Here is a 121896-nt window from a genome sequence, read left to right as displayed (position 1 = left end):
CTTTATAATTAAACATACATTAAATCACTAATGTTCATTTCTTTATATTATTATCAATGTTTCCAAACAATATACTTATTTCTTTATAATACTATTAATGTTTCCAAACAATATACTTATTTCTTTATACTACTATCAATATTTCCAAACAATATATTTTTATACTACTATCAATGTTTCCAAATAATACAATAATTAATCTTAATTATTTTATATCTATCATTTTCTCTTTAAAATTTTGTAGAAATGTCATAATTTCATAAATTGCAAAATAGTGAACTTTAAAATTCCGATTATAAGATTACAAATTATGAAACTTTTACAATTTAAATCCAATTAGATTACATATCGGTCATCCATCAGTTCAATCGGTTAGTCTCGGGTTTTAGTGATTTTTTAATATGAATATTTTAAAAACATAAATTGAATTGTCAGATCTCCGGATTAACCGGTATAATCACAATCGGGTTGAATTTAAAAATACTGATTTAAATACAAAAATATTTTAAATACACACTCTTTAAAAATTACCAAAATATTTGTTAAATTATTAGTAATATTTTTTATCGTAAAATATCCCGCGCTTCAAAAGCGCGGGTCAAAATCTAGTTTATATTAAAAGCTAAAGTATATATAAAGCGTTTGTATTATTTTATATATTATCAATACACGGAGATGACCAGATGGAAGGGGGTCCTTCTAGTATCAGTGTCTTTCTAGGGTTAGGGAAGGGCGGCTTTTGTGGAACTTAATTAACCTTTGAAAACTTATTGTTGCATCTGCGTGTCTTAAATCTCTAATATATCAGTAAAATATTCAGCACTCGTGAATCGGACGTAGTCGTGGGTACGGTATGCCTTTTCGGTTTAGGAAAATTACTATTTCTATTGGGTAAAAGAAATCGGGTTTTTTTTAGGCTGTATAAATATGAGTTTAAAGATTTGTAAATTATTAATCCCATCATTAATAAGAAACCTTAAACGGGTATTTGCCTCAATACGTTTTCTTCTCTATTTTTCTTCTAACCTAACGACGGCTGTTCACAACACTTATAGTATTAATGTAAAGTACAACAAAAAGTCTATATATAACATCATTTTTGAGTACAGAAAGAGTATTATTTCATTTTAAAACTAATCACGTTTATGCTTACAATTACAAATTTTTCTTTTTCTCTATCTCAGTTTCAACTTCTGAAAATGCATTACTCCATGGTCAAAATCTTAAATAGCAGTAACCATATTCGCCACCTGCCTTTATTTATTTCCACCGGCAAACTAACAAGTGTGAATTGGTATTATTCAACAATGGAGCACTACGAGAGATTCAGAACCTCTGTTGAAAATCACAAGCTTAGATTGTGTCGCGTAAAATTATCGTGTAAAAATATATTTGATTTATTTACTAGTAAATAACAATTCAACCTTAAAATTATGAATGTAAAGTTGATTTATATTTCATGATGATCGAAACAGACGTTTCTGATATTATATATTAACATTAAAATATACCAATGGACCATTTGAAATCCTTCTTTCAGCTTTGGCTATATGCCCTCCATCGACTGTCTATTATAGCATATGTTTAATACTATTACCCCTTTGTTTTATAGTTCTCCTATTATTTTGGAAACTGATACACGAACGGTCGAAATTAAACCACTGTGCCCATTGTTCAACTTCCACTCACTTACGCTTATAAAAACGATCTCTCTTTCGAAGTAACTTAAAAACATAACCCAAAGTCTTGTAGTCTCAACTCTCTTCTCTCATAACCCTAGAAACCAATCCCCCACACAAGAAAAGGTTAACATGAAAATCTCAATTTATATCGTTCTTACCATTCTCTTCATTTCGATGGCATGTTATAAGATACAATACACTGAAGCAAGACAGTTGCGAGAAACCGACAGTGCAGATCGTGAACAACATTTCACAGCCGGTAATACTGAAGATTTTGGGCCTACTTATCCGGGTAATAGTCCGGGGATTGGTCATAAATTAAAGGAGAATAATGAAATAGCAGAAGGGTTTAAAGATGACATCAAGCCTATGACACCAGGACATAGTCTCGGCTCTGGACATGTTGTCAACAATGAGCTTAAGGCGTAGAAAATGTTCTAATATTTAAGCACACTTCTTGGTTGATTTTACTAAAGTAATATGTATTTTATATTACTGCGTTAAGTAAGTTTAATTTATTGTATGTAGTGTACGATATTTCATTTGTAAGTTTGGTTGATCAAGAGTTACCCTAGTTCATTAATAAGGTTAAACTACGGTTTGTGTTTGATTAATTTCAAACTTTAATTTCTTGCATGAGTTTGCATGTTAATATATAGCACTTCGTAGTGAAGCTGCTTACTACTCGCCATCATGCGAAAAAGTAGAACTTAAATGGTTCCATTGTCTAGCGATTAGGACATTGGACTGAAAAAGTAGAATTTGAGAGCTTATAAAGAAAGCATTTAGATTTTTTTTAAATAAGATATCTTATATTACATTTTGGATTTTTTTTTAAATGATTAAAAGTGGTTGGCGATGCAAAAAAAAAAAGAAGGTTTAGAGATTTCCTAAACAGGAACAAGAAAATGATTTAATTGAGTTCTATTAATTAGTACAAGTAAATAGTTAATATAGCGCATTAAAAACAAACAATAAAGAAGAAATTCTTTTTCCTGTTCATGCTCTGTTTAGTTGAAGTTGAAATGGTACAATATAGATATAGAAAATGATGAAAATAACAGATGGGGTTGATTTTGTTCAAAAAAAAAATAGATGGGGTTGATATACAGCTCTTTCCAAAAAAAAAAATGATGTAAGAAGATAACTAATGATTCTTCTTTGTTGTAATGGGAATGATGCACTTTGGTGAATGATACACCTTTTCAACATCGTCTTATTGTTTATTAAGAATTACAAAAAATGCAAGGAAATTGTCTGTTAAATGGTGATTGTGTATATATATATACTTGAAGGGCTTATGTATTTTCTTCACCAATCACCATTTGAAGGGTATATATATATTTTATACAAAAAAGGGCAAAGAGACTAACCACTTCTCACTTGTCAGTATATAATTTTAATCATCTTTAAAACAAAAGCTTTTAAAGCGATATATGCCCTCGGAGTAGACACAGTCACTCAACCAAAATTTGCTTTTGCATTCAACACTTCAACAGTATAAAAATTACATGTTCAAAAGAAAAAGAAATGCACCAGCCGGGAGCCCGGGATTGAGCCGTGGCAGGGTACTATTCTACCACTAGACCACTGGTGCTTCATAACATATTTACATTAACATATATAATTCGTATTTTTGTTTTGTTTTGGGCATGCATGTACTTATTCATACGTTTATGTTCTACTATAGCAAATTAGCAGTGCCATTCTTGCAAATTCGCATATGAGCTCACTGAAGGAATCTTCCCAGAAGATTGGAATTATAAATAAACTCCTAGTTATTTTCCATGTGTCTTTATATTAATTGTTTTAAATGAATAATTTATTGGCTTTGTTTGTTGGAGGTACATATGCATGGTCCAACTAGTCATTTGTCTTCTCCATAAATAGCCATCTCAGAGTTGAAGCCATTCATACATACATTAAAACCTTATCAAACAGTCTTCGTACATATATATTTCCTAACCTTTTTATCCATTTCGTGTAATCTAGAAATTATCACTATCACTAATTATTATTGCTATGGCTAAATGCAGCTTGACTACCATGGTTTTACTACTAATAGTGCTGACTGTCATCCAAGAATCTCAGATCGTTGACGCCCGACGTCTGAAATATTTGGGGATCTCTAGTATCACGAAGAAAACTATTGATCGCGGTTTGAATATTTCAAGCAAGTTAGAGACAGAAGATCATTCCTTGGATGCGTTCCGGCCTACCAAACCCGGGAATAGTCCAGGAATCGGTCACTAGCTATATGTTGTTGTGCCAAAAATAAGATGCAAGTGTTATTTTTTAGACATTTACTTGTGACAAAGTAAGATGTTTTTAGCAAAAAAAAAAGACGAAGTAAGATGTTGTTGTGAGTGCATCGTGTATTTTATGGGGTTTCTATGTATTCCTCGTTGTGTTTCCGTGATTGTGTGATCCATCACGCTTGAAATTTAATATCGAATTGCTTTGTGTTATGCTACTTTTTATTATTATCTCTTTCTTTGTTTGTCTAATATAATTTTCTAATTACAGCGCCATACATTGCCACATTATAATTGACTGTGCACACGAGTTTTGATTATTTTGCCTTCCATTTCCATGCACAAGTAACACGGAGCTTATATATATTGTTCGTAAACAAGACGTCAGTAGGTTCTTTTAACTTTTTTCTTTTTCTGTTAAAAAATTAAAAGTCCTTCTAATCCCTCAATTAACATTTTTCGCTCCATGTTTTCAATTAATTACACATAACTAATGGTCCGACAATTCCACAGTTACACTAGAAGGCAGATTTTTTTTTGGGTAAAAATGTTAAGTGGAAAACAGATACTTAATAACTGATACGAACTTAATCAGTCGCCCACACATCCTTCTCACTCAGTCGTATTTTTACTAGTATAGCTCAGATGTTAAGTGAAGATTCTTTTTCAACATTCGAACATCGGTATCTTTTCACCAACCACGGACTTTACATTTATTAAAAAAATATTATATCAAATGAAGCATGTAAATCATATTTGACAAAGACGTCCGCTGTAAGCCTAAAGCGGAAACTATATGGTGGATCCATTAGTAGTTGTCTTAATTACAATTTCTACTTGGTGTTAGGTCTCATGAATTAGTAATAAGAGAAGAGGGAATGTAAGAAGTCTCATGTTAATTGTAAGAAGAAAATTATACATTTTAACAAATAATTAGAATTTTTAGAATTTACTTTTACTATTAAAGAAACAAAAATGTATATACAGTATTATATATTCTAAGAAGTACGTCAGCTTGTTCTAAAAAGGATCTGTTAGCTCAAAAATGTTGAATTTGTTAGGAATTATTGTGGATTTATCTAGGCAATTCTACAACTAAATTTTACTGGTTTCTATGAGTGTTATAGCCGTGTCACTTAGGAGAAAAATAATCAAAGAATGTTTCGGGGAAGTATTAAATAAGATAAAAGTCCGAGAATAATATTTTGTCCTTAATCATGATGGTGGGACTGACCAAAGATTATGCTGGTCTCCAGATCTTTAGATTGACGGTTGAGGCTGATTTGAAAGCTAAGAGCCAACTAACCCTATTTTCCAAATTTGGTTTGATACTTGATTAATGAATAGAGGTCATAAGCTATAGTGGCCTTAGGGCATATGGAATAGAGGCAAAAGACAGTCTATTCCTATACTATTTTAAAGAAAGTTTTTCGTGGTACTGTAGTATATTTGAGAATTATAAAAGGTCTAGCTCTTGAGAAGTTTGAAGGGTGAATTGAAGCTAGGTTATTTATAGATTCTTTTTGTTAAATAATAAGCACTAATGGTCTTTATGTACTTAGCCTCTCAACATATAGTATGTCTCATAGATGCGGTTTATAAGATTGCAAAGTGAGAGAAGGTAAAAGCTAGGTTTTGTTGAAGATGAGTTTTGTTAAGGCCATCTCCTATATATGAAACATCAAAACATTAAATTTTGTGTAACTTCATTTCAAATGAGACACTAAAGAAGACATTATCCCACCAAATTTGGTATAGCATGAATAGTAACACACCAAATATTAAAATAATATATTTTATTTTTAATCTAATTATAAATAAATTAGTTTTATCAATTAGTTTTAAACTATACTTGAAATGAATATCTCATATTTTTATTTTTATTTTCACATTATTAGAACATTAAACTATTATTGTATTTATATTTTAACTAATAAAATAAATAAATGAGTATTATCAATTACATTAAATTGTAACAAAATAAAAGTGCTTTTTATTTAAAATGTATAAAATTTTAATTTTTACTATTATTTTAAATAAAATAAATAAATATACATATTATCTATAATATAAAAATAAATATATAAATAAACAGAAAAATAAAATTACCAAATTTTAATAATTTAAAACTAAATGTGATAAATTTAATTATTCAATTATAAATAATAAACGTATTAAATTACCAAAACCAAAAAATGAATAATATATATGGTTTTGGTGTAATTGTTGGAAATGAAAAATAAAGTTACACTAAATACACAAATTTCAGTGTAATGATGTTATGGGCAGAAATGCTCTAAGGATCCTTGGATAACGTTGTTAGCATACTCTCAAGCCACAACCAATGGGAATAATTAAGAATATTTAATAAAAAGTTATATCACATAATAATGTGAAGGCCACATAAAAATTATATAACATAAGATTATAAAATTATTTGTCGTGGCAAAAAAATAATATAAAGTTTTCTTTCCCATAAAAACTGAGAATCATTACCATGAAAGTCCTAGATAATTATCACCAATCTAATTAAGTGGGTTTAAATCTACATGGTAGATCAATTTATTGTATTTCTATTTTATTTTATAGTTTATATTTATGCATAACTGTACAATATATATATATATATATATATGCTTAACTATTTTTTTATTATCTCCAACTAGATACAAAAAGACTTATTATTTTTTTTATTCTTCTCCTTCCTTTGCTCCATAAACAAAGAATTTTTCTAATGAAAATAAAAAAAAATCAGTGAAATATATGAAATGGGCCATTCATATGAAAAATGGCTAGACTGGTATTGTTATTGGTAAACAAAACTGAAAAACACAAAAAAAATCATACTAAAAATAGTCCTTGATCACAAAGCTAATAATTTTTGCAGACTGTTTTGGATCATCAAGTGAGTGATGCAAGAACCACAGTTATCGTATACATAATAAAAGCTTGAGAAAGGGATGATTAAGAGCATCATTATCCCATGCAACTTTCTCACCTTTCAAAACTAAAGAGAAGCCCCAAAAATCGAGGGAATCAGATAAATAAGTGTAATTCATTCAAGTTTACTTGCAAGCAAAACCAGTACCAATGAGTATTACGGATGAATTGGTCGGTAAGTTTCCCTACTTGGATGGAGAATGTTTGGACGAGTAAGATGTGAATGGAAGACACTGAAAGGAGACGTATAGATGACGAAGATGATGCGAAAATTTAACATTTTGACCAAAAAAAAAAAAAAGAAGATGATGCGAAACCCAGCATCATTTTTTTAGTTTTTTGATTTATAAAAATGTTAAAACTTATAAATTGGTTTATTTGAAAATTAATAGAAACCAATATAAATTAAAGTAAAATAACAAAGAAAAATGATCTAAAAGGATTTTAATCTGATACCTATATTAAATTTTAAGATTTTTTTTTAAATGAATTGGAAATAACGTGTATTACACAGTACTTGGAAGTAAACAATCACAAAAGTGTGACCATTATATATAGAAAAATGACAATATTAACAAACAATATTAACAACCAAATGTGAAGTTCGTATAAAAGGTTTAACTAACAAAAAGTAAATTTTTATCCTAAGATATGTCAACTTACCTAACTATTGTAGAAAAATGGAAAATCAGACAAATACTAATAGTAGTACTAGCAAAAACTAAAATTATGTCTGTTTAAGTTTAATAAATCCAAAATATAATTATACCAAAAGATTTGCTCTGTTATCTAATTACCCACAAATTTAATAATTAACAAGACCTTCCATCATATTTCAGTCTCTTGCTTGCTCTAGAAAAGCAGCGGTAAAAACTTCACGAGCGCTTTCAAATTTAAAAACAGAGCCAGGCTACCTCTATTATTTTTTTTTGTCATCTGTTGGATTAATATTGAAATCACCTTGCATTACACAAAGCCGGCAAAGGAACAAAGCCTTTCCGGAATCAGAAGCCGACGAGGTAAACAACACCCCTCGGTACCAAGAGAGAAACAACAATGAAAAAACTAGCTTAAACTAAAACAAGGAAGGCAAATATCACTACCGGAGAGAAGAGCTCCACCACACACTCAAAGGCGAGCTTACCATACGAGAACTCAACCACAAATAACACCAAATGAAACGATCACTGAGCTAGACAGGAGACACACAAACATCACCATCACATAAAACAGAATCGAGAGAGGTTAGAATCCTAAACCGTCGCTGAATACACCATTCAATTCCAACTAAAACTCGCCATTAGACCTTGAATGGGCTCACTACGTGCCTCATACGCACCATCACTCTACGGCAAAGCCTATAGAAGCTTTCCGAACACGTCTTATTCACATAGCCGGTAAATGGATAAAAACCACTCCAATCCTGAACAATAACGAACAAACCGATGACACCACCAATGGAGCATTCGCTCCTGAAACCATCTAACTTCTGACGACCATATCAAACTTAAAAGAGAACTCGCAAAAAGCTCTGGCCTTTTGAGATCAACCACCACCGGAACTGACCCCATGAACAGAGGCAGCAATCCAAGCCCAAACTCTCCAAGCAGTCCAAAACCGACCAAGTCACAGAACTCCACCGAAGCAAGAAACAAGAGAATAAGAGCACGAAAAGAGGGACAACAAGTCGAAATCAGTAAGCGGATAATACTAGAGCACACAAACGACCAAGCCCTAGGTAATAAACCCAGATCTGAAATCGTATGTACCCGGAACTCCAATCCACGACCTCGTCATACCAGATCCAAGCTAGGCTACCTCTATTATTGATTCGCAAATCTATGACAAGCAAATAATAACTATTATAAAAAAAATGAAAAACCAGAAGCAAACAAATATAGTAGCAGCACTAACCAAAAAAAAAAAAATTAAAATTACGTAGTGAGAGGCAGTGGGCTTAACAAAGCCCAATACGAAAGATCCCATTACCAAAGCTTGTAACACACGCAGACAAAGCTTTCAAAGTTCAAACTAAATAAAACCAAAAGGCGAGAAGAAGAAGGTTGCACTTTGTCGGAACCCTACTTTCACATACTTTTTTTTTTGTTCTTCCGCAAGGGAGGGAGGCGCCAACCCTTAAATTGGAGAAGAGATGGAGAGGTTGATCAAGAGGGATTTCGTATCAACGAGGAAGAGGAAGACAACGATAACTACTCGTACTACTAGGAGGGAAAAGAAGAAGAAGAAGCTAACGCCAAACTCGTCATCATCTCTTCCCGATGATTTGGTACTGATGATCGTGGCACGCGTTCCAAGATCGTACTATCGGACTCTGTCATTAGTCTCCAAGAGCTTTCGATCTATGGTGGCTTCACCTGAGCTTTACAAGTTTAGGTCACTCTTGGGCCTCACGGAAAGTTGTCTCTATGTGTGCTTGAGGATCGGGTTCAGTTCTTATAAATGGTACACCCTCTCCTCCTCCAAGAGTATTGGCGGCTATGTTTTGGCTGGAGTCCCAATTCCAGACGGTGGTGGTGGGGTGGGTCCGGGTTATTCAGATATTGTGGCTGTTGGTTCTGATATCTACAAGATTGGCGTAGCAGATAAACCCTCTCTATGGCGGTGGACCTCTGGGGTCTCGATTCTTGATTGCAAGTCACACACGTGGCGTAAGGCTCCAAGCATGCCAGTGGAGCTAGATGAACTTTCTGCCAGGTTCCTTGATGGAAAGATATATGTAAAAGGATTCTTCTATCAAGATGGTTCCTGGAAGAGCTCGCTCCAGGTATTCAACACTAATACTCAAACTTGGGGTCTCCCTTGCTATGGATTGGATTGTGACGGAATCACTGGCGAGGCGTTTGCTTTCAATTCAAAGCAATGTAGATGGGACCTGGTTGAACAATATCCAAAGAGGGGTCATAATATATTTTCAAATTATTACCGGGAGATTGATAATCTTCGGTGCTCTGTTTCTAAAGACGGAGCTCTGACATGGTTTGACACCGACGAGACAAGGTGGAGAGATTTGAAGGGTTTGGTTGGGCTACCTAAGTTGCCTAGTCCTCTTGCTGGTCATGGTTCTTATGTTAAATTGAAGGGTTATAGTGGTGGAAAGATGATGGTTTTCTGGAATAGCAATTTAAGTACTCATTTGTTTCAAAGTGACACCATATATTGTGCGGAAATAGCGCTTGAAAGACGCAATGGAGATTGTTGGGGCAAACTTGAGTGGTATGATAGTGTGCTTTCAGTCCCTATGGGAACTAAGTTCATTAAGGTTCTTGCTGTAACGCTTTGAATGATCAATGTGTCTTTAACTTTATTTTGTTATTTTGTTTTCAGATTCTTAATTAAGTTAACTTTCTATGGTCCTTGTACTCTTTACATGATCTTGGTCCTACTACTCTTACTTACGTCATGAAAGTTTACACAGCAGTTCAACTCTAACGTTGAAGTCATCAAATGATCATGATATACGTTCAAGTTACATGATCTTGCTTCTTAGTATAAGTAGAAGTACGGTTGCACAGGTCTACATCTCGTATGAAATCACTTTCATCATATGATGTAGAAATGTGATTATATTTAGTTAAGAGAGGAAGAAAGCATAGTTTTTGTACACCATCTCTCACTTGCAAGCTTTAATCTACAGTCCATATTTACTTTTTGCGAGATTGTAGAAGCTGCACAGCTTGTGCTTTTTACTTCTATGTTAATTTAATGGAAGGTATTTTAGAAAGATAAAAAAAAAAGCTTGAGAAAGGGATGATCAATCAAGAGAATTATGATCCGATAAAACTTTCAGGATGACAGAGAAGACCCAAGAAGTGACTGTTTCCTATGGCCTTGAAACCAGATTAAAAAAAAAAAAAGTGCAAACTCAATTCAAGTTTACTTGCAAACGAGACCAGTACCAATGAGTGTTAGTTACCACCGATGATTTGGTCTGTAAGTGTCCCTACTCTGCTTGTGTGTGTCTCCTTCTCTTATCATGTGTCTTTCTCCATGGTTGTTAAAGCTTGAATGGTAGGTATGATGGTTCTTGTATGGTCTGCGAGTCTCCTCACTCTGCCGATATACGTTTCCTTCTCCTCTTTGGCTTATCGTCATATCCGAGAAGTGATCCAAGTCCCTCACCCCGTAGTTGTAGCCACTGTTCGAGCTTGCATGGTTGGTATGATGGTTCTGGTATGGCCTCCTCTGGTGCATAGCGTGTGAGTTGAAAGAAGCTTGTCCCTGCAAAGCATTAGAAGTAGGTCTTCCGTTGAAGAAAGCTGGTGGTGGTCTTTGGATTGATTGGTTTTGTTGTGGACGAGGAAGATGTGAATGGGGGACATTGAATGGAGCGTATGGACGAGGAAGATGTGAATGGGGGACATTAAAAGGAGCGTATGGACGAGGAGCACGTGATGGAGGACCGTGTGGTGGAGGAGCATATGTATGGGAATTGTGGGAGTGGAAAGGGGGATTCATATTTCTCAACTGGGGTGGATTCTTATGTTCACCCTGTGAAGCAACAAGTGAATGATTAGCCGGGATGTCTTGTCTAGACCTCTGAGTTTGATTCTCATTTTTCCTCGTCTTTACTTGACAAGCCTTCTTCACATGACCAGGCTTTTGAAGTCTTCCATCTGGTTACAAACAACACAGAAAGATCACTAAAACAAAACCTCTAGTATATAACTCATGTGTAAAACAGAGAAGAAGAAGAAAGCAGGTCACCTATCATTACATAGCCTAACTTAATTTTCCTCTCTCTCATAACCTTTCTTGCTGCAGCACCACGGCTATGCTTTTCAGAAAGAACTTTGACTCTGTCGTCTTCATTAGCCCATCGCTAGAATAAGCAAATGTAGAGCAACCAACCCGCAAGCATATGAAATTAGCAAAACTCATGACTAAACACAAAAACTTTTCATTTTCATTTTGCAAGACGCTCACTCACCTGCCTCATGGTCATCAACCTATAAAGATTACGTCCTTTCACTAGTAAAGGGTACAAGGGAGGCAATTTCTGCATCCCTTCGCACCAAAGCACTTCAATCTTTTTGTAAAAAAGACACAAATGAGATGGGTCAGTCTAATGCAGGGGGAACAAAATCACACAATGATGACCTGATGATCAATCAATAATACTTACAGTGAAAGTGTGTTGCTGTTTAGCAGTACCGTAGCTTTCTTTAACAACCTGGCCAGCGACAGTTCTCCTCCCCAAAATCTTCCCACTCCCTTTCACCTTCTGTGTAAACAAAACAGTGTCTCCTTTGCACACATCACCTGCATGCACCAAATTAAATTTCTAGGGAACGTCAAACACTAACAGAGAAAAATAATTCAAGTATATCCACAACGAAGATTTACCTTTACAGTTGATAGGAAAAGATGAAATGGGATAAAGTGATTCTCCACTCCCATCTTTAATCCTGGGGAATCATCAAAAAATAGGATCATTGAGAATACATTTCCACAAGGACCAGAGAGAAGGAGCAAAGAAAGTACCTCCAATGCTCAAGAATCCTCTCAATAAAAACAGGTTTTGTACCAGATAATCTGAGACCATGCTTTCTCAGGTACGCTTTGCATTCTTTTACATTTAGAGATTTCATCAAATCGCTCCCGGCTACAACAATACATACACACACAAGCAATTCTTTTATTATTATTATTATTTTTCAAAAGCAATCAAAAATGAAAAAAAAAAATCAATCAAATGAACAGCGTTTAAATCCGATCTATGAACCTGTGAGCAGGCGGGTGACTTTGTCATCATCATCATCATCAGCAGCAGCAGCTGCTGCATGGCCTTTTTTGCCGGTCTCGTTATCTATGTCGAAGTCCACATCTGAGTCGGTAGCATCATCGTGGCCCCAATCGCTATCATCCTCACTGACCAGAAAACAAGCACTATCGAAAATAGATAGATATATAAAAAGCCAAGGAGCCGTTGGAAAAAAAAAATACCGTAAACTCGTCGTATCTTCTTCTTCTTCTTCTTCTTCCGTTTGGTCAAGCTCTTCCGGAAAACAATTCTCATCAGCGAAATTGTCTTCTTCCTCTTCGGAGCTACAGAGATCGATGATTACCTTCTCGTCTGACATTGGGGGAGGAGATTCGATATCAAATTCAAAAATGCAAACGGGCGCTTCGGAGTTTTAAATTTATTGTGGGGGATATTTGCCTAGTCTAGTGGGATGTACTTTAGATATTTTGCATTATTGAGCTTGTAATTTAAAATATTTACAAGATTTCCCCAATTGCCGAACTCGACTACTGTACACTACTATTAATCAGGCACTAGATTTTGACCCGCTCGACCGAGCGGGTATCAATTTTCATTTTTGTCTTTGTTTATATTAAATATTATACATGGTTTGTAATGTGTGTACTAATATCATATATTTAAAAATAACAATGTGCTTAGTTACATCGAATATTTTTTTGTATATATTCTAAAGTAAATTATATGACCAATATTTATTGGACATCATATAAACAAATTAAACATTTGTATAATTAGATTTATGTATAAAATATCTAGAAAAAAATTTCTAAATTAAAAGTAAAAAACATATATAAATATGAGTTAGTATGGTATTAAAAATTGATATATTAGTTATAACATTTGTAAAAAAATAAAAATATAGACAATTTATTCCATAGAATATTCAATTTGTATAGTTGTATCAATAATTTTAAAAATAGAGAAGGTGTATGTACTGTGAAAATATTTTAAATCACGTTAGCAAAATTTCCAAAAAGTATAGATTTTTTTGAAAATTTTAATTAGTTAAAATAGTTAGGAATGTAATCTAAATTTATAATAAGTATTTATCTGTATAAGTGATTATATATACTTTAAAAATTTACCCGATTAAATAATTGTTTATATGACATTTTTAAGCATAATTATTTATAATTTATATTGAGTAATTTTATTTTGTTTTATAACCCATCAATTGTATAATTCATACTTTTAGAATATGACCCAATATATACGTAAAAATGTATTTTTTATGGATCAAAATTTATGATAATGTATAATAAAATTGTTGTATATATTATTTAAAATATATGGTGTTATATATTTTATATTTTCAACATATATCATACTGAACTTACATTGTGGTATTATTTATATGAAAAATATATGTGACATAATATTTTTATATATTATATAAATGATTATTTTAATGTGACTTTTATTTTTAGTTATTACTAATAAATAATAAAAATATAATTACATGTTTAAAAATAATAATGTTTGTTAAATATTTAAAGCTATGTTTATTAATTATTTCCAAACACACACACATATATAAGAAAATAGGAAAAAAACAATGAATAATATAAGTTAGGTTTATTTATTATTGTTGCCAATTTTTTTTATTTCGAATTTGATTTTAGAAATGTATTAATTAAACAGAAAAAATAAAAAATCATAAAAAGTAATCCACATTAAATAGAATTTGGTTTTGGAAATACATTAATTAAACCAAAAAAAGACAAAGAATTTTTAGGAAACACATTAAATAACTGAAAAAGACAAGCATTAATATATGAAGATTAATTAAATGCTCAGTGGCATATCATTGTAAATAATACTAAAAATTAAGGGGTATTTCTAAAGTGTACTTCTATTTTAATATAATAGATGGGAGGGAGAATATGATTCTTTATAAGAATGGGATCTAAAAACGTACACAAAACCTCAGTTTATACACAACTCTCTCCCCGAAGTCTCTTCTATCGTTCCAACATTGGATTAGATTATACATTACAAAATTTCTTCGTAACTTCAAATGTTATCAGTTTGGTTTATAACTAATCAAACGTGTTCTGTAGAGATGCAGAGCGCTTAGGTCATTGGGAACCAGACAGGAAGAGGAGAGACGGTTCACTGTTCAGGAGACCTCTACTGTTGCTGTTGCTGCCAACTTTCACTGTAAATAGACACAGTCAGACAGATGTTGAACCGAGTCAAATGTAAAACCGTGCGCTACGTTCGTCCGTCGAGGAATTGACCAATAGAAAACAAAATAATACTTCTTGCTTTAACACCTTATCCTCGATGTCTAGTTTGCTTACATCTACTTCGATTTTAGATGGAATGTGTTGTGATGGGTCTACAAGTTTCAGACTGCTTCGCAATGACCGCAGATTTTCCCCTGCTCACAGCAAACACACTCAAATATTGAAATAATCAAGAGTACAAATGAGCTCATAATACATCAAAGGAAGAGTAAACTTTCAAATTTCCCTTGCTCCTGAGAGTAAGTCTATTCCCAGTGTGAAGGAAACCACCAACGTATTGAATATATCTCGTTTTCTTAATGCCTTTGCCACAGGAAGACAACCATTACTATCAGATAAAAAAGTGAAGATCTCTCTTTACAAGATTAAGCTAACGGCACAAGAGACGTAATAAGAGAGCATTATCGAGCAAAGAACACACAAAACTGATCTGCAGATTGCTCCTCAGTCGAAAATATTAGAATCCAAATTGTACTTTAAGCAAAATCTTTGCATTGATCTCATAATCAAAAGAGGAAGCATCAAGACCAACACACAATACTCTCCTTAGAGTTCTTCATTAAGAGTGTTACCTTTCTTGAGACCGGGACAATGATCTAACGGAACATCAACCTTCAGCTGCTCTCCCTCATTAGCCCATACGACGACTAAGTTAAGTATCTTTCCACTTTCTTCATCTCTATGAATCTATAAACTGAAATAACCAGTACTTGTCCGATTCAACTAGCGTCGACGAGCGCTGCCCAGCTCGGATCTGGAGCTTAAAAGTGGTCGAACAGAAGAAAGGGAGACCAACAGAGTCGAGAATCGACTTAATCTGTTTCCTATCAGCTGTCAAAAGCTGCTTCCTGAAGCATCTGAGGAAAAACCACAGGCGGGAATCCGGCCAATCGTCCTATCACGAGCCGATACTCTCCGACCAGTAGCTTCTCGTGGTATCGACTGGATCGTCTCGTACTGATGCAAACAACGAATCGATCGACCCAGTGAAGTCTGTTGTTTCGAGTCGGAGTGCCGTTAGATATTTCTTCCGTCATATTCAGGCAATGGCAGTGGTTTAAGCGTCGTGGGCTTTCTATGGTATTAGCTCATTTACTATTGGGTTTTAAAATGGCCCCTAGTGACAATATAGCTTCGATTTTTCTATATGAAAAGAATTTTAAAACTTTTGATTTTCGGTTTGATCAAAAAAAAAAAAAAAACTTTTGATTTTCGATGAATGTTTTGATTTTTTATTATAAGGATTTTGATTGTTTTCAAGATTGAATATATAACGGTAAATAAAGTTTAATTCAAAATAAAAATTTAATATCATATTAAAGATGATAATTGTATTTATTAAATTTAACTATAATTAGATCATCTTTGACAGATTTAATTGATAAAATCTTTAATTTCTTTAGTCAAAAAATCGTTAACTTCTAATAATATAAGACTAGATTAGGACCCGCCCTAAAGGGCGGAAATTGATTTGTCAAATTTCAATTAATAATATATGGTATATATAATATGTGTATATAATATTATATATATTTTGTGTAACATTTATATATATATATATACATATTAGACATATATATAATATTTTATTAAATATATATAGAATTTAATAGTGTTATAATTTGTGTTGTATTTGTTATTAGTTTGTATTTAATCTTTTTTCATTTTTGGTATAATAATTTGTCTTGTCACACCTTTTACTTTTTAACTTATACACAGAGTTATGTCCTTTTTCAAAAAAAAACTTATACAAAAAGTCTCGTAAAATGTAATATATAAAAAACATATTTAATAAATTTACTGACCATATGCCACCATTATTTGGTTATTTGAACAAAAAAAAAATCATGTTCTTGCATAACTGTGTATATGTTGTGATATGATGTAGATGAAGAGTAAATATATGGAAGTAAAGTTAGTGATACGAACATGAGCCTATGTTGGTCTATGCCACAATTATTTGGTTTTTGGAAGATCAATGAGCATAAGCATACACGGTCTTTGTATGCTTACGTTGTAAATGAGTCGGATATTTTTTCTCTTATGTCTGGAATGATATAGAACTCGTTGATTTAAGAGTGGTTCAGTTTTATATTATCTAATTATATTAAGAGATTAACCAAAAATATTATAAAAGTGTTACTGGTTAGGTTTAACTAATCTATGTTGGTTAAGATTTGGTTTAATTTAAGTTGGTAGGTTGCATTGTATAGGAGACATGATATATTCTAGCAACAATTATGAAAGAGTCCAAAATTTAAATGAGAACTTCGAATAGTAGATAATCCCTAAATTAATAGATTAGATTTTAAAAAAAATTCAAATGATTAATTAAATAATTACGATTACATGTTTTTATAAATATTAAATCTAATAAAAAAAGTTTCAGATCATTAATCCAATAAGCCTACTCCAAATTTTCAGGGATGAAAAACACAACCACGTGTATAGCATTAGACTTTTGTTGAACATACATAACGAAACACTTTAATTCCACCTCCAGTTGCCATGTGAGCTTTGATTATCAACTAAAACCTTTGCAAAAGTATAGCTTAAAAGTTTTATTATCATTCTTTAAGAGTATATATTTGATAGTTGAATAATTAATTGGACGTCGGGGTTTAATATACAGTAGTCTGTTAAAAAAAGACATCAGCTAGATGAAATAATTTAATCAAAATCAAATGAAATAATAAACACCATAATCACGCACATGGTTGCTTATAACCAAATCACCGGATGATAATTATTAGATTAGATCCGACTGCTGAAAGTAGATCTTCCTCTCTTGTAATCGCTGTGCTACTATAAAATAGAGTCTCGATCATAATAGAATCTTTCTTTTTTCATTTTCTTTTTCTTGCCTTTAACTTTATCTTCGGTTAATAATTTTGAAGCATAAGAATGAGGTAAACTACGATGTTTCATTTTTTTGATTGATGATTTGAGTCAGTTAATAGTTTGATTAAAATGGATTCATATTGATAGGTTAATATTTTCATCACTTCCAGTCTATTCAAGAGAGAGAGAAAATGACGCATTCAAATTCTACATGTGAAGTTTGTAAGTTCTGATAGTTTAAATGCACACGAGAATGTGTATTCACACCATACTTCCCACTGAATGACCTTAGGAAATTCTCATGCGTTCACAGAGTGTTTGGATCGAGCAATGTCGCTAAGAGCAACGCTAATAAATTGTAAGTTAACTATCGTATTAAATATCTTATTATTATAATATTAGTAAGTTAACTAAAAGTTAAGTCAATAAATTGTACTAAATCTGTTACATCCACTAAGTTCTTAATCATTATAATATGATTGTTGTTTTATTTTATTTCAATGTATTTTAGTTCATGATAATTTTTTCAAAAAATTATATTAAACTTAAATATAACAAAGGATATATAATATTTTAAATAAGAAAAAACAAACATAAATTAAATAAAAGTTATAAAAACAATCTTAAAGACGATATAACAAAATATCAAACCATTATCGAAATAATAATTAACTAAGCATTAATCTTCATTTAATAATGTGCCAAATGTTTTCCATATATGTTAAACCAAATCAAACTTTAACTGGTGATGCATATTTCGATCATAAAGTCGAAACCGATTACCAAGAATGTTGGCCATAATAGTAGGCATATTTGTAGAATATGTAAGAGATACAAAATTTTATGATATTTGATAAGCTAAATATGAAGTCTATATATAGAGAAATAATAATTATACATAACTATTTTTAAAATATCAAATCTTAAAAAATTATTAATTATCATATATATTAATTTATTGAATACTAGTTCATATAGTTTTTACCTTAATTCCCAATGTTACAAACTTGCAAGACATCACACACAAAGCAAAACTTACATTAGAACAGTTGAAGCAAGTTGAGGTTATGCTCTGCTTCCTCTTCTGTGATTGTCAGATTCTTCATTTTTGATTTGAATCTCTCCCATATAAAAACAGTACCTTCGTCGCATCTCACTTCTAGATTCTCTAGGTTCTTCACTGAATCTGGCAACTCACAGCGGTAACAATCTCTCATCAAAATCTTCTTCAGTTTCTGCAACTTCCCAATCTCTAGAGGCAATCTTTTCAGCTGAAAGCATCCAGAAACGTCTAGCAACCGCAAATTGCTGAGTCTCTCGCTTGTTTTAGGAAGCTCAAAGATATTACTGCAAGAAATGACTCTCAGCATTTCAAGGTTCCTTAAGTTGCCTATACCTTTTAAAAGTTTACATAGCTTGTTACAATTCGTGATGCTAAGCTTCTTAAGTGAAACAACTTGAGAGACCCAGTATGGTAATTCAACAAGATTATAACAATAATCTATTTCGATTTCTTGTAAACTCTGTAGAGTTTCAGAGACATCAACTTTTAAGTCTTCTAACTCGCTGGGAACATCACTAAAATGACACAACCAAAGAGATAGCTTCTCAAGACATTTGAGCTGAATTTTGGGAATGTCATGCAAAGTGATTGAAACTTTCTCGAATCTGATCCGCCTCAGGTTTGGTAATAAGCTGAGACAAGACAAATTGGTCAACTTTGTAAGTTCAAAACCATGATTGATGATCATCACAACTTTCAGTTTCTTCATTGTAATAATGAAGTTTGGTAATGCATAAGTTGATGAAGAGAGATTAAGAACTAAAACTTCAACATTTGGACAATGCATTTCAACCCAACATGATGTAAATGAATCATCTGTAACCAAACAAGAAAGAAAGAAAGATGAACAAAATCAAGTTAAAGAATATTATCAAAGAGTGTGAAAAACACAGAGTAAGTAAATAATTGTATTACCAGTAGAGATAGACAGTAGAGAGGCGTTCAAAGTAACAGGCTGTTTTTGATTTAAACACCAGTTTGGGTATTTGTTTTCTTGTATATCCATGTTTAATCTTTTCCTTTGGAGGATCGATAAGGACTCTTTTTCGCATTGGTGTATAGCAAATTCTCTCAAGATGTTATCTTGTTTGACCAAGAACTCATTGAAGAAGCCATCTTCATACTTATTTTTCCTGATATTAAAGCATATATGAATTGAGAAAAATAAACTTTAAGGAAAGAGCGATCAAAAAGGCTGAATCTATTTACTATGAGTTTTACTATTTTTGGTACTAGGGTTATTGGTTTAGACTTTTGAACTTGGGAGTTAGGACTCCTCTTTTGGAGTTAGGACTTAGGATATAAGGTTTACGTCTTAGGATGTCAAATAAGATTTTCGACTCGCAACTTTCTTGTATTAAAAATAAGGAAAAATAGCAAGATAAAGAATCGACAGATGAATAGAAAGTAACGTACCCAAGAGGAAGAAGTTTAAGTAGATTGTGGGAAGCAAGCTCTTGAATGTAATTCATGCAGATGATACTCTCTTTGCCGTGTAGTTCAGACCATACGTCGATTATTGTGGAAGCAATGATCTTCTGATCTTTAGAAAACGAGCCCATGTCCAAGACACACTCTCTAAGATTGTGGGTCAAGGCATCAAAACGTTGCATCGAATAGATAATGGTTCCTTATGAACGGAGAGAATTTTTCCGAACTTAATATTGAATGCAGAAGACAAGGAATTTTCTCAGGGAAATTTTCTCTTTTGACAGTCTCTTTATTTGAATATTTATAACGAAAAACAAGTCGTGCGCTCCCGAGATAGAAGTTACCGAGAACGGGTTGCTAGTGACTTAATACACACGGAAATGAAGTTTCCTTGGAGGAAAGAAAAGTCAATCAATGCTGTTTTCAAAAATAAAAGAAGAGTCAACAATGTTTATCGAATTGAGTTATGAAAACGGTGTCAAAAAGTAAAAATCAAAGAAAAATGCAACAAAGAATCAATTTTCTATTATTAGTAGATTACTATTTCAAGAAGACAACAAATGCACCCGTAGTAACAGTAACATGAGAGGTCTTTTTGCATCTAACTACTGTTTTGACCTCCATTTCATGATTTTCAAAGAAATTTACAAAGATTATAGTTTAGAATTAAAATGAAGAATGTTTAATATGACTATTATAGTTGTAAAAATGATGGTCAATTGCTCTGTTTAAGTTTAGTGAATTTAGATAAGGATAACAACGATTGAGTATTGTTGAAAGATTTTGATTTTTTTTTCTTGGATACCGACTTTGATTTTCTTTCTTTTTTATAATACCGACTTTGAAAAGATTGGCGTACACGAAAAACTTGTGCCACGATAATTGAAAATATATATGATTGTGGCATGATTGTGGCATGTTTTTAAGGTTTTTGTAAGAAGTAATTTTTTTTGGTTACATAAAAATATTATTAATGAAACAAATTCAACAAATAAAAAAAAATCAATATTTTATAATTGATTACAAAGTTTAAATGATATTAAATTCTATCTAGGAAAAGAGGAAGTGTGGCATGTGTTTGCCCAACACTAATTTGTTTTATTTCATAGTAAGTTTTTTTTTTTGAAATTTCATAGTAAGTTTTATTTCATAGTAAGTTATTAGCGTTAAATTTAACTAAATAGTCTATCTATTTCAAAATGATGTTTGTTTTAGATTTTTTTTACATATTATAAAACATTTTAAATTTTAGCATTAAGTACATATTTTGTAATTATTTATTTCCCATAAGTCTAAAACAATAAGAATTGAGTAAATATAGTTCTTTTAAAAAATTACAGTCAATGATTATTAGTTGACAAAAAATACAGAAAATATATCTTTTTCAAATAATTTTTTTCTTTCAAAAATATATATCTTTAAGAAAGGGAGTACATCCTTTCTTTAAAAAACCGAACAACTGAAAATTAGTTATAAGAAAATAGTTGCATGTCTTTAAAAAAAAATAGTTGCATGCACCATACCATAAACAATCTTGGAAATATTTCATTGAGACATGATAATTGAAGTAAAAATCTAATCAAATATGTACTTTGAAATAACATGTTCTAGTTACATATGATGAGAATAACAATATTACAAGACAAAAACAAGATATGAAAAATGTTATTTCACTCACAACCTAAAACATTTTTAACCAGCTTTCAAAAAAAAAAAACCTAAAACATTTGAAGCAAGTTGAGGTTGTGCTCTGTTTCCTCCTCATGAACTCTCAAATTTCTCATTTTTGGCTTCAACCTTTCCCACAAAATCAACCTAGTTTCTTCCTCACATTTCACCTCCAGATCCTCTAGATCCTTCACTGAATCTGGCAACTCGCACCTCCAACACTTTCTCATCGAGATCTTCTTCAGCTTCTGCAGCTTCCCAATCTCTAAAGGTAACTTTCTCAATCCCAAGCAATGAGATATATCCAGAAACCGCAAATTGCTGAGTCTGTCAGTCTTTTCAGGCAGCTCAGAGAGATTAATGCAAGAACTCACCCTCAACACTTCCAACTTATGCAAGTTGCCTATAGCTTCAGGAAGTAAAGTGAGCTTGTTACAGTTTGTGATGCTAAGTGTCTTCAATGACACAACTTCACAGACCCAATATGGTAACTCATCAAGATCATAGCAATAGTCTATGTCAATCTCTTGTAAACTAGGCAGAGCTTTAGAGACATCTACTTCTTCAGTGTCATAGTAAACCTCACCGAAACTACACATAACCAAAGACAACTTCTTGAGACTGCGGAGGTTCAACTGAACAATGTCCAGCAACGTGACTGAAACTTTTTCTAATCTGATCCGTTTAAGGTTTGGTAATAAGCGGAGACATGAAAAGTTTCTCAAGCTTGCTGGATAGAAACCGTGATTAGTTATTGTCAGAACCTTTAGCTTCCTCATTCCAGCAATGAAGCTTGGTAATGCATAGTCCAATGAAGAAAGATTCAGAACTAAAGCCTCCACACTGGGACAATCTACCTTAACCCAATTTGATGAGAACGAATCATCTGGCAACAACAACAAAAAAACAAGAAAGACCAAACACAGTTATAGTAAAGTCAGAGATTTGTATAATAACTACGTTCATCAGTTACTTACCTGTGGAGATAGACAATAGAGAGGCATTAACAACAGGTCCATTCAAACACCAGTCTGGAAATGTATCCTCTCTTATCTCCAAGTTCAGTCTCTTCCTTTCCAAGATTGCTTCTGATTCGCTTTGATGGATAGCCAACTCCCTAAGGATATCATGTTGAGTGACTAAGAACTCATTGTAGAAACCATCTTCAGTCTCATTCCTGCTCACAAACCAATAAAAATAAGTTCCTCTAGTGGTATTGATGTCAAGAAGGTGCAAACATACCCGAGAGGAACAAGTTTAAGTAGATTCTGAGAGGCAAGGTCTTCAAGGTACTTCATACACAAGATACTACTACTTTTACCGTATAGTTCCATCCATATGTCAATGATTACAGAAGCACGTATCCTTTGGTCCTCAAGAAACGAGCCCATGTCCAAGAAACACTCTTTGAGATTAGGTACCAGTGCATCGAAGCTAGGCTGCAGACATTCCAACACAGTAGGCTGAGAAGGACTGTCAAGAATAGTTTCCCCTAGAGTCCAGCTTTCCACCTGCCCTTTCCATGTAGTTAGAGATCGTCCATTAAGTGAAACGCCAACTACTTCAATTACTATTGGGAATCCATTACAGCGTTTCAATATCTGCAATGTCCACAAACAATACAAGTGATCACTTGAAGTTGTTGTTCGGTTACAAAAAAGACATTTAATACCTTTTGGAGAAGATCTTCATATTCTTTGTCAGACGTCTTATCAGGCCGTGATGCCCATTGAATGAGAAGGGCTCTAGCATCTCCATCTTCCAAAGGTTTCAAATGATAGTTGTATCCAAAGCTCGGAAAATCAAACCGAGAAGTCACCAAGATCTTATAATCTGGCAAGTTAATTCGAAATTTCTGAAGCAACAGCTCGGCTCCTCTCCACACATCATCCAGCACCAACAGTATAGGACCGTCTTTTCTGAGTTTCACCAGCAGTGTCCACAATCCAACGGCTGCTTGAGACTCATTATCAAACGTATGTGGAGCGTAACCGTTGTGCTGGAGTAGATTCTGTACTATGGCCGAAAAGTTGGGAGTACTTGAGACAACATTAAATAAGATATGCTTGAAATGCCCTGCCAAAAATGTAAACAACACTTAGATGATTAGAAACAACAAGTACAAAAGTCAAACCTATATAAAGGCTTATAATACCTTTGACATCTGCCTCGTGGCAAAGCTGAGTAACCAGTGTGGTTTTCCCGCAACCGGGAGGAGCAGAGACCACGAGGTTAACCACGGAGTCGTCGAAGAGTCTCTTCTTAAGCTCCATCAATGGCCAAGCCAATCCAACGAGTGCCTTATCAAGCTTAGGAACAGAGCAAAGGTCTCTAAAAACAGAGGCGGGAACAAGACTCATCGTCAAGCCGTCCATTTTCTTACCTAAACTGTACACCATGTCCACAAGGTGGTCCGCAACACCCAGCAGCTTCAACTGGTTCCTATACTGAAGAACCTGTAGATCAATACCACAGAACTTGGTCATTTCTCCATTGATATCCTCTATATCCCTGGCGTACAGAGACTTCTCGTAGAACCAGACGGGGTCGTCTCTGAGCTTGCAAACCAGTATATACGCTTTTTCGATCGTTTCCATCAGTTTCTTTAGCTCCCCTGAACTAAGATCCAGCTTGTTTTGCATCGAATCGATCTCTCTGGTCAGCGGAAGCAATCTCTCCATCGTTTCTGCGAGATCTTTGGATAAGGGTTTGAAGGATTTGAACTTCTTTGCCTCTTCGATCACAAATTTCAGAGCCTCGGAGACCAACGCTCCCCCAATAGAACCTAATCCCAGTGAAACCCAATCGTTCATCTTTACTTCTCTTTCTTCGCACCAAACACAAAAAAAAAAAAAAAAAAAAAACTCTCAGGTTTTGTCTGTACGATTTGAGATTCTCTGACATGTTAGAAAGAAAAGTATTAGCTTCATTGCAAAGCGATCCTGCAGTCGTCCTCGATGACGTGGAAAGTCCTTTCATTACAACATATGATACCTTCCTTCCTGCTTCCCACTTGCCGCGCTATTACTAGGAAACTGCGATAAGCCGTTTAACCATCCGCGTCGTCATTCCCACGCGCCGTAGGTGGTTGGTTCGGTAGAAGGAGCGTGTTTTCTGTGCTCTTTTCCCGCGTGCGAGCTTATGCGGTTTCTTATTAGTTTTAGGCCACCACTTAAAAGCAAGCCCACTCGCAAGCTTTCTATTTCTATGGGCCCATTTCTCTTAAACTGCGTATGTTTTTCTTTCTTTCTTTCTTTTTGACTTGACACAAAATGCGTAATTAAAAAAAATGCTCATGATTTGAGATTTGCTAGTTGCTACAAGACAATGGAAGGCTCGTTATTTAATTTTGGAGCGGTCGAATTACGATAAGAGACATATCATGTGACTGTCCATCATCGTGGTAGCTTCCACATGTCATGATAGTGCCAGCCCCATGTTGACTCTTGTATATATGCATGTCACTTGATTAGTCTAAGTAGTTATTAATAAGAAATAAGAAGAAAAATAATCAAAATTAGTGGTTGATATTTCTTTTTAGTTAAACCAATGATGCGTAATCAACTACTCCCCCACATGCTTCCTATTTTTATTTTTTTTTGGTCTAAGACATGCTTCCTATTTTTGTCTCAATAATCCTCCCGGCACATCATTATGCTGCATAAATACGATTTCTTTGGTATACTTATTCCTTACGTATTTGTTCACCAAGTCAACTATCAAATTTAACAACTTTTCATGCTTATAGATTGAGTGTACATAAGTGAACGTAATTGATATGTCTCAGTTATCTAAATGTACGTACTTTTATAAAACAATGGAGTTGCGTACTTGCGTTATGTCGTATGCATGCATGTAATCCATGAACCTTTTGATATGAATCCATCCATTTATAACTGCATGTAATTTTTTCGTAACTTTAATTGGATACTTAACATATGTATACTTGACATCATCCATTTAACTTTTGTATGCCGTATTTCTTATATTTTGGTGGGCTTAACATTTTATAATTCTATTAACTATAGCGATAAAATGTAACAATCTGATAATATATATTTTGGTCAGTCGGTGTGATCATATTTCACAACTGCGAGTAACTCGACATGTCTTCAAAAATAATAATACCAAATGTCTTTCATCAGATTCGCATGTCCCAAAAAAAAGAACTATATACGTTTGCAGTAAATCAGCAAAAGTGGCACAAATTTCAACAAGGCAGATGACCATAATAAAGGTCCATAAACATGATAATAAAATAGTCAGATTCCTTTTCGTCAGACGAATAATATTCTACTCTTGTATCAAAATTATTTATCCTATTGTAGTAGAAACTACAAAGTTCTTTTATATTTGGTGCCAAGAAATGAAATGAAAAGAAATGAAAAGTCTTTATTGGGGACGTGAACATGAAGGAAACTGCAGAAGGGCGAATCTAATCAGCGATAACAAATTAGGACACAATAATATTTCCTTAAAGCATCTATTGTCTTTTCCTCAGTTTCGTTCCTTTTCGTTTTATATTTTTAATTTTTTTTTCAGTTTCCTTTTCTTATGGTATCGTTATGGGAGTAGTCGAATAATGAAAGCTAATCTTTGGCTGGAAGCAATAATCATATATCCAAAACGCGTGAGAAACCATTCAATTCCCTTGTCACCATATTCCACTATCCTTTTCTTTACATTAACTCATGTGACGAAACACAGAAAAATAAAATAACGGCGAAAACTCACTCGAGATCTTCACTGTCATTGATTGGAACCACCTTCATTACTTTTCCCCTCTCACTTACTTATGTCACCGACTCACCCTCACCTCTCGCTATCTAATTGCATATTTTATAGACCAAAGTCCCTTCAAATCTCAAACCCATTTTAGGAAGAGTTTTTTTTTTTTGCTTGCAGCAAGTCCCTTGTCTGTACCATTCTTTTAGCAAGCCATTGAAAATGGCACTCAGACCAAGATTATCTTTGCTTCATCTCCTCGAAGTTTTGGCTCTTTTGAGCAGCCTGGTGATAGTGAAAGGAGAAAGCCCTTACAAGTTCTACACATGGACTGTGACTTATGGCATTATCTATCCTCTTGGTGTTCCTCAACAGGTACAAATAGACTGTTTGATCCATTTTTTTTTTGTTTGATGCTCAGACCTTTTAAAGACTCTTTATTAATATTCTGTTTCTTTCTTTGCTCGTTTTAGGTTATTTTGATCAATGGTCAGTTTCCTGGTCCAAAGCTTGATGTTTTGACTAATGACAACATCATCCTCAATCTCATCAACAAACTTGACCAACCCTTTCTCATGACCTGGTAATTTTATACTGTTTTATTAAACCCCTAAAGATTTAAAGAATAAACCTTCCTCTGTTTTTGTGTATTAACTACTATTTACAGTTTGGGTCATACTCCAAATGTTTTATCTGATCTTTTGTCAATGTTTATGGGGCTAGGAACGGAATAAAGCAGAGGAAGAACTCATGGCAAGATGGAGTGTTGGGAACAAACTGTCCAATCCCACCGAACTCAAACTTTACTTACAAGTTCCAAACCAAAGATCAGATCGGAACTTACAACTACTTCCCTTCCACCGCTTTTCACAAAGCCGCCGGTGGGTTCGGAGCTATAAATGTCTATGCTAGACCTAGGATCCCTATCCCTTACCTTCTCCCAGTTGAAGACTTCACTCTGCTCATCGGTGATTGGTTTAAAACCAACCACAAAACACTCCAACAGCGTTTAGACTCTGGTGGGGTTCTTTCATTTCCGGACGGTATGCTCATAAACGGACAAACACAAACTACATTCACAGGAGACCAAGGTGAGTTTATAAAACCTCTCAGCTGTCCACAAAAACTGTTTCTTGTCGCTTACGTCATGTGTCTCTGTTTGTCTTTCAGGGAAGACTTACATGATCAGAATCTCCAATGTTGGGTTATCAAGCACTTTCAACTTCAGAATCCAAGGACATACGATGAAAGTAGTTGAAGTTGAAGGCTCTCACGTCATGCAAACGGACTATGACTCTCTTGATGTTCATGTTGGCCAGTCTTTATCACTCCTTGTGACGTTAAACCAATCTCCTAAAGATTATTACATCGTTGCGAGCACTAGGTTCGTGAGATCCAACCTTTCTGTTACTGCTCTGCTGCGTTATTCTAACTCAGGCGTCCCAGCTTCTGGTGATATGCCTCCTCTTCCCCCTGGAGAGCTTGTTTGGTCCATGAGACAAGCCAGAACATTCAGGTAAGTAAAAAACAGTTACTTACTATAATAACGTGAGTGCCAAGGATTAGGTCATCTTTTAATTGTGTTTTTCTTTTAGGTGGAACTTAACAGCAAATGCAGCAAGACCAAACCCTCAAGGATCATTTCATTATGGAAAGATCAATACGACCAAGTCATTTGTTTTCTCAAACTCAGCTCCTTTGATCAACGGAAAACAACGCTATGCAGTGAACGGTGTCTCTTATGTGAACTCAGAGACGCCTCTTAAACTTGCTGATCACTTCAACATCACCGGAGTTTTCAGCACGAGTGCCATTCAGAGCTTCCCCTCTAACTCTCCTGCGACTGTTGCGACATCAGTTGTTAAAGCATCTCTCCATGATTTTCTTGAAATTGTGTTCCAGAACAATGAGAAGTCAGTGCAGTCTTGGCACCTTGACGGTTATGACTTTTGGGTAGTTGGGTGAGTCCTCTTCTTCTTCTTCTTCTTCTTGCATAGCGCTTTAACTCTGAACTGTTTCTTTGTTATGATACGTAGATTTGGTTCTGGACAATGGACACCTGCAAAGAGACCACTTTACAATCTTGTTGATGCTCTTACTAGACACACAACTCAGGTAAGCATTTTGAAATGGAACTGGAAGTCTTGTTGATACTACTAGTTTTGGTTTGTTTACTATTGTTATCTTGGGCATGTAGGTGTACCCAAACTCTTGGACAGCAATCTTGGTGTCTTTGGACAACCAAGGGATGTGGAATATGAGATCAGCTATATGGGAAAGACAATATTTAGGACAGCAGTTCTATCTAAAAGTATGGGATCCAGTACAGAGTCTTGCCAATGAGTACAATCCTCCTGATAATCTTCTTCTCTGTGGGAAGGCTATTGGAAGACACACTTAGAGATTCATCTGCTCTTCATTTAAGTTCATTTCAAATGTATTTGGTTGAGGTCTATGGTTTTGTTCTTTCTGGTCATATGATAGTATTGCTGGTGGTGGGCTATTTACATATGTAGTGGTAAACACAGGGAAGGATAAAAGTTAGGATTGAGAGGTTACTGAGTTTAAAAATAATCTTTTGTAAAAGTAGTGTTTTTTCTAATCTTAAGAGCATTTTCATATAACCCTCAATGCATCTCTAGTTTATATTTTTTTATGGTTTACAATTTAAATGAGAAAATAAAATTGTTATAAATGGAAGAGAAAAATAGATGAATCTTTCAAATGAGACTTTTAATAAAAAAACTAGTATACTTAGTTAAATCACTTGTTTATATTTTATGATTTAGAATTTGATTTTAAAAATTAAACTAATATATTAAATTTACTATTATGAGTTAAAAACTCATAAGAATTTTTGTATGTTAATGATGTTCAAATGTTTTCATTTTACTATGATTGGAGAGATTATCCTACTCTAACTTTTGATAAGAAATCTAATTATTTTGTATTCATTTTTGTATCAAAATCCAAAAGTATGATAAAACAATAAAAAAATACCGTAGTGCTTGTTTAATGAAATCTAATAGACCAGGTAAGGTTTCATGTTTGTATGAGATTCCAAAATCATAAAATTTGAAACATCTTTGCTAATGAAATAGATTTATAGAGTCGATTTTAATTGTTACCGAGAAATAGTGGGCCTAATAAGCCCAAATACGGGAGATCCATACCCAAAATAGTAACAACACAACACATACACAGAGAGAGCTTTGAAAACGAAATCTCGATGAGAAGAGACAAAAAGGGAGAGAGCAGTTTGTCTGATCAGAAATCTCACTAACTTCGGAGGAACCCTAAGTCAAATTGAATTGGGTGGAATATGAATTGCGAAGCTTGTCATCTGAAGGAACTGGTAACAATCTCTCCTTCCCTTCTTCTTCTTTGCTAGTTCAGTCCCCATCGATTCCTGTTTTTGTTACTTAAAAATTTTCCACCTCGCAGGAAGTGGAATCCTTCGAGATACGCGAGGTTCTACGCTGTAAGTTTCTCACAGCCCCTTCTCTTATCTGTTTGGTAGGAAGTAGGTTCGATTCATGTCATGTGCGTCCAGGGTTGTTAGATCAGTTAGCTGGTCTCGGAGATCATGTTTCAGTTTTGACTTCTTGGTTAGATTTTTTAGATCATTTCTGTATTGGGATATACATCTTCTTAAGCTTCAAGATGTTTTTCTTTTTCTTTTTCTGATAAGACACGTACACACTTGTCTTTGTCATTTCTATCTGATTGTTCCTGCAACTTTGATTTGGATTTGATTTGATGATGGGGGGCAGGCATTCTACATACTATAGTCTTTCACCGAGCACTTGGTCTTATCCGCCCTAAAGATATCGACTTGGAGCTTTTTGACATCACTTACGTATGTCTCTATGCTTTTTTTTGTTATGCTACATAAGAAGAAGAGATGTTCTATGCTTTGCTTTTGATTATTGTTGTGTGTGTGTGTCACCAGGTAGAATGTGGTGAAATCGAAGTGGAGAAGAAAATTGATGACAAGATTGAGCAGTTCATTACCTGGATTGACAAGCACCCCAACAAGAAAAGTCAGGTACCTTCTTACAGCATATAAAGGGTAGTGTGGCTTATCTGTCTTGTGTGTTTCTATGCGGCTGTTTAATGCTTTCTTCTTTCTTTTGTTACTTGCCTAGATATCTCTATCGTTTTATGAAGTCAAAACCAAACAGCCCTCTTGGTTCACTAATAAGATTGAACGGCTATACTGGGAACAATGGTATATCAATCTCAATGTCCTTCAGCAGCCCACTAAATCCCCGACCGGAAAGTCTCACCACTCCAAACTAGTTACGGACCCTGGAGGTAAGATCTTTATGAATTTCCCATCCTTTCATCTCTCCAGAATTGACACTAGAGTGGGAAGTGATTGTCATGTTTCTTATCTAATTGACTGTAGAGGAGTCTGAGGAGAGAAGTTCACGTAGGACACTGCTTGAGCAATCCCTTCAAGAAGTCTTGTTCCAAATCATAAAATTCGTGAATGAGAAAAAGGATCACGTTCCTCCTATCAACGATGGTGTTATCTACTGCCCCTTTGAGATCACTTTTCCTAGGTACATCAGTCTCTATTTATTCACCTAGTAAACTGTCCACACTCTGTTATGTTTATGTGCAGCGATCCCCAAGGTTCTTCTGTTTAAACTTTTGTTGCCTCAAGTGTTTGATCGAGTCTAATTTTTTTTTTCTTTTTGGTTTCAGCTCATCGGACTCAACCTTTGGGATGGATATGATCAAGAGGATGCTCCACAGTGGTGGTCATCCATCGATGCTCAGTTGATTTCACATTGCGTAATCCACGCAACTTTTAATTAGTAGTAGTTCAAATACACTTGATGTTACTGGGTGCAGACCTAACTCCAGTCAACACTTTTGTTTTTATCTCCTACATGCATTTCGTGTGTAAATATGTAACACTTGCCTCTCTTCCTAATGTTTCCGAAGTTAATTTCCTTAAAAATATTAAATTGGATGCTTGTAGTCCAAGATTTACCATATTTGGGATGAACATTAGAGCCAAAAACAAACAAACACACTACTTAGAGCTCACTAAACTGAAAAGTTAAAAGAGTAGGAACTAAAAAAACTAGATTTTGAAAGCCTAGGACTCAAGAAGAAGCTGGTGGTCTCAGTCTCACGCTAAGTAGTCTCCAGCCACGAACCCGACTTTGTTCTCAAGACCTTCCAACTGCCAAGTAGTGTGTACAACTGGAGCCGCATGGCTTGTAGCAGCATCAGAAGCTCCAGTGGAAAAGGGCCAGAACGTTATCCCTTGCCCATCGAAATACCCTCCATGACCAAGCCCAAGTCCAAACCCTTCCAGCCCATTAAAACCACCACCAGGCCCATGTCTGCTCGCCGTGGTGGCGTTGTTGTTGCTGAGTAAAGTGGTGAAACCGCCGTAGAGAGACGACGGGTTTCCCTTACCGCCACCACCGTAGGAAGACGGAGGAGGGAGAAGAACAGGCGTCGCTTGTAACGGGAAGCTCCGGCTTCCGACGGCGACGGAGGAGGAGAAAGCTCGAGAGCGTTTAGAGGTTTTGCGGGAAACGCCTCCGACGGGAATGTCGCGGAGAGTACCACCGTGAGTCCAGTAACGGCGACAAGACTTACAGAAATGGCGCGGCTGCGAGAAGTTGTAGTTGTTGTAGTAACAGAACTTCGTGTTGGTTGAGTTACAGCGAGGACAAGGGAGCTGTTCTTGCTGATCCGCCACGGCTCCTCCGTGAGGAACCTTGGTAGTTAACCGACGCGATTCGTTGAAGTCAGAAGGCATGTTTTGAGGAAGATAGAAGAACGTTAGTTTAAAAAAGATGTTTTAAGCTTTGAGTGTGTTGAATGATGGAAGTTTCTGAGGGAGTGAGGTTCCTTTTATGGGGAAAGAAGAGAGAGAGAGAGGGAGCAAAGAGGTGGGGAAGGAGAAATAGAGTGTGAAGCTTTTTGACAGAGTTGTGTTGGGTTTATTGAGTACATAGACAGAGAAAGAGATGCTCTGCTTCTTTCTCCTTAAGACTTTCTCTCTCTCTCTGCTTCATGATACGTAGGTGGCTCTTCTTTCAATATTTTCTGTTTTGAATATTATCATAATGAATAAGTAAAACCACAAATTTCTAATCTATATTCATTATCCTATCACATGTTTGTTGCATGTTTAAACACTTCTAAAGTTGTTAGGCTTAATTCTATCACATAATGTATGTAAATAAAAAAGAATGTAATTATGTAAATCAGAGCACTATCAGAAACGCATTGTGGAAACTGCATGAGTCAGTTGCTAACTCCTCTAAATGTAAAGTTTAATGCCTTATTAAGCAACTTAGTTAATAGCTATAATAACAAAAAAAAAAATCAAAATAAATTTTGGTCGCCACAATTTTTTTCTAAAAATAAATGAAATTAACAGTAAATTAATAGGGGGAAAACAAAAATATATAGATTTGATTGAAAATATATCAAAAGCGACCGCATGGGAAGCTCAAACTGGAGAGAGTAGGCAACGACATGCAAAAACGTAGGAGACTATTGAGCTTAGCTATTTATGCAGTTCCCAATAAGTTCAACAATTGTATTGTTAGGGGCTCGTAGCCAGTTTACTCCTTTGAGATTAGTGTTATTGCCCAACCGTACTTGTGTCATCTTTCCCAAAATGAAAAAAAAGCATATGGACCTAAGACATTGATGGCGTGAGTAGACGTGCTACCAATTACCACAGTACCTCAATATTACCCGTAGGAAAATCATACGTTTAATCTAAGTTAAACTAGCAGTTTAGCATAATGTATTATTAAACATAAACCAACTTGATCATTCAGCTTTAGGCATAATGATCTTATGCGGTTGCGGTTTAAAGGCCATGTGGAAAGATACCAGGAAGACATAATAATCGTATGCTCTTCAGGAATAAGACATGGTGAGAGAGAGTATGCATGACAGATGTGGGCTAGGGGCTAAAACGGTCAAAAGAAATAGAAGAGATTCGTTTTCTTTGAAGAGACAGAATCAAGCCAAGCATGTCGGATAAAGAATGAATCTGGAGAGTAGGAAATACGAAGCATGCAAAATCTTCACACCATAAACAACGAACGTATTAGAAAGAGACATGTGAGAAGTGTGTGTGTGTATGTGTGAAGACGTGTCTACTGGTTCAGAGCCGTCCTTTCGCTGTGTACCGACCAGTCTAATCTGGTCAAGGTCTGACACAACTCTCTTTATCCTATTCTTTTTGTCATTTACCTCTCTTGAGTGCGAGTCCTCTCTGCTTCATCTCTAACGGGCCTTTAAGATTTATGCCATTCGGCACGTGGGCCTTAATATAACACTTGGAATCTATGCGACCATTGCTTGCCTTCTTGCACAAAAGGACATTTAAAATCTAGCGTGCACAGGCGGAACTGATAGAAGCCCATTAGTTGTTGTTACACCTAATTATCCTCTCTTTCTTTTTTGCTATTTAATTTTTAGTTAATACATTTGACCCACAAAAAAAAATCTTAATATTTTTATAGATGCTTGAACCTTTATGTTTTTAAAATAATATCAATAGATGTGATGTAATTGTATTCAAATGATATGCAATCTGACATGACAGTATAAATAAATAATTGCAATAATCGTACTTTGTTTACAATGGGCCTAAATGTAAGGCTTTTATGTTGTGTTTGTGCATGTTTCACCAAACATCCCATTATGAGTTGGAAGATACTCAAAGCTGAAAATAACTTTACTTGTGCATGTCATGATCTAAAGACTAAAGCCATGCATGATATGTGTCCCATTTCGAAAGTGAAATCGTGGTCATCATCATAATAGTAAAAGGTACTCCAACTACGAAATTAAAACCAAAGTAAATAGATTGAAACAATAATTATAAGAAAACAAAAAGGAACAATAATTACAAAACAAAATTAAAATTTAGTCTGTTGTTGAGCCCACACACTACCTACTAAATTTAATTGGTTTTAAATTTAAAATCATATTCATGGCTACTAATATGAGAAAAATGTAGGTGCTATAAATAAACCCAATAAATGTGTGGGTTGGATCATAAATTAGGTAATTTATGACCTACCTCTTCAAAACCGTTTCAGACAGATATTGAAGAAGAATATTGGTGAGGAGGTAGACGAATTACGTAAGTAGAGTTCTTTTTTCAGAGGAAAAAATACCAAACAACAACCAGGAAATAATATCTGAAGGTACTAATACTAGTTTTCTTATCTTGTATGAATAGTCAAAACAATAACCAAGAGTATACGTATCTTTCATAAACTAGTAGCTGTATAGTTTTTACCACCAAAAATTGTCAAAAACTATCTTTGAAAATTTTCTACGGTCGTGGTGTAAAAGAAGAGAGATAAAGAGACTTCACATCATTAGAAAAAGAAAATGTGAGGATCTTTTACTTATAGTTGTAAAAAAAAAACTTGAGAGCTTCAAAATGAATTGAGAAAAAAAAATACAGTCAAGCAAAAAAGAGAAAGAAGGAAGGTTTCATGGGTCCCAGAATAACTAAAAGACATCAAAATCGAATAAATAAAAAAATTCAAATAAAATCATATACAATATGCTGCGTCGATTGATTGATTAAAAGAAAAGAAAAAAGAAATAGGAATTGGAAACAGCAAGTAACAGCAAAGATTAAGCATTTGATTGATATTAAAAAAAGTCAAAATAGCATTTTGGGATTTTCGTCTGAGCCTCCACGAGTAGCTCTCTGTTTGTGGATCTGCGCTATTGGTTTTGAGGATTTGCGTCTCCTTCTGGTCCTCGTCTGCTCTGTTCAAGAGACGACAAAAAGGTTTTGACTTTTTTCTTTATTTTTGATCCTCTCATGTCGGGTTTGAGATCGAAACCAAATCAAGTTGCAATTTTAACTTGTGGGTTCTGTTTCTGATCATCCCAGGTTTCTAAAATCACCGACCTTTTTTAGTTCTTACCTGATTAGGGGATTTGATGCATATCTCACTTTGGAAGCCAATCTATCACTGCGCTGCTGCTGCTCTAGCTCTCGACAAGAAGAGCAGCAGAGATGTCTCTGAGTCCACCAAAGCTCGAAAGCTCCACGAATCCAAGCTCAGGGAAGCTCTCGAAGCTGCGTCAGAAGACGGCTTACTCGTCAAATCTCAAGACATTGACGAAGAAGAAGACGACAACGAGCCTCGAGATAAAACCCTTGGACGGTCTAGATCACTCGCTAGGCTCAACGCTCAACGCGACTTCTTGCGCGCCACTTCCATCGCAGCTCAAAGAGCCTTTGAGTCAGAAGAAGCCTTGCCTGAGCTCGTAGAAGCGTTGAACACGTTTCTGACAATGTATCCAAAGTATCAGTCTTCGGAGAAAATAGATCAGTTGAGAAACGACGAGTACTTCCACTTATCGTTACCTAAGGTATGTCTTGACTACTGTGGATTCGGGCTGTTCTCGTATCTTCAGACGGTTCATTACTGGGACACTTGCACGTTTAGTTTGTCTGAGATTAGTGCTAATCTGAGCAACTATGCTTTACACGGTGGTGCTGAGAGAGGGTCTATTGAGCATGATATCAAGGTTAGGATCATGGACTACTTGAACATCCCTGAGAATGAGTATGGTCTTGTGTTTACTGTCAGTAGAGGCTCTGCTTTCAAGTTGCTTGCTGAGTCTTATCCCTTTCAGACCAACAAGAAGCTCCTGACCATGTTTGATCACGAGAGCCAGTCGGTTAGCTTGATGGGTCAGTGTGCTAAGGAGAAAGGTGCTAAAGTCGGTAGCGCTTGGTTTAAGTGGCCTACGCTTAGGCTGTGTTCGATGGATCTTAAGAAGGAGATTGTGAGTAAGAAGAAGAGGAAGAAGGATGCAGCTACCGGTTTGTTTGTGTTTCCGGTTCAGTCGAGGGTGACAGGGTCTAAGTATTCTTACCAGTGGATGGCGCTTGCTCAGCAGAACAACTGGCATGTCTTGCTTGACGCTGGAGCTTTGGGTCCTAAAGACATGGACTCTCTTGGCTTGTCTTTGTTCCGGCCTGATTTTATCATCACTTCGTTTTACCGTGTGTTTGGGTTTGACCCGACTGGGTTTGGTTGTCTGTTGATTAAGAAGTCTGTGATTAGCTGCTTGCAGAGTCAGTCCGGGAAGACGGGTTCAGGCATTGTGAAGATAACACCTGAGTATCCTCTGTATGTAAATGACTCCATGGATGGCTTGATCGGGTTTGAAGATAATGATATCGCAATTAATGGGGATAATAAAGCATTGGGAACTCAACTACCAGCGTTCTCTGGTGCTTATACTTCTGCTCAAGTGCAGGATGTCTTTGAGACAGATATGGACAACAATGAGATTGGTTCAGACAAAGATGGAACAAGCACTGTGTTTGAGGAAGCTGAGAATATCTCTGTGGGTGAATTGATAAAGAGTCCGGTTTTCAGTGAAGATGAGTCAACAGATAGCCAGCTCTGGATCGATTTGGGTAAAAGTCCTGCTGATTCTGATAACAAGCACAAGAGTCCATTACTTGTGGTTCCTCAAAAGCACAAACGAAGGATCTCTTCGCCTAAACCAGCTTCAAAGGCTAGTAACAGTGGGAGCAATGTTCTCTCGTTCGATGCTGCTGTTTTGTCAGTATCACATGAAGTGGTTCAAGCAGACACGGGAGAAGAAAAAACTGAGATAGACACAAGAAGTCCTCGGTTGCGAGTTACTGAGATAGAAGAAGAAGAAGAAGATGGAGGGAGCAGTAAGCTAATAGCTGAAGCAAATGGAAGCTCTGGAATCAAAGAGAGTGCAATAAGAAGAGAGACGGAAGGTGAATTTAGACTGTTGGGAAGAAGGGAGAACAATGGTGGGAGACTCCTTGTGAATGAAGGTGAACATCCCAGTAAACGAAGAGTATCGTTTAGATCAGTAGATCATGGAGAAGCATCGGTGATCAATTTTGAGGATGAAGAAGAAGAAGATGGAAGCAATGGAGGAGCAGAATGGGATGATGATGATCAGAGAGAAGCAGAGATTGTTTGCCGCCACATTGATCATGTGAACATGTTAGGTCTCAACAAAACCACCTCGAGGCTCAGGTACCTCATTAACTGGCTCGTGACTTCTCTGCTCCAACTAAGGCTGCCGAGCTCAGATCCTCCAGGTGGAGAGCACAAGAACCTTGTCCAAATCTATGGTCCAAAGATCAAATACGAACGAGGATCTTCGGTGGCATTCAATGTGAGGGATTTGAAAAGTGGAATGGTGCATCCTGAGATAGTGCAGAAACTAGCTGAAAGAGAAGGAATATCTCTAGGCATTGGTTACCTCAGTCACATAAAGATCATTGATTCAAGTTCTTGGAAACAGGTGGATCCACATGGAAAAAGCAACGAGTTCATAAGAGTTGAGGTTGTCACAGCATCCCTTGGGTTCTTGACAAACTTTGAAGATGTTTACAGATTATGGAGTTTCGTGGCAAAGTTCCTGAGTCCAGGTTTTGCTAAACAGGGGACACTCCCAACAGTTATTGAAGAAGATGATTCCTTAGAAACTTAAAAAAAAGAACACATGAGCAATGGATATCTTCTTTATATTTTCTTACACTTCCTTTATTGTACTTATATCTGAGAACAGACTCACGTAGTGTTGATTTTTGGAAGTTATATGAACAGAGGCAAGTTTGCAGCTGTCTGCATATTGTAACTTGATTTATTTTCTGTGTTACACAATTCATTGATTCAATACCTCTATTTTAGATATATCTATACCTAGCTACTCTCTGTGACATTTGGTTTGCTTTCAAGATTCCATCATCTTTATGAGAAACGCAATCTCCAACGCAGATTCCTTGGTCTGCAAGAACCGGTTTTCTTCCACAATATCAGTCGTCAAGTTGAGCAAGACAGGGCGTCCCGGGTCACTGAATGTGTTGTCACGAACTCTTGCAACCCATTTGGCAGCTTCCCATACACCAAATCTGACAATGCGAGAGAAAAAGAATCTCAAACATCCATAGGAGGCAGAGAGGATAAAGCATCTAGTCGAACCATGAGAAGATTGGTTACTTACCGAGTATTGAATGAGGAAGTAACTAAAACTGCTGGATAAAGAACATCTTTAGGAATGTTGTCATAAGGAGAGTATTCACGTATGGCATGAAAATCATCGATATCTCCTGGATATCCAAACTCTTCGTAATCCTCTGCCGTTAAGGGTAGTATTGGATGTATTAGAGTATGAGTTGGATCAAGAAACGGAACCTGAAACAAAAACAAAAAAAAACAAAAGAAATGTTTATATGGTTTCATTACTTCTTTTTTTCTGGAGCTTGCTTATTACCTTTAGAACAGCAGCTTGGAAGAGATCAGGACATTGATTGATGGCTGAAGCAACCACAAGCCCTCCTGCACTGTATCCCCAACCGGCAAGCTTGTTTTCTTGAACTATATTGTTCTCAACAAGGAACTTGGCACAGTGAATGTAATCTTTAATGGAGTTTAGTTTCTTTGCGCCTCTTCCTTCTTGATGCCACTTCTTTCCTTTTCCACCTCCGCCCCTGAAAAGAAGCCAAAAATTGATACATATCTCCATGCATAATAGCTTTAAGTACTTTTGAGAGAGAAGAGAAAAGATGGGACTGACCTAACATCTGCATATGCAAGAACCCATCCACGGTCAAGCAGGCTTTTAAGTTCACTACGCCATCTCTTATCGAGCATTTCACCATAAGCACCATGAACATGAAGCAGACCAGGTTTTCGGTTCTCCTCTCTCTGAGCTCTCGAGTAAACAAGAGTTAACGGAACCATGGCTCCATCATGAGAAGAGACTTCATGGTGATCACACGCATAGAACTCTGTTAAGTCATTCCACAAGTTGTCACTCTCAGCAGTAGTATCCTCAGTATCAAAGCTGACGATTCTTGTCCCTGAAGGTATATTAGGGCTCTCGGTGGAGTTTGCAGTGCCATATAAAACACGTGTTCTTTCGTGAAGCATGTTTTGCTGCTGTACGATGTTCCATTTCCCATTCAATAGATCATAATCAACCACCGCATCAGGCATCTAAAAACCAAAAATGATTAAAATTAGCAACTAACCAAAACTATTAACTACAGAAGTAGAAAGCAGCAAGATGAGTTGTTATCTTACCACAGGTGACGAAATAGTGAACCGCATTGTTGGAGAATTGAAGTCGTAGTTTGTGCCAGGAGATATTTGAGAAACGTGCTTTGGAAGAGGAAGATAACGAGGTTGAATATCTCTCAGACGAACCGGTACCTGTTTAACAAGAGATGAGCAAGGTCAAACTTATTCACAGAGAAACATTCTGCTAGATGAAAGTAACCAAGTGGGGTAAGCTTTCACCTGCTCTGTCTTGAGAGGTAGATCAACCACACAGATTTTAAAGCTCTGCATTTGCTTCACAATGAGGGATAGATGCGTTTTGCAGAAATCAACATCCTCTATGATTAATTCAGGGTCGTCAATAAAAACTGGCTGCAGGCAAAAGATGAACCATATAAAGATAAGAGACTGGGAAAAAATGATACTAATCATCAGTTTCTGTATCAGCCTAACGAACCTCCCAGATCCTTGGACTGGAAGAGAAGTGAACAGGACTACGAAGGAGATAATGATGGTCGAGTGTTCCATTGTCTTCGGAAGCATCAGTGAATAAATAGAGGAATCCCTGATGATGCTCGATGATACAGTGTGCTGGAGCATTGTGTTCCCAAACCAATGCCAAACCAGAAAACGGGTCAGCTGCATTTATCAGAAAGACCTAAGAGACATAGTACTTGTTGTTACCATTACAAGAAGTTTAGTTCGGCGAGAACAAAAGTATTAAAGCTGTCAACAGATCAATTTTAGAGCCTTCACCTTGGAAAAGGTAGGAGAGAATGTATTTACAGTCACAAAGTGGAAGTCTTTTGTATGTCTTATGTTAACATGAACATTGCCTTCGGTTTCTTCATGAAGCAAAACATCCTCATCTGTTGACCCGATCGTGCTACAATAAATCCTGATGACAGAACCAACAAAACTTATAGTTAAAACCAGACAGACAAAGCCTGATGAGAGGGAAATCTGATTTACCTGAATGGACGTTTTTTCTGATCAGTGACGACATAAAGCAAAGCCTGACCGTTCTTAGCCCACGCTAAGTTCGAAACACGGTCTGCGTGAGGCTTACTACACAAAGCACCAGAGTTCAAGTTTCTCACACACAATCTAAAGTAGTCGTTGTCCTTATCGTATATAGTGTATGCAAGAAACTTGTGGTCAGGTGATATCTCCGACATTTCTTCATAAGCATAACCTACAAACACAAAAAAAAAAAAAGATAGTTCGTTCATTCCTCTTGAACCTTACAAGTAAGAGAGACTCTAACTGTTTTAATCACCTCCAAATCTATCAGCTTCGTGATTGTAGTCAAGCAGCTTCTGCTCAATCCTCTTCCCAGAGGTGAAATCAAAACCTGCAGCAGGAGACTTATGAGAAATGAACTCTTCGTGCAAGCTCGCTAGTCTCCTACACAGTACTGGATACTGCTTCCCTTCTTCAACCCTTCTATAATACAACCTGTTTTACACATAAAGATTCAAGCTTTTCACCACCCTTTAATCTCAATACTCTTGAAATCAATTGAATTTGAGAAAAGGACAAGAAAGTCTTTTCCTTTCAACTCACCAAGGTCCCCAGCGAAGAGGAGGGGTAGAGAGATCAAAAGACAAGCGGGAAGCCATCTCGGACTGGAGCTTGCTCTGTATCCGATCCGTATCGGCCAACACAGCTTCGGTGTACTTCTCCTCTTGCTCCATGTATATATCCATGTGCCGCATCGCCACTTTGTCCTCCAGCTTTGACATCCAGCTGTAAGGATCCTCCCACGTCGCGTCCTGGAAGGTGAAGCTCTCTGGCTTCTTCGGAGGTTTTGGTAGCGCCGGTGGTGGTGGTGGAGGAGGCGGAGACTTCGGAGGCTTGTAACGGCGGCATTGTTGTTGTCGGAAACGGCAATTATAACGGAAGGTCCGGGAGAGATGGGAGAGCATTTTTATTGGGAGGGGTTTACAAAGAGAGGGGTTTTGACTTTTGCGTCTCAGTGATAAATGTCACTCCGTCATATAACGTTTGGGCTTATTATCATGAATTGATTTCTTGGGCTTTGTATCATGTAATGATTGATTGGGCTCATTTTCATGCATGATTGATTGTGCTAAATATCACATAACTCGGTTTAGTATCATGTAATGTTTTTAGGCTTATATTTGGGTTTATAGAGCTTATTGTTAGGTTTATGGGGTTTATTATCATGTAACAATCGGGTTTATTATGATGTTATGATTTTAACCTTTTTTATAGCGCTTACGTCTGGGTTTAAAGGGCTTATATTGGGGTTTATAAGGCTTTATGTTTCACGGATGTAATGTATTATTGGGCCTTTTAAATTAAACTGGACGGCAACAAAAATTAAAAGTCTAGTTATTATGGATTGACTTTGATTTGATAAGGGATTGTAAAGAGTGAATCAGAGGCTGTACACATAAATAGAAGGAAAATAGGGGAGGGAAAGCAAAACATGTAACTTACACAAAAGTGTACCCTTCGATTTTCTCTAAAATAAAAAAAAAGTTCAATCATTAACCTTGTCAGACTGAAAAGTATCACATCAGGTTAGATCCTCTGCTTCAAAGATCTTCTTGAGCCTTTAAACCCATTGCTTCAAAGATTTTCACATCATATTCTTCTTGAATATTAATAAGATTAGTCAATCGCTACCAAAAAAAGGAAAAACTAATCAAAGAAGGAAAAAGAAAGAATGGTTGAAACGAGTGGGAAGGTTTCTTCATCTCCATCATCTTTTTATGCGCGTAGAGACTTGGAGTTTTTCAAGGTTTATCTTCCCGAGTTCAATTCTCGCGAACTGGTATGTTCCCTCTGTTATCTATGTTTCTTCACTAAGAGAACATTCCTTTTATATAGAAACTAATATAAAAAAAATTAAACTGATAGGTGATACCTCCAGCATTCATAAACATCTTAGAGAAGCCATTACCTAACCAAGTGGTACTAGCAGATGAGATCGGACGATCATGGAACGTAGAGACCAAGACTGAAGACACTGAAGAAAGAGTTGGTGTTGTTGTTTTCAAAAAAGGTTGGGGAAATTTCGCAAACGATCACTCTCTCGAGTTTGGAGACTTTCTAGTGTTTAGCCACGACGGCGTTTCAAGATTTTCCGTTACGATATTCGATAAAAACGGATGTAGAAAATATCTCGTTGCCGTTCCAACTAGGGCGGATAGATCTAGGGTTGCTGTTGAGAAAGAACCGGTTCTTGTTAAACCGTTTGCTGATATTTCTACCAAACGTTGTGGCAAGAGTTTGAAACGCGTTTCGGTTAAGGAAGAGCCTAGTGGTAACCGGGTTAGAGGTAAGTACATTTGATTGGTTTTGTACTTCGCCTATAGTGTGATTTAAATTATATATTGTTTGGGTGTTATGTAGATCCTTCTGAGATGGGATGGGTTCCTGAGAAGAAGAAACTCAAAGGATTTGAAGAACCGGTTTATAAACCGAAGAATCCGCATTTTGTGAGGAATATTACTACCGGATCACGTCGCCAGATGGTGAGTTAAAAGAACCAATCTATTTTTTTAGTTGTTAACACTAAATACACACAGTATGAGTTTTGTATGTTCTGCTAGGATATACCGACAACTTTTCTGAAATCGAACGGGATCGAAATGGAGGAAGACATAGAGCTATGTGATGAAAATGGGAAGAAGTGGCGAATGAAGATTGTGATTCACGATAGAGGACAAAGGTTCTCCCCTGGTTTGTGGTTGAGTTTCTGCCAAAGCCATAAGTTGACAACGTCCAATAAATGTTTATTTGAGTTCATCGTGAGAAGTAATGGGGCATGCAACCAGGTTCTAGTTCGCATCTTCCGTGGAACAATGCTTACTACTGTTACCAGAAATAGTTACCAAGTTCTTGCTATGTAACCTTTAACATTCAGCAGTATTACTATATTATATATGTTCGGTTCTTTCATAATCTTTGTGTTATTTCTTAGTTGCATACACTAGATACCAAAGCATAAATAGTCTGATCACTGCGGTTAAAATGTTGGTAGTGCGGTTCAAATGACTATAAGCTATCAAACAACATCTTGGATACACTTTTGAAGTTTACCATACTTTTTACAACACTCAGGTTTTTCTTATTTTTTGGTAAAAAACTTGGGCTTAACACTCAAGTTCTCAACATACCTTTTTTTAGTCAAGAACACTCAAGTTCTTAACTATACAAAGTATTGGGCGATATAGTAAACGATTGGATTGTGTTTTGTAACATAAAAATGTATTGGGCTTAAACAATGTATTTTTTTTATTATTAACCGGCATAAACAATGTATTACCATTTTCTATTGTTCAGAACATAAATCGATTAAGTTCCCACGTTTAGAAAAATGATTTATATCTCTACAATGAACATTAAATTATAGTTAAAAACATAGACCTTTACATATTAGTCATATTTTCAAATAAAAATTGTTCATAAGAATATCGTTTTTTCGCATATAACATAAATTAGTCATTTAATTGGTGTCGTTACGCAAGAAGTGAGACTGATGGTGATAATAAAATAGATGCAAGGCATTAAGAACGCGCTAAACGGAGGAAGATTGAGTCACTCAATTCTAAAGCAGATATTGCGCGTAGGAGAGCACACAGTTTGTTGCGTCTCTTTCTTCTATACCGAAAAAGCCAAATCAGCCACCGGTTTCCAAATAAACCAATGGAACTACGGCCCAATGTATAATCTATCCGCCCACTTTGTTTTTTCTTCTCAAAGATAAAAACATTTTTTAATACAATACAACTTACGATATCTGAATGCGAAGTTTCACCAATCCATATTATATGCTCTGTATATATAAATATCACACGAGTGTGCGTTGTTATAGACTCAAACAATATCTTCATTTGTTCCATCAACAACAAAAAAAACTGTCAAGATCTTTCTATTTCTTTTTTTTTGTATAATGGAGTTTGTGATTTCTAAACGAGTCCAGTCTGAGAAAGTAGCAGAACGTTTAAAAGAGGAACAAGTTTCCAAGGAGCTACATCTTAAGTCGTCTCAGATGCTGAACAAAAAAGCCGTTCTCAACCGCATCCGCAACCACAAATGTATTCATAACCTCAAGAGTCTTCTTCACATTACTGCTCCTAATGGCGGTTCCACCGTCGACGCGGAGTATCATACTCAGTGGATTGATAGTGGTGATGCCTTTTCTTGCCCTTGAAATATGACAGACTTTGGCACGTTTACGTGTATGTTTGTCACATGTAACCAAATATATTCAAGTGTCTTAAATGAATTTAGTAATGATTCACCGTTGATCTATAGCGTTTATGTTATTGGCATTCGTACGCATGCAATGCACATATTGGTGGAGAAAATCATCGGTGATTTTCTCGAGGAGAAATTTCATAAATTGGCGTCGAATTGCTATATAGATCCATTTACTCGGTGCAAACTTATAACGCAAAAAAAAACATATTCACCATCAGCTTAAAATAGTTACCTTCTTGAAGACGTATGTGCTCGTGGATTATTAACTTGCTTCACAAGCGCCATTGCCTTTTGAGATCGAATCCACAACACCCAACAAAATTGCAATGTAAAACCTTACCTCTTCTTTAGTCTTTACAACCAAATCAAGTAAGATGATTTAAACCTAATAGGTAAATATATAGAAACAAGTATCTAATTGTAACCAAATCACCAACTGTAATCTTTTTTAATGATATAATCTAAAACAGTATTGTTACAACAGCCCCACTATTAAGTATACAAACTTTTTTTACCACTTTTAACTGTACACTTTTGCAAAACCAAAGCATAGGTAAATTATCAAAGCGGTTTTGATTGGTGAACTAAACGACTTGTGTTTTGTAACATAAACATAATGAGCTTAAACAATGTGTCATTTCTCACGTCATTTGATGTCTATACGATGAACATTGAAATACATTAATTACCTTTTCTCAAAAAAAAAAAAAATATAGTTAAAACATTGAACTTTTACATATCTATATTATTATTTGCATTTTTTTTATTTCGAATTCTCACATTAAAAATATAGAGTGGGTAAAATCATTATTACACTTATTGAATGATTAAATTTATTATTAGATTATAAATTAGTATAATAAAAATTAGCCATAAATAAAAACGATTTTTATCTATTAAATCAGTCAATTCAATAAATTTTAGCCAAAATAAAAATGTGTTTTAAAAATAAAAAGACAGTTTATATACATTTTGTGTTGTTATCCAAAAATAAAATGTATTTTAAAACCACCCTCCATGACAATGACTATCGATTGATCGTGTCCCAAAAGATTAAAAAAGAGTAATATTGATTGATCATCACCACAAGTCATTGATTGATTATAAATTAAATATAATAAAAATAATTATAAGAGAAATACATTTTTTATTTATTAAATCAGATAATTCATTAAAATTAGCAAAAATAAAAATGTGTTTTAAAAATGACAAGATAATTTATATATATATTATTATTTTGTGTTGTTATCAGAAAAAAATATATTTTAAAACCACCCTGCAGACAATCGATTGAAAAAAAAAATATTTTAAAACCGGGAAAAAAAAAGAGTAATATTGATTGATCATCATCAAAAGAATCTACTGCAAGTCATAGTACTAGATCTCTTTCTCCTCTCTGTAGACAACCTATTAATTACTCTCACGAAACAGACGATGTGGTAGACATAGAAGACAAGAGTTTTCTTCGTTTGTAGTTAGCTTTAAAGCAAGCCTGTCTTAACCTCTTCGTCGTATCCCTAAACTCCAAATCAGGAAACTCCTCAATCATTTTCTTCTCCGCCTCCAAAATCTCCAAAGCGTTCATTAGATTACTCCTGTTCGTTTCTCCCTTCATCTTCCCTAAGTGATCCTTTCATTAAAGACCATAAAATATAACTTTAACCCTAGTACATGCATAAACAAGCCCATTGATTGTATATAAATTCATGTGTGTGTGTTTGACTGAGTGCACCTTGAGGTTAGTGATGATGCCGTCAATGCTCGTAAGCTTACGGTGAGGCCATCGAGAAAAACCCAACTCACGACATCTCTTCTTCAAGAGTGTTACTCCAACATCAAGCTCCTTAGCTGCTTCAGTTATTGGCATCTTGAAGTATGGTTTCATATCTTCCCTGGAATAACTCTGTATCAATCTATCTTTTGTATATCTCCTCTTCTGCCTTGTTGTCTCCTTTGTTGTGCTATTGCCATCATGCAATATTATCTCCATCGCTGGTTCGACATGATTATTCAAATTACTAGCATTTCCATTCCACAACAATTCACTAAACACATCTGCTACACGACAAAAGATTAGTATAAAAATCCAAGCATGCATGTATGTACGTACGTATATACATATATGAAATAATATAATTATACCTTGAGACAAAGTAGAGATGGCTTCAAGATCAACTGAAGCCATAGACATATGATCATCACCAGCAGGAAAACAAGTAGAGATGGGTTCAAGATTAATGCTGTCTTGTAAAGCAAACCATGCTTCATTTTGATAATCCTCAAAAGGGTTAATGAACGAACTGCAAAAACTCAAACAACGAAAAAAGCAGATTAGATTAACTTCCAACGTAAACAAATCAATTATTTCGACCTTTTATTAGTTTATGGTGTAACACCCTCATGACTTACTTGTAATCGAAGGGAAGTGATTGATCGAGTAATGAGGATAAGTTTTCTTCTTGAAGGAATGATTCATAGTCGAATGACTCTGACCAGCTCCACAGAAGTTTATCATCAGCCATTTTAATTGAGAGGAGATAGATATTACATTTAGCAACGTTACAAGTGTTTGGAAGAAGACGAACCGTGTGCCTGTATATATATATATATGTATTTGGAATGTATAAACACTTCAACTTAATTATGTGTATAGATAGAGAAGTAGGAAGAGGAGTGGGTAGTGGTGTATTTGTTTCTCGGAGATGGTGAGCCGTCGTAAATCATTAGATGTTTTCTGTAAGTTACAAGAAAGATAATAATAGCCGACTAATAGAGAAATTACTGTAGAAATTAATGATTATAGTCGATTATTTTGGATAATAGGGAAAAGGTATCTAGTTAAATGCTAATTATATCTACTAATAATAGACCCTAAGTTGTAAACGTTCGAGGATTGATTATGCTTACGTTCCCAATCCCATCACATGCAATGCGAGTTCATCATATCTTTTGCTTGTTCCTCATCTCTCAAAATCTTTTCATTTTCTCAAAAGTGATCATGAAAATCATCTATCTTCAAGCACGCATATATGTGTATATAAGATCGTATTTAGTTTTTATTAAGATATAAATTTTAGTTAGATAAGCAAATAAAGATAACGTTCTGTATAGTTAATTATCTTTTGTGTTCAGCCCTATATATACATCGCAATACAAGATATAGATTAATACTACACAAATGATCTGCTAGACTGGTAAAATATTTAATTTCACCGTTGGTTAACTTTTAAGTGTCAAGCTGCCTGAAGCAATTTGCCGTTGCTCTTCTCATCCCTTCTGGTTAACTTCGGAGTTGTCCTGATCACTTTGACCTTAAATGCTGCCTGACAAAGAACCAAACCGGATTTTCTCAGAACCAAAAAGTCTGGTTTAAACTAAACCAAGATTTGATAATAAGTGGTGTCTCTTAGTCTTACCTTCTTGTCTGAACCAAACTCGATGATATCAGAAGGTCTAAACCGCGCAGGTAAGTTTGGTGTCACTCTATATCTTCTTCCTAAGTTACTGGTTAACAATATTGTTTAGATCAGAACCTTCACAGACTCAGAAAGAGATAAAACCAAAGCTCTGTCGACTTACTCGGTCACATAGGTTCCATGGTCGCTTCGAAGATCCATCAAGAAGAAAGCTCCATCTTTGTATATTACACGTGCATGCATCTTCGATACCTAAACCAAAGATTTGACAGTGTTTTTTAAGCTCCTTCACTAGTTTGGTTCTTATCAGATACATAGTTTTCTATATATACCTGAGGGGAAGGGATCACAATGTGAGTTCCAGGAACATCTTGGTCTGGTTTACTTCTTCTGCAATCAAAAAGAGTTTCACCAACTTCTAAGAACTCTAGCTAAGACATTGATGAGCGAGTTTTTGTTTCCCCATACCCGATAATGCAAGGTTGATCCTTATCTTTGGTTAGGCGTAATGTTTCAGAAACGCTACACTTGTTACCATGTGGAATTAGATACCACTCTCCATTTATAGTACGTTCAAGAGCCTCGTCGTCTTCAAACCACTCACGAAGTCGGTCATCAGCCTTTTCAAAACCAAAGATATTAAAATCACCAAATTGGGTTTGTTCAAGTGCGAATGGAGAAAAGAAAGAAAGAAACATATACTTTGTCAGTGAGTCTGCAACTAGGTGACCTTCCTTCCAGTTTTTCACTGCAAAAATGCATGAGTTACTCAAATCAAAACACTTTGAGGTGTGTGTAGATAGATGAATACAGAGAGAAATAAGATCTAACCTGTTACCACCAAGGACCCAGTCAAGCATCAAAGGCATAGTCATGTCCATGAAGAATCTTCCACCAATTATTCCGGGATGTGGTACTCTAAACTTGGCCAAGAACTAACAAACACACACAGTTATGACAATTGGCTTATTACACAACATTATGCATATCTAATCATTGAAAACTATTAAAAAAAGAACTACTCACAGAGAGAGGACCAAGCCCAACACCCAAGTATGCTTTGTAAGTTGAAGCCATAATTGCAGCCATTCTCGCCATTCCATGTATAATAGCCACTCTGACTCTTCTAGATTCTTCGTATCTATTAGACCAATTCAAACATCATGTTCTTTTAGTACTTATTAAACTTAAAAAAGGTGTGTCTTTAGTTTTATACCTTTTCAAAGAGGAAACAATATCAACAGGCTTATTAGTTGCAACACTCTGTTTCCACGCTTCTTCAAGCTCCAATGCTAATTGATAACTATCCTCAATGGCCATGCATCCACCTTGCCCCATATTTGGTTGCATTGCATGAATAGAATCCCCAAGCAGCGTTACACGCCCTTTACCCCAAGTAAAACTAGGAGTTCTATCATATATATCTCTTCTCAGAATCGCTTCCTCCTCTGTTGCATGCAGTAAGTCCAGCACATTGTCGCACCAACCTTCAAATATTTCAAACAATCTTTTCTTCATACCTGCAGAAAATCAAAAGAAGCTTAATGTGATTTTCATACTAAATGAAAACCATAGAACAACCAATGCAGAGGTTATAATATATACCATTGGGAACATCAACACCACCAGCTGGTTCCTCGTGAAATGCATACCATTGCATTTTTCCACCACCAACATCCGAAGAAACAAAGTATTGCTTGTATCCCAAGAAAACCCGGTAGCTTTTTCAAGAGAGACAAAAAAAAACATCAGAAAAAAGAGATTCACCGTAAACAGAGAAGAGATTTTTTTTGACGTTTTGCTTTGAATGCAAGCAACATACCCAACAGACTCGATATCAGCCGGTATAAAATCTGCAATGCCGGTATAACAAGTGTAGCCTGAATAAGTAGCTTCACTTCGACCGAACAAGTTACTCCTCACCTATACACAAAAACAATAATACACAATCTTTAACTTTTATCCTAAGCTATTCGTCAAACTCCTTTAACTTAAAAAACATACTTTAGACCAGATGCCATCTGCACCCACAAGCAGATCACCTTCGTAGCGTTGTCCATTCTCCAGCACCACAGTTACCTAAACCAATAAAGCCTTCATTACAACTTCTTCTTAAACACACACATTTTAACCAATCAAAATAGTTATAAAGTAAAAAACACCAATAGGGTCAAGAAGTCACCTTGTTTCCAGAGTCTTTAAAATCAACAACATTACTCTCGTTTCTAATCACATCTTCTCCAACCGCACGTGCTAAGATCTGCTGCAGAGTCATTCTGCTAATCACACGAGTCACAGGAAGTCCCCTTGACACCGCTGGTGTGAAAGTATCAAACTTGGTATACCTGACAACAATGAAATCAAAGGATATTACTTCAAGTAAAAGACAACAACTTTACAAACTCTTCGACATCAAAATTACTCATACCAAGTACCAGAGACACCGTCGACGAGGCCGTTAATCCGATCACCGGTGATACAACCAGCCTCCATAACTTCTTCAGCAACAGGAACATCAATAGCTTCCAAAGCAGCCAAAGCGTTGCTCTGTATCTGAATCGGACCTCTGTACTGTCCTTCTCCTCTTATAGCGCTCAGATCCTTCTCGAACACCAACACATCGAACCCTTTCTTCTTCGCCGCTAGAGCAAACACCAGTCCTCCGATTCCACCTCCCGCCACCAGAACCCTCGGTTTCTTCCTCTTCTTCTGCTCCTCCACCGACAAAGTCTCCGCCTTTACTCCGACCAAACTCCGACGACGGCTCCTTAATTTTCCGGTAAAGGATGGTGAGTCTGAGTAGAACTGAATAGAGACGGGAGTGAACACATGGGTCCTCGCGAAATCAAGCTTTGTCGGAGATTGATTGATTGAATAGCAAAACAGAGTTGAACTCATTTCGATCGACGATCAATTTTTGTTTCTTGTCTGAAGAAGACGAGAGAGACAGAAGTTATTTGAAGGGAGGAGGAGTTAGGCAAAATGATGACAGGTGGCAACAAGACAGCTTCACTCTGCCTAATTAAATCGGTGCGGATGTTGACACCTGTTTCCCCTACCCCACTAGAATTTCTTGAATAAAACTTTATATGAACGTGACGTTGTACTAGCTTGCCTGGTTCCTTTTTACGGATTGTGATCGGATAAAATATTCTATTTTTGTGATTTTTATATCATAGTCAATTAAGTTATTTTTGTTCGTCCTTTGTTGGGCCAAATATAAGGCCCATTTACGCTAAGACTTGAGACCATTATAAGCTCTCATCTTATGGCCACATCTCTATGAATTTGAAAAACAAAAGAAGGGCTCAATCTTGTGACATTCACGTAATCTTGAGGTGTATGATTCGATATCCCGGGGAGTATTATCCCCAAAGCCCTAGCAAGCTTTAACAACCATCCTTCTTTGTACTCTGATCCTTTCTCAGTAGCAATCGTGAAACTTCTTATAAACTCCAACACTGCATTGTACATCCTCCTTATAATCCCCCACAACGAGAAATACTTCTCGTCCGATTCATCTCTCAAAACCTATAAAAAACATTACAAGAAAATCAGAGATCATTTAATGTAACAATGAAGTATGATATGCTTTAATAAGATACCTTTGGTTGATAGTGTCGGTCATAGTAGATGCAAGTATACCAAAGTGTTTGAACATCAAATCTTTATCATCGTATGGTAATCTCGGGACAATGTCGTTATTATAAACAAATCTATAGTACTTTACATCATTTTCTTCTAATTTCTTCTCCATAAACTCACCAAACGTTGAATCTCCAACCCTAGGTTGTCCATATGTATAAACACCTTGAAGCCTCTCTAACAACTCGGTCTCATCGTGCATCACCAGCACAGCTGCGAACAATATCGCGAGAGCTCCTCCTAAGCTATGACCAGTCAGAACAAATTTAGTATGTTCGTCCTGAGCTATCAAAGCTTTCAAGGAATCTCTTATAGAGTAGTATGCTAAAGGGGACAGTCGGTTAGGGTTTGGGAGAGGTTTCTTTGGCCAACTGCAATTGTTTTGAAGCCCTAGAGCTTTCATGAAACCACCATGGATCCTCCCAATGTTTGGGAGCTCGTACCATGTAATGTCGAAATCTGAACACCAATCTTCAGAGTCAAAAGGCTCTGTGCCTCTAAACGCAACCACAACCGTTTTCTCTTGATCAGTAGACATCATAAAAGCTTGTGTTGTTTCCTTTTCTTGATACTCTAAACAATAAAACAAATAGTCAATACACAAACACTTTACACAATGGATTCTAATGAATATACACACCGTTCCAATAGTCATTGAGGCCTAAGTACTTCATACTCCAGTGGTTTTCGACGACGTATTTAATACGAGCCGAGTTTTCATATGCAAGCTTTGAAGACATAATGGACAATGCAGCATAGTACAAATCTCCATCTTCACGACTTTTGGTCTTGTCTAAACTTATTCTCCTATCTAAATGTCCAATGAATGATAGGTAATTCTCTGACGTCGTTTTCGGCATCACTACTTCTCCTGCATATATTTTTCAAAACGATGTAAATACATATGTAGATTCCCACATTTTATAAGAAAAATGAATCTAGGGTACAATATATAGAGGACATGTAACCATTTATCCATTGCAAAATGTTTTACTCATCGCAAATGTTTTTTTTTTAGTGATAATTTATAAATAGAAAAATAAATGAGATATAGTTAAGACCTCGGAGGAAGAAACCGGAGAAGGAGTTATGGGAGAGGAAGTTCAAGGAGAATTCCAAGGCGGAGCCAACGAGAGCTAAAGGCTCTGAGAGGAAATGAAGAAGCTTGAGGAGGACAAGAGAGACGAAGATAAGCCATCGACGTCGGAATCTGTGCTCTTTGGTTTCAGAGCTATTGACTAATCTCCGCTTCTCAATATCGTTGGAGAATAAGAGACGGAGAAGTTCTAATGGCCTGAGCTCTTCGGGTCTAAGAATGAGATATCCTCTAGGAAACCCTTCGTCTTCGTCGCTGCTAATCATGTTGATTTAATTCGTGTGTGTCGTATTGTAATGCAAATGCAATTAGATATGTAACATATAAACCTATATATGTTATATATACGTGTGGTGTTTATGATAAGGATTAGAATGGATAGTATTGTAGATTTGGAATACTTGGAGTTGTGGGGAACGAGATTTTGATTTATTTACTTTTGTAAAGGTGATCTATACCTTTGGTTTTGGAATATAAATTGTTTCACGTGTGGGTTGATGATCGTAATTATGCATGAAAATGAGGAAACTTCTCTAACGAACCTTATTTTCAAATGATATTTGCGACAATATTCATCATATATATTATAAGTTTAAGATCATCTTTATTAGGTAAATTTATTAGATATATATAATTAATGTAACCACTTTATTTTGAATCATTATTTGTCTGCATACCAAAAGCCAAAAAATAATATATACATTCGTAATCCAATTATATGATAATGAGTATATATGGATGCATTTTAGTTATAATATATATGATCATTGTCAAATCTATACACGAAAATGAGAAATATTCAGATATATACATATCATCAGAATATATATATTATCTTATATCCTATTTTGTTTTTCATATGTCATGTGCACCGGCAAAAATAGAGACGAGTACATTCAACATAGCACAAAGAGACGTAGGTTCAAGGGAGTCAAAGAATGCTCCAAAATCACAAACCAAAAATTATAATAATACAGAGATGAATAAGAAAACTATATAAAACGAAATTAAATGAAATTAGATCCGCATTCCCATCACCTACCCATTTTAAAAGCATACCATTATAAAAACTTAAATATTTATCAACCCACCTATTTGCTTGTCCCCATAATTCTTCCCCCCCCCCCCCCCCCCCATCTTTACTCTCTCTTTTTTTATTGCAAATTACTTTTTTTGGTAAAGTTGTTGCAAATTACTTAAAAAAGTACATCGCATTTTCACCAAAAAAGTACATCTCGTTTTCGTTTTAGGATATCCTATCAGTCTATTGCGTTCTAGATTTTGACTCTTGTTTGCATCTCGACGCATTTTTTAAACCACAACTAATCGTGTACAATTTAGTTGGATCTTACTATCATATTGTAACTTTTACAATACCGTTAATTTGACATCTTAACATTTTACCAAAAAGTACCGTTAATTCGACAAAATCTCGAATATTTAATTTTCTCATCTTAATTTGTGCATCACCTTTAAGTTTCCATGTATTTGATAGAAAATACGGTATATATTGCACAGTACCGTATTAACAAAGACGGGTGCATGAACTCTATCTTGTTACGGAGAACATGAGAATTTATCCGAAATTTAAAAGAGAGATAGAGAAAAAGGAAAAAGAATTGAAGAGAAGATAATAAAAACAAAAATCTAAAAAAAAATTCAATATTCCAAAGAGAAAACAAAAGAAGTAAGAAAAGGTAAGATGATAGGATTGTGTCAGAAGAATACAGAGCACTTGCCCAAGAAGATATTATAAGAAAATGTCTATATAAATCGAATTTCAAAGGATATTGCAATGATCAGAGACTCTGTGTGGTGATGTTGGGACCTTTGTAGGATATCTCACGTGGGACAATCTTTCTTTTTTTGACATCAATAACCAAAAAACAATGTAACTTCTCTGGAGTTAACGTGTTAGTTTTTTTTTTTTGAAAAGAAAGTTGACGTGTTAGTTGTTTACTAGAATGTGTGAAAATAATTGGATTGATTGAATTCAATTAATAATATAAATCGGGTTGTTAGTGGAGCAAGGAGCATAGATGATGCTTGGGACATGAACACGATTGTCTTGATACCTTGCCTTGGGAGGCAAACTATCTCAGTTTTCGTATCGTACCAAACTGTTTTAAATAAACAAATTAATAAGATATTTTTTTTGTTTCCAATATTTAAATATGTTATTGTAATATACTTAGTTAGTGGCCACCCTAAAACTAGTACTTAATCGGAGTTCTTGATATATAGAAATAGTTTGTGTCCCTTAACAAGCGCATTTGGAAGAGTCCAGTATCCGAAATGTCCACAATTCTCTCATTCTACCAGTTGCAACTGGAATGCTATTTTATGATTGGAATCATGTAGAATTAGTCATTTGTGAAAATTCTATTACAGTTTTACCAGTTAAATGAAGGGAAAACAGTATACATATACATTATCCGGAATATACGGTTGATAAATAAAGTTATCCTATATAGAATAGAACTTAATACATATTGGTAATTTATTTGTTTTTTGGTCAAGTTGGTAATATATTTGTATTTCCTCCTCTTTGGTGGGAATGATATCGGCGTCTCAGCTGAAGCAGATGATGATTCTTTGTTTTTATTATTTGAGCATAAATTAAATTGTTTGGCTGATAATCACTAAAATCAAGGACTTGACGCATTTCATATGGACTGAAAAGCATGCCAGAAAGTAAAGTCAGTGGCGGTAGGAAGAGAAACTAAATAAAAATCTGAAAAGAAACTAAATAAAACATCCCTCTCTGAAACAAAAGAAGGAGTAAAATTGAATAAATAAAAATATCAAGTTGATCTCTGATCAGTTTTGAGAACCGTGCCATATGCTAAGGCTCAATGTCAACTGTGATCCGATTAATCAATCATCATTTATTCCATTATGCAAGTAACTAAAATAAGGGAAAATGGTTTATTCCCCTACGAACTAGTTGTACTTGGCTTTTTCACACACGAACTTTTAAGCCATGCCAAAAACCACACGAACAACGAAAATATTGTTTATTCCCTTATGAACTAATTATTTTCAGCTTTTTCACACACAAAATTTTAAACTTTGCCAAAAACCACATGAACTAAACTATTTTTTGAATTACATACACAAACTATCAATTTTAAGCTAATTCCCCTAAAATCGTAAATTTTTTGTGTATGTAAGCCGGCTATTTTAAGCCGGTTTAATTTGGCAAAAAATTGATAGTTTAAAATTGATAATTTGTGTATGTAATTCAAAAAATAGCGTAGTTCATGTGGTTTTTGGCAAAGTTTAAAAATTTATGTGTGAAAAAGCTGGAAATAATTAATTCACAAGAGAATAATCAATATTTTCGTTGTTCGTGTAGTTTTTGGCATGGCTTAAAAGTTCGTGTATGAAAAAGCCGGGAACAACTAGTTCGTAGGAGAATAAGCCATTTTACCAACTAAAATACATACTAGTAACTTTACTATTATGTTAACCATTTTCGTTGCAAGTATGAATGTATTAATTTATATTTAACCAGAAAATCATACAAAATAAGATAGTGCTTCCTGGATTCCGAGTCTCTGTCTCTGACATATCACATATCTCGCGTGGCTGTAGGGTAACAATGGTGGAAAATAGAATTCTTGATTTATTGTACTGGTTGGAGCTGGTTCATGCACCTTGTTGGATTGTAACGTAACTAAACTCAGTCGATGTAAGATACGTACCTCCCCATGCAAGATAAGTTACTAGTTACCGTAATTCCTACATGTACTTATGCACACAAGCTTTTCCATAGCTTCTCTTACCAACCGAACAAAATCTCTGGGAACTAATAGCTCGTTTTGTATAAAATCATAATTATGGTTTCTTTTCTAAAATGTCCAAGACTTAAGCATTAGTTAAATATATATGCACATTGAGAGTTGAAAATATGAAAATTTCCATTAGATTTATATATATGTAGTATAAGTTAAAAGAAGGGGATGGGCCACAAGTTGCTATATAAATCATTCCACTTCTTGTTGTAATAACATACTTGAGTTTTGATTGGGCAGTAGTACCATTGCCATTTCTCACACATACCGTCTCTTTTTCTCATCATCAATCATCTAAAAAAAAAGAAACCTAAATTTCATTTTTGTAAGCTTTACTCAGTTTCTCTCCATACCAATTTCAACAGCTTCTCCATCTCTCTCCATGGATTCTGACATAATAAACATGATGATGCAGCACATGGAGAAGCTTCCTGAGTTCTATAATACTAATGCCTCTCTCATCGACCACAACAACAACACCTACCCTTTTCTGTTCAACCCAAACCATAACCATTCTGACTCAATGACCCACGAACCCCGTTTCCGGTACGGTTCTGGTTTACACGCTAACCCAGCTTGCTCTTCCATTACACACGACAAAATAAACAATATGAGCAACAACAATAGCACAAACATGGCAGCGATGCGAGAGATGATCTTTAGAATCGCCATGATGCAACCGATACATATAGATCCTGAGGCTGTAAAGCCACCTAAGAGGAGGAACGTCAGGATATCTAAAGATCCACAGAGTGTGGCTGCTCGGCACCGAAGGGAGAGGATAAGCGAGAAGATTCGGATTCTGCAACGGCTTGTTCCTGGTGGAACCAAGATGGATACAGCTTCGATGCTCGACGAGGCTATTCACTATGTGAAGTTTCTAAAGAAACAAGTGCAGTCGCTGGAGGAGCAAACAGTGGTTAACAGCGGAGGAGTGGTTATGAAAGGGTGTGGAGCAATGGGGACTACTCATCAGATGGTGGCCAATGCACATATTCTTAGATGATGATGATTTAAATATATTATCATATTGGTGTCTGAGAAAAATGATTCTTGGGAGGGTGAACTTAATCTATAAAAAGTTAAGTTAAGAGTCGTTTCACTTTCGGTGTTCCTGCTTAGATAATCTTGGTGATGGTTCTAATATCAAACTCTCCATGGTTTTGGAGTGGGTTGTAAATTAGGAACTACTATACCATCATCGCATCTTTGTTAATGAAATAATTTTAAGCATTAATGATAAATGTTTTCAGCTTTCAGCCCTGTGTGTGACATTTTGTTTAACAATTGCTAAATATATGTATTCTTATTCACTAAATCTAACTGTTCAATACAAGAATTGAGTTCTTGTCAAACTAAAAAGAGAACATTCCTTATATCACTAGAAGTCCTTAATGTTTCCTCTCTAGTTAATTTATATTTAGTTTGACAATATTATTAAATCTATGGATGGATTGATAACGGTCTTTTCTCATACTTGTGAGGATTACTATCTTTACCAGCTTTTTGGTCAGCGCTATCTTTGTAAAAGTATTTAAAACAGTCTCAGCTATGGCAAAGGCCAATTATACCGAGCAAGAGCGTACAAAATGTTCTATACCAAATAAATCATAAAGAAAGCCCAACCCATTAATCTCCCATGAATCAGAACGATGATCCAACGGTTAACAAATAATCTAACATCTCTGATCTAATTTCCGACACCCATAAAACCCTCACAAAGCTCGAGGTCCATAAATGGCGCATTAATCAAAACCCAATCACCTCTTCGCATGTGACTTGCTAATTACCACTCTCTTCTTCTATTATTAATTTTCTTCTTCTTTCATCGCTTTCGTCTCCAACATCGCCATGGCAGCAGCTCCGTCTCTCACTCTCCTCATCACTCTCTCTCTTCTCTTCATTTCACTCCCAAGATCTGAACCTCTCCCTGAGAATCCATCCTTGATTCTTCTAGGCGACGGATTCGACTGGCCGATCTCTCACGGCGACGCATTCGACAACATCGACGGAGGAGAAAGCTTTGAAGATGCCGAGGAAGAAGATGTCGCAGATCGACGGTCGCTGTACTGGAAGAGGAAGAGATACTACATATCCTACGGTGCATTGTCGGCGAACAGAGTCCCGTGTCCTCCCAGATCTGGAAGATCGTACTACACTCACAACTGCTTCAGAGCTAGAGGTCAGGTTCATCCATACACTCGAGGCTGCTCCTCCATCACTCGATGCCGGAGATAGAAAAATGCATTTTCCAATCACGGACTCTGTTTGTGTTTGCTCGTTCGATTTCGATGTAACCGTGATTAATTACTTTTGTTAAATTAATTAAGCCCGCGTCATTTTTATTCGAGTGATGATATCTAATGTATTCAAAATTATGGTAATTATGTTGCCTAAAAAAGGTAATTATTTATGGTAATTATTTATTTATTTTGTCGGTGGGTAAATCGTTTGTTTCTGACTCTTCATGAACTTAATACGGGGATTCACATGGTAATTGGATCTATCTGACTCTGATAATGTTCCACCATTGTTTATTTTGATAAATTGTTTCAACGATCAAGATCACTGTTTCATAAGGTTTTAAGTGTTTTATCCTGACGTTGTTAAAAAAAAAAGTGTTTTGGTGAGTGAGAAAGCACAGCTGCTACAAACCAAAATTCCCAACTCACATTACTCTGTGCTGATACATGGCTAACTCTGTTAGCGGCGACTGTGCAAAGAAAACATGATTGGTCGACAATATGTTTATTTTGTTATAAGCTCTGTTCGTTTTATTATCGTTGCGTCAGCGGTGGCGTCAGAAAATTTTCAAACACGACAGAGAAGTTTAGTTGCAGCGTCAATATAAAATTGCCGCCGGCGATTGTCGTAACTAATGGTTTCCGTGTTTTCATGGCCGCTGATTTATTCCGCGTCTATTTTACTGGCCGTTGGTTGCCGCAGCGTCTGTGAAATCAGTTATCCCGTGCTTCACCTATTCGATGTATCCCGTCATTGAAGGCTTAGTTCTCTGACGCCACCGCTGACGCACAGCGATAATAAAACGAACGGGGCTATAACATGCCTTATTGAATAAAAACCTTACACAGACAATCGAAAATTAGGAGATAAAAAGAACACACACATCAATCGCGTAAAATCATTGACCAAATCATGAAGCAATGTCTACACACTCCAAAAACTCAGCATCACACAATAGTTTTACAACTACTTGAGACGGAAAATAACCTTGAAACTCAAGACCTCCTTCTTCAGCCCCTTGTAAAACCACTAGTTTCCCATCGCTATGTGGCGGTCCAGAACGTAAACCGATCGGTTTATCCCAACCAAAATCGTTTCCATACACATCAAACCGGGGACAGCTAGTAACAAGCAGAGTAGTGCTGACAGAAACCGGAATCTCAACATTCTTAACCCAGTTCTCTCCAAATGTTTTAACATTTTCATCGGTTTGTGACCTAACCATTTCGTTTATTCTCCGAGCCAACCAGCCTAAACCATGGTCCAGCATCTCCCCAACTTTAACGGTTACTATTCCGGTATGAACCAAGTTCCCGAAACAGTCTTCTTTTAGCTTTGGCTTTAGCCTCTGTCTCATGTCTATTGGCACTCTACAACGTGTCTCTTCTTCTCGGCTCATGCCACCGTGCTTAACCCTTGAACGCCATATGTGTCCTAAAACCGCCTGAAAAGAAGAGATCTCTCCATCTTCTTTGGACACAGCTTCATCGTTAGCTTTAGCTTTCAGTTTTAACACATTCTCCTTTGTAAGACGAAACACAATCTCCTGTAAAGTGTTTGATGTTGTCGAAGCACCGTGACTAGGCTGTTCTGTTTCAGGATCTGGAACTCGGATTGGATATTTTATTCGGTCAAGAAACCAACCTTTGAGGAAAAGATCCATGGGAGCAGATCCAAAACCTTTGAAGCAAATCTCCGACCATGCATTGATGAACTTCCAGATCGATTTGCCATCAGCAGCGGTATGATTATAGCCATAGCTGATAAACATCCCATCTTTTAATTCAGTTACTTGGACCATAAGTAAAGGGTTTGACACACCTTGGTAGTTCTTGATTCCAGTCGCGGGGAAGAAGAAATAACCGAGCAATCCATCTACAAAACCGGACTTAACCAGATCACTGATCGTGAGTGTTTTAGCTGCAGCGTGAATGAACTTTACACCACCCGAACCGGAACCATCATCATCGCAGCAGCTAATGAAATAGGAGACAGTGTTATCGTCTTGGTTGACTTCTTTGACAAGGCGACCAGCCAAAGGGTAAAAGTGATGGAGAGCAATAGAAAGTGAAGCCTTTAGCTTTGAGATGATTGTATCAATATTTGAATCGTCAGGTTTGTGAAAGAAGAGACCTCTTTGAGGATAACCAAAACGAAGACGTATGAGATCCCATGGAGTCAGACTGATCGTCTTCACACGATCTGATATTGATTGGTTAGCAATGTTTATGGGATGCACAATGCTCGTTGATTTCACCACCAAATCTTCCATCTCTTACTCTCCTTTTTTTTCTTCTTTTTGGTAGACGTTGTTATGATGGGGTCATTTTCCGAATCTTTGCACATGTTTGTATACATAGTCCCAGATTTAAATAAATTGCTAAACCCAATGATGTTGAACGCACATGCTACAAACAAGTTGTTTTTACTTTACTATTTTTTTTTATCAAAATGTTTACTTTACTATTTTTTTCATTTTTGTCATATTTTTTACATGATCATAGAACTTAGATTATTTTAATTGTCTTAGTAGCACTTTATCATAAAGTGCAACTAATGTTATATCACAATCAAGATTAAAAGTTTTATTTGTAAACACACACGTGGTTATTACAAAATGGCTCTACATGCAGCAATGCAGACGTTCGGATGCTAGATCTATCATTATCTTCTGTGTTCTCTCATCAATAACATTATTCATGAAATTTTCTAATGAAGTAGCACCTTGTGTGAGTGTGTGTGTGTCTCTCTCTCTCTATATATATAAAATGGATATATAAGTTGCATAAGATTCAACAGAAAGCTGAAGATAGACATAGACAAGATTTCTGACTATCAATCTGCAGTCTACAATACAAGAATCAAACTAGAATCTATTTCTAAGTCTTAAATCTCCATCATAATATTTTGAGAAGGGCCGAGCTGGGTTTTAGTAGCTTGTTGGTCCAATGGACCATTTTGTTATGAGCTACTGTGGCCCAATTATGGTTGTGCTCTACGGCACGAAACGTTAGTGTCCATAACTCCGCCGCAACTATTCGACTGAGAAAGACGAAAGGAAAAGAAAAAATGGCAAAAGCGAAGCAGCAGAAATCATCTAAGCCTAAGAAACAACCGCGTCAGGTGCGTCTCTCTCTCCTCCCAGTTACTATTCTTCCTGCCGTTTTGGATCTGTAATTTTTTTGATTCATCATAGGTGGAGAAGAAGAAGAAGAAGGAAGGAAAGGATTGTGATCTGTCACAGTTCCGTGCTCAACTTGACTCCTTAGGTCTTAAGATCATCCAAGTAACCGCCGACGGTAATTGCTTCTTCAGGTTTGGCTTCCTTTATTCATTACTTCTTCTCGATTGAAGACGAAAGCAAATCGTTATGATTGAAAATTCGACTTCGCAGGTCACTCGCGGATCAATTAGAAGGCAACGAGGATGAACACAGCAAGTACCGTAGCATGGTTGTACAGTACATAGTGGTAAGTGCCCCTGCCAACATTTCATCATACATATATTCTTTAGGCAATCCTGTAAAAATGTATATATAATTTTTTTAAACAGAAGAATCGTGAAATGTTTGAGCCTTTTATCGAAGACGATGTTCCGTTTGAGGATTACTGTAAAACAATGGATGATGATGGGACTTGGGCTGGGAATATGGAGTTACAAGCTGCTTCTCTTGTCACACGCAGTAACATTTGTATCCACAGGGTAATTAATAATAATGCTTATTCTCTCTGTTTGCTGTGTGAGAATCATACTTATATGGTTTGTGCATTGTCAGAGTATGTCACCTCGTTGGTATATACGCAACTTTGAAGATGCTAGAACCCGCATGATCCATCTGTAAGTTTCTTTATTCTGTTTCATGGATGATGGAGATGGTTTAATTTTACTCTCACTTGTTTAGGTCTTACCATGATGGGGAACATTATAATAGTGTGCGTTCCAAGGAAGATGCTTGTGGTGGACCCGCTAGGCCTGTTGTGATTGAGGTTTTTTACGTTAACACTTTATATCGTTGTGTGTTTATGGTGTAGATAATTTGATGCACTGTTCTAATAAATTCCAGCTTTTGTGAAAGGCTGATGCTAAAGTATCAGCAGCATCTAAACAAGCGAAAGCCACTGAGGGAAAGTCCAAGAACAGAAGTGATAAGTGTGATGTGGATGCTGGGGCTGTCAAAGTAGTCATGTTGGGTAGTTGTTGTAACAATGCTGAGAAAGCTGAACAGGTGATAGGCTGATACTTGGTTAATGTGTGCAAAAAGATATGATCAGAAGCCCTCTCTTATCTGGAATTATACTGCCTTTTTAGGTTCTAGTACAAGTAAACGGTGATGTGGATGCTGCGATAGAATTTTTGATAGCAGAACAAGGAATGGAGTCAATGATTGAAAATGATTCAGAAACTGCTTCTGCGGCAATGGAAAGCACCGAGCAACTCAGAGAAGCAATTGAGACGATCAGTGAGGATGAATCAGGCAGCTGCAGTAGTATAGAGACAGTCCTTGCCAAGTGCAGCTTGGATGATAAGGTTTGTTTGCTCTCTTAAACCATGAGAATAACTGATCTATAAATATTGATGTATGTGTTAACTGCAGAAGATCCCGAGGAATAAATCATGTCCATGTGGTTCGAAGAAGAAATACAAGTCCTGCTGCGGAACAGCAGCTGGGAGATCCTCTGTTAAACTGTTAGTGTAAGTTTCTTGATTCAGTTCTGTGAAAACACTCTCAAGACTTAACTAAAAGATGTGTATTTCTTCATAACTGAATGTAACAGGAGCCAAACAATGGAGTCGAAGAAGGGGAGAAAGAATCTGAGGAGAGGAACATCGAATGAAGTTGAAGCAAATGCACCAGATGTGGGTGCTCTTTGTATATAATGAAGTCTCACTCTCACACACACAGAAAAACATAAAGGTGATTAACTTTTTTGACTTGAGAAAGAACAGGAAATGTTTTTTTTTTCACCTAATAACTCCAGTTTGGTTGCTCCCTTCTTCAGGGGGAAAGAAGATGATCTTTTAAGCATGGATTCAGTATTTGACATAACAGCTTGCTCAGAGTCAAAGGTATGGGATTAGTTTTGAATTTTTGATTAGAGGATGATTACTCAAGGGTTTAGTTTTTGTTGTATGATTAAGTTACCGAAAGATTAAAAACCTTACAGAACTTATTTGCATACACATAAACACAGCCTAGAAGATAGCTCTTAAGATAACCCGATTTCTAAAAAGTATTTATCTACTTTTTGTGAACTGAAAGCTGTACTTTTCTGATTTTGGGTAGCTTTCTAATTTCCTTCATGTTTAATAATAACAACATACTATAACAAACATCAACAGTAGACGTACTAATATAATCCATGCGAGAGGAATGTTATGTATTTTTCCCCCTAGGAAGAAGGCAAAAAGCGCTGGCATAACTAAAACTCCTAGCACGATCTCAATAGGAAGTATGAAAAGAGAATGAAAAATACAATACATATACGATAATACATACTAACACGACATACTTTTCATTGGCCCCTGTCACATATCCATTATATACAGTTTTCTGAATATGACGTATGGTGAAGGAAAATTCAAGCTCCGATATATACAAGATAAAGAAAATTTGTTTAAAACATATATCTTAAAAAATTATAGCAGCAACGATAATTATTTATAATAATAGACTTGAAAAAGACAGAGCATAAAAAATCTAAATGGTGCCCACAGAACAAATAGAAATGGAGGACAAGACAAAAGACAACACACCCAAGTCCCCCATCGACCCAAAATCTTATCCATATATGTATTTCGTATGTATATAAATCACTTTATAAATTAACAGAAACCAAAAAAATCTGGACGTAATTAATAGAGATAGAGTATGTCAAGTTGCTTTTATATGATAAGCACGTAGGTCATACATTGTCTCGTTTTTATTATTCAACTTGATATCCCATCCTTTCGTTTTAATCCTCCTAACAATTCCCCATAGACTTTCATATTCAAAAAGAGTTGGCGTTTAATAAAGCACCACTATACTCTTTAAAAACCTTTATTTATCACTTATATAATATTGAACAAATATATTAGGAAGACTTGATGTTATCAACTTGTGTTATTTTCGAGAAAAGACAATAACAGTATAAATTAACAATAGTATAAATTAACAATAGGGCGAATTTCGTTAAATTATTAATGAGTGATAATATACATTTTGCATTATTAAGCAATAGCCTAAAGTTTCATAAATCGCAAATCCATGATAAATGACAAAAAGATACAGACAATTATAACTAAAACAAAACCTAAAATTTTAGACAATGCAAAAAAAAAAACATAAACGGCGCTAATGATCTTTGCAGGCGTGCATTAAGCAACCATCGCTCCAAATATTATAATTTTTCATTTCTTTTCCCAGTCTTAGTCATCGGAGCTTTCCGGGTCGGGTACCTTATTCAAGTCAACCCGTTCCAATAACCAGCCGCCACTTTTCAAACTCTTATCATCCTCTTCCAACTCACCGTTTTGATAATTCCGATGATATCTCTTGCTACTATCATCATCACTCTCTCTGCTCTGACCAAACACACGGTGGCGGTTATTTAGCACCGCCGTGCCCAAAGCGTCTACCTGAGCACCGACCTCCGTCGCTTTTTTCCTAATAGTATCTCCCGACATGTCCTCCTCGGAGAATTTCTCTCCGTTGAGAAGCTCAGGGAAGTTAAGCCTCGCCGTCGGTCCTCTGAGGTAGAAAACCGCCGTGTCGTAGGCTCTCGCCGCCGCCTCGGGAGTGGAGTAAGAGCCGAGCCAAAGCCTTGTCCGCTTGTTAGGCTCTCGAATCTCCGCAACCCATTTTCCCCACTTCCTCATCCTTATGCCCTTGTAAGGTCTCTCCCTCTTCCTCGTCGTCATGGCCACTGCCACGTCAGCTACTCCACCGCCGTCCATGGAGGATATTAATTCTTAAACCCTCCAAAGAGAGAGACTTTCGAGGTGGGTTTTGAGAATTTGACCGATTTGCTGAAGCGAGAGAGACGATGACAGAGAATAAATATGTCGGAGCAGAGAGAAAGAGAGGGAGGTTGCAGGTGGGTATTATGGTGGATATGGCGGTGAGAAAATTCCAAATTCACCGACAAAAGAAAAAAAAAGTAAAGAGAGAAGATAGTTGTATTTAGTTGGATTTAGCAGATAAAACTTGTCTTGGTGGTCGTGGATTCGTTTTGTAGTTATAGCATCAGCTAAAAGTATAAAATAAATAAATAAAGGAATGAATATTGGGCAGATGATGAAAGCTGTATCTTCTGTGTTAATTGTTGGTTTTATTAATGGAGCAGAAACTTTTTAAGAGGATAGGCGGAAGAAGAGGTGGTGGAGATGACATGCGCATATCAATATAATTATTGTTTGTCTCTTCTCTAATAAATATTTTTGTCTACGAATATATACCCTGTGTATGCTAAATTATTTTAATCAGATTCTGATAAATTTATACGAAAGATACTATCGACTTCCTGTCTGGATAGACAACATAAAGACTTTTTTCTTTTTTGATAGAAACTATTGGTTGATTCGGTCAGTCCTGGTATAAAAACGCATTTATTTACAGAGTAACAGAAGACGTAATCATGATTAATACATTATATACAATGTTACATATAAAACATGAAATTACAAATGGTGTAACAAGAAAAATAGGAGGCTAAAATCTACAGACGGTGAGGCATATGAATAGCATCTTCTATACGGTATACGGATGGTGGAGGAAGAAAGGTAGGTCGGTGGTCGGTGACTGTATACCTTAGATATTGACTTTGTGTGTACTCCATATTACGTCATGTATTGTGTTTATTGTCCCTTTTGTCCTTTTCATTCCTCCGTTATTTTCAGTTTTGTTCTTTTTTTCTCTCGTCCGTTAGGGTTAGTTTTGTTATTATTTTAGTTTCTTTGTATTTGGAATCCACGTAACACACAGTTACAAATAATAATTTTGTTTTATAATGATTACAACAGCAAACCAATAATATGATCAATAATATAGTAACATAACATACATAAATTAATCGATAAATTTTGAATTATCATATGCAGCAGGTGGGAGACTGATTATAATAGCAATATGTCGGCCCCGAAAGAACCGATCTTCCAGTAATTCTTTGATGTTATTTTCAGGAGTGTCGACTTGTATTTTCTTCATTTTAAATTTTATTTGGATAATGATCTTTATTCTTGTGGATTGATTATCCACGACGTATATGATGGTTTTGCTCTCTTGACTTGTTTTCTTCAGAATTTCGATAAATATTTTTGTGCCTCATAATTTTCCAAATATACTAGAAATGAAAAGTTTTTTTTATTTGCTCTTCGTTAGGTGGTTCTTTATAATATAAACGTCAGTGTACGTATTATAAATTTTCGATGATATAAAAACATTATTGTGTATTGCATTGGACAAGTAACAATTACAATACATTGAGGATTTCTTATTTATTAATTTGTGTTCCTTTCATAACAAATTTGATGCTCATTTGGAAATCCTTATACGCAAGAAAAAATTGAATAGCCTAAACAATATGAAAAATCTGCAAGGCAGAAATTGAGTGATATTTGGATTGTTCCCACGACTTTAGTTTAAATTTTAAATACGAACATTCACAAAAACAATAAGTTCACTAGGAAGTATAGTATTCGTAAGAAAGAAATACAATTTAATAATGAAACTTTAAGCTGTGACCCAGCTGGCACGTGAACATGGCGCCAATTACCATAGAAAAGCAAAGATATCAAATTATTTCCGTAGAGAATGGACCACTTCGTTTACATGTTTCTTTTCAAAATATCACTGTGCTTGATATCTTTGTTGTTATATTACCCGTTCGAAAACAATAATCAATCATACACATCGGAAAAATAGTAATGAGCCGGTGGTATCAAACTGAGACTCGTTAGATAGTTGTAAATTAGATATGGAGTTTTGTAGTGAGTGCGTTACTATCTAAGACACTTTTTTCTTTTTGTTTACATCATTAGACACATTCGGTTGGTGGGGCACTTTCAGTGAGCTCCAGACGCTTTTTAGACCAAAATGCCCTTTTACTCAGCAAAAAGAAACAACGAGTTTGGTTTTGAGTTTGGTTTTGATTCGTTGTATTTAGTTTAGTTAACATTTACTCTAATTAGTTTTTTTGGATAGTTGAGTTTAATTCGGAGCCACTAGATGACATCCAAAACAACAAAATCAAACCATTGAAATATATTAAAACTAAATATTTTTTTGTTAAAAAAAGGTTTTGTATCCCCCACCATATTTTAATGGTCATTATTACAAATTACAATGTATAAAATATATATTAGTATGTAAAATAAATTGTAATTTTTTTCATCTACATTTTGATATCCATAATGTATATACTTTTGGTAAAATTTATAATGTTTACATTTTGAGATCTATGTGGACAAGGTTTTGTGGACACTATTTTGTGGATACACATATTTCTATATATCACATGAAATTTTGTGGACATGGACACCATTTTTATCTTCTACATTTTAAAATCTATTTTAGTATATTTTAACAACTTGAATATGAGAAAACACATGAACACAAAAAAAAAATTGTGAAGTAAACGTTTGTGGACAAATGAAATATATGAACATATATAGTTGTGGATTGAGTAAAAATGTGGACATAGACACAATATCAACAAAAAAACATATCAACACACACCAAAAAAATTGTAGATTAATTATTTGTGGACATATATGTTGTGAATAAACTTTCCTTAAACCCTGAAGTCTCATCAAGACCTCAACTTTACTAGGATCCTCCCAAGTACTAGCGATCCTCCCAAGTACTAGCCATTCTCTGGTTAAACCCAATATGAAATCACCTAAACTCTGACTTAGCAATAATCAATCTATATATACATGTAGAGTAAGCGTAGACACATGTGGACATATAAGCGAGTAGTACATGCTTATAACCCTCCACCAAATTCTTTGTTCCGATCATATCCATATTTTATAAATAAAAGCTTACACTCCATATATGGAGGACTTGTTCAAGTAAAACAGAGTTGCCAAACAGGCTAGAAAAGCTGATGGCTTCAAAATGTAACAAGAATTCAAAACCAAATCCTAAAAATCTCATAGTGGAGTAAACGATGGGTACAAGAAAACACATCATCCTCATACTGAGATAGCGGGAGTGATTGGACCTATGAACTGCGACATAAACCAACTAGCTTTGACTCCATAAAAGAGGTCGCAAAGACCATACCTTTTAGAGAAGATTCAAAGAGAAGAAGCAAATAAAACATCTGGAATTTTCTTACAGTGTTTTGACATCAGTAGCGAGACCAGAAAAGCTGATGAAGACACCATTGTGGGTCTTGAAGATTCTCTAGAGATTGATGTTGATTGTCTGTAGCTGCACACCGATCCTACGATCACCCGCGATGGCAAAGCAGTTCTTCCCAACCATAGCCACAACGGCACTTTCATTGTACTCGAAGATCTAAACGGCACAATATCCATCGATTAGTCACCATCATAGAGAATCAAACATAAGACTCAACTTACCGGAGCATCGGAAACGAAGGTCTCTTCACCGGAGAATCGGAAACAAAGGTCTCTTCACCATAGCATTGGAAACAAAGGTCTCTTCACCGGAGCAGTCATATCAAAGTGAAGACTTTCTCTTATTGCCTCGTTGATGTGACCCGGGGAAATCGTCGAGTGTTGATATCAACTCGGTACATGAGACATGACGGCTCTGCTTCGCTGTAGTGGATTCAGCGCCGGTCGTCGACACGTCTCGATCCAATTCTTCTTCAGATCCGGCCATAGAAACTCGTTAGTAACATCTTCTCCATAAAGAAACGAGATTTGATAGTATTAACAGAAGAAGGCAAGAGTAAACTGCAAAAGTGAAATCAATCAACTTCTGGGAGAGGATGAAAAAGAATCACCTCAATTAGGGTTCAAAGTCCATAGAAGTGATTTTGAATTTTAATTTTGAGATAAGAGATAATGAGTAAACGATTTCTATTTTCTTATATTTTTAATTTTTTGTTTAGTTGGACAATTTGGTTTAGTTTGGAAAAAAAAAAGCAAATTGTAGTTGGGGGTAGAAGTGACAATAGACACAAAGAAAGTATAGCTCCAGCGAGAAGTGTCTGAATCTGTTAAAAGAAAGTGGAAATGTGTCTTAGAGTGTAATTTTTTCTTTTATATTAACCTAATGCCCTAAATTGTTTAGTTTCTTGTGTATCAGCCCATATTTACATTGCACGGAATAGTGCATACTTGCGATTTGAGCCTTTCTCATTTTGGAAATGGATCATATAATCCGTTCAGTTATTTATGAATTTTGGTTTAGTTTGATGATTCAGTTCCAAAAATGTGCCAAATTTATACACTATCTTATATAAAAAAATTCAAATTCAAATTATTTAATTCAAAAAATAAAACATAGTCTCTATAATTTAACTGAAACATTTCAGAAAATCTTCAATCAAAAGTGACAGTTTTATACTCCAAAAATATTTGGACACTAATACAACGTAAAAGATCTCAATAAATCAAGAACGTATATAGACTCAACTCACTAAACCTTTTGTGGAGACTCTAATAGAGTATCTATCTTCCTTTTCCTTTTCTTGTAGAGTGGAACTCGTCCTCCAAGCTCTTTCAGCTGATCCACAAGCCCGTATAGAAACTCAAACGTTAATATGTTCTGAGCATTAAACTCCTCCCTAACCTGTGGATGAACCCTAAACCAATCACCCAGCATCTTATGCACGTGTGATCGAATCATCCTCCATGGAACCGGATGCTTCTCACACAACTTCAAATACTCAACAACTAAATCTCCCTGGTCTAATCCTCCATCGACGTATCCCTCTTCTTTAGCCCATTCAGCTGTTCTAAACCCAGCAAACGCCGCAGGGTTCTCGAGAAGTGTCTCAGCGGAAAGAACACCTTCAACGCCCGTCTCTCTGATGCACTCATCCACATCTTCAACGCATCTCACGTTCCCGTTGGCTAAAACAGGGATCCTCATAGCCTTCCTCACCTCCTTGATGGCCTCCCAATCAGCTCTAAACCTTTTCCCGTCTTTCTCATCCCTCGTCCGGCCGTGAACCGCTAGCAGCGAGCAGCCGGCTTCTTCTAGCATCTTTGCGTAGTTGAGCGTATCCTGAAGGTCTGGGAAAATCCGGATCTTGCAGGAGACGGGAACAGTGAGGTTCTGAGCTAACTTCTCAACGAGTGACTTCACCAAAGGAAGGTTATCCATCAGGAATGCACCATAGTTCCCTCGCTTCGCAATACGCTGAGGACACCTAAAAACCAAAACGATCTTACTCACTAACCCAAAGTTCAAAACTACTCAAAATGAACATTCACTTAGTAATCACTGAACTAACAAAAAACTTAATAAAAATCCAATCTTTATTGAATACTGTGGCCCACAGATCACTGAACTGAACTAGTAACACCTCACTAAACTCTTATCTTCACTGAATATAACTTAAACATCAGAATTAACACAGCTTAAACAGTAATGATGCGATAAAAATTGGATCTTTACTAAAGAATCCTAACACACAAAGATGTAAAGGTAGAAAATTGCAATTACCCTAAGTTGATATCAACATAATCGCAGTAAGGTTCGACTCTCTTGGCAGCTTCCAAGAGCGTATCAGGATCATTAGCACAGAACTGCACAAACAACGGCCTGTCCTCCTACAGAAAAAAACAACGATTTAAAAAGAAAAAACCGATAGATTTTGAAAGAGTGATTAGATTATTATTATTATTATTATAACCTTACAAGTGGTGAACTCTTGGTTACGATACTTGTCGGTCTCGGTGAAGATCCTGGAGTGTAGCATGGGCGTGTAGGCAGCTTGAGCTCCGTATTTCTGGCAGAGCAATCGAAAGGGAAGCTCAGAGTTATCCACCATCGGAGCCACGATGTACTTTGGTCTACCTAGTTTCTTCCAGTGTTCCCAAGCTTTCTCCACCCTACTAGTATCATCGACGATGCTCAAGCTCTCCGGCTTCACTTGCGACGGATCAGGGTTTGCTGGATCCGGGTTTTGGGTCATTTTTTGAATTTTAGGGTCCGAAAAATAATTGAGAGATTAGGTTTCGTGAACGGACGACGACGGAGGAGGGAATATATCGCCGTTCAAGCGAATCGCTTCAAAGTTTTAATTATCCTTTCTTTTTTTTATTTTAAATCGATTTATTTGTTCGTATACTGTTTGGGCCTTCCGCTTAAGGTATGGGCTTATGTTTTTATTACATAGTTGTAAAAGGGCAGATAAACTATGTTGTCTTAATGAGCGGGGCTTTTAATGTAATTTTTTTTATAATAGTTGTTTTATGATGATGAATCAACGAGTGACAAAAAAGCCGAAGCTCTGACTTCAGTGGGTATCCAAGGTCCTAGTTGTGATTCCTTTGAGAAGCTAGTGTGCTGGTTTGTTTTCAACACATTGCAGTTTGTACATTCCAGGTTGTTGAAACTTAAATCTAAGACCACGATGAAAAACATAAATAACTGCTTTTCATAAATATATTATTATTTTTTTACAGCTCTCCATTATGTAACTAGTATCATAGTTTGAAGGCATCGGTGGTACACATATAATTTTCCGAATTTACTGTATGTATTACCGGTGCAAGAAACTTTGCAGCTAGTGTCATGAATGCAGAGCTGCAGAGAAAAAATAATACATTCATGAAAAGTTAGTTTTGATTTTCATTGTGTTCATGGACTTGACATAGTAAATCTGTGGATGGTAAACCAACATGGGTTAAACAGAGCATCAAAGTTCCATTGTCTCTGGTCAAGGTTCCTTTTATGGTGGAACCACTTGGAAGCTGTGGCGGCCGTTTCTTGCTTTGGTGGCTCCCGGTTGAAGCCAAAGCTGATAGCAAATTCAAACTTGGGTAAGTTTGTTGTTCTACACTCGCACCCTCTATGAAGCAAGAGCAAATTTGCTTGTTACATTAGCCCACCTTGACTTGCAATTTTATTTGACTTGATGCAGCTGGATCATATATTCAACCTTGGAAACCACAGTGCCATCAAAGAGGACACCATGGCCAGACTCTCCCTCATATCTACCAGTGGTGAACAAAGAAGTCAAAAAGCTCTTTGTTTAGCCAAGAGGATCACAGAGCTTTGATGGTACAGCAACTCTCGAGTAAAGATACGAAACGATCACTAAAAAATCTTCAAGAAAAATTTATTGTAACCACCACCAGTGTACAAATGTATTATTTCTCCCATCTTGTCAGGGAGAAGAACTGAATGTAATTACCATTTTAAGTTACCTCTTAAATAGTAAATCATTTTAATCTGTTGGTTGCAATCTTTTTTTTTTTGTAACAGGCTTCTTAATATAAATTGCGGAAAGAAAAAAAAGTTTTACAAATGACTAATGCACTAGTGAAAGAGCCCCATAGCCCAATAAACTCATATCATAATAACCCAAGCCCTAGTAATTTCCGACCAAGCCCAATACAATTGTGGCCCACAGTGCCTAAACATCTTCTCCAACCATCTAATAGTTTCGCTCAATTCAACCAGAGCGATTAAGCTTTTGCTACTCCACCATCAATTGAGAATGATCATCTAACCCATTGTTGCATCATCTCCGATGACCTCGTGGGGTTTACTTCTCTGAAGCTCTGTATCTTATTCCTCACCTGATGATCTATTATAGAGAAGAGTGCATCGATCGACCTGAACTGGTTGCAATCTTATGAATACAAAAGGTCAAATAATCTGCTCGCAAATCAATAATTGATAAATGTTTTTAATTGGAATGACTTTTCTAATCGACAAGCCTTCTTCACACAGATTGACAAACATCACGAAAGGAGGATTACAGAATAAGAAGGAAGAAAGTTTTTGATAGTTGCCATATTATAAGATATCAAGCAGAACTAGTACCATTATCATTATGAGAAGACCATCTCCTGAATGTGCAAGTTACCAAGTTCCTTCCACCAAGAAACCCCAACTTTGATCTAATCATCGCTAATCTACTTCCTCCACCATTACTAGATACAACCTCCGGCACGCCACCACCATCCGCTTGACCCACCCTTGGCTCCCGCACAGCTGTCTCAACCTCACCATCCACAGCCACCGTTGCTTCGCTTACATCACCATCCATACACACCACAAGCGTCCTCCTTCGTTCACGCAGCCAATCTCCAACCTCTCCAGTCACCACTTTACACTTCCTCACCTTCAACTTCACCAAATTAGGACAACCAACAGCCAGCGCTTCGATCCCTAGATCCGACACCGGACATCCTTTGATACAGAACTTCCTCAACGCCCCACACTTCTTAGCAATGCAAGCGATCTCTGTATCACCAATAGTTACACTTCCGCAAAGCGCTAATCTTTCCAGCTTCTCACAGTTGGAAGCAATGGCAGCTAAACTCATATGCGTCGCATTAACACCAATCAGCACAAGCTCCTGCAAGTTCAAGCAGTGTTTCGCTACAGCTATCAGACCTTCATCACCGATCCTATTAGTCCTCCAACCATCGATATGAAGCTTCCTCAGCAGCTTACATCTCTCCGCGACATCAATCAAACCATAGTTAGAACATTCCGGCGTCTTCACTAAATGCAGAGTCTCCACCTTTGAGCATTTAGATATCGAACAAAGCCCAAAGTCACTAACTTGAAGCCTCTCTAAGTGAATCTCACTCAACGAGCTATCTCCTTCTCCGATCGTTTTAAGAACCTTATCCCAATCACCAAGACAACGAATAATCTTAAGCGTTTTCAACGTTCTAGTATTAGCAACCAACGGTTCGAACACCTGACCATTAACAAGCTCCTTCAAGCAAATAGATCTAAGCGAAGACGACGAACAAATCAGCTCAGGAGCTTCGTGAATCCCTCTGAGTCTCTTCACCGACAACTCCTCAAGAACCTTACAATGCTCAACCATCGCGTTCACACCTTTAGCTCCAAAGTTACAAGATCCAACCGAAAGCTTCTTCAGATTCCCACAGTTCTTAGCGAACTCCACCATCCCCAGATCCGTGATCTCGCGGCAACCGCGGAGCTTCACGCGCGTCAGATTCGAGCAGCGGACGGAGATCACCACCAGAGCCTCGTCGCTCAGGCTAACGGACTTCCGATCGCACCGGAGAGCGAGCTTCGTGACCGAATCGAACCGGTCGAACATAGACGCGAGGTGCGGGAAGATCTCGTCTCTAGCGTCGAGGGATAACCGGTGGCGGTTCTGGCCGTCGACGAAGAGCCACCGTTTGCAGACGAGAGAGCATCGCTTGCGATCTCCAGCTCCGAGGTACTGAAACACGTGAGCTAAGCATTCGTCCGGTAGATCATCTGTATGATCGCGATCTCTAACCGTATCGCTGTTTCCCGGATCCGTCGATTCTCCACCACCGATTATCACCGGTGAGCTTAGCCCCAGATCTATCTCTCTTCCGTTAGATTCCGCCGTAGACGACGGCGCTTGTCCCATCTTTTTTGTTTTTTCTTTTTTTTTTTGTGTTTGGGTCTTCGGGTTTTGAGGAGTTATATAAAAGTAACGGCCCATCCCGTCAAATAAGGGACCACGTGTCGTTATCGTAATTGTCATGCTCAACCCAACTCTCACTTTAGTTAATCTCAGCCGTTCGAGGTAAAGATAAGTGAGATAATCCTGATCGTTGGTTTCTTCGACTTTTTTAAACTTTTTTGTTATTGCTTTTTTCTGACTTCTCTTCTTCACGCTTCTTCTTTGCAATAATCATGACTTCTCGTGTTCAATGGTCAAACTTCTTGTTTTCTAGACAGTAGACTTTTGTAGGCTATGAATATTCGTTATTTTTAAGATAATTGTCATTCTATTTTGAAAATTTTGAAACGTTGAACAAAATCGTGATTCTCTTTCTGTTAACTGTGTTGAAAACATGTCAAATACGTTGAGCCAGTTTTATACACCGCAGAATCTGAGCAAAATGCATGTCTTATTTCTCAGACTTTTCTATTGATGCATATAATGTGCCATGAGTAGTACATGCTGTACATCAAAGTAGTCTATCGTAATAATGGTTTTTTCAATCTAAAATAGTGGAAACAAATGGTAGAGGTCTGATAAGAGCTCAGTTGCAGATTAATTATCGCTAAACTGTTGTTAAAGAAAAGACTGGTTCTTTACTTTTGTCTTTGTAATTTTTTCCAAAGATTGATTGGCTTAGCATACAAGTCTTCGTAAACCTTTACCAATCAATAAGATATGTCAAAACATAATATTAACGATCACAAAACATCATATGAATGATATTTTCATTTAAGCACATAGTAATAATAGGTTTTTATATGAAGTAACAGAGAATTTTGGAACATAGAGAGCAACGTTCATAAGAAACAGAGGTATGGTGGTAGCAAGGAGCTTCAGCAGGTCAAAAGAGGAGATGAGCCACTGCATTTGACATCAGAAGAATCAGAGAGGCGTTGCCTTGGAGAGAGTGATGCACGCGCTGCAGCCTCCACGTCGTGATTCACTATGAGTTTCCTCTTCTGCGACTCTATCACACTGTTCCTTCTCTCTTCTGATCCTTCAGCAATAGGGCTTAAGGTCTGCGTCTCTGCTGCTGCTGCTCCAACTTCTTCTCCATCTGCTGCGTAGAGGATTCTTGTTATGGAACCAACAAGCTGCAGAAACAAACGAATGGTGATTATAACATATTAAGACATTTTAATGGATTTTATAAAACGAGATTGAGAAGACTTTTTGCATACAGGTAAGTGTTGTGTGTCTGGATTCTGACAAAGAATCTCTACATCTCTTAACTTTGAGAAGTAGAAATCTCTCTCTTTCTCTAAACTGTCGATGTAGAGTTTTAGTTCTGTGATCTGTGAGATAAAGAAAAAAGCCAGTTAGTGATCTCGTGTAAGCAGAGAAATGAGTGTGGTGAGAGAGACGAGTACCTTTTCATCATAAGCAGGAGGAGCTGGTTTAGATTGTTTAGAGGAGGGGGCTGCTCTTGAAGAGTGATGATGATTCCCAGTGTTGGAGGATGGTGGATCGTGTTTACGGGTACCATTTGAAGATGAAGGTCTAGGTGCAGCAGCTGAAGAAGAAGAAGAACTCTTGCCAGATTGTTGTGTAGCTGCAGCTCTCTTGGTTGCTTCTTTTCCTCCTTTGCTCCCCTCTCTTCTCTCAAGTGCGTGATAGCTAGATGAATGCCACCACAGTACAAGACGGAAGTTGTCAGAAAATGTGTATATGAACGAACTTAGATCAAAATATAATCCTAAAGCTTCATAATTAAACAGTCTATCAAGTGAGTAGAATCCACTAGAATTAAGAGAGCCAGCAGAAATGATATGCAAACTCATGTATTAACCATGATTCAGATAGTTTCAGTGTGACACAACAATCAGAATCATAATAACAGATTAAGGAACAAAGTTAAGGGCTCTGATAAGCTGTGAAACTGACCTGTGAAGCTGGCCACCATTAACAGAATCGCAGTACTTCTTCATCCACTGCATGAACTCCAAGTTATCAAGTGGTCTACCTTTAACGAGTTTGCTCACCTCAATGTGCTACACACAGCCAAATAAATTCACCAGACCATTCAGTTCAATTGCAAGCTCTATTTAATATTATACACTTAAAAAATAATGTTAGTAAGAGGACCTTAGTGAGCTTGAGCTTGTTAAACACGTCCTGAAGCACCTTGTAGTTCTGAATCATCTCGTACTCACTCTTGGCGTCGAAATTAACCTTGTGCATCGGCACAGCTCCAGGATGAACCGAGTCCATGAGCTGACAGTGAACCGCGCCTGAACAAGCCTGTAAATCCATTGATCCGTATTCAGATTTACAACAACAAAGCAAAATACAATACAGAGACGGATTCGAATCCAAATTCAATTCCAGAACAATAAAACCATAACAATAACAAAATCGCTCGAGTCTCACGGTGCTTGCTACCTAAGATCGGAGTCTAAAACTAGGTTTTATGGAAGAGAAGAGAAAATAAACTCAACCTCTTCGACTTTGGAGAGGTTTAGATGCAGAGTGGAGTTGATCCACGCGAGAATCTCCGATCTCCCTACGAAATATGCTGAGTCCATTATCCCTATGTTCGCAGCCATCTCCGATTCACTCAGATCCAACTCGCTTCTCTCTCTCTCTCTCTCTCTAGTTCTTGCTCACTCTCTCTCTCTCTCTGACGGCTCGTTTGAAATTAGAGAAGAAAACAACAAAGTCGAGAGAGCGGAGTTTTAAATTCAAATTTCGAAACCCGAATCTTTACCCGCTCTAGAATATTTCGGATCCGGGTTCATTTAATCTGTCTACAATGAGGCTACTTACGAAAGCCCAATAGAAACCCTTTATTAGTCGCAAAAGGACTTAATCACAATCACATAGGCCCATTAGGACCATAGTTTAAGGTGGAGATATTGTCGGAGATGGAAAATAAATATTATTATCATGCGAGAAGAGATTAAAATCTCGAGAAATATTTCAAGCTCCCTCTTCTTCTAGGCGACGAAGCTTCTTCCTTCGATATTTTTTTGTTTGTTTCTCAATTCCTTTTGTGAATTGAAGGGAGAAGAATTAGGGTTTCGGAGATGTCTTCACTCACTTCCGTGGAGATGAATTTTCTGGTTTTCAGATATCTTCAGGAATCAGGTTCGATAGATAACATAGCCTTCTCTGTTTTACTCTCGCCCTTTGTTCTTTATTTATTATACTTGAATTTGTATTCTGTTCTGCTGGCTACTAGCTAGGGTGTTGGAATTGATTTGGAATTGTGAATGTTCGATGTCTTAGGGTTTTCATGGATTCGTCTTAGGGTTTCACGGATTGTACGGAAAAAAATTGTTGCTTTGTTGGTTCACGATCCTATAGATCTTGTAGATCGTATTCGAATTAAGGATTCTCTGGACATTAGTTTCTTTTTGTGTGTAGCTTTTCCTTGTCTGAGAGGGGCTTTGAAGCTATGTAAGATGTTAGTAGGTGTTGTTTTTAAAGGTGGTTGGTTTAATCTTAATCGTGGTTATTTTTTTTGGCAGGGTTTACACACGCTGCATTCACTCTAGGTTACGAGGCAGGGATTAACAAATCCAACATTGATGGGAACATGGTTCCACCCGGTGCTCTTGTCAAGTTTGTTCAAAAAGGACTCCACTACATGGAGATGGAAGCTAATCTCACCAATGTATTTGTTTTTTTCTTTTTTTTTAGTCTCTTTTGTTGTTGTGCAATGTATGATTTGAGTGGTGTTTAGACTGAGCTCTTGTTATTACTTTTACTCGCAGGGAGAAATGGAATCTGAGGAGGATTTCTCATTCTTTCAACCCTTGGATCTGATTTCAAAGGACGTGAAGGAGTTGCAGGAGATGCTGAGGGAGAGAAAGAGGAAAGAGAGGGACAAGGAGAAGGAAAAAGACAAATCTAAAGAAAACGACAGAGAGGTTGAAGGAGAACGCAGCCGACTCAAGGAGAAGGATAGGCACGAGAAACTCAAGGAGCGAGAGAAGGAGAGGGAAAGGGAGAAGATGGAACGAGACAAGGAGAGGGAAAGAGAGAGGATGGAGCGAGAAAAGGAGAAGATGGAACGAGAAACATTCGAGAGGGAGAGGGAAAGAATGAAAGTAGAGAGGGAACGAGACATTGAAAGGGAGAGGGAACGAGAGAAGATTGAGAGGGAGAAGGCTCAAGAGAAGCAGCTTGGGGATGGTGACAGGGACATGGCTCTTGACCAAAGTGACAACAAAGCTAATGCTGGCGATGAAGATCATGGCCGTTCTTCGGGTTAGTCTTCATATATTTTAGCGTTGATACTTTTGAATCTTTGCTGCTAATTTGCTAATATTTTTTTGTGTGTTTCTTATGTGAACAGCTGCAGAACCTATGGATATCACCATGACTCCTACATCTCAGCCATCTCACATTCCTAATTCTGATGTGAGGATTTTGGAAGGGCATACTTCTGAGGTACCTTTTAGATGATTTTATCTCTAAAATGGGCAAGCTCACTGGTATCTGTTACATTGTAGTCCTTGTCTTTCTTATGTTGAGATTAAGATTCTGTCTATATTACTGATTTAGGTTTGTGCGTGTGCATGGAGTCCGTCGGCTTCATTGCTTGCTTCAGGGTAAGTAGGTTCTGTTTAAACTGGTGAATGCACATGGGAATAAGTAGTTTTGTTTTCTTATACCGTTCATATGTGCCTTTGCAAAAATATCAGGTCTGGTGATACGACAGCACGAATCTGGAATATTCCGGAAGGACCATTAAAATCTAGTCGTAGTATCAGCGCTTTGATCCTGAAACATGCAAAAGGAAAGTCAAACGAGAAGAGCAAGGATGTGACCACTCTTGACTGGAATGTAAGAGCTGCTGCTTCGTTTTCACAGCTCAAAAAAAAATATCTACCTATTCTTGGATACTGCTAGTTTCTGCCTGTCCTTTATTCTAGTGCCTTAGTTTCTGCTAAAAAAAATGTTATCTGATTTCTGAATTTTCAGGGTGAAGGGACTTTGCTTGCCACTGGTTCATGTGATGGCCAAGCAAGAATCTGGACTACAAACGGTATGTCCACGTTCCTTTCTGGTGTTACTCTCTGTATGAGTTATCCCCTTGTATTACTCGCATCTCTGTTTTCTGGGAATTAAACTCTAGTTTATCATGAATTGATCAAGTTTTGAGTAACTTATGTCAAAATTAATATCTATATGTTCCCTCTTAGCGTGAGCTACAACTTTCTGAGGTTAATTGTATGGGCTTTGGTAGTAACAAGAGTTCCGCGATTGAAACAGGAAAGCTATCAGCTAGTAAAAAAGCATTATCATTCTGCATGTTGGCCCAAAACGTACTCACCTTTTATAGTATGTTTCTTGAGATTAGGCCTTTAAATTTACAAATTACTCTTTTTACATTTTTCAGGTGACCTGATAAGTACTCTGAGCAAACACAAGGGACCTATATTTTCCCTAAAGTGGAACAAGAAGGGTGATTATCTTCTAACCGGAAGTGTCGATAGAACTGCTGTTGTTTGGGATGTAAAGGCAGAGGAATGGAAGCAACAATTTGAATTTCACACAGGTAACAAATTCTTTTCATGAAACATCAATTTGAATGAAGTTCTCTCATGTATATATAACAATTGATAAAAATTGTGGATATAGGCCCAACACTTGACGTTGATTGGCGCAACAATGTGTCTTTTGCAACGAGTTCCACCGACACCTTTATCTACTTGTGTAAGATTGGAGAAACTCGGCCTATGAAAGTCTTTGCTGGTCATCAGGTTTTGTCTCTCGTCCAACCATCTCTCATTTGTTATCATTATTTCTTCAGTATTTGACATTTGTATCATCACTAACCATATCGGTGCTTACATAATTGCAGGGTGAGGTTAATTGCGTGAAATGGGATCCTACCGGTACATTACTGGCCTCATGCTCAGATGATAGTACTGCCAAGGTTTCTAAATTAACTTCTCGACTGTTTTTTACTAATTTACGTTGACTTAAAATAGACGTTTGTGTTCAGTTTTTCTCTACTTTTTTTCTTCAGATATGGAATACAAAACAACACAGCTTTGTTCATGACCTCCGAGACCATACTAAGGTAAACATAAATCTCATCAAGTCTTGGAGTAATGTTTTCTTTTTTCTTCTTCCTAATAGCGTCTAAGGATGGATATTCTATTTTGTTCAGGAAATTTATACAATCAGATGGAGTCCTACAGGAGCAGGAACCAACAATCCTAACAAACCGCTAACTCTTGCCAGGTGATAAAACGCTTTATAAAATAGAATACCAGTTGCATTGTATTGTACTATTGTGTGTGACATATCATTCATTAATCTCTCTTCTGTTGTTTCTTTGAGTGGAGCAGTGCATCATTTGACTCAACAGTAAAGCTATGGGATGCAGAACTCGGCAAAATGATATGCAGTCTCAACGGCCACAGGTAAAACTTCAACCGTTCATATGTTATGATGATGATTTGTGGTTTCACCTCACTGTGGTACTAACAAAAAAACTGAATTGATGACAATTTGATGAAGGGACGCGGTGTACTCGTTGGCGTTTAGTCCAAACGGGGAGTACATAGCGAGTGGTTCAGTGGACAAGTCGATACACATATGGTCACTGAAAGAAGGAAAGGTCGTGAAGACATACACAGGAGAAGGAGGAATATTCGAAGTGTGTTGGAACAAGGAAGGCAACAAACTCGCAGCTTGCTTCGCTGATAACTCGGTCTGTGTTCTTGATTTTAGAATGTAGTTTTAAAAGTGTAGTTGTAGTAGTGTGCTCCTAACACTCTCAGTCCAAACCTTTATTTTGTTCTTGCACATATTTATTGAAAAACATATTTTATGATTTTATTATTGGCTTTATTACAATAGAGCTATTTGAGAACAGAAACTATTGATTCTAGCAGAAACTGAAACAAACAATAGAGAGTTGGTTTCATCAGGAGCAGTATTGGTAACAATGTTATGTTGTATTTGTAATATATAGTAGTTCTGGAAGAATGTAGTTGGGGGAGTTTCTTTCTTTTTTCCTCAGAATCTGAAACGTGTCCTTTGTAGAAAATTCAGAGGTTTCTTTCGAATTTTTGTTGTATCACATCAAATACTTTTTCGACTTGTTTTCTAGTATTGAGTTATTAAATATTGGAATACTATTCGAGCGTTTCTTCCTCTTATTTTCAGACCGAAATGATCTGAAAGTCATTCTATAAGGTCAAGAGGGAAGAATTGGTCAATTTATCAAGGAAGCAGCCTAATGGAAACGCGCTCGCATTAAATTGATATGGTGTTTTATAGTCAATAGACGCTTCTTAGTCGTTTAGTGAAAAAAGTCGTGCACAATATCTTTGATTCAGACGATTAGTTTATTAGAAAAGCTCATAGCGGTCTTGGTTATACAATTTTCGCCCTAAACGGACTAGAGCACGTAACGATTCTTTAAAAGCTAATAAAAAAATCAAATATAAAGACGGAAACAGGAGCAGCTTTAACTAAACCAAAAAAAGAAAACAAATCATTTGAAATCAAAAATAGAAAATAGTACTCGTAATTGATTCACATAATCTCATTCCCACCTAACAAGGTTTGACGCAAGATTCGCTAATTAGACTAAACTAATGACAAAGAAGACCACTAACAATATAATTAAACATTTTGGGAGGAAAATAAAAAGACTTGTTAATAATCTCCCTTTAGAGGAAGAAAGAAGGAACTGGTCTTACCGCGCTTCCACGGTTCTCTCATTTACGTCCTCTCCGACAGAGACATAGAGAGTTGAAACTGCCATTTCTGCGAGGTGACTTCATCTTCTTCCTCTCCTTCGTTTTAAGAAACTTCAATCGTCAAGGTTCGTTCTGGTTCCAGAGACGATCTCTGTCTTCTCTTCTTCTTTTTTTCTCGGGTTAGAATATATTTTTCTTTAGTTTCATAGATTGTGTTAGAGCTCGTTCGTTTGATTTCCTGGTTAAGTTTTTGAATTTGAACCAAGTAAACATACTCAAACTGATTGTTTGATTCCGCGTTTCAATGTGATTTTATTATAATTGACTCCAGCGTTGACTAAGAATAATCTCTAGGGGTCCTCACCTCAAGCTTATGTTCTAAAACATGTTCTTCCATATGAATCATCAAACTCAAACTAACCAAATGTCTAGTTACTGTACTTAGGGTTAAACCAATGCTTGATCTTTCTTATGAAGCTAATGTTCAGGTCCAAGTTTTTTTTTTACTTATTTGTTGCAGTTCTTGTTCAGGGGGCTTTGATTACTACTAATTGATTTATTTCATTTACATTATGGTAAAATTTCTGAATGTCTAAGCTTTACTTACTTCCTTTGATTTATTTTACTAATTATAAACTCATGTCCTGTTCATATTTGTTTTTGGTTAACTAAAGGAGGTAAACATGGAGGTGTCTTGGTTGAGAGTTCTCTTAGATAACATCTCCTCATATCAAAGCATATCATCCATGGACACCTTATATTCAAACCCTGCTTATAAATACTACACCAGAGGAGAAGACATAGCCAAGCTTCTTCAGCCTGTTCTTGAGAACCTTGTTGGCTCTGATGCCTCTCCTAGCGAGTTACTTAACAACGGATTTGAAGAGTTATCTCAGTACGTTGATGAACTCAGAGAGCAGTTTGAGAGCTGGGAACCTCTTTCTAGTAGAATCTTTTATGTAAGTAACGAAACAGCCAACACTTCTCTGAGCTTAATTTGTTTTTTCTTCTTAGCTTAGCTATCTATCTTGTGTATCACCAGGTTCTTCAAATTGAATCATTAGCTTCAAAATTGCGAGAATCTAGTTTGGAAGTCTTTCAGCTGCTCAAACACTGCGAACAACACTTACCTGCCGATCTTGTTTCACCATCGTTTGAGGTATAGTCTCATTGTTAGTTTCTATAAGGAACTAGTTATTGCTTGGGGTGGACATTTCGGTTTAGTTTGCTGAGAAAGCTTTAACCCAAGCAAACTGAAATTAGTTTTGTTTGGTTTGATTTGTGTTCGATTTAGTCTGGTTTGTGTTCAATTTGTTTTTTTTTTTTTGTAGTGGATTTAGTTCAATTAAATGTATAAAATTATGCTTAGTTATTAAATTTAGATGGTTAAATATTTTAAATTTTAATATTATTACTATATTTAGTTAATCTAATTAACTACACTTCAGTATAAAAATCGAACCATTTGAGTTGATAAAAACTATAATCGAATGGTTATGATTTAGACATGGATTTGGTTTAGGTGGGTTTGGGTTCAGTTATTTCAGTTGAGTTTTTTTTCCCACCCATAGTTATTGCTAAGGCTCTTCTATGTTATGACATTGTTCAATCTTGCAGGACTGCATAGAACTGGTGAAGTTAGTAGGAAGAGATGAAGTTTCATATACTATTGATCTCGCTCTGATAGATCAAAAGGAAGGTAATGGACCCACTTCAGAGGCTCTAGTCAAAATTGCTGAGAGTGTTGGTCTAAGATCCAACCAGGAGATTCTCATAGAAGGTGTGGTGCTTGCAAGTCTGAAGGAGAACGCAGAGCTTACCGAGAATAACACCGAAGCTGAGTTTATAGAAGGATTGATCTCTCTTACAACACAAATGCATGATTACCTTACCAACATAAAGCAGTCTCAGTTAGGTTGTTCTGTCCCTGTACCTCCCGACTTCCGCTGCCCTCTATCCCTCGAGCTTATGACTGATCCAGTCATTGTGACATCTGGTCAAACATACGAACGGGCTTTTATCGAAAAATGGTTTGATATGGGACTCATGGTTTGCCCAAAGACGAGGCAGGCTCTGTCTCAGACCAGTTTGACACCTAACTTCATCGTCAAGGCATTCATTGCAAACTGGTGCGAGTCAAACAATGTCAATCTTCCTGATCCATTGGAGTTGGTTCAGTCAAGTCAGGCATTCCCTCTTCTCGTTGAACCAGCTTCTGATGATGAGTGTGATGATTCTCAGCCTCTTTCTTCGGAGAGAGCTCCATCATCACCTATGAAGATTGGTGGAAACGGCCGTACGGAATCTTTAGACGCTACCAAGTGCGAGAAGCTGCGTCAGGTGGTCCTAAGCAGGTCTGTCTCTGCACCAGGGATTGTCTGCGAAGAAGTGGTTTCCAAATCCGAAAGAATCACTAACGATGCTGCTGACACATCAGTCTCTTCCAAAACCGAAACAATCGTCAACGATGCAACACCATCAGTCTCCTCCAAACCTGTGTGGCGGCTTCCATCAGGGAGGCATTTCAACCACCCGGGGATCATACCAGCGACCATAAGAGAAACCGGAAGCAGTTCAAGCATAGAATCCGAGGTTAAGAAACTGATCGAAGATCTCAAGAGCACTTCTCCGGACGCACAGAGAGAGGCAACAGCTAGAGTCAGGATACTGTCGAGAAACAGCACGGACAACCGCATCGTCATCGCCAGGTGCGGTGCGATCGACTCGTTAGTCGATCTTCTCTACTCCACGGACGAGAGGATCCAAGCGGACGCGGTGACTTGCTTGCTGAACCTATCCATCAACGACAACAACAAATCAGTCATAGCAGACAGTGGAGCTATAGAGCCGCTCATCCACGTCCTCAAGACGGGAAACCTAGAAGCCAAAGAGAACTCGGCAGCGACGCTCTTCAGCTTATCAGTGATAGAAGAGAACAAGACCAAGATAGGTGAAGCGGGAGCGATAGAGCCGCTTGTTGATCTCTTGGGACACGGGAGTTTGAGAGGGAAGAAAGACGCGGCCACGGCTCTGTTTAACCTCTCGATACACCACGAGAACAAGGCGAAAGTGATCGAGGCGGGGGCGGTTAAGTACTTGGTCGAGCTGATGGATCCCGCGGCTGGGATGGTGGAGAAAGCTGTGGTCGTGCTGGCGAATCTTGCGACGGTTAGAGAAGGGAAGGTTGCGATCGGTGAGGAAGGAGGTATACCGGTGCTGGTGGAAGTGGTGGAGTTAGGTTCGGCGAGAGGGAAGGAGAATGCGACCGCTGCGCTTTTGCAGCTTGCTATGCATAGTCAGAGGTTCTGTAACAGTATTATTAGAGAAGGAGCTATTCCACCTCTTGTGGCTCTTACTAAATCAGGAACAGCTAGAGCTAAAGAGAAGGTTTCTTTTTATTTTCACTCTTTCTTGTTTTGGTAAGTCATTGCAGTAATAACTGTTTATATGTTTTTTTTTGTTTCAGGCACATAATCTTCTGAAGTACTTCAAATCCCAAAAACAAAACCAGAGGAGAGGCTGATCTTTTGCTTGTACTACTACTAACCTATACATGTATGATACATAATATACGTATGTATATATGTTGTTGTATTATATAGCGATTCTTATGGAAAACCTATGTGTATAACATGAATCTCTAAGCTTAGAGAATTGTATACAATTTTCTTAATATTATTTCATTGAAGAAAATATTTATTTTTTGTTTAGTTTAAAATGTACTGGACACTGAAACTGATGGGGTGGCCTCATTTGATAGTTTTATAAAATTTTAAGCCTCGCAAGTGACTATAATGTTATATAGCGAGAAAACTTTATATTATACGATTTTTTGAGTGGGGAAATTTAACGTCTTAGATATAAACAAGATTGCTTTAATCATGCTAGGCACCCTTCTTGTAAGAATCTACTATGCAAGCAAACAAATAAATAAAGTAAGCACAGCAATATGATATGTAACGTTCACATCATTCTCGTTTCTTAATGGTGTCTCGCTTTCATACCATCATATATACGTGTATGCCTCTCTCATGTCTTTTTTTTTTGGTAAAAGCCTCTCTCTCTTATGTCTTATTGAGGTGCTTAGAAAGAGATGTTGGTCTAAAACATAGATAAAGTATGACATTGCTGAAAAATGCTTACTGTTTTCTTTATATAGAATGATTTTTTAAATACAAAAACATAGATCATCTGGAAAATTAAAGTATAATTGGCAATCAACACTAACATACAAAAATTAATCACCTACAAATTGATTAAACAGAAAAAAATACATTAAAATATTTAAGAAAAAAAAAGACAGAGAAACACGAAGTTTCTTTGATTGAGTGATCATCAAGCCAAGCTTCGTCTCCCGTGATCAACCGACAAACCCTAACTCTTTTAACCACTCAAACGTTCTCTTCCGGGCAACCGCCATTTTCTCCTCTTTCTTCGCCGTCTTCTTCACAGGTACGATCGTCTCGGTCGCCGCCGCAGAGCACTTACAATCCCCGAACAGAAAGCTTCTTCTCCGATTCCTCGGTTTCGACTCTGTTCTCTTCGAATTCGAGCTCGTGCTTGTGCTACTGCAGCTACTGTTTCGACTCACTGATACTCTCGCCGTTCGAAGTTCGATCTCCGGCGTACGGACGAGTCCTAACCGGAGAAAATCCCAAATCGAAGATGATTTGGAGCTTCTGATAGAACTCACTCTCCCCGTCATGCTCGATGATCGTCTCATGATCTGTGGCTGTGGACTCGGTTGACTGTAATCGATGAAATTAGTTTCGATTTTCCGGTTCGAACCGGCTCCGGTTCTTCGGAAATCGGCAGATTCTGATCTGGTGATCAACCGGTTCGGACCGGGAAGTCCGGCGTCTAAGCTGACGGAGTGACGAAACGGGAGGAGTAGACCTTCGGAGAATAACTCGTCAGCCGTACTCATCCCCGGAGCCAGTTCACACGAATCCGACCCGAGGCGAAACGATGACCCGGTTTCGAATTCGAACTCCTCTTCTGCCTTTGGTTGTTTCGGAAGCTCAGCTTTCTCGTTAGATGAATTCACCGGCAAATCACACAGAGACAACGCTTCTTCCTCTTCTTCATTTTCGACCTCTTGATTACGATGAGAGATGATCAAAAGACTCTTCTTTTCTACCGTACATGGCCTCCCCATTTTCGAAGCTTCTGAGTTTTCCGACAAGAGACAGAGAGAGAGAAAGGTAAAGTTTTAAATTAAAAACATAACGAAAGAGTGGACAGACAAATTTGAATATTTAAAGAAGACAAAAGAGAAGTTTCTGTTGAAAAAGTCAAAAAGATTTGGACCTTTATTCTTATTATTTTTCTTTTCACTTAACCTATAGTCTCTGATACATAAACTACATCCAATATATTTATACACATAAGCCATAAAAAAAGGTAAAATATACACCGAAAGATTTTTTTTAGCAGTAACAAAGATCATGAGAAGTATGAGTCCTAGTTTACTAGACATGGTGTTTCCTTTTTCTTGTTTTCATTCAGTACCGTGACAATAATCTACAGACTGCATTAGGTGGCATGGTCACAATAATTACTTATTTGCTTCAAATAGACTTTTATTATTTTCTAAGGTTTTTTGCCTGTTCTTGAATTTCTTTAAAACTTACCAAGGTTCCATTTCAAACTCATCCGTTTTGTAAATTAAGTTTTAGGTTTAACAAAATGAATTAAACCCTGTTAAATCTTTATATTGCTTTGGCGGGTAAAAGAAAAAATAATTGTTTTCGTGAGCTTCCTTTTTTAGTAAGAACACACATGATAAAGCTGAGAGGCTGTAAGATATGTCTGGCTTTTGGTTTATTATCTCTACCTGCTTTTTTCTGGTAGATTCAAAGCATACATATTAAAAGAAAAACAAGAACCATGAAAATAAACAATAAGAATAGCTTAGAAGGTTGGATCTGTGGAGAAGTAGAGCTAGGCCACTACTCTTGGCACGCGATAGCTACGCTTTACCCAGCACCATCACATTCCATCTTCCACATGAATATACTTTTGTCATGATGATTTTTATCATTTCTTTTGATGTTTTGTAGTTAATTAACGTTTAATATGTCTTTCTGTATGATAGAGAATAAAGTCAACAAACTATGCAAATTTTTCTCCTTATTTTAATCATATAAACTCCTAACTTTTAGCTACAATTCAATTAGAATGATCTAACGTCTATATATCTGCATTATTTGTTTTTGCCTTTTCTCCTTTTCAAACGCGTAATAATGGTCTAAATTTTTTTTCAGAAAAAAGAATGGTCTACAATTGGTTTCTTAAATCATATATGGAATAACATTAGACTTTGACCACAGCTATGATTAAAAATTATAAATACAATATAAAATGACTCTCTGCATCCTATTCTAGAAGGATGTATGCCAATACCATTCATGAAAAAAAAAACTTTCCCATTGTTGAGACAATTTTTGGCATCTACGAAATAAAAGCTATAATGGATTTGAAATCATATGATAAGTCTCGGTCCAACTGTATAAGTTATAAAAGCTGTTCTTGACACAAGGCACTATAAGAAGAAAAAAGTGAGGATGGTACCACAAACAGTTGAAACTCGCGTCTCCTTGTTTGTTGCTGGTTATTAACAGAAAACACTGTTAGTAAATGATCTTTTGTTGTTTTACCATTTGTCAATGTCTGCTTAAAGGACTAAAGGAGGGTTGGTTGTGGTAGATAGAATAAGAGATATCATCTCGTACCATGAAGGACATTGTATTTCCTCTAGATATCTCATTTATATGCAAGGCTTTAAATAGCCATAGTGGTTATAAAGGATCAGAATCTTCAACAATAATAAGAGATATCTATATACATTATCATTGTAACTGAATATTCCTTGATGATTGTAGATCTTTTTTTACGAGCCATCTAATAAGTGTTTGTTTGTTCTGCAGTGTATTTCATGTTTTCTTTGGTGTGAAGTTTGTATTTCATGTTGTTTATAGTTCTTTATTAATAGAGTAAAATAAGCGGTGGTCATTAGAACATATCGAATAGCAGTCCGGCTCCACTCGGGATGCACAGACTTGAGAAGAGCCGCTAAACCGCTGACGTGAGGGCAAGACATGGACGCTCCTGAGATGATGTTGAATTCCACGCGGCGAGTATCCGAAGCGGAAGGTCCCACGGCTCCGGTCCATGCGGCGAGGATATTGACTCTCGGAGCGATCAAGTCCGGTTTGAGAATGTTTGGCGTTATCGAGTTAGGTCCTTGAGAGCTAAAAGCACCGGAGACTGCTTGACGTTGACGGCAGTTCCTTGGAACGAAATAAAAGCGGTGGGATTCGGATCGGTCAAGACCTAGTGTCTGATAACGTCACCAGCTTTCCCTCCCAAATTGGTTGTCGGTAACAAATAAGCTTTCCCCTGAAGCTCTTCTCCGTTATTCCCCGCACATTCGCAATAATCATTCCGAGTCCACCAGCAGCTTTCACCACCTCCCCTTTTTCAACGTGATCATTCCCTCCTTCCTCAGCACATAACGGTCTTCCCCTTTACCCTCTCCGGAATTAGTGTTCCGGGATAACACAGATATCCACTATCATGGTTACTAGTCTTTCCCGCGTGAACAAACGGCAACAGTTTAGCTGGAAGTGCGCCTCCTTTAAACAAGGAAAATCACGATCTAATGTACCAGCACCAACCGTAGTAATAAACTGGATGGGCTGGGACCCGAATTTGTTGGAACTCGTTTTTGACGAAATGGTTTAAGACCATTTTTCGGTATGTTTCGGGACGAAGACGTTCGTCGGAATAACCGAATGTTTGACACTATGAAGTAGTGTACTCGTATGTCAAAATCAGAGTTGGTTTTGAATGAGAAATGGAAGTCCAAAATGAGTTTGGCTAAATATTAAAAGTTAGCAAATATCATATATTGGATATTTGGGTTTGAATTTGTTAATTAGATATTATGTCCATTACTTATTCATGACTATCTTTATGTTTGTATAAACATAAAATGCAAACCCAAATTAAAAGAAATATTATTTATGTTTGATTTGGTCAAATATATAATATATTCTTTATTGCTAAGTCATTAAAAATTGAGTCAAAAGGAATTAAATTTTCTTAATGACAATATTGATTTTTTGACTTTAAGACTCCATTACTCTCTTGTATGTTATGGCTTCTCAAAAGCATAATGTGATGTTTTGTATTTTCTATATAAAGGCTTGTGAGCCATTTAGAAAACAATAGAGTGAGACACACTTGAAAACCAACAACAAATACAATTCCTCCATGTTATAGTGATGTTTTATTTTATTTATTTTTTGTGTCTGAGAGTACAACACAAAATTAGTTTCGCCAGGCTTCTGATAGAGTGACGCAAATTCAGAAGATTATTTGCAGTTGTATCCTGGGACTCATTACGTTATCGAACCGTCGCACTACGGGACGTATTTTGAGTTAAGGAAAGAGATAATATCTCGCCTCTGCAGTTGTATCATCCTTTTCTTACTCTTTGGTATATTTTTATCATTTTTATTCTTTATAATATTCAGTAATCCGTAGTTTATAAAATACGGTTCTATCAGTCTTAACTCAAAATATCCGTTTATTGCTTTGCACTAACCAGACTGATTATTGTAAAAAGAATTATTTTTTTGTAAGAACAGGTTGATTGATCTTTAGGAAAAGATGCCGGAATCAGATCTATAGGATTATTTCAAAATAATCTTTCTAGTAAATTCTTTGTTTGTATTATTATACTAACAAAACTGATTATTTTGTGAAGTGTTTTGTCATGAAAACAGGAATTGGAGATTTCATGGTGATAAAAAAATCTGTCCACTCCATCAGATTATTTTTGTTGATGATTTCTATGGGGATAAAAATTCATTTTTTTCTCATTATATGCACTAATGATATCTTGTTTTTGTTTTGATGCAAACAGGATCTCCATCAAGTTAAAACGTTTTTTTTAATTGGTCAAAATGTGTTATTGCATTGACTTGGTTAAGATAATTAATTGCTTTAATTATCAAGAATGATTTAACGTTTTTGTTTTCTTCTTTCAGATTTTGGGATAACTTAATTTAGTTATTAAGTATGTTGACCATGAGAAAATAAGAAGAAATTCAAGTTTCAAATATGGTGAAACCATAGTTATAAATAACATTTTGATTCTTAAGGGATCATGTTATATGAATGGAAATGAATTTTGTGAGTCGACGCCCCAAATAAAATTTGGGAGAGGTCTGCCACATATAAATCGTTTGCCATAAGAAATAAAATGTTTGTTGATATTGATCAAAACATTTGTATTTCGTCAATGCTTAAATGCATTTTTTAAAAAGGTTGACCATGCAAAACCAGTGAGAATTTTCAGACCAATATGACTGAAACTGACATGTGTATTGTAGTTCTAAAGTCAATATGGTTGAGAATAATCATAGAAAATTGTGGTTTTTATGGTAGAAAAATATCATGTAATGATATGTATATTTGCTAAAAGCAAAAATATGTTTTGGAAAAATTCAAATCATAGAGTTATAAATCAACTTGAAAGAACTATGAAAATAGTTGTATCTAAAATGCGATTTTCTGAGAATGAAATACATTTTAAAGAAAATTATAACAATTTTTCGAAATTGTTTTTATTATTCATTTAAATCTACAAGAGTTGTAGATTAATCTTCTAAGCTCTTAAAAGATGTTAAATGTAAATATGTATGTTTTTGAGCTATTTCAAGAAATGTGGGGGAAACTTTGCTTACCATATAAAGTCATTGGCAAGAGACCAAATGAACTTAGTGATAGTTATCAAACTATGATTTAAAAAAAAAAAACTAGTGTCATACACTGAGTTTTGTGTATAATGGTTAATTGTATCTTGAAAAAAAAAGGATGACAAAAATCATTAAACAATTGATCTCGACTAATCTCAAGAGATTATGTTCAATGTGATGACAACCTAGGATCCTGTTATTAAAGGTGTGTCATGAGATCAAATTGTAATATCATCAAGAGGAATGGGTTTAGCCTATGAACTAAAATGAGGTTTGGCGGTAACTCTACTTATCAGATTGGAGATCCCAAGAAATAGGTTCAAGGAGACAACTAAGTCAAACTAAGTCTGCCCAAAGCACTGTAAGACTTCGGTCTATACCCAGTTCCTAGGATGATTAAACAGTGCTACATGTAAGGAATAGAGGATAAGCATTTGCTTTTAATGATTTGTGCCAATTGTTTTGAGATATGAATGGAGTAGTACATGATACTCCTCTAAACAAAACTAATGGCAAATCACCTTGTGGGTGTGAAATGGGGCCGTTTCTAGGAGAATAAAATGGCTATATTCTCTAAAGTTCACTCATGATTACCAGGAATGTTCACGGCCAAAATGAACACAATAGAGAAATTGGTTTTGTGAGAGAATGAAACTGTGTTTTGGCTATTGTCTAGGTTTACACCAAAGCCCGGGAGGTTCAAGACATCATGGCCACCTCCTGGCCGAGTAAATCCGATAGCTATTAACAATGACTGGTTCAAGGCTGAAAAATTGCTACCAACTCATCATGCAGTGAATTTCTCGTTTGTACTCTCAAAAGTCCGTAGTTGAGTCTTATTGAGTCTTGTCGAGTCTTGTCTAGGAAGTCAAGTCTGTCAAATCGTCTAGTGTCTAGAAGCATTTCTATTCATGTGGGGGATTGTTGGAACTCGTTTTTGACGAAATGGTTTAAGACCATTTTTCGGTATATTTCGGGACGAAGACGTTCGTCGGAATAACCGAATGTTTGACACTATGAAGTAGTGTACTCGTATGTCAAAATCAGAGTTGGTTTTGAATGAGAAATGGAAGTCCAAAATGAGTTTGGCTAAATATTAAAAGTTAGCAAATATCATATATTGGATATTTGGGTTTGAATTTGTTAGTTGGATATTATGTCCATTACTTATTCATGACTATCTTTATGTTTGTATAAACATAAAATGCAAACCCAAATTAAAAGAAATATTATTTATGTTTGATTTGGTCAAATATATAATATATTCTTTATTGCTAAGTCATTAAAAATTGAGTCAAAAGGAATTAAATTTTCTTAATGACAATATTGATTTTTTGACTTTAAGACTCCATTACTCTCTTGTATGTTATGGCTTCTCAAAAGCATAATGTGATGTTTTGTATTTTCTATATAAAGGCTTGTGAGCCATTTAGAAAACAATAGAGTGAGACACACTTGAAAACCAACAACAAATACAATTCCTCCATGTTATAGTGATGTTTTATTTTATTTATTTTTTGTGTCTGAGAGTACAACACAAAATTAGTTTCGCCAGGCTTCTGATAGAGTGACGCAAATTCAGAAGATTATTTGCAGTTGTATCCTGGGACTCATTACGTTATCGAACCGTCGCACTACGGGACGTATTTTGAGTTAAGGAAAGAGATAATATCTCGCCTCTGCAGTTGTATCATCTTTTTCTTACTCTTTGGTATATTTTTATCATTTTTATTCTTTATAATATTCAGTAATCCGTAGTTTATAAAATACGGTTCTATCAGAATTACCAGCAGAGCATGAAACAAAGATCCCTCTTTCCATGGCCGAGAATGCTCCAATGGTAGTATGGTGTTCATAATAATCTGTTACTTTATTTATACTGACGACAGAGATGGAGAGTATTTAGTGAGGCCCAGATTCATCAATCGAAGCCCACCACTACAAGGCCCAAGACCAATCTGCAACAAGACAAAACAACGTTAGCTTCATTCAAAAGCAGAACTCAGGAACGTTGCTTTGCATGCTCGATGATGAGTCCTGGTATACATATTCTGCTACAAATTTCTCAGGTTGACATGAATGCTCCCGTGTTTTAAGATCAGAGTTATTAGGGTTTATGAAAGTTGTGAGTCTATTAATATCTTTAAGGCTAATCACAATTCACAAGATATAAGCAAAGTAACGAACTACTTTTCGCGGATCTCAATGGGTTCCGTTCAAGACATCAACTATATAACCAATGGTTTTGACGGTTGGATCCAGATAATGTGAGTGGAAGCTTTGGTTTGTATGATCCGACATGAACAAACATGTCTTCACATCTGATCAGACGTAGCTAAATCACATCAAATTAGTTATCATTACAGTTATCCAATTACAGATTTCTTTTTTACATTAGGTTTAATATTTTTATAAACCAGAAAATATGAAAATTAGAGCAAAACTAAAAGCTGGCAGCTTGGTCCATCCACTAGATATATTATTTAAAAGTTTAATTTGACTCATATCTTTACTACAATTAATTTTATTAAATAAATGTGATATGACATATTGTGACATATAGCTAAATGCCACATGGATGATTACATTTAATATTAATTTATATTTTTAATGATTTATATTAGAATTTTGGTAATACCTTATTACTTCTACACTACTTAAATATGACATGAAATAATATAAATATAATATATTAAATTTTTAAATATTATTTATTTTTATTTTCATGATTATAAAAATTTATTACCCAAAAATATTTTTAAAAATTTTATATGATTTTTTTTTAAATATCATAGTTATTTTATATATTTAATACTGTTTAGTTTTACTTTTTGATAACTATACAACTTTTATATCAATTTAGTTTAAAAAAAAAAAAATTTTATAGAAGTTGATTTACCATATTTTATCCAAAATAAATAGATATAAATTATCTAAGATTATATAAATTTTAAAATAGTACATATTTATTTTTAATATAATTTAAAATAATAAAATTGTTTAAATAATCTTAGTTTTATTCTCAACTAAATCACAATTTATTTCAAAATATTGTTAAAATAATAAAATCTAAAATTATAGTAAAGCTCTATTTTAAATATAATTGTATTGGATTTTCGAGTGGGCCACAATGAGGTTTTTGACTCTTGTCTACGTCCTTGTTTTTATATTAAATTTTGGATATGAGCACTATATGTCACGGTTATTCCAAATATTTCTTAAGCAAAAAAATATCAGTTTTAGAAAGCCCTTTCTCAAAAAAAAAAAAATATATATATATCGATTTTAATTGGACCTTGATTAAAGTTGAGTCGAGTGCTACCATTCATGAATTTGTTCTCAGAGTTGTGATATCTTTGTTACCTTCTAAGAACCAAGCAATCTGTCCCGAGCAAATTTCTATAACACCCACATGCAGGTCAATTCAACAAGAAAAGATGGGTGCATGTGGACAAGTTATGTTCATATTTTTCTTTGTAACACACAAGTGATGTTAATTTCTTCTCGTATTAATATCCAAACATGAATATTGGAACAGGTGATACCTTTGCTGTGCTTAATCCATATACTAGGTATTAATTATAAAACTTTTTTTTACATAAGGCAATATGAGAAAAACAGTTGAAACAATTCTGGTGCAACTATCAACTATATTTTGTTCAACTTTCCGATTTTATCGATTTCTCTACTGTTTTTTCTACGATGATTTTGTTTTTATTTTTAAAATCTAATGTAATTACAAATTATCAGAATATTACATAAACGATTTTACAGAAAGATAATTATATCTATCAAATAATAATTCATGTATGTATAAATTCTTAATATAGATTCTCTAAGCATTAATTAGTATTAAGAATTTAGTTTAATTTTATAATAATAATTATTTAATCAGAACTGTTTTTTATAAATTTATTTCTAGGAAAAATTATTTAAAATATAATATAATATTTTATTACTTACATTTATGTTTGGTTATAAAATTATACCCTTGTAAATAATTACTAGTTGGTATCTGCTTGTCTATAATTTAAAATTATAAATTTCTATTTATAATATTTTCTATTTATGTATATATAAAATTTGATTTTTTTTAAATACAGTATAAATCGCTCAATGCATATAAACCACTACTATACTATTTTAAATAATTTTATCTAATTTTACTTATTTTATAAATGATTAGTGTATATTGATAGTATTTATTTTACTTTTTACTTAGAAGAGTTATACAATAAATGTGTTATTTTTATATATTTAGTTTGAGTACATATTTACTTGAATGCTTATTGTTTAATTTTTTAAAATGAAGATTTATAGATATTGAAAATATTTATGAAACATATTTAAATATTGAAGATAAATATTTTAATACATAGCCTTATTTAACTACAATATTATTGTAAATACCTTTATAATACATGAAGCTTAGTAAGACTTTTTGAAACCTTTCAATTGCTTTCATCTGGTAATTTAGAGAAAATTCAAAATTTCGTAGGTTTCGCACATGGCATAATTATTTTAATCTTGGTGTTTTTCTCTGAATATTTGAATTTTGTAATTTCGTATGTTTTTTACATGGCATAAAAGATAGTGTGTTCCTCAGCCTAATTTCATATATACACATATTGTCATACTGTGTGCACCCAGTTAAAAGTCAGTTTGGATTCGCTACTGATACTGTAACTTATTTGAGACCATAAACATGGTTTATAGGTTTGATAAAAACCACTAAGACTAAGTGAATTAGTATAGTATTTTAATTCATAACTCTAGCTCAGAGATTATTTGGTGATGTACTTATGTTATGTAATGCACTGGCAGTGTTCTTATAGATAATCATATCAATTCTTTTAAGAGTATCTCCAATGTAAAACTCCATTTTTTCCTTCAAAACGGAGTAAAAGTGATTATAGAATAAAAAAGTTTAATCATATTTCTTTTTTATTTTGTAATGGAGTAGTGAATAAACAAAAACTAGATTATTCTATTTATAGTGTAAATTTTATTATGGAATGAAAAATGAAATATGATTAAAGCATTATTTATTCCATAATCATTTTTATTTTTTTTGGAAAAAATGGCGTGAAGTTGGAGATGCCTAAACCTTTTCATATATTACAACTCGGATAAATATTCTCAGATTTTTATATTATATTTTTGTAAACCAGAAAAATTAAAAACCATATCAGCATCAGAAGCTGGCAGATTGGCCCACTGTATCTGTATTGGTCTCTGAGTGATGATGCCACGATGGGTTTTTGATTCTTGTTCACGTCCTTGTTTTATAATAATTTTTTGAAAATAAAGTATATATGAGGGTTTAAAATTGAGTGGAAAGGTCTCTTTGTGAAAACAAACACGAGGAAGAGAGAGAAAGAGTTGAGAGAGAAAGAGAAAAGTCCGGCGAACTTTAAATCCGGCCGACGGTATGGGCTTCTATAGCCACCGTCGGTCTGGCTTCTGTTCTAGATAGATTTCCGTCCTCCACAAGTTGTTTCTGTCTGCTTCTGGCGTCGCATCCTCCTCGCGGTGGACGTTCGGCTTTTGCTTCCGGCGCCGCATCCTTCTCGCGGTGGGCATTCGATTCAAGTTTCCGGCGTGACTCCTTTCCGTTAAAGGAGAACGGTCGGCTCTAGCTTCCACATTGTCTAGTTAAACTGTACTCGTCGGCGGCTGTATTAGGATTTGCTTGTTTTTTTTGTTTCTTTTCTTTCCTTTTCGTTTTGTTGGATGTATGTGTGGTTCGGGTGGTGTTGGTGTAGTCGGAGGAGCTTCGAAGCTATCCGATGGTAAGTGTTGATGGTTCACGCAAAGCCTTCTTCTTTGTGATCATGATAAACGGCTGCGGATGAGATCTCGAGTTCTCGATTGACGTTCTCCGACAAGAAAATCACTGGAGTTGAAGACGTTTGCGGTGAAGAAAGTGTGGAGATGTGAGTTCCGTGAAGCCCCGATGACGGTTGGTTATCCGGCGGTGGCTCAAATCGGAGGAGATGGTGAGGGACCAAGGCGGCTGTCGAGGAGGCAGAGGTTGGATGCCCTAGGGTTTTCGTGTGTGGGCCTTCGAGTTTTTTGTTTAGATTTTCTTTGTGGCCCAGTTTTGTCTTTGGGTTTTTTTGCTGGTCTTTGTCTTTTGGATTATTTGTATTTCTGGGTTCGGTCCATTTCTCTAATATAATATTGATGGAAAAAGGGTTTAAAATTGAGTTGAGTGCTACTATTCATGAATTTTTATACTTTTCGTTTCTTTTGGATTTTTTACCTGTAAATTTGGGTAATGGAAAGAGGTGAGTTTGCTTTTAACAAAAGCCATATGCATTTTGATAGTTTGTTTGAAGATAAGTATTTCGATTGATCTCCTTATTACCTCGCATTAATGAACTTTGTTATAATTCGTTTTTGAAATAAAACCTCTGGTTGGTTATCATTAGATCTTAGAGTCGTTTCTAACCTCTTTTCTTTATGTTACTAGATTCATATTTTTAAACTCATCGTAATCACTCACACTGTTATGAAACACTGGAGGTATTTGATTAGTGATAGTTTCCTACTTGAGTGGTTCCCAGTCATGGAACGTTTGCGAAATAGTCATATCACACTAGCGAAGCTAAAACAGTCTTAACTTTTTTTTTACTTTCATATTCAAGTCTCATATGATAATTTGACTGCATGTCGTTTTGCTAAACAGAGTCCTTATGAAAACGGCATTACAATATATCTGCTCGCCTTTCTTCTTTCTCTTTTTTTTTGGTCAAATCCTTTCTTCTTTCTCAAGTTAGTCATAATTTGACTACTATGTCCAGCTAATTGCCACTGGACTGGCCACCACGTGTTTCCCATCTGACCACTCAATGCTGCCAAAGCTGTTAGACTCCGACGGCTTAGACGAGTCAACGGTAAACGTCACCGCATACGATTTCTTCTCGTTCACTTCTTCGAAATTCAAAACAGCCGGTTCAACCGAAATCTTAACTGCAGTTGTCTCCGACGTTACTTTAACCGAGTATGACCCAGCTCCTCCAACGTTTGTGACCGTGCGTGTGTACTTGTACGTGTCAGATCCGTTGACGTTGACGGCGAAGGAGGGATAGTTTAGATCAGCGACGGAGTACGTTTTGCTTGCATCGCAAGCGTAATTGCCTCTCGATATGATTTTGATCAGCGACGAATTGTAATTCATTGCGCAGAGGAAACCTATATAATCCACTCTTGTTAGATCGTAGATGAGTCCTGGACTGACGGCAGTCGCAGGTGACACGTGTCCTGCACCGTGCCCAAACGGCGTTGAAGGTTTCAACGTCAAGACGTCGAGGATCGGCTTGCCGTCTTTGTAGGTATTGTAAGCAGTGGTCATGAGAGCCGAACGAATTGCCGCCGGGCTCCATTCGGGATGCACAGACTTGAGAAGAGCCGCTAAGCCGCTGACGTGAGGGCAAGACATGGACGTTCCCGAGATGATGTTGAACTCCACGCGGCGAGTGTCGGAATCGAGTCCGGAAGGTCCTACAGCTCCGGTCCAAGCGGCGAGGATATTGACACCAGGAGCAATCAGGTCCGGTTTGAGAATGTTTGGTGTTATGGGATTAGGTCCTCGGGAGCTGAAAGCTGCGAGCACAGGAGAAGGTTGAACGTTGACGACCGTTCCTTGGATCACAATTGAAGCTGTGGGATTCGGATCGGTCAAGGTGTAGTGACGGATAATGTCACCGGCTTTCTTTCCCACAGTGGTCGCCAATAACATAAAAGCATCCGCCAAAAGCTCTTCCCCGTCAAAGGCTGTATTCGGAAGAATCATTCCGAGACCACCAGCAGCTTTCACCACCTCCCCTTTCTCAACGTTAGCACTCCTTCCTTTCTCGCACATAACTATCTTCCCCTTTACCTTATCGGGAATCAGTGTTCCGGGAAAACAATATTTCCCATAGGTAGCATTGTTACTAGCATTCCCAGCGTAAACAAACGGCAACATTTTAGGCGGAAGAGCATCTCCTCTAAACAAGGAAACTCCAGTATATTTTTTCCCGTTGCCGAGAATCGCGAGCGCAGGAAAATCACGATCCAGTGTACCAGCACCAACCGTAGTAATCCACGGAGCTACGTTCGCTACACTGGAAGGGAAGGGGCCATTATTACCAGCAGAGCAGGAAACAAAGATCCCTTTTTCCATGGCCGCAAAAGCTCCAATGGCAACATCGTCTGTATAACCTGTCCTTCTACCGCTGAGAGATATCGACAGAACATTGACATTATCTTCGATGGCTTTATCGATTCCAGCTAAAATATCTGACGTGAAGCAACCAGTTCTCCAACAAACTTTGTAAGCAGCCACACGAGCGCCATAACCGATCCCACGAGCTGTTCCATTAGCGAAGCCCAAAAGATTAGCTCCTTCCACGATGGATCCGGCCGCTGTCGACGCCGTGTGTGTTCCGTGACCTTCGTCATCTCTAGGCGATTTCGACTCTTTGGACTCGTCCACTGGCCCATTAATTGCTTCGTAGCCTCGGACGAAAAATCTAGCTCCTATTAGTTTGCGGTTACAGAGCGAAGCTGTAAATCTAGTCCCAGGGTCGCAGCCACCTTTCCATGTAGGTGGAATGGGACCGTATCCTGCGTCGGAAAAGCTTTTGCTCTCTGGCCAAACACCAGTGTCGAGAACTCCAACGACGACGTTGCTAGATGGGCCGGTTTCGGGGAACAGGCCGGAGTTGTGTACGTCCAGACCGAGGAACAGTGGAGTACGAGTGGTGTGTAACTCGTAACGCTGCTCTGGTTGAACCGAGATGACACCTGGTCGGGTCATGAGCGAGTTGGCTTCTTGGGGAGTAAGCCGAGTGGCGAATCCATGAATGGCATTTTTGTAAGTGTAAAGCATTTCAGCTGATTCTGAGACGGACCGGAGTGAGGAATCGTACCAGAGAGAGTGGTGGTCGAAGCTCAAGGGCATCTGGGATTTCCCCATGTGAACGATGTAAGTAGCTTGTTGAGTTCCATGAGAGACATGGCAGAGACCCAAATAGAGTATAACGATAAAGAAGAAAGCAGTGGAGGAGAGAAACGAAGGAGACATGTTTTGTGAGTTGTGTGGAAAATTGGAAGATGCGAGAGAGTTTATATAGAGTCGAGAAAGAGAGTAAAGAGATATTACTATTATACTCTTGTGTCCACTATTCTGCTTTGAAAGTGGTCACTTTTGTTTTTTTTTTATTTGTATCTAAAATTTATGTTTGTTTTTAGGTAAATTTAACCTTCGTAGACTTCATCAAGACAAAAAAAAAATAAGGACTTTTGTTCACATGATTTTAACTATGTTCAACATGAAATAATAATATATCCAGTTGCACTAATCACATGGATATGGTCGAATGGTACGACATGCTCCATCCTGGATTCAAAATTTACCACTTAAATTTAACCATTTGCAATTTAGGAGGCTTGGGTAACTAATTCCCATATTGAATAACCGAGCTAGTCCATTGCCGGTGGATCGACCTCCATAAAATCAGTCGGGCTTTCGGATTTAGATACCCCGGATTATCAAGAACAAATTACTATATTTTGGTATTATCTCGAGGCTATTATTTGGTTTATATTCTTGAGGTTATATGTTTTTGTTAAGTATTGACCTCTTTAATTTTAATATTTACTGTGACTCGTTTGAGATGATAAAGATCAGTTATAGTTTTGATAAAATCATCATGCCATGAGTCATGAGGGATTCAGAAAACCTTTATGATGTTCAAAAAACATTAACACTAATAAGTGAATAGCCTTTTAATATATAACTCTAGAAGATTATTTTGTGGTGTAGTTGTGTAAAATCCAGTTTCCTTTTAAGCATATTTTGTTTGTATGTTAGACTGGTTTCCACACACACATTTTGATTGTTCTCTAATTTTTTTGACTTTTCCCGTAAATTTAAGGTTTTCAAGACTTCTCTTCAAAGAGGACAAAACTTAAAGACTTTTGTTCACATAAGTTGACCTATGTTCAACATGAAATAATATATCCAATTACACTGATTAATATATTTCAGTATTAGCTCGAGAGTATTATTGTTTTATTTTGAGATTCTCTGTTTCTATTTAGTATTAACATCTTTTAACTATGATACTGACTGTAAGTTGTTTGATACTATAAAAAGGGTTTATATGTTTGATAAAAACAACTAAGACTAAGTGAATATAGCCTTTTAATTCATATCTCTAGCTAGAAGATTATTTGGTGGTGTGCTTATGTTATGTAATGCACTGGAGGTGTGCTCTTAGACTCTTCTGTCTACTATTCTGCTTTGAAAGTGATCACTTTTGTTTTTCGTTTTGATTTGTCTCTAAATTTGATTTGTTTTTTTCGTAAATTTTTATGGTAGTAGACTTCTGTTCAAAGACAAAAAATGAAGACTTCTGTTCAGAGAAGTTTACCTATGTTCAACATCAAATAATATATCCAGTTACACTAATTATTATACTTAGGGGTGTTCAATCCGGATATCGGTTCGGTTTCGGTTCGTTTTTTCGGGTTCTCGGTATTTCGGTTAGTAAAATACAACTACCATTCTAAATCCATATTTACTTCGGTTCGGTTTATATACTGTCGGTTTTCGGTTTATTCGGTTTTATACCAAAAAAACATAATTCTTTATTTTGTGATCATATTATATGAATTTTAGAGTATTGTTGTCAACACAGTCATTTATTAAAAATATTATATGTTTAAATAAAAGAACAAAAAAATAAAAAAATGTTTATACCATCTAATAAAATAAACAAATCTAGAATTAAAATCAAAGCTCAAAATTTTGAATAAAAGTAAAATGCTAAAAACAAACAGAAGCACTAAAGAAATTTTTTTCTATTCTTCTATATTTAGCATTCATCAATTGAACACGAATCACTGTTCATTTATAGATTAAAAAAAGTTGTGAAGAATTTTTACTAATTGTTGTCCATCAAATTTATAATCTTTATTTCAATTTAGTCAATGCTAAAATAAATAAAAAAAATCAAAAAAAACTAAAAAAATAAGAAGCATCGGTTGCGATGAATTGTATTTAATTATACTTCAAATGTTTTACAAATCATGACTTCTTTATTAGTATAAAAATATGGTAATAGTTATTAGCAAACAAATTAACTTATGATTTTCATACGTCGTTATAAAAATTCATACGTCGTTATAAAATATATACATATTTACATGTTTCTATTTTTGATCGATTTTATTCGGTTTTATCGGTTATATACCAAACTATATCCAAATCCTACGGTTTTTAGAAAATTACATCCATTCGGTTTGTATGGTGTATATACCAAATCCAAACCACATTGTCTATTTCGGTTCGGTTCGGTACGGTTCGGTTTGTCATATTGAACAGCCCTAATTATACTGGATATATTGGCTGCGACATGTTTTTTTTTTTGTAAAAGGATATCTATATTATTAAAGTTGAAGTACATTTTAGAGATGTTTGAAAACAAGTATAATATTCTAAATGAAAGTTGTTTGGAAACATGAATAGTACTACTACATTAATTGTATTTCCATATTTCAGTTAGCTTAATAATTTTATTAATTATATTACCTTAACGATAATACACATCATTAAATATATTACCATAATAATAGTGCAAATTTTATTTATTAGTTAATCAATATAGATTTTGTGCGAATTATAAAATCAAAAATGTAAATAACTAAGTTTTATATATGGTTAAATGTTCGATTTAGTAAAAAAAATATTTTAGTTTCAACCGGTGGAAAATAATGTAACCAAAAACATTATTTAAAGCCATACTTTTATAAATAAAATAATTATATTAAATGAAAAATTAAGTGACAATAAATGTAACACATTTTTATTTTTTATTTAAATTATTATTTTATTAAATAAACAGTATTTCTATCAATTTATAAAATTAGTTAGACATGAACATCTATACTATTAAAGCAGAATAATTCTTATAAATATGGCCCTGACTTTTCCAATTAATTACAAATATTGATGTACATTTTTGCCGGCAGTATTTGCCACCTATAAAAAGTCATTATTTTGCAATTACATTAAAGAGTATTTAATAATTCAGTTCTTAGCTTTTTAAGAAAATATTTCTTAAATATTTACGTCATATCTTTCTAAAAAATCTTTCATGTTATTAATTATTTGAAAGAATTTATTAAATGAAACCTCAAAATAAAATCAAGTTAAAATAACAAATGATTAAGTCAACAAAATCATAATACGGGTTTGAATTATCTCAACTTCTTAAAAAAATAAAAACTAAATCACATAAACTAAATTTAATAAAATTATAGAAAATGTTTTGAAACGCACAAATAATTTTTTCAATACAGAGAGTGTTGAAGATATAAAATATTTTATTTAAGTTAAAAAAATCAGTGCAAATAAGTTTAACTTTGGATTCAATAAATAAAATCATATTACAGATTAGAATTATCTAGAGTCTTCAAAAATTTAATCATATTTAAATAATAAAAAATAAGTCATAAAAAGTTAAAATATATAATTTATCAAAAACCATAACTTTTATTACGTAAAATAATTTTTCCAACAAAAAATATACCCGCCCTTTTTAAGGGCGGGTCAAAATCTAGTTCTATTTAAAATGCAGGAGAAGAAAAAAGTTTACAGAGTTTTAACCCAGTGGCCAAGTGGCCTTACATATTAGTGAAACATAGTTGAATCAGACAAACATATTTGATTAGGATAGTTTTCCTACTTAGAGTGGTTCATAATCATGGAACGTTTTTTACTTTCATTATTCAAGTCTCGTGATAATTTGACTGCATGTCGTTTTGCTAAACAGAGCTCTTATGAAAACGGCATTACAATATATCTGCGCGCCTTTCTTCTTTCTCAAGTTAGTCATAATTTGTCTACTATGTCCAGCTAATTGCCACCGGACTGGCCACCATGTTTTTCCCATCTGACCACTCGATGCTGCCAAAGCTGTTAGACCCCGACGGTTTAGACGAGTCAACGGTAAACGTCACCGCATACGATTTCTTCTCGTTCACTTCTTCGAAATTCAAAACAGCCGGTTCAACCGAAATCTTAACTGCAGTTGTCTCCGACGTTACTTTAACCGAGTATGACCCAGCTCCTCCAACGTTTGTGACCGTGCGTGTGTACTTGTACGTGTCAGATCCGTTGACGTTGACGGCGAAGGACGGATAGTTTAGATCAGCGACGGTGTACGTTTTGCTTGCATCGCAAGCGTAATTGCCTCTCGATATGATTTTGATCAGCGACGAATTGTAATTCATTGCGCAGAGGAAACCTATATAGTCCACCGTCGTTAGATCGTAGATGAGTCCTGGACTGACGGCAGTCGCAGGTGACACGTGTCCTGCACCGTGCCCAAACGGTGTTGAAGGTTTCAACGTCAAGACGTCGAGGATCGGGGTTCCGTCTTTGTAGGTATTGTAAGCGGTGGTCATGAGAGCCGAACGAATCGCCGCTGGGCTCCAATCTGGATGCACAGACTTGAGAAGAGCCGCTAAGCCGCTGACGTGAGGGCAAGACATGGACGTTCCCGAGATGATGTTGAACTCTGCGCGGCTAGTATCGGAAGCGAGTCCGGAAGGTCCCACAGCTCCCGTCCACGCGGCGAGGATATTGACTCCCGGAGCGATCAAATCCGGTTTGAGAATGTTTGGCGTTATGTGATTAGGGCCTCGTGAGCTAAAAGCTGCAAGCACAGGAGAGGGCTTGACGTTGACGACCGTTCCTTGGATCACAATCGAAGCGGTGGGATTCGGATCCGTCATGACGTAACTCCGGATAATCTCACCAGCTTTATGTCCCACATTGGTCGTCGGTAACACATGAGCATCCACCGCAAGCTCTTCTCCTCTACTAGGGGGATTCGCAAGAATCATTCCGATTCCACCAGCAGCTTTCACCACCTCTCCTTTCGCAGCTCGGATCCCTCCTCTCTCGCACATCACGATCTTTCCTTTTACCTTCTCGGGAATTAATGTTCCGGGAAAACAAAAAATGTCATAAGTAGCATTGTTGCTAGCATTCCCGGCGTAAATAAACGGCAACATTTTAGGCGGAAGAGCATCTTTTTCAAACAAGGAAGCTCCAGTGTAACTCTTCCCGTTGCCAAGAGTTACTAGTGCCGGAAAATCACGATCTATGGTACCAGCACCAACAGTAGTAATCCATGGAGCTAGGTTCGATAAAGTGTAAGGGTAGGGGCCATCATTACCAGCAGAGCAGGAAACAAAGATCCCTCTTTCCATGGCTGCGAATGCTCCAATGGCAATCTCGTCTTTATAACTTGTTGATATACCACCGATAGATAACGACAGAACGTTGACATTATCTTCGATGGCTTTATCCATTCCAGCTAAAATGTCTGAGCTCACGCATTCAATTTTCCAGCAAACTTTGTAAACAGCCACTCTAGCCCGAGGAGCCATCCCACGAGCCGTCCCATTAGCGAAGCCTAGAAGATTAGCTCCTTCCACGACTGATCCAGCCGCGGTTGACGCCGTGTGTGTTCCGTGACCCTCGTCGTCTATGGGCGATCTCGACTCTTCGTTGACTACTCCATACTCTGCTTCGTAACCCTGAACGAAGAACCTAGCTCCGACTAGTTTGCGGTTACAGAGCGATGTGAAGTTAGTCCCAGAGTCGCATCCGCCTTTCCATGTAGACGGAATTGGACCGTATCCTTCGTCGGAGAAGCTTTTGCTCTCTGGCCAAACACCTGTGTCGAGAACCCCGATGACGATGTCGCTTGATGTAGCGGTTTCAGGAAATAGGCCTGCGTTGTGTCCGTCGAGTCCAAGGAACAGTGGAGTCCGAGTTGTGTGTAACTGGTACCGCTGCTCTGGTTGAACCAAGATGACACCAGGTTGGGTCATGAGGGAGTCGGCTTCTTCGGGAGTAAGCCGAGTGGCGAATCCATGAATCGCGTTGTTGTAAGTGTAGAGCATTTCAGCTGATTCAGAGACGGACCGGAGTGAGGAATCGTACCAGAGAGAGTGGTGGTCGAAGCTCAAGGGCATCTGAGATTTTGCCATGTGAACGATGTATGTTCCTTGTTGAGCTCCATTAGAGACATGGAAGAGACCCAAATAGAGTATAATGGTAAAGAAGAAAGTAGTGGAGGAGAGAAACGAAGGAGACATGTTTTGTGAATTGTGTGGAAAACTGGAAGATGCAAGAGAGTTTATATAACGTCGAAAAAGAGAGTGAGGAGATATTACTATTACACTCTTGTGTCTACTATATATTCTGCTTTGAAAGTGATCACTTTTGTTTTCTTTTTTGATTTGTCTCTAAAATTTGTTTTTGTTTTTCGTTAAATTTTAATCTTCGTAGACTTCTGTTCATCAGTGACAAAAAATAAAGACTTTTAATTTGTTGACATGATTTAAACTATGTTTAACATGAAATAACAATATATCCAGTTACACTAACTAGTATGGTTAACCGGTCGAGTGGTAAGATAGATTTGGAAAACTACTAAGTTAAATTTACCCATCTGCATATCTAAGCGGCTTTTAATATATAACTCCAGAATATTATATCGTGTAGTTGTATAAAATCCAATTTCTTTTTGAGTATATTTTGTTTGTATGTTAGATTGGTTTCCACACACACATTTTGATTGTTCTCCAAATTGTTTTCACTTTTCCCGTAAATTTAAGGTTTTCAAGACTTCTCTTCAAAGAGGACAAAACTTAAAACTTTTGTTCACATAAGTTGACCTGTGTTCAACATGAAATAATATATCCAATTACACTGATTACTTATATTTCAGTATTAGCTCGAGAGTGTTATTGTTTTATTATTTTGAGATTCTCTTTTTTTTTTGTCACAATATTTTGAGATTCTCTGTTTCTATTTAGTATTATTAACATCTTTTAACTATGATACTGATTGTAAGTTGTTTGATACTATAGGTTTATATGTTTGATAAAAACAACTAAGACTAAGTGAATATAGCCTTTTAATTCATATCTCTAGCTAGAAGATTATTTGGAGTTGTGCTCTTAGACTCTTCTGTCTACTATTCCGCTTTGAAAGTGATCACTTTTGCTTTTCGTTTTGATTTGTCTCTAAATTTATTTTGTTTTTTTCGTAAATTTTTATGTTAGTAGACTTCTGTTCAAAGACAAAAAATGAAGACTTCTGTGCAGAGAAGTTTACCTATGTTCAACATCAAATAATATATCCAGTTACCCTAATTATTATACTGGATATATTGGCTGCGACATGTTTGAGACCATAAAGATAGCTTAAAGGTGACTGTGGCCATAAGTTTACCTGTGTTCATTCTGATATTGACTGTGACTTGTTTGAGACTATAAAATGGTTTATAGGTTTGATAAAAACCATTAAGACAACGTTAATATTAGACGATTTAATTGGATCTCATTTTCTCCCTTTGAACGAAACTACTAGTTGGAATCTAGCAACTGCAGAAACTGGCTGTGTGGTTCATATTATGGCTGCAGAAACTGGCTGTGTGGTTCAGTGAGAGATTTCAGCATTTTCTTATTACATTAGTTTGTTTTTCTAAACGAGAGAGGTACAAAGTTGATAGCAACTGCAGAAAGTTGGTGGAAGTTGAGCTAGAAAAGGGCTTTCCGGAAAGGATTGCAGCAGCAGATAAGCAAGGTAATGTATCTATAGTGGATGTTGAGTACTCTTGGCGTCCAACCAAGTGCAAGAAATGTGGACATATAGGTCATAAGGAATCTAGATGTCTTCTTCGCTCTGATCAAACCATTCTACCTGCTAAATCAGTTTCAAACTCTGGTTTAATCTATGTTGCTCAACCTACTTCAGACTCAGCTTTTGTTTCAGTTCCGGTTACGCCAGATATTATCATTGATGCTGCTGCTACTAATTCAGTCCCTGAAGCTGTTCAACAGTGTAACAACGATGATGCAAATGTGGTTGGTTCTGTTGCTTCACAAGAAGCTCCTTTAGATTATGACTCTCTTGCTGGTCCTACTGTCGTGACTTTACCTGTCCAAGCTTCACACATTGAGGTATCTCCTCGAAACTTTTATCTTGAAGGTATCAAAGAATCAAATTTGGTTGATCAAAGTACTATGGCTGTTGTGGACGACCTAGTTACATTAGCTACAATCTCGGAACTTGAAAATATGATTACTTCTCCAGCTTTTATTTGCATCAATGAAACCACTGAGTCTCCTGTTTTGGAGTCTGCCACGACCTTACCGGTTGACAACATTTCTGCTACTCTTGCTCCTCTTGAAGACTGTTCAGTTCAAAAGAAAAGTATCAAATTTACAGAGCATAGTCTTGGTTCTAACAAGTTTGCTTCGTTGCTCTCTCTGGAAGAAGAAGAAGATTCATTGGATTCTGTCGAAGAAACGGATTCGATGGATTTTATGACACTTTCCGGAAAAAGAATTCTTCGAGAAAGACCGGTTAAACCATCTGCAAAAACTAGGGAGATACTCTTGCAGTCCTCGGTTTACGGACGTGGGAATCACGGATGTGGGAATCGAGGACGAGGGAACCGCGGTGGACGTGGCTAGAATTTTTCCCCCTATCACTAATTTCAATCGAATGATTTGATTGTTTCTGGTTCATTTATGTTTCTATTTCTTTTTAATCGTTTGTAAACTGTATGACTATTGTCATAGCCGTATCTTGTAACCGTATTTGCATAATAATAATTAAAAAAAAAAAAACTGCAGAAACTGGCTGTGTGGTTCATATTATGGGACTCCGAATGATAATGTCACGACTAGGTTTTGACTCAAAGATTAAATAATCATGTGTGTGTATAACTCAGTATTTAGTGATGATTTAGGCTTACTAAGCCAGTTTAATCAAAACTGAGAAAACGGATAGTGTTGTTATACTATATTTTGACAACTATTTAACAAGATCGTCCCATTTGCAGTACTGACCACCGGCCAATGCACGGTAGTAACGGTCTCTGCAATAGACTGGTCTTCCATCAGCAGCCTCAGCCGCAGCGGCTGCCAAGTCGTCATTGGTCACTACATCTGTGGGTAACCGAAGCAATTGTTCTTTCCTGAAATGAGGTGAGTTTGCTTTCACCCACCAAAAGCTAGAAAACCTGATAGTTTGTTCGAAGATATATGTTATTACCTCATACTGAATTTGTTGTTGTTGGTTCTTGAAATAGAAACCTCATCCTTAGAACTTAGAGTGGTTTTAAAGAAATCCTTGACTGGTGTTGCAAAGACGAATAGTACGAATGCTGAAACGAGTAAAGCTCCTGTTCCAATTAATGTTTGTTTGAGCATTTTGATTACCGGCTTCACCTGAAACTCACAAAAGTAGCCAGAGTCTCTTTCATTTTTGCCTTTTCAGCAATGATTGAATAATAAACATTGCCATGGAACATTGTTTATTACCTTGTAAGAACCTAACAACCTGTCCCGAGCCAATACCTTAGAAACACAAATGCAAAGTCACAGTAGTTATCTAATCAGTTTCTTGGTTTTTTGAATTCTGAAGGTCAATTCAATAGGCAAAAGATGCATGTGGACCAGTTATGTTCATTCTTCCTTTCAGTGTATTTTTTTCTTTCCTTCCAGCGTTTATATCAAGACATGCATAGAGTACTAGAGCTATGGAAACTGGTGGTGGTAACTTTGTACTGAGTAGACATTTAAAATTTTTAGTTTTCTTCTCTACATACTTTAAAGGACTTTAGTAATGCAAACCTCAGGTGGCTTCACCCACATTTGGCCATCATACCATCCGCTCTCTTCGTACGGAATAACTGCAGAAAGTAATCTATCTCCAACATAGCTCCATCCCTACAGAACAAATCAATCAAACTTCCTTAGATTACATCATAAATTTGTGTAAGCTGGTAGAAGCAGGGGCACGCAATTAAAAAAATACAAGGTAAATTCTCAAGACAATCAATGAAACCAGGAATAAGGTTCCAGTCGTCCCGGCAGCTATAACAAACCTCAAAGGCTCCTGTAACATTTTTCAAAGAAAATATATTTTACATTAGAACTCCTAAAACAGTTGTGTGAACAAGACACATCTTCTTGGAGAGAGAGAGAGAGGCTCTGATTCTAACTGAACTCACTCTGGAAGGATTAAAGCTAGCAGCTGCGATGGGAACACCCAGAACAGTGAAAGTGACCAACCAAAGACCACCTATACGAAGAAAGAATTGAGTTGGACTCAATTCTCCCCATGAATACAACATCCCTTCCTTCAAAGACGAATACTCGTTCACCTAACAACCCCAACAAAAAATATAATATTATTATAACAATTAAAAAAAGATTTTCTCTATTTATAGAATTAGAAGAAGAAGAAAAAAAAGACAAAAGTAGAAATATTCCTTACAGGTCTTTGGTCGGAAGGGACTTGTATCTCAGAACTGGGATCCCAGCTTTGTCCAGAGAAACTCATGCTTCCACTTCCGTTACCTTCTTCCTTCATTGCTTTCACTGAAACGCTTAGAAACATCTGCTCCTTCTTCATCTTATTACCATCATCGCCAACACCGCCATGTTTAAAGATGGACGAAGAATCATAGTAATTCCCGAGCTTTCTGTTGCAAACCCGATGAGGTGTCTTGGGAAAGAAACGGTAGTTAGCGTTTAATCTGAGCATTGCGAATGAGTTTGCGAGTTGAGAGTGGCGTTGACTGAAGAAGATTAAAGGTAAGTGGAGCAGAGCACCTGAAAGACGGCTAGCAATGCAGAGCCAGAAGAAAAAATAAAAAATAATATAATCGTTTTTTTTCTAAAGTTGTGGTTTCTTCTGACATGTGGAGTGTCTCTCCCGCCACGTTGCAGGTGCTCCTTTGCACGCAGTTTTCGCGGGCACCTCACCCTGTTTCCACGAGCCTCGACTCTTAAATTATGGTTGAGCTACTCAGCCCAGTTTAATTTAATCGGCTTTCAACGAAAAAGGCCCATTTCTATATTTGAACAAGTATAATTTTGGTTTACTAACATACGCATTCTTCTCAGAACGATCGTTCAAGTTCCTTACCACGAGCAACAACGTCTACGAGGAGAAGTGACTAACGATTCAGATTCTCTATATAAACACATGAGTATATGTTTAATTTTTGCTGGGACATCTAAGTTTTGCTTTCGAAGGATTTTTCTGTTTGTTTTCAACTTATAGATATTTGATTTCCTTTGTTTGTACATAAAGCTGATAATCTTTTTTTGAATGAAAGTAGTTTCATCTTGTTCATCAAAATATTAAAGATACACCATTTACAGCCATATATGTATATGCTAGGCCTGAGCATTTTAATTTGGATCGGAAAACCCTAACTGCAGAAAAAATCAAAAATGTGAAATTTTTGTTTAATGCATAGTAATATTGTGCACTCACATAAGCTGATGATAAAAGAGGTTTTGAAACATTTGATGTCTCAGTTTTTCTAAAGAATTTAGATTTCATTCATAATGGTTAGTCCACTGATTAAGGCATTATAGGAATTTTTATTAAATTAAATGTTAAATATTTAAAAACAATGTTCATGTATCATGAAAAAAGTTTAGCATACATTAATATAAATGTAGAAATTGGTTAAAATTATATAGACAACACTAAAGAATATAAGTCTCAGTATTTAGACTCTTTACAGAAACACTTAATATTTTCGTAGGAAACTCACAGATTCTAAAAAAAATCAAATGAAAAGTTCATTTCAATCCACAGTTGCATCGTTCTATGACCAAGGAAGGAGATCAAATAGGTTTGAAACCTTTGTTGTATCCATTTCTCTAGAAAATTAAAATTTCATAGTGGTTAGTCTATTGATTTAGGCATTATATAATTTTTTATTAAATTAATTGTTAAAAATTTAAACGATGCCCATGTATCATGTAAAAACTTTAGAATATATTAATGTAAATGTAGAAAGTGGTTAAAATTTGATAAACAATACTAAGGAGTATAAGCTTCGGTATTTAGATTATTTACTGAAAAACTCAATATTTTCGTAGGGGTTAATTCACAGAAAAAAATCAATTGCATCATGCTCTGACCAAGGATGGTGATCAAATAGGTTTGGAACCTTTATTGTCTTCGTTTTTCTAGAGAATCGAGATTTCATAGTTGTTACTGGTTAGTCATACATTTTTTAGAGTACTATATGAAGTTTTATTAGATTAATTGTTAAAAAGTTAGAAACGATGCCCATGTAAAATAAAAAAAAAAGTTTAGCATACATTTATATAAATGTAAAATGTGGTTAGAAAGTTTTAAACAACAACAAAGAGTTTAAATTTTAGTATATAGAGTATTTACTTAAAAACTCAAATATTTTCGTAGGGGTTTACCCATAGATTTTTAGAAAAATTAAAAATATGAAAATCTTGTTTAATGCATAATATCATCGTGCACCGACATAGAATGATGGTCAAAGAGGTTTGGAAACTTTGATATTTCTGTTTTTCTAAAGAATTGAGATTTCATAGTGTTTAGTCCATTGATTTGAAAATTATATGAATTTTTATTAAACTAATTATTAAAATTAGAAATGATGCCCGTGTATCAAGAAAATATTTTTAGCATACATTAATATAAATGTAGAAAGTGGTTAAAATTTGATAAACAACACTAAAGAGTATAAATTTCAGTATTTAGACTCTTTACTAAAAAATCAATATTTTCGTATGGGTCAACTCAAAGATTTTGATTTTTTTTTTAAATATGACAAGTTCGTTTCAATCCCCAGTTGGATCGTTCTCTGACCAAGGATGGTGGTCAAAGAGGTTTACAACCTTTGTTGTCACTGTTTTTCTATAGAATGAAAATTTCATAGTGGTTATTCCGCCGTGTTAGGGAGTATATGAAATCTTAATAGATTAATTGTTCAAAAGTTAGAAGTGATGCCCATGTACTATTAATTTTATTTTAGCATATATTAATGTTAATGTTGAATGTGGTTAGAAAGTTTTAAACAACATTAAAGAGTCTGAACTTCAGTATATAGAACATTTACCGAAAACTCAATATTTTTCAAGGATACCCATAGATTTTGAGAAACAATTAAAAAATATGTAAATCTTGTTTAATGCATAGTAACATTGTGCAATGACATATGATGATGGTCAAAGAGGTTTGGAATCTTTGATGTCTCCTTTCTCTAGAGAATTGAGATCATAGTGGTTAGTCCATTGATTTAGGCATTACATGATTTTTTTTTTAAATTGATTGTTAAAATTTAAAAATGATGCCCATGTATCATGAAAAATGTTTAGCATACACTAATATAAACGTAGAAAGTGGTTAAAATTTTAAACAACACTAAAGAGTATAAGCTTCAGTATTTAGACTCTTTACGGAAAATTCAATATTTTCTTAGGAGTTAACTCACAGATTTAAAAAAAAAATCAAAAAATAGGATAAGTTCGTTCTGATCCACAATTGCATAATTCTCCGACAAAATATTGTGGTCAAAGAGGTTTGAAACATTTGTTGTCTCCATTTTTCTAGAGAATAGAGATTTCATAGTGGGTATTCCACCGTTTTAGGGAATATATGAAGTCTTAATAGACTAATTGTTAAAAATTAGAAAACATTAATATAAATGTAGAATGTGGTTATAAAATTTTAAACAACACTAAAGAGTTTAAACTTCAGTACATAGAGCATTTACCAAAAACTCATTATTTTTATAGGAGTTAACCCATAGATTTTGAAAAAAAATTAAAAAATCTGAAAATTTTGTTTAATACATAGTAACATCGTGCACTGACATAGAATGATGGTCAAAAAAGTTTTGGAACTTTTAATGTCTTTGTTGCTAGAAAATTGATATTTCATAGTGGATAGTCCATTGATTTAGACATTATATGACTTTTTATTAAATTAATTGTTAATATTTAAAAATGTTGTCCATGTATCATGAAAAAAGTTAAGCATACATTAATATAAATGTAGAAAGTGATTAAAATTTATAAACAACACTAAAGAGTATAACCTCCAAAATTTAGACTCTTTACTGAAAAATGCAATATTTTCGTAGGGGGTTAACTCACAGATTTAAAAAAAAACAAAAAAATATGACAAGTTCGATTCAATTCACAGTTGCATCGCTCTCTGGCCAAGGATGAAGGTCAAAAAGGTTTGGAACATTTGTTATCTCCTTTTATTCTATAGAATATAGATTTCATAGTGGTTATTCCACCTTGTTAGGGAGTATATGAAATCTTAATCGATTAATTGTTAAAAAATTACAAACAATGCCCATGTACCATTAAAAAAGTATAGCATATATTAATATAAATTTCAAATGTGGATAGAAAGTTTTAAACAACACTAAAGAGTTTAAAATTCAGTATATAAAGTATTTACCGAAAACTCAATATTTTCGTAAGTGTTAACCCATTGATTTTGACAAAAAAATTTTTAAAAAATTGAAAATATTGTTTAATGCATAGTAACATTGTGGACTGACATATGATGATGGTCAAAGATGTTTGGAAATTTTGATGTCTCCGTTGTTTCTTTAGAGAATTGAGATTTTATAGTAGTTAATCTATTTATTTAGGCATTATATGAATTTTTATCAAATTAGTTGTTAAAATTTAAAAATGATGCCCACATATCATCAAAATAATTTAGCATACATTAATATAAATGTATAAAGTGGTTAAAATTTGATAAACAACACTAAAGATAGTATAAACTTCAGTATTTAGACTATTTACTGAAAAACTCAATATTTTCGTAGGGTTTGTTAATCATAGATTTTGAGAAAAAAAAACAAAAAATATGATAAGTTCGTTTCAATCCACAGTTGCATCGTTCTCTGACCAAGGATTGTGGTCAAAGAGGTTTCGAACATTTTCGACCCAAAAATACATGAACTAGAACCGACCAGAAAATTTGTAAATACCTATTGGATCCAAAAAAATTCTACCCAAAAAAACTGGAACCAAAAAGAAACGATCCGAATAGATTTGGACCCGAAAATAACCCACTCGAATAGATCCGACCCGCTAAGAACTTGTTCATACCCGACTTAAAAACATGAATATCCAAAGCTATGTTTCGTTGTGTTCTCTTTTCTATATTTTTATTTTATGATTTAGTTGAAATATTTTTTTGTTAATAATTTGTGTTATTATTTTTCTAATATTTTTAAGTAATATGAAGCTTCACATGTTAAATTTAAATTTTAAAAATGCTTTATTTTAATTTAAATAGTTTATTTTAAAATATTTTATAAAATTTTAGATATACATGACATATTTTGACTAAATTTGATGAAATTTGCGTATTTCTTATTTTTAGATCTAGTACACGAACCCGACCCAAATCCAAAATATTATGGATATTTAATACGTATTTTATTTATAGACCCAAACCGACCCGAATCTGAGAAGAACCAACACGATCTCTGACCAAAAATTTAGAAATACCTATATTGGTTTTAAATGTCTAGGACCCGAAAAATCTGGATCCGAAAAAAACCAGCCTAAACTCGACCCGAAAACCGGAACGACCAAGCATAGTACATGCAGTTGAGATATGTAAGATAAACTTTACCTGCGGAGCTTCTGAGAATATATCATAGATAGTTAGATACAGCGAACTTCGGATTCTAAAGCGGATAATGTTCTCATACATGATTTTGGGGTCATGTATCAGAACAATAGTATAATTAGTTTATTTAATTTGGAAATTTTAATATAATTATCAGAACTAAATCAGAGGAAGTAGGTGATGCTTGAAGTCTGAAGGGAACATGCGAGTAGGAAGTGCATGTTCTTGTCCCATAACCACTTTATCATTGGCCCCTTTTGTATCTTCTCTTTTGTTCATTTATTACTAATAATAATCTAACTATATTAAAAGGGGAATAAGATCAAAGGGGAAGCTGTCCACGTCGACAAAAAAATTTGACCAATAAGAGTCTTTCTTTCTGCCACGTCAGAAATATGTGGGTCATACTTGAATTTTTTTTAAGTTTTCAGACGACGTCGTAGAAGTTAACCAAAGGTTTCCTGCATCGCTTCAGACAGCCTGGAAACTCACATTTCTTCTCCTTTGTCTTTTCGTTATCTGATTATCTCCGGCAGACTTTTCATGTTCCCCTTTTTAATCAATTCATCATAAATGGTTATGATTCGTTTCATCTCTGAATCCTCATTATATATCCGTCATCTTAAACCGAGCAAATCTCCATCTTCCACAAATTGATCACTTTACTCTTATACTCTTATCCAAATGTCCGTTCATCAGTTTTCGACTCCCCCGGCTTCGTCGTACAACTCAGACCATAGTAGGTCGTCTCCTCCGGTTCTATATGACTCACGCAACATCAAGAAAGGAGGTGAATTCATGGGAGTCATGCTTCTTTTCCTTAATGAAAAGGTAAATATATCTTTGATCTCACATATCTCCAATATAATTGTTCGCTGGATTGTGTGTGTTAACTGGTGGTGTTAATATGTTCTCAGTTTATGTGAATTCCAGTAGATCGATTTCTCATGTTTGAAAGTTCTGATCTTTGAATCCAATTTAGCTAGAGTAGTTGACTATTACCGACATCATCTGCGGAGAAAAGTTTGTCTCTTTGTTATTGTAATATCGTAGATGGGTTTCTGATCTGTGTTACAACTTATATAAATTATATTTTTGTGTCCAGAATTCCGTGATCTTTGGTTTCATACCCGTGGGACGTGTCAATCACTACCGGCCATCTTTGAAATCCGGTTCCATTGTGTAAGTTCCTCTCCTCGTGAATGCTCTTAAACAGATAAATATGAACATTGTTTTAGGTCTCAAGCATACAGCATGGTGTCATATCCTCTGATCATCATGCTTTGAAATAATTGTATATATTGATACTGGTTTTAGATAGATCTGGCACAAAAGAACAGGTTTGATGGTTTAGCTTCTTATTGTCTTGAGAAATCTTTGGTAGCTCAGTTTATAGACATGAAGATTGCTGGAAACATGATTACAAACCTTTAGGCATTCAAGGGGAGATTTTAAATCGAGGAGCTCTCTCAGACGATGAGCAGAATGATATTTGAATAAACAAAGATCAGCTCGAAGAAGAATGGAGAATGAAGCTACTGATAATTGATTCATTTTACTATGCCGCATTGGCACTGAGCTCACAAGAGAGGACATTAAGAAACTCTTCTCTAAAATTTGTCTCAGGTAAGTAGCATTCTGCAATCAACTGTTAGTTCACTCAGTGGTATAACATTCTAAACTAATTTTTATCACCAGGGTTTTGATATTTCTATTACAGCTATCTATATGGTCACGAGGAGCTTGCTATATGTGAAGATATATATAGATGTGGAATGTCTCAAAGATATACTCTGGTTTCTATGGATGGTGCATACTGGAGATGGCGTCTTTCCTCATATAAAGAAAGATGACTATCTGACTTTATGTTTTTTTTTTGTTCCATTCGGTTTTAACTACAAGCTGTGGTGGTGCAATAGTTTTAATGCCTATTAATTCTTTTGCAAAGACAGGTCATATGGCCGACCGGATTGATTCTGAGGTAACACCAACAAAGTTGATTCTAGAGATACTAAGCTTTCCTGTAAGTGTAAACCTTGAACACTGTTTCCAAGCTCAGTGTTTATGTTTTCTGCTCCAGGTTTCTAAAAAAAATGGTGAAGGCTGTGATCAGGTCAGGTGGACAGAGATTGGGAACAAAACATTTCAAGCTCACACATTTCAAAGAGGTAATATTTCAATCCTTTATCACAAACCATTGGCGCATTGGTTCCACTTAGATTCTGTGTGAAGTGATTGCTTTTGTCATCAGTGTTTTACAAGTCACCACTAGACTAACTGAGTTTCTATTTAAATCACTTGGTTAGTAAACCCGTATTTGTTGAATATCAACTTTATTTGTTAATTAGGTATTAATTGGTACACGACTGAGAGACAATGAGTTTGTCACGACTAATGATATTTGTTTTGAGATAGACATTTGTTGACGTTAGCTTCTGTTTTATTTTCCAGAAATTAAGCTCGGGATAGAGGTTGGACGGTAAGAAAGTTTTATCATCTGTATAACTCTTTATGTCTCTCTTTATCTTTGAGCAATTTGATGCGGAAGCAGCCAAGTGTTTGGTGTACGTCAGTCATGTGTTGTTATAGTTGTTTCTGAACTCATGCCTGATACTAATTGTGGCCGAGTTTTACAGTTCAATTATGCAGTGTTTTTTGAATATATGAGTTTGATGAAGTAGGAGAACATGAACCTAATGCGGATATGTGAATGTGTTACACAGATCCAGAAGTCGTTGATTCACGACAGTGTTGTCTACATGTTCTTACTCTGACGAAGAGTGAAAAACAATAAAAGAGAGTGCCATGTCTGAAAATTGGAGATGGAATAAAACCTCATTTGGTTGCTTTTGGTTTTATTCGTTGTCCCTTTTTACTAAAAAATCTATTGTACAATTTGTGATTTCACATAATATCTCCCATTTGTTATCCATTGGGGTATTAGTATTGTAAACGCTTGCAAGCCTTTTATTATATTTGAGAAGCAATTAACTTAAATGTTGTAAATAATTAATTATACCTTAATAAATTTTAAGATTTGTCTCTGTTTCTGCTTTCAAAAAATAAAAGAAAATAGTAGTATATATAAGCTACAAAAACAAAAAATATATTTTAATGCTTGTAGCAAAAAGATAAAAAAATATATTTATTTCTGTTTCTGTTTACATATATATCTTTATACACCATAAATTCTTGGATAAATTGAACTCTTAGATAAATCTTATACCTTAAATCAAAAACATTAAACCTTTAATTGTTTTTAAGATTTAGTGTTTACTGTTTTGATTTAGAGTTTAAGATTAGGATTTACCCAAGAATTTAAAGTTTAGATTTTAGGAGTTAGGGTTTAGTGTTTTGACCATGTTAATATATTTTTAAAAAACATTCTTTTCTTTAATATACATGCATTAATTCTAGAAATGTTAAGATCTTTTTTTGTTGAGATTACTATAATATAAAAGTATTTTTGCGATATGCAATAAAAAATTTAAACTGTCATTCAAAATATTTTAATATATAAAAACTATTAATATATTAGTATGCATATTTGTATTTTAGCTTTATGATAGTACACGTATTTTACTAGATGTTTTAAGAATAGTTTAATTCCAAAACGATTGTTAAGTCATCGGCATTGTAAGATAAAATTGTATGCAATATTTAAACAACAAAAAAACAAATATGTCTCTCCTCTTATACTAAATTTTCCACACTAGATAGTTTACAAACACAAGAAAATTTTACAATATTTTATTTTAACGCAACAAGATTATTAGTAAAATTTAAATAGAAATTAGCAACAAGATTATTAGTAAAATTTAAATAGAAATTATCCGCGCGTAGCGCGGAAAACGATCTAGTAGAATGTAAAGATCTAACTTTTGGTAGATATAATTATAATGAACAATACTTGTATTCACCCCTGAGGTGAACTCCTCTAATTCACTTCACCTCTATACACCAATTAAATTGCCACATAGGATTAGTCAAAAAAAAGTAAAACTTAAAGAAAAAAAAAAGGACAATCGCTTAAAAAAAAGACGTCAATTAAATTAACGCCGTAGTCCATCGACTCTTCTCTTCATCGCTTACTCTTACAGGAGTACAAGGGTTTGTCAAATTGAGTCTCTGATTATATACTTTCAAATCAT

General features: G+C 35.9%; 28 protein-coding genes, 1 non-coding gene and 1 pseudogene across 50 annotated transcripts; 12 read left to right on the top strand and 18 right to left on the bottom strand.

Annotated features, from left to right (window-relative positions):
* Positions 1–1747: 1747 nt before the first annotated feature.
* On the top strand, positions 1748–2240 carry LOC108826682 (precursor of CEP6). Its single transcript, XM_018600062.2, has one exon. The coding sequence runs from the start codon at positions 1812–1814 to the stop codon at positions 2109–2111; it is 300 nt and encodes a 99-aa protein (XP_018455564.1). The 5' UTR covers positions 1748–1811; the 3' UTR covers positions 2112–2240.
* Positions 2241–8916: 6676 nt separating this feature from the next.
* LOC108826948 (F-box/kelch-repeat protein At5g38670-like) lies at positions 8917–10192 on the top strand. Its single transcript, XM_018600293.2, has one exon. The coding sequence runs from the start codon at positions 9030–9032 to the stop codon at positions 10176–10178; it is 1149 nt and encodes a 382-aa protein (XP_018455795.1). The 5' UTR covers positions 8917–9029; the 3' UTR covers positions 10179–10192.
* A 439-nt stretch (positions 10193–10631) lies between these two features.
* On the bottom strand, positions 10632–13042 carry LOC108828611 (zinc finger CCCH domain-containing protein 62). Of its 4 annotated transcripts, none has more exons than XM_056994010.1 (8): positions 12842–13042; positions 12621–12784; positions 12380–12500; positions 12242–12303; positions 12021–12157; positions 11826–11924; positions 11603–11717; positions 10632–11511 (listed from the first exon to the last, which is right to left on the bottom strand). In XM_056994010.1, exons 1-8 carry the CDS (start codon positions 12976–12978, stop codon positions 10808–10810), a joined length of 1539 nt encoding a protein of 512 aa, XP_056849990.1. In that variant the 5' UTR covers positions 12979–13042; the 3' UTR covers positions 10632–10807. The 4 variants fall into 4 exon arrangements, with proteins under 4 accessions (XP_056849990.1, XP_056849991.1, XP_018457859.2 ...); XM_056994011.1 differs by having other exon boundaries at positions 12621–12754; XM_018602357.2 differs by having other exon boundaries at positions 12621–12766; positions 12842–13041.
* Positions 13043–14534: 1492 nt separating this feature from the next.
* Positions 14535–15928, bottom strand: LOC130500257 (uncharacterized; annotated as a pseudogene).
* Positions 15929–18681: 2753 nt separating this feature from the next.
* Positions 18682–20544, bottom strand: LOC108833950 (probable disease resistance protein At5g66890). The gene is made up of 3 exons (XM_018607333.2): positions 20232–20544; positions 19731–19948; positions 18682–19631 (listed from the first exon to the last, which is right to left on the bottom strand). Exons 1-3 carry the CDS (start codon positions 20426–20428, stop codon positions 18793–18795), a joined length of 1254 nt encoding a protein of 417 aa, XP_018462835.1. The 5' UTR covers positions 20429–20544; the 3' UTR covers positions 18682–18792.
* Positions 20545–21808: 1264 nt separating this feature from the next.
* LOC108833948 (probable disease resistance protein At5g66900) lies at positions 21809–24981 on the bottom strand. The gene is made up of 5 exons (XM_018607330.2): positions 24070–24981; positions 23587–23990; positions 23157–23515; positions 22892–23091; positions 21809–22800 (listed from the first exon to the last, which is right to left on the bottom strand). Exons 1-5 carry the CDS (start codon positions 24725–24727, stop codon positions 21965–21967), a joined length of 2457 nt encoding a protein of 818 aa, XP_018462832.1. The 5' UTR covers positions 24728–24981; the 3' UTR covers positions 21809–21964.
* A 1656-nt stretch (positions 24982–26637) lies between these two features.
* On the top strand, positions 26638–29265 carry LOC108838319 (L-ascorbate oxidase homolog). The gene is made up of 7 exons (XM_056994246.1): positions 26638–27014; positions 27113–27222; positions 27363–27730; positions 27810–28155; positions 28235–28600; positions 28676–28754; positions 28837–29265. The coding sequence occupies exons 1-7, from the start codon at positions 26862–26864 to the stop codon at positions 29038–29040; spliced, it is 1626 nt and encodes a 541-aa protein (XP_056850226.1). The 5' UTR covers positions 26638–26861; the 3' UTR covers positions 29041–29265.
* A 575-nt stretch (positions 29266–29840) lies between these two features.
* On the top strand, positions 29841–31631 carry LOC108825652 (autophagy-related protein 101). The gene is made up of 7 exons (XM_018598979.2): positions 29841–29994; positions 30084–30120; positions 30413–30498; positions 30592–30687; positions 30788–30956; positions 31051–31207; positions 31353–31631. Exons 1-7 carry the CDS (start codon positions 29962–29964, stop codon positions 31429–31431), a joined length of 657 nt encoding a protein of 218 aa, XP_018454481.1. The 5' UTR covers positions 29841–29961; the 3' UTR covers positions 31432–31631.
* Positions 31632–31646: 15 nt separating this feature from the next.
* Positions 31647–32803, bottom strand: LOC108826539 (dof zinc finger protein DOF5.8-like). Its single transcript, XM_018599916.2, has one exon. It carries the CDS (start codon positions 32425–32427, stop codon positions 31786–31788), a length of 642 nt encoding a protein of 213 aa, XP_018455418.1. The 5' UTR covers positions 32428–32803; the 3' UTR covers positions 31647–31785.
* Positions 32804–35165: 2362 nt separating this feature from the next.
* Positions 35166–38365, top strand: LOC108827914 (uncharacterized). 2 transcript variants are annotated; one of them, XM_018601427.2, is made up of 2 exons: positions 35166–35448; positions 35596–38365. In XM_018601427.2, the coding sequence occupies exon 2, from the start codon at positions 35604–35606 to the stop codon at positions 38160–38162; it is 2559 nt and encodes an 852-aa protein (XP_018456929.2). In that variant the 5' UTR covers positions 35166–35448; positions 35596–35603; the 3' UTR covers positions 38163–38365. The 2 variants fall into 2 exon arrangements, with proteins under 2 accessions (XP_018456929.2, XP_018456928.2); XM_018601426.2 differs by having other exon boundaries at positions 35554–38365.
* On the bottom strand, positions 38286–41691 carry LOC108827916 (uncharacterized). The gene is made up of 11 exons (XM_018601428.2): positions 41300–41691; positions 41013–41191; positions 40706–40928; positions 40490–40631; positions 40191–40391; positions 39974–40105; positions 39758–39886; positions 39249–39670; positions 38946–39162; positions 38676–38866; positions 38286–38583 (listed from the first exon to the last, which is right to left on the bottom strand). The coding sequence occupies exons 1-11, from the start codon at positions 41659–41661 to the stop codon at positions 38406–38408; spliced, it is 2376 nt and encodes a 791-aa protein (XP_018456930.2). The 5' UTR covers positions 41662–41691; the 3' UTR covers positions 38286–38405.
* Positions 41692–42189: 498 nt separating this feature from the next.
* Positions 42190–43669, top strand: LOC108825957 (putative B3 domain-containing protein At5g66980). The gene is made up of 4 exons (XM_018599323.2): positions 42190–42536; positions 42623–43043; positions 43118–43239; positions 43318–43669. Exons 1-4 carry the CDS (start codon positions 42429–42431, stop codon positions 43615–43617), a joined length of 951 nt encoding a protein of 316 aa, XP_018454825.1. The 5' UTR covers positions 42190–42428; the 3' UTR covers positions 43618–43669.
* A 2722-nt stretch (positions 43670–46391) lies between these two features.
* Positions 46392–46961, bottom strand: LOC108826444 (protein RKD3). The gene is made up of 2 exons (XM_056995033.1): positions 46704–46961; positions 46392–46601 (listed from the first exon to the last, which is right to left on the bottom strand). The coding sequence occupies exons 1-2, from the start codon at positions 46959–46961 to the stop codon at positions 46392–46394; spliced, it is 468 nt and encodes a 155-aa protein (XP_056851013.1).
* Positions 46839–51427, bottom strand: LOC108828240 (zeaxanthin epoxidase, chloroplastic). 6 transcript variants are annotated; one of them, XM_056995261.1, is made up of 16 exons: positions 50816–51427; positions 50570–50732; positions 50392–50466; positions 50210–50310; positions 49993–50108; positions 49604–49907; positions 49414–49528; positions 49219–49322; positions 49090–49135; positions 48856–49007; positions 48720–48777; positions 48551–48639; positions 48388–48475; positions 47381–47459; positions 47114–47280; positions 46839–47029 (listed from the first exon to the last, which is right to left on the bottom strand). In XM_056995261.1, exons 1-16 carry the CDS (start codon positions 51283–51285, stop codon positions 46982–46984), a joined length of 2175 nt encoding a protein of 724 aa, XP_056851241.1. In that variant the 5' UTR covers positions 51286–51427; the 3' UTR covers positions 46839–46981. The 6 variants fall into 6 exon arrangements, with proteins under 6 accessions (XP_056851241.1, XP_056851242.1, XP_056851243.1 ...); XM_056995262.1 differs by having other exon boundaries at positions 46839–47026; XM_056995263.1 differs by having other exon boundaries at positions 47114–47271.
* A 99-nt stretch (positions 51428–51526) lies between these two features.
* On the bottom strand, positions 51527–53452 carry LOC108828241 (triacylglycerol lipase OBL1). The gene is given in 5 exon segments (XM_018601864.2): positions 51527–51918; positions 51993–52028; positions 52031–52605; positions 52673–52903; positions 53094–53452. Coding segments are annotated over 5 exon segments (1413 nt in total). The 5' UTR covers positions 53395–53452; the 3' UTR covers positions 51527–51648.
* Positions 53453–57156: 3704 nt separating this feature from the next.
* LOC108826461 (transcription factor HEC1-like) lies at positions 57157–58213 on the top strand. The gene has a single exon (XM_018599842.2). The coding sequence runs from the start codon at positions 57308–57310 to the stop codon at positions 57929–57931; it is 624 nt and encodes a 207-aa protein (XP_018455344.1). The 5' UTR covers positions 57157–57307; the 3' UTR covers positions 57932–58213.
* Positions 58214–58645: 432 nt separating this feature from the next.
* Positions 58646–59355, top strand: LOC108825680 (protein RALF-like 34). Its single transcript, XM_018599011.2, has one exon. It carries the CDS (start codon positions 58777–58779, stop codon positions 59161–59163), a length of 387 nt encoding a protein of 128 aa, XP_018454513.1. The 5' UTR covers positions 58646–58776; the 3' UTR covers positions 59164–59355.
* A 120-nt stretch (positions 59356–59475) lies between these two features.
* Positions 59476–61514, bottom strand: LOC108826032 (protein ENHANCED PSEUDOMONAS SUSCEPTIBILITY 1-like). Its single transcript, XM_018599403.2, has one exon. It carries the CDS (start codon positions 61439–61441, stop codon positions 60080–60082), a length of 1362 nt encoding a protein of 453 aa, XP_018454905.1. The 5' UTR covers positions 61442–61514; the 3' UTR covers positions 59476–60079.
* Positions 61515–62140: 626 nt separating this feature from the next.
* On the top strand, positions 62141–66728 carry LOC108828521 (OVARIAN TUMOR DOMAIN-containing deubiquitinating enzyme 7). 6 transcript variants are annotated; one of them, XR_001945801.2, is made up of 12 exons: positions 62141–62292; positions 62366–62484; positions 62564–62639; positions 62722–62871; positions 62945–63006; positions 63071–63155; positions 63245–63394; positions 63478–63696; positions 63764–63861; positions 63945–64084; positions 64170–64236; positions 66495–66728. XR_001945801.2 is itself a non-coding variant. In XM_018602243.2 (11 exons), exons 1-10 carry the CDS (start codon positions 62239–62241, stop codon positions 64045–64047), a joined length of 1113 nt encoding a protein of 370 aa, XP_018457745.1. In that variant the 5' UTR covers positions 62141–62238; the 3' UTR covers positions 64048–64084; positions 64170–64340. The 6 variants fall into 6 exon arrangements, 5 of the variants coding, with proteins under 5 accessions (XP_018457745.1, XP_018457744.1, XP_018457743.1 ...); XM_018602243.2 differs by lacking the exon at positions 66495–66728 and having other exon boundaries at positions 62725–62871; positions 64170–64340; XM_018602242.2 differs by lacking the exon at positions 66495–66728 and having other exon boundaries at positions 63767–63861; positions 64170–64340.
* On the bottom strand, positions 65328–66531 carry LOC108828523 (ethylene-responsive transcription factor ERF010). The gene has a single exon (XM_018602246.2). The coding sequence runs from the start codon at positions 66103–66105 to the stop codon at positions 65578–65580; it is 528 nt and encodes a 175-aa protein (XP_018457748.1). The 5' UTR covers positions 66106–66531; the 3' UTR covers positions 65328–65577.
* A 3853-nt stretch (positions 66729–70581) lies between the features above and the next one.
* On the bottom strand, positions 70582–72386 carry LOC108827290 (uncharacterized). Its single transcript, XM_018600666.2, has 3 exons — positions 71988–72386; positions 71798–71904; positions 70582–71501 (listed from the first exon to the last, which is right to left on the bottom strand). Exons 1-3 carry the CDS (start codon positions 72267–72269, stop codon positions 70766–70768), a joined length of 1125 nt encoding a protein of 374 aa, XP_018456168.1. The 5' UTR covers positions 72270–72386; the 3' UTR covers positions 70582–70765.
* A 1163-nt stretch (positions 72387–73549) lies between these two features.
* Positions 73550–75729, bottom strand: LOC108827289 (F-box protein SKIP2). Of its 3 annotated transcripts, none has more exons than XM_018600664.2 (2): positions 74129–75729; positions 73550–73934 (listed from the first exon to the last, which is right to left on the bottom strand). In XM_018600664.2, the coding sequence occupies exons 1-2, from the start codon at positions 75690–75692 to the stop codon at positions 73804–73806; spliced, it is 1695 nt and encodes a 564-aa protein (XP_018456166.1). In that variant the 5' UTR covers positions 75693–75729; the 3' UTR covers positions 73550–73803. The 3 variants fall into 3 exon arrangements, with proteins under 3 accessions (XP_018456166.1, XP_056850594.1, XP_018456167.1); XM_056994614.1 differs by having other exon boundaries at positions 73550–73923; XM_018600665.2 differs by having other exon boundaries at positions 73550–73918.
* Positions 75730–76464: 735 nt separating this feature from the next.
* Positions 76465–78418, bottom strand: LOC108827291 (microtubule-associated protein RP/EB family member 1C). The gene is made up of 6 exons (XM_018600667.2): positions 78212–78418; positions 77859–78014; positions 77658–77764; positions 77144–77390; positions 76955–77068; positions 76465–76867 (listed from the first exon to the last, which is right to left on the bottom strand). Exons 1-6 carry the CDS (start codon positions 78317–78319, stop codon positions 76607–76609), a joined length of 993 nt encoding a protein of 330 aa, XP_018456169.1. The 5' UTR covers positions 78320–78418; the 3' UTR covers positions 76465–76606.
* A 236-nt stretch (positions 78419–78654) lies between these two features.
* LOC108827288 (WD40 repeat-containing protein HOS15) lies at positions 78655–82574 on the top strand. Its single transcript, XM_018600663.2, has 14 exons — positions 78655–78860; positions 79244–79389; positions 79490–79985; positions 80074–80168; positions 80283–80329; positions 80423–80564; positions 80703–80766; positions 81121–81279; positions 81363–81484; positions 81586–81660; positions 81754–81807; positions 81898–81971; positions 82079–82153; positions 82251–82574. Exons 1-14 carry the CDS (start codon positions 78800–78802, stop codon positions 82468–82470), a joined length of 1830 nt encoding a protein of 609 aa, XP_018456165.1. The 5' UTR covers positions 78655–78799; the 3' UTR covers positions 82471–82574.
* Positions 82575–83367: 793 nt separating this feature from the next.
* Positions 83368–87135, top strand: LOC108823322 (U-box domain-containing protein 2). Of its 5 annotated transcripts, none has more exons than XM_018596496.2 (6): positions 83368–83565; positions 83972–84015; positions 84115–84399; positions 84483–84599; positions 85058–86827; positions 86907–87135. In XM_018596496.2, exons 2-6 carry the CDS (start codon positions 84013–84015, stop codon positions 86961–86963), a joined length of 2232 nt encoding a protein of 743 aa, XP_018451998.1. In that variant the 5' UTR covers positions 83368–83565; positions 83972–84012; the 3' UTR covers positions 86964–87135. The 5 variants fall into 5 exon arrangements, with proteins under 5 accessions (XP_018451998.1, XP_018451997.1, XP_018452000.1 ...); XM_018596495.2 differs by having other exon boundaries at positions 83961–84015; XM_018596497.2 differs by having other exon boundaries at positions 83385–83514; positions 83961–84015.
* Positions 87136–87625: 490 nt separating this feature from the next.
* Positions 87626–88886, bottom strand: LOC108825836 (uncharacterized). The gene has a single exon (XR_008938976.1). It is a non-coding gene; the product is annotated as an uncharacterized LOC108825836 (transcript).
* Positions 88887–99823: 10937 nt separating this feature from the next.
* Positions 99824–102350, bottom strand: LOC108823987 (subtilisin-like protease SBT1.7). The gene has a single exon (XM_018597309.2). The coding sequence runs from the start codon at positions 102278–102280 to the stop codon at positions 100004–100006; it is 2277 nt and encodes a 758-aa protein (XP_018452811.1). The 5' UTR covers positions 102281–102350; the 3' UTR covers positions 99824–100003.
* A 3610-nt stretch (positions 102351–105960) lies between these two features.
* LOC108824084 (subtilisin-like protease SBT1.7) lies at positions 105961–109757 on the bottom strand. The gene has a single exon (XM_018597430.2). The coding sequence runs from the start codon at positions 108370–108372 to the stop codon at positions 106108–106110; it is 2265 nt and encodes a 754-aa protein (XP_018452932.1). The 5' UTR covers positions 108373–109757; the 3' UTR covers positions 105961–106107.
* LOC108825433 (uncharacterized) lies at positions 109695–110760 on the top strand. The gene is made up of 2 exons (XM_018598723.1): positions 109695–109723; positions 109779–110760. The coding sequence occupies exons 1-2, from the start codon at positions 109695–109697 to the stop codon at positions 110758–110760; spliced, it is 1011 nt and encodes a 336-aa protein (XP_018454225.1).
* A 231-nt stretch (positions 110761–110991) lies between these two features.
* On the bottom strand, positions 110992–113298 carry LOC108825589 (protein CONSERVED IN THE GREEN LINEAGE AND DIATOMS 27, chloroplastic). 2 transcript variants are annotated; one of them, XM_056993847.1, is made up of 7 exons: positions 112571–113298; positions 112305–112457; positions 112139–112189; positions 111925–112020; positions 111613–111648; positions 111344–111519; positions 110992–111266 (listed from the first exon to the last, which is right to left on the bottom strand). In XM_056993847.1, exons 1-7 carry the CDS (start codon positions 112838–112840, stop codon positions 111104–111106), a joined length of 945 nt encoding a protein of 314 aa, XP_056849827.1. In that variant the 5' UTR covers positions 112841–113298; the 3' UTR covers positions 110992–111103. The 2 variants fall into 2 exon arrangements, with proteins under 2 accessions (XP_056849827.1, XP_018454415.1); XM_018598913.2 differs by having other exon boundaries at positions 112109–112189; positions 112571–113290.
* Between the last annotated feature and the right edge of the window lie 8598 nt (positions 113299–121896).

The sequence above is a fragment of the Raphanus sativus genome, chromosome 9 (genome assembly GCF_000801105.2).
Source record: "Raphanus sativus cultivar WK10039 chromosome 9, ASM80110v3, whole genome shotgun sequence".
Taxonomy (NCBI): Eukaryota; Viridiplantae; Streptophyta; class Magnoliopsida; order Brassicales; family Brassicaceae; genus Raphanus; species Raphanus sativus.
This window is presented reverse-complemented; position numbering and strand designations above follow the sequence as displayed.

Coding starts and splice junctions, on each gene's coding strand:
- LOC108826682 (XM_018600062.2), top strand. CDS start 1,812: ATGAAAATCTCAATTTATATCGTTCTTACCATTCTCTTCATTTCGATG.
- LOC108826948 (XM_018600293.2), top strand. CDS start 9,030: ATGGAGAGGTTGATCAAGAGGGATTTCGTATCAACGAGGAAGAGGAAG.
- LOC108828611 (XM_056994010.1), bottom strand. CDS start 12,978: ATGTCAGACGAGAAGGTAATCATCGATCTCTGTAGCTCCGAAGAGGAA. Junction 11,925..12,020: donor AACAGCAACACACTTTCACT/GTAAGTATTATT, acceptor TTTTACAAAAAG/ATTGAAGTGCTTTGGTGCGA. Junction 11,718..11,825: donor GGTTGATGACCATGAGGCAG/GTGAGTGAGCGT, acceptor TGCTTATTCTAG/CGATGGGCTAATGAAGACGA.
- LOC108833950 (XM_018607333.2), bottom strand. CDS start 20,428: ATGCAACGTTTTGATGCCTTGACCCACAATCTTAGAGAGTGTGTCTTG. Junction 19,949..20,231: donor CTTAAACTTCTTCCTCTTGG/GTACGTTACTTT, acceptor CTTTAATATCAG/GAAAAATAAGTATGAAGATG. Junction 19,632..19,730: donor TCTACTGTCTATCTCTACTG/GTAATACAATTA, acceptor GTTTGGTTACAG/ATGATTCATTTACATCATGT.
- LOC108833948 (XM_018607330.2), bottom strand. CDS start 24,727: ATGAACGATTGGGTTTCACTGGGATTAGGTTCTATTGGGGGAGCGTTG. Junction 23,516..23,586: donor ATGAAGATCTTCTCCAAAAG/GTATTAAATGTC, acceptor TGGACATTGCAG/ATATTGAAACGCTGTAATGG. Junction 22,801..22,891: donor TCTATTGTCTATCTCCACAG/GTAAGTAACTGA, acceptor TGTTGTTGCCAG/ATGATTCGTTCTCATCAAAT.
- LOC108838319 (XM_056994246.1), top strand. CDS start 26,862: ATGGCACTCAGACCAAGATTATCTTTGCTTCATCTCCTCGAAGTTTTG. Junction 27,731..27,809: donor TACATTCACAGGAGACCAAG/GTGAGTTTATAA, acceptor TTTGTCTTTCAG/GGAAGACTTACATGATCAGA. Junction 28,601..28,675: donor TATGACTTTTGGGTAGTTGG/GTGAGTCCTCTT, acceptor TATGATACGTAG/ATTTGGTTCTGGACAATGGA.
- LOC108825652 (XM_018598979.2), top strand. CDS start 29,962: ATGAATTGCGAAGCTTGTCATCTGAAGGAACTG. Junction 30,121..30,412: donor GATACGCGAGGTTCTACGCT/GTAAGTTTCTCA, acceptor GATGGGGGGCAG/GCATTCTACATACTATAGTC. Junction 30,957..31,050: donor ACTAGTTACGGACCCTGGAG/GTAAGATCTTTA, acceptor AATTGACTGTAG/AGGAGTCTGAGGAGAGAAGT.
- LOC108826539 (XM_018599916.2), bottom strand. CDS start 32,427: ATGCCTTCTGACTTCAACGAATCGCGTCGGTTAACTACCAAGGTTCCT.
- LOC108827914 (XM_018601427.2), top strand. CDS start 35,604: ATGCATATCTCACTTTGGAAGCCAATCTATCACTGCGCTGCTGCTGCT.
- LOC108827916 (XM_018601428.2), bottom strand. CDS start 41,661: ATGCTCTCCCATCTCTCCCGGACCTTCCGTTATAATTGCCGTTTCCGA. Junction 40,929..41,012: donor CGAAGCTGATAGATTTGGAG/GTGATTAAAACA, acceptor TTGTGTTTGTAG/GTTATGCTTATGAAGAAATG. Junction 39,887..39,973: donor TACCTCTCAAGACAGAGCAG/GTGAAAGCTTAC, acceptor CTTGTTAAACAG/GTACCGGTTCGTCTGAGAGA.
- LOC108825957 (XM_018599323.2), top strand. CDS start 42,429: ATGGTTGAAACGAGTGGGAAGGTTTCTTCATCTCCATCATCTTTTTAT. Junction 43,044..43,117: donor TAGTGGTAACCGGGTTAGAG/GTAAGTACATTT, acceptor GGTGTTATGTAG/ATCCTTCTGAGATGGGATGG. Junction 43,240..43,317: donor CCGGATCACGTCGCCAGATG/GTGAGTTAAAAG, acceptor ATGTTCTGCTAG/GATATACCGACAACTTTTCT.
- LOC108826444 (XM_056995033.1), bottom strand. CDS start 46,961: ATGGAGATAATATTGCATGATGGCAATAGCACAACAAAGGAGACAACA. Junction 46,602..46,703: donor GCATCATCACTAACCTCAAG/GTGCACTCAGTC, acceptor CTTTAATGAAAG/GATCACTTAGGGAAGATGAA.
- LOC108828240 (XM_056995261.1), bottom strand. CDS start 51,285: ATGAGTTCAACTCTGTTTTGCTATTCAATCAATCAATCTCCGACAAAG. Junction 48,640..48,719: donor TTGTGATCCCTTCCCCTCAG/GTATATATAGAA, acceptor TCTTTGGTTTAG/GTATCGAAGATGCATGCACG. Junction 47,460..48,387: donor AGTTTGGTTCAGACAAGAAG/GTAAGACTAAGA, acceptor GGAGCTGGTCAG/AGTCATTCGACTATGAATCA.
- LOC108826461 (XM_018599842.2), top strand. CDS start 57,308: ATGGATTCTGACATAATAAACATGATGATGCAGCACATGGAGAAGCTT.
- LOC108825680 (XM_018599011.2), top strand. CDS start 58,777: ATGGCAGCAGCTCCGTCTCTCACTCTCCTCATCACTCTCTCTCTTCTC.
- LOC108826032 (XM_018599403.2), bottom strand. CDS start 61,441: ATGGAAGATTTGGTGGTGAAATCAACGAGCATTGTGCATCCCATAAAC.
- LOC108828521 (XM_018602241.2), top strand. CDS start 62,239: ATGGCAAAAGCGAAGCAGCAGAAATCATCTAAGCCTAAGAAACAACCG. Junction 63,156..63,244: donor CTAGGCCTGTTGTGATTGAG/GTTTTTTACGTT, acceptor CTTTTGTGAAAG/GCTGATGCTAAAGTATCAGC. Junction 63,862..63,944: donor TCCTCTGTTAAACTGTTAGT/GTAAGTTTCTTG, acceptor TGAATGTAACAG/GAGCCAAACAATGGAGTCGA.
- LOC108828523 (XM_018602246.2), bottom strand. CDS start 66,105: ATGGACGGCGGTGGAGTAGCTGACGTGGCAGTGGCCATGACGACGAGG.
- LOC108827290 (XM_018600666.2), bottom strand. CDS start 72,269: ATGACCCAAAACCCGGATCCAGCAAACCCTGATCCGTCGCAAGTGAAG. Junction 71,905..71,987: donor AAGAGTTCACCACTTGTAAG/GTTATAATAATA, acceptor TTTTTTCTGTAG/GAGGACAGGCCGTTGTTTGT. Junction 71,502..71,797: donor TATGTTGATATCAACTTAGG/GTAATTGCAATT, acceptor TTTGGTTTTTAG/GTGTCCTCAGCGTATTGCGA.
- LOC108827289 (XM_018600664.2), bottom strand. CDS start 75,692: ATGGGACAAGCGCCGTCGTCTACGGCGGAATCTAACGGAAGAGAGATA. Junction 73,935..74,128: donor GTCTTCTCATAATGATAATG/GTACTAGTTCTG, acceptor TGTATTCATAAG/ATTGCAACCAGTTCAGGTCG.
- LOC108827291 (XM_018600667.2), bottom strand. CDS start 78,319: ATGGCTGCGAACATAGGGATAATGGACTCAGCATATTTCGTAGGGAGA. Junction 77,765..77,858: donor ACAAGCTCAAGCTCACTAAG/GTCCTCTTACTA, acceptor GGCTGTGTGTAG/CACATTGAGGTGAGCAAACT. Junction 77,391..77,657: donor AATGGTGGCCAGCTTCACAG/GTCAGTTTCACA, acceptor GCATTCATCTAG/CTATCACGCACTTGAGAGAA.
- LOC108827288 (XM_018600663.2), top strand. CDS start 78,800: ATGTCTTCACTCACTTCCGTGGAGATGAATTTTCTGGTTTTCAGATAT. Junction 79,986..80,073: donor AGATCATGGCCGTTCTTCGG/GTTAGTCTTCAT, acceptor TTATGTGAACAG/CTGCAGAACCTATGGATATC. Junction 81,972..82,078: donor AAACCGCTAACTCTTGCCAG/GTGATAAAACGC, acceptor TGAGTGGAGCAG/TGCATCATTTGACTCAACAG.
- LOC108823322 (XM_018596496.2), top strand. Junction 84,600..85,057: donor TTGTTTCACCATCGTTTGAG/GTATAGTCTCAT, acceptor TCAATCTTGCAG/GACTGCATAGAACTGGTGAA. Junction 86,828..86,906: donor CAGCTAGAGCTAAAGAGAAG/GTTTCTTTTTAT, acceptor TTTTTGTTTCAG/GCACATAATCTTCTGAAGTA.
- LOC108823987 (XM_018597309.2), bottom strand. CDS start 102,280: ATGTCTCCTTCGTTTCTCTCCTCCACTGCTTTCTTCTTTATCGTTATA.
- LOC108824084 (XM_018597430.2), bottom strand. CDS start 108,372: ATGTCTCCTTCGTTTCTCTCCTCCACTACTTTCTTCTTTACCATTATA.
- LOC108825433 (XM_018598723.1), top strand. CDS start 109,695: ATGGCTGCAGAAACTGGCTGTGTGGTTCA. Junction 109,724..109,778: donor GAAACTGGCTGTGTGGTTCA/GTGAGAGATTTC, acceptor TAAACGAGAGAG/GTACAAAGTTGATAGCAACT.
- LOC108825589 (XM_018598913.2), bottom strand. CDS start 112,840: ATGCTCAGATTAAACGCTAACTACCGTTTCTTTCCCAAGACACCTCAT. Junction 112,190..112,304: donor CTAGCTTTAATCCTTCCAGA/GTGAGTTCAGTT, acceptor AAAATGTTACAG/GAGCCTTTGAGGTTTGTTAT. Junction 111,267..111,343: donor AACAACAAATTCAGTATGAG/GTAATAACATAT, acceptor ACCTCATTTCAG/GAAAGAACAATTGCTTCGGT.